The sequence below is a fragment of the Enoplosus armatus genome, chromosome 12, assembly GCF_043641665.1.
Source record: "Enoplosus armatus isolate fEnoArm2 chromosome 12, fEnoArm2.hap1, whole genome shotgun sequence".
NCBI lineage: Eukaryota > Metazoa > Chordata > Actinopteri > Centrarchiformes > Enoplosidae > Enoplosus > Enoplosus armatus.
This window is the reverse complement of record NC_092191.1, coordinates 19750863-19872758: the sequence shown is the minus strand read 5'-3', so window position 1 is coordinate 19872758 and position 121896 is coordinate 19750863. Positions and strand designations below refer to the sequence as shown.

The 121896-nt window shown below is 42.1% G+C and overlaps 1 protein-coding gene and 1 pseudogene across 1 annotated transcript; one reads left to right on the top strand and one right to left on the bottom strand.

Moving 5' to 3' along the window:
- The first annotated feature begins 2109 nt into the window (after positions 1-2109).
- On the top strand, positions 2110-19648 carry LOC139294621 (piggyBac transposable element-derived protein 3-like; annotated as a pseudogene).
- Positions 19649-23828: 4180 nt separating this feature from the next.
- Positions 23829-76819, bottom strand: LOC139294620 (cilia- and flagella-associated protein 46). The gene is made up of 59 exons (XM_070916543.1): positions 76771-76819; positions 76550-76671; positions 75234-75365; positions 74811-74875; positions 73785-73949; positions 73078-73201; positions 72631-72725; positions 71590-71724; positions 71296-71395; positions 70803-70901; positions 70179-70369; positions 69398-69665; positions 68966-69083; positions 65342-65471; positions 64672-64796; positions 64185-64303; positions 62080-62192; positions 61223-61435; positions 60265-60469; positions 57714-57863; positions 53586-53696; positions 52686-52867; positions 52198-52329; positions 51910-52072; positions 50553-50607; positions 50079-50214; positions 49812-49995; positions 49326-49482; positions 48446-48669; positions 48217-48339; positions 47661-47822; positions 47079-47227; positions 46701-46799; positions 46561-46621; positions 45571-45723; positions 45089-45289; positions 44887-44993; positions 44394-44576; positions 43667-43805; positions 42147-42344; positions 41115-41303; positions 40034-40150; positions 38375-38560; positions 37968-38141; positions 36825-36922; positions 36430-36503; positions 35612-35787; positions 35263-35369; positions 34863-34933; positions 34451-34612; positions 28942-29021; positions 28490-28550; positions 28344-28376; positions 27836-27938; positions 27578-27690; positions 24708-24789; positions 24404-24540; positions 24198-24296; positions 23829-23941 (listed from the first exon to the last, which is right to left on the bottom strand). Exons 1-59 carry the CDS (start codon positions 76817-76819, stop codon positions 23829-23831), a joined length of 7812 nt encoding a protein of 2603 aa, XP_070772644.1.
- Between the last annotated feature and the right edge of the window lie 45077 nt (positions 76820-121896).

The window sequence follows — 121896 nt, the reverse complement described above, 5'->3', positions numbered from 1 at the left end:
GTGTCTGACTGCATATAGTTTTACAGCAAAATGAGCAACTTTTGTCCTTGAATTCATAATGCCCGGAGCTGTCTGAATATATTTCTGCAAATATGGAGTGTTATTGTGCACAAACTGAAACACACTGGGCCTGTGCTTTTTGTGCCTTGAAGAAGAGGTGCCAACGGTGGCGTATTTGACAGCTTTTCTGAGGTGCAAAATGTGTCTGCCTGCACTGGTTTGGTCATTTTGTGGCAAACAAAGACAGGTGCCGAAACTGGTGTTCCTATAGATCCCTTAAAACTGATCACGTCTTAGCGCAAACACAGACAAACACATCTATTTAAAAGTGCTATAACGTAACACATATATACACCCTGAAAACCCCTGCATTCTCATTTAAGTGATAAAAGCTCTTCATTGAACATAATTCATATATTATAAGGGTAATTGTAGCCTGGAGGAAGGGTAGAGAATTGGGCTAATGACTAATGACTGGAGGGTCGATAATTTGAACTGGACTTACTGGGAAAATCTGGGTGGGGGATGTGAATGAAAAATACCCTTCCTTTTCTTTCTTCGTTAATAGTTACTCCCAAAGTGCCCTTGAACAAGCTTTAGTTCCGTTCAACCTGGAGAAACTAGGTTACAGGTATGAAACAAAACATGGCCGTACGCTTTGCTGGTCCTAGAAGAGTTATTTTGTCTTCCTGTAGCTGATTACACAGTACGACACAGTCCAAATGCCAACCCTGTCTCGTAGGCATTACATGTATATAGTGCTCATTTGTTTTCAGGAAACGTAATTGCTGTCTGGATTATGTTCACAGGCAACGTTTTTTTTCCAGAAAGAAGGAACTGCTAAAAAAAAATTTCTTGTAGAAATGTCTCCCAATGCGAGTGTGTGAGGGCTGTCCAAGGGTGCATGCGCAAGAAGCATGCAGCGGGGCTTAGGCAGCAAAAGCACTTAACAAAGGTTAACCCTTGTGCCCTCCTCGGGCATATTTGTACATTTTTCTCAACTTTTTTTTTTCATTTGGTGATCATGTTGACTGTGTTACAGCTTTTGGCATGAATTTTTGCAAGAACTTTTCTTTTTAGTAAAATTTTTGAAATCCAATGTCTTTTACTCTTACATGTCTTTTATACTCTCTTGATGCATTTTGCACCCTCTGGACACCTTCGTGGCAAAAATGTACATGCACACAAAAACTGCTATTAAATCATCATACATCAATATTACTGTTTTTTTTTTCATAAATCACTTAAACAACTTCAAACTTGCTCAAAACTACCAAACATTCAATAATTTTCAGGATTTTAACCCTTTAAATGCCTGTTTAATTATTTGAATTATTAATTATTTATTACAAAAAAACACAAAAAATTAATTATTTTCCATATAATAAATAGTAGAGGGATGGGACATTGGTGGTGATTAGAGTCTTGGATATGTCAAAGATTAGCAACAAAATTGATTTGATTGCATTAGAATTTTTTATGTAGTGTCAGATACTCCCTCTGGACACCTTCGTGGCCAAAAGTGCCTCATTGACTTCCATTAAAACCACATTTTTTAATCTCACTGCCATTACAGTATAAAACCATGCATTCTGTAATGTCAGCATTTCATTTTGAAGAAAAGTAGTGATATTTGACATTTTTACTGTATTCCACTATATTCAACCGTTTTCCCATTGCAGGCCGATCCATGAAATTCTTGTATTTTTGCCAGTTGTATTATGGAGCCGTGTGACTACCAGGGGGCCCCAAGAGTTTATATTTTTTTTGGTGTGTGTGTGTGCGTGTGTGCATGCGTGTGTGTGTGTGTGTGTGTGTGTGTGTGTGTGTATGTGTGAGAGAGAGTGTGTGTGTATGAATCTGTAAGCACGCACTGATCATTTCAGGGGTGAAAAAAGGGCATCTTTTGAGGGATGTGTTTCATGTGTCTTTGAAGAGGTGCTTGAGTAAAAACATGGCCTCTTGCCTTTGCTGTACTCCAAAACAAAAATAACTATTAGTGTGTTTATGCACCTGGCTGCTTTCACAGCCAAAGATAAACATGCAGCTTGGCTGAAGGGTCATTTCATTTGTAAGGAGAAAGACCTGGAGCAAAGAGAAGGAACAAAAATGAAGAGGCATTTCAGTGCAGAAGAGGCTTTAGAAATGGTCATGCAGCCTTTATCTGCCAGCGAGCTGCAGGACTCATCTGAAGAAGACACAAGCTTCGATGGGGAGTCTGACACGGAATGCTCACTAGAGTCCTCCACTTCTGTGAGGGCCTCTGACGCTTGCTCTGAAAGTGGAGAGGACACTGAGGATCCTGCCCATCCTAACAGTGAGTGGACAGCGAAGAACGGGCAAGTCTGGTCTCCATCTCATGCCAAGACGCTGCGCTACATTCAGGCACCCACCGGCATGATGCCAGGGCCCACGAGATATGCCATATCATCCTATCATGGCATCCTCTTTTGACCTTTTGGTCTCCTGACATGATCCAGCTGATTTTGCAAATGACAAACCTACACGGGAGGCGTTCAGTGTCAGGATGGAGTGATGTGGATGCCCAAGAGATTCGAGCGTATATGGGACTTCTCATCCTGGCAGGTGTGTGGCCAGAGTGGGAGACCAGTCTTCAGGGCCACCATGTCCCACAAACGATTTCAAATGATAAGCGCCAGCCTTCGATTCGATGACCGTCTCACCCGTCCTTCTCGACACAAGGAGGATAAGCTTTCTGCTTTCCGGAATATGTGGGACAAGTGGACACAGCGCCTCCCACTCCTGTTCAATCCAGGGGACGACATCTGTGTTGATGAGCAGCTCGTACCCTTCAGAGGCCGCTGCAAACTCCGGCAGTACATGCCCAGCAAGCCAGCCAAGTACGGGCTGAAAATCTGGGTCACCGCAGATGTCGCCACATCACATGCCTGGAGGTGCCAGGTATATACTGGAAAAGCCGCTGGTGGAGCTCCGGAGATGGGCCAGGGAAAGCGAGTCATCCTGGACATGACTGAGGGGCTCAAGGGTGTCACACTTACTTGTGACAATTTTTTCACTTGGACAACCTTGACAAGGTATGTTGTATGCTTTTATTACTATATGAATTGATTCCAGACTTAGTCTATTTATTCTCACTGATTTCATGTGTTTGTTTGAGATATGTATTTATTATGATTGCTTATCATTCATTAGACCTATTTCTTGCATTTATATAAAGAATGAATTATATAAAATACTTGTGAATGATGAGGACATTTATTTATTTAGATTCTTTTTCTTTCTTGGTCGTTTGTAGGTGGTCAGCACCTACAGTTGTAGGAGGCGGACCCCTCGGTGGCCTCTTGTCCTCTTCTTCAAGTGCATCGAAGTCTCTGCCTTCAATGCTTTCGTGCTGTTCACTGCAGTGGATCCCTCCTGGAACCAGCAAAGAACATACAGACGGAGGTTGTTCTTAGAGGAGCTGGGGAAATCCATGGTGACCTCAGAGGTCGCGCGGAGAAAGCACCCCCCGCGTACAGCAGCTGCTGCTGCCATGGTGGTGGAGTTACAGACCACTGTTGCTGCCCTCACAGAAACCACCGACACCGCCATTGCCACCGCTGCCACCAGCTCGACCAGGAGGAGAGGTGTGTGCTGGTTGTGCACAGGCCTAAAAAAGAGGTCTTCTACCACCTGCACCAAGTGTAACAGGTGCATTTGTAGAGAGCACCAGGTCACATGCTGCAGGACCTGCTGGTCTGCAGCTGGAAATGAACTAAACTAAAACACACACACACCCTCTCTCAAGTCATTTATCTGTTGTTGCAGTTTGCACAATAAATGTTCACATTGATGAATCAGATGTTGATTTAAAAATTATTTCACTCACACACACACAAAAAAAACTCTTGGGGCCACCTGGTAGTCACACGGCTCCGTAATATAACTGGCAAAAATACAAGAATTTCATGGATCGGCCTGCAATGGGAAAATGGTTGAATATGGTGGAATACAGTAAAAATGTCAAATATCACTACTTTTCTTCAAAATGAAATGCTGACATTACAGAATGCATGGTTTTATACTGTAATGGCAGTGAGATTAAAAAATGTGGTTTTAATGGAAGTCAATGAGGCACTTTTGGCCACGAAGGTGTCCCAGAGGGAGTATCTAACACTACATAAAAAATACTAATGCAATCAAATCAATTTTGTTGCTAATCTTTGACATATCCAAGACTCTAATCACCACCAATGTCCCATCCCTCTACTATTTATTATATGGAAAATAATTAATTTTTTGTGTTTTTTTAAGATAAATAATTAATAATTCAAATAATTAAACAGGCATTTAAAGGGTTAAAATCCTGAATATTATTGAATATTTGATCATTTTGATCAGGGCTGAAGTTGATTAAGGGATTCAAGCAAAAAAAAACAGAAAAAAATATTGATGTATGAGGATTTTATTGCACATTTTGTGCGTGTACATTTTTGGCCACGAAGGTGTCCAGAGGGAGTATCTGACACTCCATAAAAAAATACTAATGCAATCAAATAAATTTTGTTGCTAATCTTTGACATATCCAAGACTCTAATCACCACCAAAGCCCCATCCCTCTATGTATATTTTTTATTTTTATTTTCTATTTTGTATTTTTATATTTGTACATACTTTTAGTTCTAAATTATGCTACTTTACTCTTGAATGGGAGCGCCGGTACCGACAATTTCCCTCCGGGGATCAATAATAATTTCTGATTCTGGTTCTGATTCTGATATTTATTATATGTAAAATAATAAAATTTTTGTGTTTTTTTGTAATAAATAATGAAATAATTCAAATAATTAAACTGGCATTTAAAGGGTTAAAATCCTGAAAATGATTGAATGTTTGGTAGTTTTGAGCAGGGTGGAAGTTGTTTAACAGATTTATGAAAAAACAATCTGAAAAAAATATTGATGTATGATGATTTAATAGCAGTTTTTGTGTGCGTGTACATCTTTGCCACGAAGGTGTCCAGAGGGTAGTAAATTTGAGGAGGGCACAAGGGTTAAGGTTAGTGAAAGAAAAGGTTTTCATTAAATGTGAATGGTAAGGCGACATGTTGCGTCCCGTGCCTTGACTCACTTTTGACTCACTGATTCACTGACTTTTTCACTCTTTAATCGTAACCCAGTGCTTTTAGTTGCCTAAACATAACTCTAAAAAGTTGAATCGTGCTTTAGTTGCTAGGAGCAACGTATGTCAGAAAACATTCTTCAGATGCATTCAGCGTGCAACATTTCGCGACGCAACTTGACATGCAACTCGCGAAAATCCGGGCGCCATTGCGGCTCCTTCAAAAACCTATTTGCTGTTGAAAAGCACGTGAACATAATTTGAGGTGACAGGGTTGCACACACACATTACAGAGCATGCAAGTGATCGTGAGTACGCACACAGCGATACACACTCCCACACGAGAGCAGCTGCTCCAGGTGTGTTGTAAGTCTTGTCAGTCACTCTGCCTCGCTTCAGCGCAGCAGCCCAGTTGAGGAGGAGATGTGGTAATGAGCTGCCAGCAGTGGAACCGAACAGTGCACCGGATCTGCAACATGGAACGCACCTTTGACTTTTACACCTTTGACTTTTACATGCAGACTGACTGCGATCCCAGTAATCGTTACTAACGTGTGAAAAACCAACACCAGACTAACCACATCTTGTTTTTGAGCTCCTTTTGTCACACTAGACGCCACTTTACAACCTGCGTGCTGTGATTGCATGTATGTATGACTGAATAAACGCAAAGACAGTAATCCTGATGAAACACGTGTGTGACAGTGCCCGGGAGGCTGGCCAATAGAGAGATGTCACAGGAGCCAGCTGTGATTGGTCCCTTTAATTAGAAGAGTTCCAAATCACCAGCAATGCGTCAAATGCTGTTTCATTTTCCAACCCGTATTTGAGGTATACGAGATGCTGTGTGTGTGTGTGTGTGTGTGATTGACAGCTCTCTTACTCTGCATATTGACTTTGCAGCTTCCCTTCCCTCTCTAGGTCTCTTCAGCTCAGGGTCATGTGGTCCCGTAAGCCGGGGGGGGGGGGAGTTGTACTTCCGTGCTCTCTGTATTTCGTGTGCCGCTCAGCCCTGCCGCCTTCTGCCGCTGCTGATTAGCTGATCTGAGTACCATCAAAGTAGAGCGCATCCTGTTGACTGACAGAGAGAGAGAGGGAAGAGGGGCAATGGAGACAGGGGGGGGGGGGGTGGAGAGAACCGAAGAGCTGCACCAGTTACAGGACAGATGGAAGCCTGTAGCTCCTTTCTGGCCTCCTTCAATACTTCCTCAGTCTGCTTACTGTGTCTTACCCTTCAGTATCTTTATATTTTCCAGTATCTTTATACTTTTATTGCTCCACTCTGGTTCTGCTGCCTCTGCTGCCTCACTTTGGGTGGCGAGCTAGCAGGTGAATCCTCGGATTTGTTCACACATTGGTTGCACAAAGGGGACCTTTGTTCATGCTATTGTGTGACTTCCTAAAGCAACCAGCGATGTGATTTAGGTGTGTGTCACAGTGTCATAGAGTGAGATTGCGTGACGTAAACCTAAATGAAGCACGTACTTATTGAACTGCTTGTTTGATCGGCTTGTTTACACACATATGTAGTGTTTACAGTAATGTTAAGTTGATGTTCCAGTATCAGGTGTCTGCAACTGGTCGGTGCTGTTCAGGCAGCAGGTAGTTCATGGGGCTGAGAAGAAGGAGAAAGGAGTGGGGAGGAGAGCGGGTTCACAGGGATCGAGCGTAATGGCTTAACTGATCTTGTCTTCTCTAAACTTATTGTCACAGTTTGCTTCCTGCTTCCATTTATGTTTTATTGTATTACTTACCCCTCCTGGCTGCTGTATTTAGTCTGTGTGTTTCCCTCTCCCCAGGGCCACTTCGTTGTATGTTGTTGCTGTGTGTTACTTGTCTTGGCTCCCTGTTTCCCCACGCGTTTCCAGTGTTTCCAGCGTTCCCAGTGTCTATTCCCCGTGTGCCTTTTGCTACCCTGTGTACGTCGTGAGGAAAACCCAGAACGTGTTGGACAGATTTATTCCCTCTCACTAACCCACGTCGCTTATAAGGAGGGGAAATATAATAAATATAATATTACTACTCTGTGATTCACTTCAGTAAAAAAAAAAAAACAGTCCAAGGTGAGCCCATATGTTTTATAGGCGCAGCTTTGGCTCATTGACAAAGGCAAGTTTAATAAGACCATTATGAGCGTGTGTCCTGACCCATCTCAGTTGGTATGCAGAGCACACCACGGCACACAGTAGCAGCTCTGACAGTCAAACTAATAAAAGTGCACTAGATGGGTTCCTGCCTTCTTTTGAATGGACAAAATGTACACGCAGCCCCGTCCACACAGGGTGTTTTTCCCTCAAAGGAAGAGCAGCCACTGTGCAGAGAGAAAGAAAAAAAGAAGAAAGAAATCCAGTGCTTGGTGGCAGATGGTGACTATTGCACAGTCATTTGTGTAAAAATCCGTGATGCAAAGTGAAAACGGAGGAGTTACATTTGCGAACGCGACAATGGGGTGACTTTCAGGAGTGAAGCCACCGCGTTACCTGCTGCCTCCCTGCTCACGCTGCGTGCTGGTGACACAAAGCCATGCCTCTTCACAGCTAATGAGGCTCTGCAGCTGTCCACCAGCAGCGCTACTTCAGAGCGGGACAGGAGTGAGAGGCAAACACCGTGAGGCATTCACAACACCCCTAATTGAGGATCACGTCTACAAGCAGTAGCGAAGCAGCAACATTTCCTTTTTTAAAAAAAAAAAAAAAGCTTTGTTATATGTTTGTTTCGGACAACTTACTCTAAGCAACAATATATACATGAAGGACGGCATTACGCTGTTGTGTTTGAGTGATTGCCATGAAATGTGTTACAGACACTCAATTCAATTCAATGTTCTTTATATATAACGCCAAATCACGACAGATGTCCTCTCATGACGCTTTACATATAGAGCAGGTCTGTTCCCCACAGGATCAATTGTAATAACTTCGGTGATCCTCTGACGAGTGTAAATTATTAGTATATAAGTGCGCTAACATGATAAACCAACACGGTAAACGTGATACCTGCTAAACATCAGCATGTTAATATTGTCGCTGTGGGCATGCTGACATTTGCATTTACCTCAAAGCAGCGCTGTACACATTCACTGAGCTGCTTTTTTTTTTTTTTTTTTGGGCAGAATGAGCCTAAAATATTCTTCCTTATCGTGACACTGTCACAAAAAGTTGTAGATGGTAACACCACGTCGTTTTTAAGGTCGCATCAAGTGATCAGAGCACAAAAAGCAAAAAACAATGACCACAATGTGGCACAACTTTAAGTACGTAATTCCAAAGTTTGCTGTACTGAAGCATTCAATAGCAACTTGTATTCTGTTACAACTGTATGACGTCCACTGAGCGTTTGAACTCAGAGGAAACCTTCTCCATCCTCCAGTGGACTTTTTCCCTCTTTTCTCCTCCACGGCCCCACAGTTCTGTATTAAAATGCATGGCCAGCTGGGGTTCCCATTCTCACCATGCCCTTGCTTGCAGAGAGGTGCGAGCAGATGATGGAGGTGACACAGTTTGTATGTGTTTGTGTTGTGTGTGTGTGTGTGTGTGTGTGTGTGTCATAATTCCAAGGAAAATCCTTAGGAGTAGGGAGGAGGACTTTTGAGAGGCTTAAGAGTGTTTTAAGCGGAGGAGAAAATGGCGGGAAGACAAAGAGGAAGGAGAAATATTCTCCAAACGCTGAATGACAGTGAGTTAATGAAATGCTACAGATTAGATCGTGCAGGGATAACGTTTATGGTCGATCTCATTCGGGATTCGCTCACATCTCCCACCCGACAGCAGTAACCCTGTAACGCCAGGAATGAAAGCGATCACAACGCTAAGACATTTGGCAGCTGTAAAAATGCAACAGTGCAGCAGCGATTGGCTGGGGTCTGTCGCAAACCCTCCATCAGCAGAGGGATCACGCAAACAATTACGGCGCTTTCACGGTCTCACGTTGTGACAGTTCATTTCATTCCCACTGGATGTCCACACCTTGCAGGCTCACAAAAGGGCATTTATAGACATAGTGGGCCTCCCTGGTGCTGTTGGCGTGATTGATGGGACGCACATTATCGCACCATCAGACAATGAAGACATTTTTGTCAACAGAAAGAGGCACCGCAGCATCAGTGCTCAAATTGTTTACAGTGCGGACTACAAGATTTTAGACACTGTTGCAAAATGGCCAGGCTCAACACATGACGCCATGTGACCACGAAACCCCCAACAAGCTCCTTACACCTTACCTCCATCCAGACTGGAGGTAAGGTGACAGTGTATGCAACATCTGCAAAGCCAGACCGATCTCAGAACCTCTCGAGGACCATCATGGTGATGGTGATGAAGACGAGGGCGATAGATGAAGAGAGTCACCCTCCACAGGGGAGGAACTAGTCGAAGAGGGGGCTTCCTCTCAGAGCCTAATTTACAAATGTGCATTTCAGGCAAGTTGCAGTCAATGTAACATAAAAACTGGTGGCTGTATTGAAACCGACATACCATACAGTTTACCTGGACGTACATTAGAAAGCATGTTCTCATAAAGACAATATATCTCTTTGACACGTTTGTGGTACTCGTCCTGTAACCATGGGACTCTTTCGTGCTGTCTGAGGACGTCCGGCTGAGGGGTCGCACACCTGCAACGTTGAAGGCACCGGTAACTCTGATGGCTCTGTGCTGCAGAATAAGGCAAAAAAAAACAAAAAACACTATAATTTAATTCTTGTTTTGTTTGTATTAGTTTTCATGTATTTCACAGAATACCACCATGGCAATGAGCATGTAGCTATACAAGAGGAAAAATGGCCTATACCTTAAATAAAACCGTATTGGTTCATGAAAACCAGCCTTCCTTTGTCGCATTTCCATCAGCTGAATCACTGAACTGTCTGTGCCTTCCTTCAGCCCGGTGATGCTTCTACTTCTGTCTGTCCAAGGACATTAAATAGAGTCTCTGCTACTTGAGACAGCTGTTCAGAAGGTGCCTCCTCCCTAAAGACAATCCACTTTATGGGATTCTGTGATTAGGCCTATCAAGAATGTTCCTAAATCACTCCCTAGGCAAGGACTCCTCTCTAGAAATGTTTCGGCTAAGTTCGGAGCGCTCTGACAGTATGCTCAGAATGTATGTGGATACAGACCCTGGAGTCTAAAGCCCCAGAGGGGGAGCTGCAGCTCCTTGCCTGAGGGCCACTCCTCCGACCGCATAGTGTCAACCACGATCCATCAGTGTGTTCCTCCCCAGCCGTGAGTGACACGCTGCTGGCTGGTTAATCAGTGACCCATCCTGTCAGTCACAACTGCCTGGGGGGGGGGGGGGATGCATTGAGACTCCGGATACGTTCCTGAGTCCCACACAATAGTAAAAATGTGTATTCTTCTTCCCTGATAGTAGGTGCAATGGATGGCATGTGCTGATAACAAGATGTTTGTGTCGTGCAGCTGCAGGAGAGTCTGAAAGCGGGGCCAAATGGGAGCCACAAGGTATTTCTGACAGAGAAAATTTAGGCGATTCTCCTCTCCATCGATGTGTCGCTCCACTTGTGCCACCATTCCATTTCCTGACTCACTTGGATGGTTACAGGTTATTTAATGAAAACATGCATTTTGGTGAAAGGCAACTGCATTTCGTACTGTGTACAGTTTGTCATCCTTATTAACAGCCTGGAACAATAGGTTGGTGTTTCTGGGTCTGCAGAACATCAGAAGCGGAACTCTTCATATTTGAGTCAGGTTGCTCCGAACAGATAGATCTTTTCAGTCTTTGATTACGCTGGGAGAACCACAGGGCTCCGTCTTTGGACTTTCTTGGACATTCTTTTCCCCCTGAAGACAGTTATGTATGACATTTCTTTTCATTGCTGGACGATAACACGCAGTTGCATATTTTGGTCAAGCCCAGTTATGGAACAGGCTGGCCTCTGGGCATGTGTTTACAACAGGATAGCTAATAATAATAATAATACTGGACAGATTACCTCAGATTACTTTCAATTGTAACGTATCTCCCCTCACATGCCAAAACTTGTTTTCTACAAAATCTGTGCATTGCAAATAAACTACGATTTAGGCATAGCAACTAAAAAATGTTACGCTTAATAAAAAGGCGAATGGTAAATGGGGGTCCGCGGCAGGATGCAAACTGGTCTCCTGCAGGAAATCAGATGTGCTACGTGCCCATTCACCACCCTGGCCTTCACAACCTTGCCACATGTTACATGCTACATGTACATACAGGGCGCACTGCTCAGCATTAGCACTGAACTTTGGAACTGCTCACAAACCGAGAGGTGCTGAATCGCCCAATGTGGCCGTAGTTCCCAGAGATACTGGGCTGAATCTGTTTTTGGATGAAAACCTTTCTGTTCATGCTTGTCCTATTTAGAGACAATTGCAAAAGAGAAATCAGTACTAAATTGCAGTTATCGAAAGATAATTCCTTTCATTTTCAATGGACTCCTGTAATCCTCTGGATACTTGTTTTCATACATTTGCATTTGCCCATGTTTCAGCATATTATTGGCTGTCTTTTAGAATTGATTTAAAGAAATGACACGTACATATTGTTAATTGCACTGAATGTCCTGGCCCCGAGATACCTTTCTGAGCGTTTGGTCGTTCCTCTGAAGTGGCGAGCCTTGGCTCAGGTCTCATCTCTGTGAGGTCTACAGGCCTGGCACTTCTTCCTGTGTTCAACAACGTCCTCAGTCTTTTCTACTGCGTCCTCATGAGATGCAATGTGTGGCGCAGCTATGCTCGCTGAATCAGTGTCAACCACTCATTTTTAATCATTGTGCAGTGTGTGCCTGCGAGTCCAGCATCTGTAAAGCATTACAGAGCCACGAGAAAACCCCCCCCCCCTGCTGCCGCGTTGTTGCCGCCTGTGTTTGATTGGATGGAACATCGGCAGACATTCGAAGGCACATGTGATGTCTAACATCAGCAATAACACACCTGCCACCATTAGGATTCACAGGCTTACCCCAGCAATCAAGAGATCAATTGGATAAAAAGGAGGGGAAAATCACGGCGGACCCAATGAGGAACAGTTAACAAAATGAGAAAGCCATCACCGCGCTGGGCACAGAAAGGCAGTAAATGAAATTCCTCTACTTGACTAATTAGCTATTTTGTTCTGCTAATGAGAGGCCAGGAGATTCTCTTTAACTTGGCCCTCACAAACACAAGGTGGGCAATCTGAAGGTCGCTGATGGAGGCTATCAGGAGAGGGATGATTTTGTCTCAGGTGACTGCATGGGACAATATTAGTATTGTATCAGTGCGAATGAAACGGTTCACTTAATGTACAGGTCTACGGGGAGGGTGAAGATAAGCTTCCCTCGTGTGAATTAGCGAGATACTGTGTGTTGCAGGCTGTGTGACTGTACTCCTACTGCTGAACGATTAAGAAGTCTCATCCCCCTGTGCCACAGTGTGCTGCTGGTTCATTCGGACTCTGTAGGTTAGATTAAAATGGCAGACGCGACATTTGAGGAAACCTACATTGTGTTAATCTCCAGCAGGAACGGTTCCAATTTTGTTAACACGCTAGTTTCCATATCTCGCTGCCACGATGATATTACTACCTGTTATCCACTGATCGGGTGCTGGCAGCTGCTTCTATATGAGCGGAGGGCAGGCAGGGTGACACTAATGCTTTCCTTTCGAGGACCAATGAGTGTTCGCTGCCTCTGATATACCGTCATGGGACGGCAGTAGCATACAAAGCATGGCTGAAAGGTGAAATTTGAGTCTAGTAAAGTGACGTCCAAGCCTCATCTGGACTGAGGTGCCACAGATTAGACCCTGAAACGTTGAAATAAGTGTTTGATGGAAAGAAAATCAAGCAAGTGACGAGCGGGAAAAGACAGACAGGGGGAGCGCGTGGAATGGGTTTCACCACATATCAGCGTGTCCTGTGGCTTCATCCAATACACTTCTCTTCTACCGCTGTATGGGTATTGACTCCTGCATAAAAAGGCAGTTTAGAATGACTCCACTACATAGCAACGTCTCCACTCTCATGCCTGATGTTAAAGACGCTAAGTGTCTTTATTTAGTGTTTGCATGATGGTGGTGGAGACTGCTCTCTTGCACATTGCTCAAAATCTCCTCTATACCTCCTCTATAGGTGTTCATTTGGGTTGAGATCTGGTTGCTGTGATGGCCATATCTCATAATTCACATTTCTCATCATACTGTTCAGTGACCCCTCGTGTCCTGTATGGAAGCGTCTGCATTTGTCAGGCTTCTCCACTCATTTATTCAGGTTTTTCCTTCCATTTGCCAGCTCTCTGTACAGGATTTGAACAAGTCTTTTTACTTTTGATGTATGCCGTAGGCTAGTGCAGCCACTCCGTACAGTAGATTGCGTACAATATAGTACTGATTCTTTCCCCCATTACACAATGCACTGATGGAGAGGCTGAAGTAATAATCCTAAACAAAGAGAGTGGACTGGCTTTTTTCTACTGCTTCTAGTGGCATAAAGGCACTATGCAGTGAAGCAACTTCTGTATTACGTATGAGTACATTTTATAGACGTGCCTATTGTGCTGTGGATTATTGCGCTGTCCTGTCTGAAAATATTGTTCACTTTCAGAGCTGAACTTACAAGGCAAGCGTGGCCGCTGAGAAGCCGAACAGCGTCCAGGCAGCAAAAGCCCTGTAATTGTTTCACTTTCAGTTACCGTTCCCTCTTGCCTTCCCCGGCACGAGCGTAAACTTCCCAACCTGACTTTGTGCCTGAAGGCTCACAGAGGGGAATGTGGCAGGAATACAGACTGAGCTTTCCAGCATGTCTCAATATATAAAAAAATAAGAACCTCAGAGCGAGTTGTCGTTAGTTACTGAATTGAGCACCCCGGCCGCCTTTTTTGAACAACATGCCATTGATGTGGCAAATGAGCGTATGTGACCTTGAGGTCAAAGTTGTCTCTGAGTATTGAAAAAATGAACAGGAAGAGTTGAAACGCTGACCTCTTAAATACCAAAGAAGCTTTCAGAGCCATTAGCTGTTATTCTATTGAGTAGTCAAAAGATAGCGGCAGCGCATTGTACATTCAAATATCCAGACGTATTGTATATTAGCCACGGTCTTTATGGAAAAGATGGAAAACTTCTTTCTATAGGAGGATTGCAGGGATTGACTGAGTGGATTAAAACGTCATTCCTTTTCTTTACATTCGTGTATCTCATTTCCTATTTGAATACATTATTTTCAGTTGCACAGTTACAGCAACATGGCTCAGATGGTCCAAACTGAAATATCTCAACAACGAATGAATGGACTGCCATGAAATTTTGTCATGGTTCTCAGAGGATGACACCTACTGAGGTTGACATTTTTCGTAAAATATCTCAACAGCTATTGGATGGATTGTCGTGGAATTTGCTACAGATATCCAAGGCCCCTGGAGGATGAATTCCAATGACTTTGGTGATCCTCTGACTTCCCCTCTAGCGCCCACCAGATTGCTTGTCGTCTACGATATGGATTGGCATACAATTTTGTTCAGACATTCATGGTTCCCAGACGATGTATTATTTTGTCTTTGGTGATGCCCTGAATTTTCATCTAGTGCCATCACCAGGTCAAAAAAAGCCCCCTGAAGTTCTCAAAGCCCATAATGGACCCTTCAAATTGAGATAAACATTCACTTGTTATCCTAGAATTCTAAGAAAACCACAAAATAGTCTTATTTTCTTTTGACAACCAGTACATTTTTACTATTTTCTGCTTAAAGAATTACTTAAACAATTAATGATTTTTGAACAATTAATAGTTAACCCTTAACCTCTATATCAAGTATCCGCCTGGCAGTAAGTGGCAGCCACTATGTATTCATAACACGCCCACATCAGGAGTGCCGCACATTGGGGGGCTATGTGGACGAGCGCAAAAAAGAGATTCCCTTAAAGTCGGAGTGAAAACAAACTGCATACATACTGTTGTCCACCGATTGCGCCAGTTCACTGCGATGCCTGACAGTCATGCTGCGATTATGAAACAAAGAACAGCACAACTTTATAATGTCAGAGGTGAGCGGGTCCTTGAAGCATACCCAGACCTGCAAACCCAGCACTGCAACAATACCTGCAGCACAGCACGGCCTTCGCAGAAAATTGAGTGTGAGAGTTTGTTCTGGGGAAAGTAAATTAGGTGCAAAATGCAGTCAATTTCGTTACAATGAAGTGTGGAGATCCCAGACCCTGCTGAACACCATCGCGTTGTTATGGACAGCTTGTTGTGTTGTTGTTGGGGGGGGGGGGGGGTTGACAGAATCATTGCACATTAAGCATTGTATTTCTCTGCTCTTGCTCTTTAGAATCTGACCGTTTCTACTTGTTGCCAATTGTCCCTCTGAATAGATCTTCCCTCTGAAATATCTCAGATCTGCAGAGAAAGTCAAAGAGAGTCAGGTGTGTTCCATGTGGCAACTCACCAGCCTTTTAACTTTAATAAAGAGTAACAGCCCTGTCGATAATACTTGGCTTGTTTGATGTGTTGCGTCCTAAATTATTGTTTTGTAAATATGCTGTTATGCCGAAGGGAAGCGATGTGGTTCCTTTCAAGAAAAACGCTATACACTATTTTATTTTCTCATAAATTTGTGACTTTATTTTCAGAGAATATTTGAGTTTTTTTTTTTACGATATATACTTTGTGGTGTGTTTTTTTCCCCACATTTTATGTTTTGAACTTGCATTGTGTTTGCAAAAACGCTATGCTAATGTGTTTGTATTGCAGCAATGCCTTTCGACACATTGGTAGTTACACACATTCACAACGGGGAGCTTCCCAGTGTAACAACAGCTGCGGCTGGAGCGGACATAAGGGCTTAAGTGTCCCTCATTCTGCTTGTCAAATCATACTTTTGATTTGCAGTTCAGATATGCATTCTTCTTTAGAGTTAATAGTGTAAGCCAAAGCAATGCATGAACATGTAGCGGACGCGAGGCAGCACGACTGGTTCATCGCGTGCGTTAGATGTTGTTATCTTCGAGTATGCAAAGAAGAAATGATTCCTCCAATTCCCCAGACGGAGGTTGCACAACGTGTAATTTGCGAACCTGGTTGCTTCGGCGTACTTCAAATATGTGCAAATATATAATGTTGTGGTGAGTACGGGTTTGACATTTCTCTGCTTATCTAGAAATTCGGAATTCCACCTCAGCAATTCTACTGATTCACGGCTGACGTGAACACGATAATCCTAGAAAATGTCATATGATGGAATAACTGACAGCCGTGGCAGCGGGCCTGCCTTTCTCCATCTGCAAACTTCAGTGTTATTGTGCTGCAGCAGTTTCATCATTGCTGATATTGCTTTAGTTTCCTGGCTGGTGTGTGTGGAAGCCTGACACGTATGACAGCAGACCGAGGCACAAACATAACACATAATACTATTTGCAGACTATGCAGATAATCCACAAAGTCATTACATCTTCACAGTAAGGGGGTTCCTTGTAACAATCTCCACTCCCCTCTTCCTAGCATGTAAAACTCTCATGGCCGCAGCCTGGTAATGGCTCGTCGTGGGATCTTCGACATGAAGTAGTGGAGCTACTACAGTCCCATCAGAACACAAGACTTACTGCAGCATTTCTCAATTATAAAATCAATAAGAACATGTGTGTTCACAGAGCGAGCTGTTCCCATATGATTATACAGCCTAATTGAATTTTTTAACATGGATAATATGATTATGATTATGGAGAGCAAATGTGAAGAGCCCAAATCCTGCCAGGCTATAAAGCTGTAGGGGGAACTGTTGGTAATGACATGAAGCCTGATTACCGGGTGTTCTTCCCCTCCCGGTTCACACTGAAGAGGCAATCAGCATCAACACTTTAAAAGGTTTTGTTCAAAATAATTGTGGACAGTGATTATTTGACAGAGTACATGTCAGACAAAGTAAAGATTTTTATATAAGTGTATCTATATGTATCCGAATGTCAACCAAACTCCCCAAGCTATCCAATCGCAAGGCTCCAGTTCCAGTCCAGCCTGCGCTCATCATTTCTTTCTAACTGGTATGATCGCTTTAACCTCCTAAGACCCAAGCTCTATCTTAATTTCTCTTTGCTATTTGGGCTTATTGGGCCCTGATAAGTATAAAAACTAAGCATCATCTGTTGACATGATGAGGTTCCACATACGGGGACAATTTTGAATTTCCATATAAGCAGAATTAAGTATTATGGTATAACCCAAAATGTGATGTCCACGCATGTGGATGCCAGGTCTTAGGAGGTTAAATCACACCAGTGGAAATTTGAACTTTTGTTTTTACTGTTCAAATTCAAAATGTACAGTCACACGCAACAGTTTACACGCGCAAAAGACCGTCCGGCAGAGGGCACTCTCAAGATTCACTATCAGCTTGAACTACTGATCCATTAGTTAAACTAAGCTAATAAATATACAGCTCTGGAAAAAATTAACAGACCACTCCACTTTTTTCTTCACTCAGCATCTCTACAGCATGTCTGTTGAACACAAGCACACAAACAAATCTTGTTTAATGAGGAAAAGTATAAAAATGTGATGTGATCTTGCAATAGGACCAGCTGGATGGCTGGAGAGGCCTCCAAGCCACAGTGTCTCGCACCCACTGTGAAATTCAGTGGAGGACCGGTGACGATCTGAGGACGCTTCAGAAAGGCTGGAATCGGGCAGATTTGTCTTTGTGGAGGACGCATGAATCAAGCCACGTACAAGGTTATCCTGGAAGAAACTTGCTTCCTCCTGCTCTGACAATGTTCCCCGACTCTGAGGATTGGTTTTTTCCAGCAGGACCATGCTCCATGCCTCACAGCCAGGCCAATGGAGATGTGGATGGAGGACCACCAGATCAAGACCCTGTCATGGCCAGCCCAATATCCAGACCTGAACTCCATTGAAAACCTCTGGAACATGATCAAGAGGAAGATGGGTGGTCACAAGCCATCAAACAAAGCCGACCTGCTTGAATTTTTGCGCCAGGGGTGTCATTAAGTCGCCCAACAGCAATGTGACTAAAAATCATGGTTATTCCACCAAATATTGATTTCTGAACTCTTCCTAAGTTAAAACATTAGTATTGTGTTGTTTAAAAATTAAGATGAACTCCTTGTTGTTTTGACCAATTGTCATGTTTTTCAAATAAATGCTCGAAATAACAATATTTTTGATTTGGAATTTGGAAGAAATGTTGTCAGTAGTTTGTAGAATAAAACAATAACGTTCAATTTACTCAAACAGTTACCTGTAAATAGTAAAAGCAGAGAAACTGAGAATGTTGCAGTCTGTCTCGTAATTTTTTTTCCAGAGCTGTAAATGGAGAACATGACCAAGCAAAGCTGTGCTGATCAGATACCCATGGAAGTATATATATCATGGAAGTTAAAAGACACACCTCTCTCTTGAAGCCGGTCTGCTTGTCTCTTTCTTGGACCACCGGGCCATCAGATCTGTCACATATTATATTAAATGTGCCTGACATCAACCAAATAAACACACGAGAGTTGTTTCCCTCGTAAGGAAGCGATTGTAATGGAGTTAATGGGTTTGGCTGTAACGTGAACACTGACAAAAAAAATAAAAGCATCTGTCTGCAAAGCCAGACAGAAAAAACAACGAGTGACTTTTATGATGTCTCTAATATGCATAACAACAAATCCAAGGAAAGGTGGCTGTCAAATAAAGCATTACCATAAATCACAGCTTTGTCTGGGCCTCCATGCTTCGCAAGCGGACTGTTCAGGCCTTGAATAAAAAAACAGAGGTTTCGTGGATACTTCACGTGGGCTACATCAATCAACCTTGCTTGTCAGGCCGACCGTGTGTCGCAGTCAGCCCCCAGTGCACACGTGCCTTACGTGGACTGGGTGGCGTGGCTGAGAAAGTGGGTGATGGTGTGGAAATGGTGTAGTCTACAGTCTGCCTGTGGAAAGGAATATCACGTCTCTTACAGGTGCAGTCACACCAGAGTCAGCCAGAGTCGAGACAGGCAGGGTTGCAGGCACATGCATGTTATCGCATACTGTACTGTCTTTACTGTTACGCCTGGGGCATTATCTGCCATGCCCTCTAGTCCTGTACCCCCCTGACCTACTGTCACCCCCTGTGTGGGTGTGTGTGTGTGTGTGTGTGTGTCTGATTGCGTGAGTGGAGACAGGTGCACTGGAGTCAGAGCCACACCAGCTGCACCTCATCTCAATAATCAAGACCTCTACAAATCCTCAGCCCTGCCTCTTGTGCACTGCCAGATTGGAGACTCTGCTACTTGTTAGTGTTTGCTGCCCTTCGAGCCTCTTTATCTTTGTTTATATGTTGTTTCTTTTTTTTTGCTGTTGTTGCTTCTTGCTCCTGTTGTTGAGACTCATGTTCTCCGTTTTCCCTCGCAGCCCAGCCCGCTCTGACTCCGGTCCCTGTTCTCTTCCACCTCGTGTGGTCATGCCATGCTCTTCAGCCCTGCCCTGCTCGCTCAGTCCCCCTGGACCTCACTCTGTGCCTGCTCCCTCTGCCCCCGGTCTGCCCCTGCCCCGGCCTCGGCCTCAGTCCTGGGCTCACAGCTCTTGCAGCCCTGCTTCGTGCTCAGCAATAAATATTTTTTGAACTTAATTCTGGGTCTTGTCTGTGTTTGCACTTGGGTTCACTTGTCCCGCAGACCTCGTAACACCTAACTGTCTATCCCTGCTCTTGCATTCACTGCCAGACGTGCAGCATCCCTCCCATTATGCAGACCACGGTTACACAAACAAGAGGGGCATCACATTTCTCTTAGCCACCTTGCTTTCCTCAAGTAGACGGTGGGGCAAGAAGCTGGCCGTCATACTGGATGGATTGGGGTGACAAGCCAATGCCTTTTCTCACTTATTTAAAGAAAATCTTTAGAGAAGAAATAGATTTTTTTTTTTTTTGTTGCCACGAGTGGTTTGGCTCTAGGCATGACAATGTCGGTCCAGGAAAGACTGGAAATGGGGAACGCCTGGCTCAAAATACACCTACCAGCAAAAACAAAGTGTAAAAATGTCAAGTTATGGTCTTATGGTGGTAAATGCACCCGACTATTTCTTGGCTATTTCTTTTGTATTCTGTATAAGCAAGATATGATGTTAATTAGTGTGCTAATAGGTGGATTCTGTTGCCTTTGGACAGAGCCAGGCAAGCTACTAGCAGTCTTGGGGTTAGGGTTAGTGCTAAGCTAAGCGGCTGTGGTGATGCACTGCCAATGCATCCCACCATACCACCAGCAGTATTCAATCAGCAACAGATGTCCGAGACCAGATACGCTCGTCAGATAATCGACTTCAACATAGGGTGCATCTTGTGCGTCCTTTCTTCCCTCTCCTGTGCTGCGTTTAGTGAACACAGGTGTGCTTGGGGGAGATGAGGAAAGAGAAATGAGGTGCGCCTAAAAGATTGACTGAAGCAACAACGACAATGGATGAATTGATCCAAAGGAGTTGGGACGATAGGATCAAGTCATCCATTGGTCAACCGATGGATGAATTGATCCAAAGGAGTTGGGACGATAGGATCAAGTCATCCATTGGTCAACCGATGGATGACTTGAGGACAGTTTTAATAACCATGATGATCAATCACTCGGGTGTTTGAGGTCTTGGTTTACTTACTTTTCTGTGTTTTTATGTTAACGTGAATTTAGTTGCTTGTTTCTGGATCGGTAGGGGCTCTTCAGGGACATCTTTTGACTAAATGAGGAGTAGCATTCAGGGTCGGGGGGGAAAAATTGATTCCCAATAAGAAGAATCGCAATTCTTATCTTTTTATAGCAGCTACTAACAGGCAGCAACATATACCGCATGCCAGTGCTTGCGGATGCCTATGAAAGGATGCAAGTCTCATCTGAACCGTGGTGGGTTCGACTTGTTCCCCCACAGTGTCACTTGCCTGGACTGCATTGTGGGACAGGGCCTGGTCTTCTTGCATCGCCAACCGTACATCACGTAGGTTAATTTAGGTATTTAGGTTAACATATAATCGCAGACAGAAACTAAACCGAAACACTTCAGTCATGAGGGTCATTACGTATTCGTTTCCCTCCTCCTACTCTTTCTTTCCTTCTCTGGCACCCGCCCTTGACACATCAAAGTAAATAAGACCAATCAAAAGGACAAATGACAGCCATGAGACTGAAGCCAAAGTGTAATTCAATTGAATTTCATCTTTAATGGGACCAGGGCATCCCGCAGAGTTCAATCTGAGTGAGCCATGAAATCCTGCTGGTTGTTTGCCTCAGCACAACAAACTACCACTCGTCCTTCATTAAATGTTATGGCTGCACCTGTAGTTCGGTGCCTCTATCTCCTGAGGCTATATCAACATTTACTCAAGCAAGACTCCATCCAGAATCCCAGCAGTGATGACGCTTGCTGATAAGGTTTTAAGATGTATAGTGGGACCTCTCTCTGTGAATAATCTCCTGGGGCCTCTGCCTTCTTTCCTCCTGTCTCTGCTGCCTCCAGTGTGTGTGTGTGTGTGTGTGTGTGTGTGTGTGTGTGTGAGTGTGTGTGTGAGATAAGTCTGCTGACCTACTTACATACACACAGTGCATACAAAGGTCAGATGACAGGCTGCAGAAGAACGTCCTCTGGCTGTGGTTCTCCTTCTCTTTGGTCAAAACCGACACCATGATAATGTGAACTCCAATCCTTTAGGACAAAACAAAGTCAGTAAGATAGTGTTGGAAATAGTGTTGTAGTAGTAGTAGTAGTAATGATTAATTCATTGCTGGCAGTGGTCAATTGATTTGGCTAAAAATCAACTTTGATTATGAAAAAGGAAGCAAACAGCAAGTAAACATGGACGCTGTCTTCAAGTTGAGATCTAAACATAAGTAGGTTGAACTTTGGGAGCACGACAGTCACTGAGAGAGACATCTGTTGGATGCCCGGGGGGGGGCGTGAAGAGCCAAGTTGTCCCTGGGTGAAAAGACAAACAAGCTGCTGAGACAGACAGACCGTTAGCGGCAGTTATTTTTCAGTATGGGGGGGTGGGTGGGGGGGGCAAGAAAAGTGTTATCCAGCAACTTCCTCTGAATGTCATCGGCTAAAGAACAAGCTGTCCAGACATCAGCAATTCAGACACGAGCTGAAACAATAATTTCTTAAATGTTATTCGATGATCAGCAATTTGCTCTAAAGGGTACAGTTCTCTCCGCATTTATGAGCGCCGTTGCAGCACCGCAATCACTGCGCGTCTGCATGGGAGGAGCTCTATAATCTCATCATCAGCTTTGATTGGGGACGTGGGCCAACGTTTGGACTCGACGCAAGGAAATCAGTTGAGAGTCTGAGAGACAGCCGCCGACCAGCACCTGTGAAGCTCACTAATTAACAAGTTATGCTATGTTCCAGACTATTTCTTGACAAGGCGTAGTAACTTCCTGAACTCTTCGCTCTGTCGCCTGGCAACCTCATAAAAATGACCGGCACGTAACCCTCAGAACAACTCCAAACTTATTTATATGATTATATATTTTTTTGTACAGATTGAACACGCAACATATAATGTGTTAATTATTGAGCTTCAGAGGGGCTGGTAGGTGGATTTTCAGGCCAGTTCCCATTCCCTTTATTCCATCTTTATGCTAAGCTAAGCTAAGCGGCTGTACAAACTTGTCAGTGGTAGTGATCTTCTCATCTAACTAACTAACTTATTTGCAAGAAAGTGAATAAGTGTTGATCTATTCATTTAATCCCCACCCCCCACCCTCTGCTTCCAGTTATGTGCCTCTCAAAGTCTTTTATCAGCCTCAAATATGGATGTATAGCACATCTACATAGCACACCTTCTCTTCGAATTTTTGGCTTGACTTACAATAAATAGGGCAGCATTTACAACCTCAGGTCAGTTCTTACAGTTTTTTATTTTATTTATCATTTCGGAATTTACTACATCAACATTTAGTGCACTGCGAAGTCAGAAAAAGGCATTCTCTAAATAACAATCAGCAAACACAGTCACCTCATTTTAAAGAATCCAGCCTCCCTCAAATGAAGTCAACTCACTCAATTCATTTCAATTCAGAGTTCGTTTCATGTGACGTGTCGTAGACAACAGAACTGTAGTAAATACTGACTCAATCTGCACTAATTGTTATGGAAGCTACAGTTAACGAGGCTTGTGTAAACAGACATTAAAAGACATAAGATAACAAAGCAATATGAGCTGCGAGGTGAAGCTGCATCGCTAGACTCAAAGCAAACCTGACTGTGAGCCATTGTTTTCTGGCTCCGCCCCCTGCATTGTAGGATCTCACCCATCCCTGTTCTGTTACAGCGGGGCTACCAGCCCTGTGAGAGTGTTTATTTGGCCGGAAATCATTTCTCATGTTCAAAGTCTGATAGCAACCCACACCGATGAAACATTGATCATTGTGACTGATGTGGACAGTTTCCTCTGAACACTCAATACATTGAGTGTTATCGGCAAGGCAGAGGTCCCAAAGGTACAACTTGTCAGCACAACGCCAGCAGCAACATCTCTATTTTAATAATACATGTACAGGATGAATTTCTGTAAGCTCTTGAGCTTTAACCTTATTTTGTGGAATCAGGCATGAGGCATATTGTATCTTTAACGTATGCAGTGTACGGTAAAAACAATATTAAAAACATCAAGTATAAAATCTCTTTCATCTTTAATGAAATGTTTAACTCATACTGCCGTTGCTTTTTGCATACAGTAACATTTGCAAAGCCGGCTGCTGTAATCATCTTGAACTGTGAAAGTGAGAACTTTCGAGGATGTACAGTATATTATGTGACAATTAAGTTAGGAAGGCCGTAAAGGATGCAGTTGAAGGCTGATGGTGTGAGAGTTGCTTTGTGGCGAACGTCGTCTGTCCTTGAGTCAGCGAGGAGCACTTGATCTGCAGAGGAAAGCCAGAGAAAGCCATAATTGTACCTGAGGGTTATTTTGAAATCCAGCTCTCTCTGGAGAGATTCACCATTTGAATGATTTTTGCTTGATGTTTATTTTTTTTTTCACTCTTTGTAAAGAAACCCGAGCCTCGAGAGGAAGAGAGATGTGTGGGTGTCTTGTGATGCGCCCATGAAAAAAAAACTCCACCTGGACTTGAATGTATGTACAGTAAATGAGATGGAAATGTGAGGAATATACTGTACCGCATGAAGCTGCAACCTTGTGATGTGGTATCTCTGAACTATCCCCTCTCCTCAGGGCATGGATGGTCTGGCCAGAGGTCTGTCTGACCCTCAGCAGATCTGCAACACGTGGAGGGAAGAAGTCAATGTTTAAAAAGGCTAAATTACAATGTATTCAGCTGACAGCAAGTCATGAAAAATTGATTGTTTCTGTGTCCAAAACCTACTGTCTAAAACATTGGCCATGTTTTGTGTGTTCTGTTGAAGGCTGCTGTGCCACTGGTTGAGGACAATACAGCCGACACCACCCAAACTCAACAGCAGTGCGGCCTCCAGGGGTTTCTCCAGGGCTAACTGTCCTGCACTGGAGGGGAGAGAAACAGTGAGGTTATGAGAGTCAGAAAGGGCAGGAACTGTTACCAACCAAAAACCTACTGTAAGTGAATCCAGAGGGAACAAAGGAAAGTGCAAATGTGTTTTTAAAAAAAGAAAACTGAGTTAGAGCTTCATTCAATAAAGCGATTTCCTTACCTCTTGTGCATGTCAAGGTTTGATCGGCGGAGGACACTGGCTTTGTTCTGAACCAGGTCAAAGAGCAGAGCCATGCGACACTCTGAGGAGAGCAAACATCATTATCATTATCAGGCAGCAGAATAAATAAAGCTCTTCTACAAGGAGACAACTTCAAGACAAATTCACTAACAGCTGTATAAGAAAAAAAAATATATATATATGAATAAAACACCTCACAAACAAAATACACAACACACACAGAGCATGAGTTGCCTCAGTCACTCTGTCATGTCTGGCTGCCTCTTTGGCTTTTTCATACACATTTCCAAATGACGCATACATGTAAACCACAGCCTTGTCCTGCCCTACAGTTGAACAGCGTGTGTGTGTGTGTGTGTGTGTGTATGGGCAGAGTAAAGTCTGAAAAGAGAACCAAATAATGATGATGATGATGATGATGATTCTATTTTTGCGTTTGCAGCAGCATAGAGCCATAGGCCTGCACCCCTTCCAGGCTTACCTTAGTTCCACAACGTATTTCTGTTGTATTCTTTCAAGATCATTTCCCAGGAGGCTCATATTCATAAGAGCTGTAGCTGGTATATGCTAACAAAATTCTTATTTTTTTTCACGTTTGTTAAAATAACAAGGTGCTGCTTTTACAAGTATTTACCGTACAGTTACATCTGTCAGCTGTAACTGTTTAACACAATATGCAGTACACACTAGCCATTTTCCTGTGATTTTTTAAAAATGATTTGACGCAGACAAACTCTCATGGAACATCAAGCAAACACGCAAGGCTCAAATACAGATGCTGCAATGTTTAAATATATAATTTCTCCTGTCTTTTGTTCTCTCCTAACCCTAAATGTTGAACCTATCATGAATAACAGTGGGAGCCTTTGGCCTTTTCTGCCACTCCTGGTTGTATTCATGTTTAATAATTTCCTGGATTCGCTTTCAGGAGGAAGACAAAGGCGCCCTACTTTCTGTGTAGGAAAATATGTACAGTGTGTATCTCTATTTATGAACTAAGAGATTTTAGCCACAGGCTTTCATCAGATCAGATGGGCCAAAGAGGCTTTTAGCAGGACTCCCCAGCACAGAAACACCAGCCCATCTATTTATTAGAACACAAAACAGGCTTTTACTGTACAAGCACTTGGACTTGACCTGCTGCTTGTGTCACTGGCACCAGGTGTGTGTCAGTGAGGTCGTCTACCGTCTTCTCTATCGCTGCCAGGATAGCTAGTGCCCTGCAGCTATTCTGGCTGCCCCCCCCCCCCCCCTCTCCCCTCCCCTTTGCTATGCAGCTGCCTGGGGCCAGAACGGCAGTCTACTCTGTGAGTCTCCAGTCATCGAGCTTTGTCCCTCAAAGAGTTGTGTTAAGATGTAATATCATCACTTAAACAAGATAAAGATGCAGTGGTAAAGTGACACAATCCCCAGATGGTACTGCCTGTACTGCGTGACACCTTTTTTTTTTTTTTTTTTTCTTTCTGAGAAACACAAATCTGCCATCACCTAATCATATCCCGTTGGCCAATTAAGTAGGAATGGTGCACTGTGTTGTGAAGTAACAGCTGGAATTCAGACCATGGTGTCAGTCACACTATAGTTAGCAGCACTAACGGCAGGCTAGCGGGTGGCACATATGTCTGGCCTGGGGCGATGTGTGGTGCCAACCTGACACTCTTGTCAGTCACACTGGATAAAGTCCACCCATCCTCAGACTCATAGCTCACACGGGGGGGACGTGGTTCAGGACTCTTTGCACCTATTCATTTTGAAACGGCCAATGGCGTAACTTCCTCACAGGGACAGACTTTTGTGTTCATCGGGTTTTATCAAAGACAAAGTACATTTTTTGTTTTTCTCGAGTTATTAATCAGCTGAGACGACGGCGACTTTAGGTTGAAATTCATCAAGTATCCGTCTTTAAATACTTGTGTCACCAGATGTGTTAGCCTGTATGACTTTATGGCATACGATAATCAGTAGGACTGAATGACTGAAATGAATACAAGTACTCCTCAGTAATCCTCATTAGATCTTCTCAGTTAAATCATTTCTACAGGCACTCAGCAAAGTCGGGGGAAATGTTATTGCAGGGATCCAATAGTAAAACCTCATTGATTTCTCACTGCAGAGCAGGGATATTTCTATATATACCCACTCAGGGAATGAAAGATTGATGTGTTTGAAGAGATTAAGCCTACTGCTCCATTTACTGCTTACATAATCCGCCAACAGCTCCGCTCCAAATTTCAATCACTCATTCATTACTGTATTTTGCCACCTATTTTTCTTCCTTATTTATTTAAAACGCTTTAGAAAACTCAAGATGCTGTGTGGTTCTATACAATCTGGTACATTACTAGGACACTGGATGACAGACTGGTTCTCTATCGTTCTCATCAATTTGTGTTTTATATGACGTAGTCACATTTTTTATGGATTGTTTTTATGTTTTTGGGACACATGCAGTGTTCGTGGCAATGGGGTCACAGAAGTAAGCCTGAGCAACACCAAGTGTAATCTTAGTTTCATTTTGTAATTGAATGGAATGGAAATGGATTTTTTTTTTTTACTAACAACCCCAGTTGACATTTTGGACTGGTGTCATTAAGAGTAAATGCAGGTTAGTGATAAGCAGTTTTTGTTATGTACATTTTCATGGGGTGTTGACATTAAGTGTGCATGTCTGTGTTGCTGGTGTACATATGATTCTGCTCGGTCATATATACAGTGGTATTCATATGGATGTGTTCAGCATACTGCAAATCTTTAACTCTGACATTAACACTTTAAAAACGACATACACTCATTCAAATGAAAATGCTCTCAGGTCCTATTAAAAGTATTAAAGTATGGGTGCACAGTACCAGACAGATTGAGGGCTGCTAGTTTGGCAGGTGGAATGTCTGCCATGAAGCGCTCCATCCCCAGGTAGATGAAGGCACTGCATCTGCACAGCAGCTGCTCCATCTCAGACAGACTTGATACATATTGGAGAAGCATTAGTGGTGCAGAAATGATCAGGTGTGTGGCACTGTCTCAGATACAGTTAGGTCTCAGTATGCTCAGTGTAAAGACAAGACACGCTGCATTGCATTGCTTTGCTCCACTTAACAGGTTCTAACCTGGGCGTCTGTTTGCTGCCCATGAAGCTCTCCCACAGATGGGTACAATGCTGGCTGTGGCTTTCCAAAATCTCCCTCATCCTCGTACTCAGGCTGGTTCCTTCTGTGCCACACAGACGACAACATAGAAATATTCTGAAACCTTCCACTGGCTAAAGTTGTGACATTAACTGGGAGCTGAAACGTGACTCATGCAAGGCGACAAGGAGATTTTGTAAAATAGTACTGAGAGGAGAAAATAGTAGCTGAGAGGAGGACAAGCAGAGCCAGCTGTAGCAATGCCCGGCTGCAGTACAGTACAGAGAACATTAATCACTGCAGCACTTGAGTCTTAAAAGTACTCCCAGTACTCCTATACACACCACCCATACGGAGCCAAAAAATAAAAGCAGCTGGAGCATTTCTTATACAGTGCAGCATATTTTTACTCTTACAGATAACTGCAACACACTAGTTTATTCATCTGTAAACATGTAATGTAAGGTATGTATTTTCTGCAATTACTTACCAAAGTTGCCTTCATTGTGAGGGTCAACAATACCTGTGGAGGTTTGTTTAGAATAATAATCTATGAGAAAGGGTGCAACTGTATTCCAAGAGCACAAATATAACAGCCACACAGAAAACTGGTGTAATATTTAACATAAAGCGTACATCTGAAGTTACGTGCATCCACTGGGAAGGTGTTGGAAGGCAACGAGCGATTCACAGGCATCTGGGTAAATAAATTAAAGTTATTACAGCTTAAACATGGGACAGTTAACACACGTAAAAAATCCACACACATGCAAATAATGTCTCTTGCACATATGCATCTGCAAATAGCGGTTGCGAGAGAGAATGTGAGAGTGGATTTTAAGACAGAGCAAAAGAAACGGGAGCAAAAAGGGAAGGGGTTGGTGGAAAAAATAGAAGTGGTGCATGACAGAAGATAAATGCTCAGAAGCTCGAAATAGGATCTTTATGAAAACACATTATGTAATTGATTGAAAAACCACACTTAAAAGGGAGGCGAGAGGAACTTAAATTATTGCCAGTGCTGACAGCAGGTAAAAGTAATATTGCTGTCTGTATCTGGCAGGCCCAGATTAATTTACTGAACTCACCACTTTGATGGCTTGGCTTTGATCTCCCTTCCCCTTAGTTCCCTTGCCACCTTTGGTCTCCTTTTTGTTGTCACTTTCAACTGCCACAAACAGGAAGCAGAAATTAATACATGCACTTGTCTGCGGGGTAGATTACACAGCATGTGGACTGTGAAAAGAAGAGGAAAAATGAAATTCTCAGTATCTGCAAGGTCAATGACATTTATTGGTGAGTGAAGAACTGTTCTGAAAGTTTCCTCATGGCTGCAACATTGACTATCCTCTGCAAATGGAAGCAGATTCATTTGATTCAAACCCCCGTTTCTTTTCAATAAATAAATTAATTTAATTTAATTTAATCAACACCTAATTGCAGAGTGGTAATCTTCAAGTTTATCACTGTGATTTTGTAGAAGAGGAGTCCATATGTTGGTCCATCAGTCCAACAAATCTCACCACAACCGGTCAATGCCAATCTTCTGCCACAGGATACAAACCAGCTACATCTCCATACCCCACACCAGAATGTGCTTTTAAAAAAGAAAAAACAAACCTGTAAGCATGTGTGCTGGACCACTCCACACACATTTGTGATGCCATCCAGCTGTTGTTTCTATTGAGTTTGAATGCATTCATTATAACTTGCTTTGGACAAAAGTGTCTGCCAAAGAAATGTAATACAATATCACTATCACATGGTTTTAATATCTATATATCTAAATATGTATGTATGTATGTGTATATATATATATATATATACACTGTTGCCCATAAAGTTGGAATCAAATATTTTTTACCTCTTCTCATGAAATTATTGTGACAATGTGATTTATTCTAGATAGATAAAGTGTATATCTTCTCAAAACTTTATTGATCAATCTCTTCCAAACATATCACAGTGAAACTTTAACCACAAAAAATTGGGGGTATTCAACAATAGGATTAAGGGCTTTCTTTCAATTTTTCAACCTTGATCAATTTAACAGGAAACACATATTCGAGGGGATTTCATGTATAAGAATGTCCAATATTACTCTTTCAAATGTCACTCAGTCACTAATATTGAGTATGGCCACCCCTGACACAGATCAATGCGTTAAGACCTCGTAGCGTACTGTCCTCAAGCTTGTTGATGCCGTCAAGGGGCAGGGCGTCCCCCTCTTCGGTCAGATCCCGGGCTAATTCCTGTAGACTCTGAGGAATATTGTCCCTCTCATTAAGGGCTCGGCCTAAGGCATCCCAGGCATGCTCGATAGGGTTCATATGCTGCACCCCCTCTGCATCAAGAAGTTCTCTCACTGCAGCTGCCCTGTGCGCTCTTGCGTTGTCGTCTTGCAGCCTAAAGTTGTTCCCATAGACCCTAGCGGCTCTCAACCGTAAAGACAACATGTCGCCAGTGCCCAAGCTGTAATCTTGTGTGCTCCCTAGCCCAACAAACTCTGCGTTGAACAGTTAGGCGTGGACACTTGGTCATTCGTCTTGCTCGGTAACAATGCTGAAGCAATCTTCGATTTACAGTTTGGCGGGAAACGTTGATTCCATGGTGTCTTCTCCACAAACGACGAAGGCGGCTCGTTGGCATTTTCCGATTTCTACAGCACAGACGAAGCAGTTGCCGATCATCTCGTCTGGTAGTTAGTCGTGGTCGTCCTGGAGATTTTCGTGGCCTCAAATGACCCTCCTCTCGATGATGTCTGAGGATTTTACAGACCGCACTCTGCGATAATCCGAGGAAATCAGCAAGGTTGGCTTGTTTGTGTCCGTCCTGTCAGACAAGCGCTCTTTGGCGTATTGCCAGTTGCGTCGGACGAGGCATAGCCTAGGGAACCTCTGTGTCAAATTTGGTTGAAAATGATATAGCCAATTCTGAAAACGTGGACTTACTGCATACAGACTTTAAGCAGGAAAAGGACAACACAGAGAATGTCTTGCCTTTTATAGCGCCAAACAACTGTTAAGCATGAATTCGCTTCACCTGGGTAACTGGGACTCAGTATGTAATCATTGCACCTGGTCAAAGGTCATTACTGATATAAATAGGAATAAAAAGAGGAATGTGTCTGAAAACAAAATTATTCCAACTTTATGGGCAACAGTGTATATATATATACATATATATATATATGTGCATGTATATATGTGTATGTGTATATGTATGTATATATGTGTGTATGTATGTGTATAAATATGTATGTATGTATGTATATATGCCTTTACTTTAAGACATCACTGATTTGTCCTGATATGCTAACTTATTGCCCACACACCTTCCTGTACTTCTTAAGGATCCGATAGTATCCCTGATCACATGGCATCAGTGTGTTCAGCACTACTTGAGTTTGTAGTGGTTTGTAGTGACTCCCACTGTTCATACAGTGACTACAACTACTAGTTGTTCTTATTTCTACAAATCACTGGTAAAATGTTAAACTGCATCGCTGTACTTTTTCTTAGAAGGACCATCAGGTCAGCAAATGTATCAAATGAATCACGATTGTTATTGTCACTCAACAACTCTCAGACACAGTAAACTTTGAGGCAGAAAGAGAAGGCGTTCATACAAAGGCTAACATTCTCCACCTGAAGGCAGTCTTTTTATAGTTTGTGCTAATTTGTCCTGTACATACTTCATGCAAAGCATTGCACAGAATAACAAATAGCCCTTTCAAAAGTGCTTTCAGGCACTATATCTTCTTGACACAATGGTAAACTGTGGATGTCAAAATTATGGTAATGAGGGTCCAGAAAAGAAACACTTTTTTGCCGCTCTCGTCGTCACCCATGTATTTGATCCAGGCATTGAAAGATGTATTAGGAAACACATGTTGTTGTAGTTTCCAGTCTGTGGCATATGCAAGTGTCAAGTGACACACACACACACACACACACACACACACACACATACACTAGTTTAACCGTAACCTTTGAACATTCATTCAAGTTATGCAAATGACTCAACCTTTAAAAAGGTAAAGATGTCTGCAGCATCAGATTCAGTGCTCTTTCTGCCCCCCTTTTCTTTTCTTTCCAAAATATTAATTTGCAGAATCCCCCACAAGGGTTGAAACATCATTGCCAAAAAACAACTTGATATTTTTCTTGGGATTTTATGCTCATGGTAGACCTCCTGAGAGACTGGGGAAGGACACAATGTGGTGAATGATATTAATTAAAACGAGATTATCCTTTTAGATTTGTATTGCTTTTTACCAAGAAAAAAAAGTGACTGGCTTGACCCATGTAGTGAAGCGCAGCTTTGCCACTGTCGTTGCTAATTTATGTGTCACCAAAAATAGATTATATTACAGGCTGAGTTAAAAAAAAAAATTGAAACAAAAACGTGCTTAGAACAGTCCTCTCTAGTGACTGTACTTGCTTCCCACCTGTTCCAATCACGATATTGACACATTGAGGCTGAAATTACACCAAGAGACACGTATTCTTACCAGAGTGTGGCTGTAAAGCAAATCTATTCCTCTTAACAACACATAGCGAACAATGTGGCTGTTTGTGTGAGACCATAGACATTTCAACTAACAATAGCTGATGATGAACCCAGTTAGGCACAGTAGGACTGAACAGATTCTTTACTACACTGGGATTTTTGATCCTATAAGCAAGTGGTGTCAGTCTTGGTTAAGGTTTTTTCTTTGTGCCTCATGACTCAGCTTAGCACCAAATCATGAACTGGGACTAGACCAAACTGCTCTCCTCTGCATTAGTCTTTTCATATTTTCCAAGTTACGGAAAGCTAGTGATTTTTTTTTAAAGGATTAAGTTTGCTTTTTATCAAATTTAAACTCTTTCCTGACACCAGAATTGTAGCCAGGCCAACAGCGTGAATCTACAGCATCTCAAAACGCGAGCAGTGTGATGCTTTTCAGCCGATTTAACAAGTGCAGTCATTTAAACTTAAAGCTTGATTTACCCTCTGCCACCGCCTACATATATTACCCGTGGACAAACCTACAGTTCTGGCTCTAAATTGCTCTAGCACAGCAAAATGGCCACAGTTAATGGACATCCACTTTAGCAGAGCAGGCCGCGGTGTTCACGGATGTCCGCATGAACTTCTGCATGCCGGCAGGATGTGAAATGACCTTTCTCTCCTGAACAAATTCCATTTCTATGGATGGCTGCTTGCAGTCTTCATCCAGGTGTCAATATGCTTTTGCAAGTGTAGGCCATTATTTACTAAACTGATGATGAGGAATCATGTGAGGCAAACATCCACTTATACTATGCACATACTGTATTCCACATTATCAACGGTTTTATAGATCAGACAGTTATACTGCATAATCTTACTTCTCCCATCAATAAACCTGCTGTTTCATACAGTATGTACGACTTTGGGGTGAGCACCATTAAAAACTAATTTAAGAGTTTAGTTCTGGCCCATTCATAGGTCTTCTTTGATAATGAGTCATATCTTGTTGTCTCTTTATTGTACTGTGCTTTACTTTACCTGTCACCTACGTCATCTATGTCTATGTCATCTCCTGTGCAATATAAAGCAGAAACCTACGTATTGCTCCTTCCAGTAATATTACATAATGATACCAACAGAATACAAATGAGCAAGTTAGTGATAAAACTCAAGAAAAGCACAAGTCCTTCATTATCTGTACTACCTTTTTATCAAAATATTTGACATGCATGTCATCATTAGGAGCATGTCTTTGAGGACATACAAGTTCATTTCACTGAATTATGCAGAAGTATAAATTTTAGTCTCCAACAAAGATAACAAGCTGTTTCTTAGAAATTAACAAAGGAAATTAGGGGAAATGAGTGATTACGGGTCTTGATTAACCAGTCTGTGGGCAATTAAAAAAGTATTAGTAATTAAATACTTTAAAGATGGTGCCTGTTTTATTAGGGCAGTAATAAAAGGCTGAATGAATGTTGAGCAGGAATTCTCCTGATGGTATTAGACGTATTTGAAATTATGTGGCCGCCAGCCACTCAAGTCATTTGCACTTCCATATTCTAACAGGTTTCCAATAATACCTGTGTTATGTAAAGTCCTGCATTGGTCATTTGTTTACACTAGTAACTAGATTTCACAAAATGTATGTGTGCAGAGAGGCACGTGTTGGTGCACCTCTGTGTTCTCGCTATGAATTGTTTAGCCAAACTCATGTTTAACAGACAGTCGAAATTATGTTTCCTATGTTTCCTTGAGCACTTAGGGCAAACAAATGCCTAATTTTCAGCTGTAAAAATATGCTTCAGGCCAATGTAAAAATGTTCAAATCAAAAGTCTGATTTTATGCATTTTCTGTAGCTAGCTGACATTCAGTTTTCCTAAGCACAAATACGTCACTTCGTATCAACTTAAAGTGTTCACTGGATTGCAAAAAACCCAAAAGTAGAACCATAAAATGACATGAATAAGATCAGGCAGAGAATCTACTAGACTAACCGCTATATGTTGTTCTTAAAGTTGCATGTTCATGGGAATGGGTAGGGAATCCCTAAGCAAGCGCTTGCAAACACTTTTAAAAAAGTATCTGCATGCTGGTACCTTTCTCTGGTTCTTCTCTGTTCATGCGACTGTGGAGAAGCTGGAGGGAGAAGTCTCGTGACACAGAGCTCAGGCCGTCCAACTGCAGGATGGACAAGGCTTCCAGTGGCAACTCTAGCAACTTCCTGTCTGCCAGCAACACCACATTCTCCCCTGGTTCTGCTAGTAATTTCACTGTAAACACACACACACACACACACACACACACACACACACACACAAAAATGTAAATGTTGTGTGTGTAAATCAACATTAAATCACATAGCAACAACACTGAAGGGGATGACCTGCAGCCTGCTTGAATAGAAAGGATGCACAGCAGATATTGGAACAGTGGTTTATATGATACACTGCAAAGAGAACCATGAGGCCCTCAGGTTGTCACAGCCACCCAACATGCTCTACCTTTTACCTGAGCTCCCTTTCTCTTCTTTCTCTTTGGTTTTGGTCATCTCAGGGCCTTGTAGCGATGCAGCCTGTGGCCTGAGGGAGGTAAGGACAGGTCAGGATCAGGAAGTCTACACTTCCTCATGTCTGACAGGGACATAAGATAGAACCAGACAGTGTGCGATGTGACAAATTGTAAGAAATACAGCACTTGCTTTGAGTAAGATTAGGAACAAACCTGACCAATTGAACACACACTTGAAAAGACTCTTCTCACAGTGGACATTTGTACCTGCCACAGCGGTAAAACCTTCACTTCAAAGTAGCAGAGTTTCCTTCCTTAAGCTAAGAAAAGCTAAATGAAATTTGTCAAGCCTTTGTAGTGGACAAAATTGGGGAATCTGATGACATATACAGTACTTCACCTTAAGCAAGAGAAGTCAAACTGTGTGAGGAGTGGATTCAAATAGTCTTCCATAGCTTGTACAATTTCTCTGAAGCGAGGTGCTAACATTTCTTCTGTGGCAGTTTTCTGTATAGGAGAACAAGAAAAAAAGGGACATTTCAGCAGATGTAATGCAGTATTCATTGTTTCAGGCCACTGATTACTTTCATATCAACATCTATTGCAGCAACACAATGCCGGGATGTAAAAGTCAGCAGAGTAAACGTGAAGAGGCATGAGATGATAATAATTGCAGCGTTTATTTATGAGGCTTGCAGTGGATAATGTTAATAGAGTAAAAGAAGAGCAGAGGTCTCAACAAGACATACATGGCGAAAAGCCTGATGCCCCTCAGAGGTCTCCGGTCTGCCCTCAGCGTGCCAACAGGCTTCCTTGAGGACGACATGTCTAGTTTCCTGGCCAAAGGCCCGAGTCTGCTCCCTCAGTGCCAACAGAGCCCGCGGGCAGACCGAAACCTTGGCCACCCTAGAGCACGTCAGGGTACCTGCAACAACAGAATTGACATGCAATCAGACGTGCATACTTGCAGACACATACAGGCCTTGTAATTGGTCCCCATGAGCACCTCCACCACCTGCTCCTTTTGTACGATCTCCCTCTCTCTTCTTCTGTCTCATCTTTGGTTGTTTTTCATGTTTTTTTCCCTCACTGTCTTTTCAGTATCATGAATCTGTCCTCATTCTCAGGCAATGAGTCGAGATGCCATCCTACCCCCCCCCCCCCCCACAATACCTGCAACTTCTTACACCAGACTAGTCCCAGGAAAGGTCATGTGAGAATGTAATACAGTATGCTAATACCCCTGTGATGAAAGCTGGTGTTCCATGCTAGGCCAGTAGCAAAGAGGTCAAAGGCAAATTCAGCTGATTTGTTCTAGTCTTTGTCATCTTTTCCTCATCTCGTTGTCCTCATTAAAACTGAACTTTTCATCTGCCTTGGAGATAAATGTTACATGTGGAATACTAAATTATTTTGGCAACATTTAAATGCTTACAACAATGCTACATGCAGCACCATATGTGTGATGAAGACTGTGCTCCCCAGGCCTGTGAAACAAATTAGATGCAGTATAAATAGCTCTTTGTATTGTATTGTGATTAGATAAAAAAATGTACAAGCTCCTAACCTGTAACTTGTGTAGTCTTCCCCTTTTGATTTGGAGCTTTGGTCATCTCATAGAAAGCCCCATAAAGTTCTGACCTGAAAACAAAACAACAAACAAACACTTTACCTGATATTGTATGCACTGCATCATGTGTTTATATAAAATATCTTACATTTCTAGTAACAGAGATGCATTCCATCTCTATCAACAAGTACAGATACTGTCACTTCAACCATCAGCCCTCTAGTGGCAGGTGTACCACACAGCAGGCCCCCTCTGCTCCAGATGTGACTGTAGCTTAAACCTAATGTAACTTGTGTACCATTATACTGTCAGAGGCAGATGAGGCTTTTTTACAACATGGCAAAGAAAGGGAAATGGGGAGAAAAAACAGAAAAGGACAAAATAGAAATTACCCATCTTCAGAGTGCTGAAGCAGCAGGATCTTCAAGTCGGGCGGGAGCTCTGCAAGGATATTTAGGTGGCTGGGATAGATGGTCAGGCGGCTGAAGGCCTGCAAACCAGAGAGTCATTTCACCATCACAAATGTAACCATATACAATGAAAAAGTGCCTTTGGAATTGTTTCTTTATCTGAATAAAATGGTGGTTAGTGTTATACTTTAAACACAGCATTTAGCAAATATTGTAGCATTTGTGTGCGTATATGTGCGCACACATCTGGCCTTTTGAAACAGAAAAGGAGTTATAGAGCAAGTGCACACACACAGACACAGACACACACACACACACACACACACAGCTGTGCAGATTAGCCGTCCAAAAACAAATGTCCGTACCAAAGTTAAAATCGAACCTACGCCCTTTATTTTGAAAAAGGATCCGCAATTGCATTAAAACAATAACAATAGTAAATGATCCATTCATTACCTTAATTATTAAAACTGATTAGAAGAGGTCCAACACCTTGTTTTAGAATTACAAAACTAGAAGACGTCAGAAAACGTCACAAATAAAATGATGACATTTTAGTCACGTCCATGTCTTCAGATAAAGTCGTTTTTTAACTTGTCATGTCGATATAGAGCATTTTTCTCAATTTTAATGGCTTCTGAAGACATAATTGTTTCTGTTAATAACATATCTAAACAGAAGTCATGTAACTTGCCTATAATCACCATCATGTAATATAGCTGTTAACAAGTTACACTACCAAGGTCAATTATTAGGCAGCTGTTCAGTTTTATTTTTATTGGCAATATCAACACATTAACATGTTTCTGTGGTGACATTCCAGATATCTCATCTGCCTTTTAAGGGCAGCTTTCATGGAATTTCTTGATGTACTGTGTTCACAAGGCAGCAGATGCCACCAAGTTGTCCCATATACCAGCTACTGTACATGTTGGTGTGACATTAAAAACTAAAAACAAGTGTGTTTGCAGCCCCTCAGCTCCGTGTGATTTTGGAATCCTGCTGCACATTCAGAGCAAAGGCCATAACAGCACCAATATTGTGTCCCCCATCAAGGGAATTTACCAAGCTGGGTATGACAGCATTCATAAATCATGAGTGTGGGGAGGGTCGGTGACCCGGTACCTTGGAGAGGCTATTGAGGGATTCCTCCACTCCCTTCAGCATGCTGCTGGGCCTCTCCTCCTGAGAGAGAAGCAGTTTCCTGTGAAGGCTGAGCAGAGCAGAGAGCTGGGACACACTGGCGCCTGCACAGGCACAACTTAGGACGTCAGCCATCGTAGCAACAGTGCAGCAGCTCTGGGAACACAACAGAAGATGGATGAAGGAGCTGTTGGTGAGAGCAGGGATTATAGTAGGTGATGATATCCTGAAGAATACCATTAAGTTAGCAAAGATGATGAGTGGGTACAGATGCAAAAGGCTGTGTTTTGCAGAGAGCCACCTGCATGATGTGGTCAGTGGCAGCATATGGACCCTGTTTCATATAATGTATTATATGTGGAACTTCCAACAATGTGAATGCACAGTACCTGAAACAGGGCAAGGTATTGACCTGCCACTGCAGGGTCGGCCTGGCCGTGACACTCCAACATGTTGAGAGAGGCATCAGCCAGGATGGAGGAGGGCAGCTTGTGTTGGAGACACAGGCTGACGGCCTCAGACAGTGCCTTACTGGCCTCTGCCAACAGCTGCTGGGCTCTCCCCCTCCTCCGCTGCTAAATACACATCACACACACACACACACACACACACACATAATGCAGGGCAGATTAACATCCTTGTACACTTTCATCCTTGTACATTCATCCTCACCATACTGAGAGATGTTAAGAGATGCTTTCCTAATTTGTCTCCAATGTAAGTGATTGGGGACCAAAATCCACAGTCCTCTTTCAAGTTCAGCTGATGCTAATATGAATGTACAACATTCTCAACTTTTGTTTGCCTGGACACTGTTTCTTTGGTGAGCTGGGCACAAAAAAGACTGTAACTGTGGAGGAAATCCACTTAATTTGTCTTAGAGTGAGTGAAGTTTAGTTCCCCATCTCTTCCACTGTGACTACGTCAGGAAGGGACCTCTTCACATCTTATATGGACAAGAGGAACAATTACTCTTGAAATGTACATGTGGACATGTGAGAGTTGTTTTAAGACAGACTTGAAAAATGAACCTATCCTTTTAGGTCAAACTCCAGAAATATGTTTTTTTCTCTGTAATCTTTCAATGTATCTTTACATTATTGTTTTTTTTCATTACATATAAAGTCAATGTCAGCACCATATTGGGAGTACACTCAACAATTACAGCTTTCCTATAGCTTCAGTGACTTCATCAGACCTCAGTATCATGCTCTTGATGAAATCAACATGAGGACTGAACTTTTTTCTATGCATACAATGAAAGTCAAAGGTCATTTTTCTAGCATAGCTTAAAAGCACTTTCAACTGGGGTGTCAGTTATTCATACTTCTAATCTATTCCCATGGTTCTATTTCTTTCAGAGAAACTGAAGAGACATTTAAATCTTGTATTGGCATGTTTTAAAGCCAAACAGGAGCCCATACCTGACTTTTCCAGCCTCTACCCACAGCATTAAGACCTCTCTTGTATCAATGTGCAGTTCATTCCAGCCATGTCTTACTACATGCTTAGTTTTTTTCATTTGTAGATAAGTTATTTTGAAATAGCATATTTCTCACATTCATAGTTTATGTTTCTACATAAGGCTAGGAAGTTATGTAACGCTGCTATGTGAAGCAGGTAATTTTGTCTGGCAACAATACTTTAAAGCCCCGCAATGACAAATACACAATAAATGAACTAATGAAGCTGTTTGTGAAGGCATTTATCTCCTTCTATTGTGATTAAAATGGCATCTAGATTGATGATAATACATTTCTTTTATATAGTTAATCTAAAAGCAGGCACCCCAGTCAAAACTCAACCATACAGCATTACCAATTGAATCTTACTTAATATTCCAAAATGTTGCCACATAAATAATACATTGCCCCCATTTTATTCTGCAAGTTTGATGTGGACAGTAGATCTCTCTGCTCTGACTTTCAATATGAGAACTATGCAGAGCGCCCAGAGATTTACCTCCAGGGGATTTGAACCTCCAGTATAAAGACCTTAGATTAGAGATGAGTGAGAAGTGATGGGGTCACTTGTCAGGAGGTATGTACCTGCAGCTCAGCACTTTTGGCAGAGGTCACCCTTGGCTCTCTTCTGGTTGATTCTCTGTCTTTCTCTGAATTCTCCTCCTCCACGGAAACAGCTTTCGGGTCAGACCAGGGCCCCTTCTGAACAAAGTTAGTATAAAATCCCCTCATGATCACAAACCATGAAGACCTAAGCTTTTCTGTCTTAAATTACGTAAGTGGACATCCATCTCTCTAATCCCTGTAAGCTTTTCACCCCGTGTAGCAACTTTTTCCAGGTTATTTGTCCATTGGCGTGTACTGTGTGCGTCTGCATCACGTAGAGTAGAACGTCCTGGGTAGAACGTCCCAGTATTTACTTATTATTTCTTGTTGTTTTTGTTTTTTTGTATTTTATTCTTTGATGGATGTCTTTTTCATGAGTTGTCTCCAGCTGCGTCCCAGGTATGAAGTTTTATGCAACTGGAAGTTTCCTAATATCAGTTTGGTGTATGAATTCATTACATGATGTTGTCAAACACAGCACTGGTTTTGCCCATATTATCAGCACCTAAGTACTTTAGCTGTAGGATCTTTAGTTTATATGAAATATATATATGCAAGTCTTCCTGCAGTCCCATGTTGTTATGAAATTCACTTCTTTGTTTAGATTCTTCCAAATTTTTAGGATTTGTTCTTTAACGTTTTCCATTAAATGGTAGATGTTTCCATATTTTTGGACAGCAGTTCGTGTTGGTGTTACTGAAAGTGTTTTCAAAGACAATTTTGTCATGAGTTGTTCTATAATCTTTTTTTAGGAATCCATTCCAAGTTTTAATAAAGCAAAGATTAGGACCACAAAGTTATTTGGCCCTGGACTTCTGAGCAAAGGGATTTTGTATTTCAAAGGTATGAAGATGGTGAAATGAATATATTGTTCTGTGTTTCCAATAGTCTGGTTTCCATTATATTCAATATATCCATTACATTTCCTGATATTCCCCTGTGATTCTCTAAATAAAGTATCCAAGTAAATTCCGTGAGAACCCTCTATGTAACAGACACGTATACATGAACATATGAGTTCATATCATTACATTTATATATGAACATCTGTGCTGTCTACCTGTTTTTGTCTGTCCCAGAGAGCACACAGGTGAATGGGGTCCTCCTGCACAGCCAGCAACCTGAGGTGCTTTCCCATCAGAATCAGGCAGCAGGCTCTGGTCTCCACATTGTCCAGGGAGTTAGAACTGACTGCAGCCAGCTGGCCCAGAGCCACTTGCCCCAAAGTACTGCCCACACTCGCCCACTCCTGGACAAGACACAAGGAAGTTAAGGTCAAGTAAGGGGATAGACTCAAGCAATGTCCTTACTTGTACTATCATTAGAAAAACACGTATTTGGATACACAAATCTTTTTCACCAGGAAGAGCTGTTACAAAAGCTGTTCAGAAGCAGCATTGTAAGAAGGGAAGGAGGAGCGGGGAAAACATGAGGCAAGTGCTCTAGTTTTAAATTTACCACAAGAAATACTGATGGCCATGCTATGAAGACAGAGAGAGACAGAAAGAGGAAGAGAGAGAGAAAGAAAGAGACAGGAAATGGGAATATACTTGGAAAATAACAGAATGGCGTCAGGTCTCTATGATTTTACCATCCATAAAGACCAAAATAAGGGCTTCTGGATGGCTAGACTTGTCTTGCTCATAGCCCTGCAAGACTCCTAATCTAAAGTATTAATATTAAATGAGCAATTTCCAATTTAGAGTTCTGGGTGATGCAATTGCTGCATGTGTTGACAGGCAACTACCCGTCCTGGCATCTTCTTTCAAAGCCAATACAGCATTTTCAATTTGAAGACATTGGCTAGCCACAAGAGATGTGCTCTTAAGAGTACAATAAAGTACAGAATTGCCTGGCGTTACTTTGCATGTTAGCGTCCCCAAGTGGCAATGATACGCAACTAACCTACACTCCTCTGACCTAAATAGTAGGCCAGACTGTATCAACATGGATCTTTCAGTCATTGGTCATCTGTTAATTTATTACATTCATTGGTGTTTTAGGGCAAGACTACTACATCATTACTGTGGCAGATAAGTTTGATTACATCAAAATTTTTAGCCAGATTTGAGGTACTTGTGCGCTGTCTAACCTGTTCTATAGAGTTGGGCTCAGGTGTGCAGTGTGTAAACTCCTCCAGTGCTATCTCAGCGGTGGTCTTCCTCTCCCGGGCCAGAGCTTGACGTTTCTCCTCAGCACAGTGCTCCTCCAGCACGGCCAGACAAAATCCTGCCAGGGCCAGTCGCAGGCGCAGCAGCCTCCGCATGGCTGCCAGTGACAGTCCATGACGCTGGCAAGGACGAAAAGAGAAAATGCAATCAAAATTGTAAGCACACACATGCAGTAGATCATATAAGAAACTGTAACACACACCTGAAATATAAACATCAGCATGTATGAGGATTAATTAAATAATAAAGAGCGGCCGGTTAGGATGTGGTGATGAGTTCACAGACAAATAGCAACTGATGTGAGGCGCGTGATCAGATATTGTGAAGCACTTGAACAATGGTCTGAATGAGACTGAAAACCACTATTTCAAACAAGATAGAATTGTATATGGAACAAAAGATACCCCAGTTCATAAACGAATCACGATTTCAGCGACTAGAGCTTTTGTCTCTTGTTTCCAATGCAGGTTGGATGTCAAAACTTACTAGGGCAGCAGCACCATCTGCTGAGAGCCTCCAATGGCTGCGAAGATTGAATCAAAAACTCAGTGGAATAAGACTTTGCACCAGGTGTGAGAGTTGTTCAATCAATCTTTCTTTCATGATTCCATCAACATGTAAATCAAGGCTGCAGCCAGTGTTATTCCAGTCCATCTCTGGCACTGAAGCCCTCAGGTAACCACATCTGTATGTATAGTGTCTGAATAATATATGATTCTAATACCCATCTGCTCCATCTGCTGCTGACAAGTAAAAGTAATGGAGGCTTCATCTGTTTGCGTCAGAACATTGTTATACTATGGTCTGAGATATACACATACACACACACAAACAAATATTTAGCTAGGATATCATACAGCCAAGAACCCCAGAATATGACAGTAGGACAACAGGGCCTTGATAACCTCATGCAGCAGCTTAATTGTGATTGGGTCAATTAGACTCTTCAGGAAATGAATATGCAGATAGAACAAACAAAGACTTTCTCTCTCTCTGTCATTTAGCCATGAACAGGGCTTTGCACAGGAACATCCTTTCTTCTCTCAACACTGAACAACATGCTCAGATACTTCTCTAAATAGGATCAAACATTTTGCCATCTGCACATGCCCTTAATGGGCCAGCAATTTTAGCCAGAAATCTGCTTCTGGGCGAGAGTGTAACAGCCAAGAAAATGTACTTCCACAGTTGTTCAAAGCATATTTTACAATGTCCGCTGTCCAGTAAGTACTTTCTGCTGCCGCTATTTTCAGCCACATCTCTGCTGATCAGCATCTTCAAAAGAAAGTTGAGTAAGAGTGGCTGGGACTGGTTAAAAGTGTGGATAATGAGACAGAATCTTTCTCAGAACTTGAGGGATAAAATCCCTCCCAAGGTTTTTGAAAGGGCATTAGCACAATGAAAGATGGATTTTCAAGGAACATGCGTGCACTTTATTTACCTCCCCCAGTGAGGGGAGCAGCGTCTGAGCATTCAGCACCACATGTTCCTGCTCTGTAACAGCTAGCTGCATTTGGGAGACGCCGTCGAGCAGGAATCGCTGTTTTTCCTCTGTATGAGTAGTACGGTTGGCCAGGATTCTGTAGGGCAATATTATTAAGTGTGGACAAGGACAGAGAAAACAAAGTATGGTTGTGTGAGTGAGACAACAAATGTGAGAGGCCCCATGCAAGATCTACTTGTGCAAGCAGATTTTGTCATTTTAATTAGATCATTTTCTTGTACTTAGAGTTTTCTCTACTGTTGACAGCTGCATTCTAAATGTCTTTCGAAATGTTTCGGGTCCCCTAATTCAACCACTGACTCTGCTAAACGTCTTATCTTTTTGTTGGCCTTGTATGTCAATTTGTTGGGGTGTCAATTATGCAGGTCAAATCTCATGAACAGGTGGCATTCATCAGGCCAAAACGAGGGATTTATGACAAGTTTGAATCCAACTTGGAACAAGAATAAGAACATTTGCATGAGGCCCATTGTGTGTGAGTCTGGTGTAGGTGTAATAGTAGTATGAAATAATTTTTAAGTTGAACTTTTATGTGCTGACTTTCAAGATTTAATAAAAAACCCATCTACATGCACATAAGTAGACTAAAAATATATTTGCACATGGTATATTTCTGTGCCGTTACACTAACATTCAGGTCTGGAGTAACTCCTGACTGACTGACCTCAGACCATGTGCGTACTCTACATGTGCCTCTGCTGCTTGCTCTCTATAGCTGAGTTTAGCGAAACCAGTGGCACACTCTCTGAGTGCATCGCAGGCGGCCGCGAGCCTCTGGACAACCTCAGTGCTGAGTGTCTCTCCAGGTTCACCACCACCGAGGGCACGTATACATTCAATGGCTCCTCTGGAACACAACACAACATATTCCATTAGATCAGGATTACATGAATGCCTGTTGAAGTCACAGAGTTGAAGAATGTGTCTGGTTAAACATTAACAATATGACATTTAATGGATGTTTCAGATGCATAACAGTTACATGCTGAAAGTAGGTTTTACTTGTCAAAGCTAATGTTTTTGCCAGTGTGCTTTTGTTTGAGTAAAATGATAAAAACAAGCTTGTTGCAGATGATCATCAGGGCCACAGAAAAACTTGTCTTACCAGGAAAAATTACACATTTAATAGTTGACCACAGAGATAGTTTTGGGGTTACCTCATCTCTAATGAAGTGATCAAGAATGTGAGTTCTGGGACCCGGTTTACCCGCTGCTCCAGAACCAGCTTCAGAGCTGAACGGCCTTGTTTAATAATCTGATCAGTCTGTGAAAGAAAAAAAGGCATGATGGGAAAAGTATTAATGACAAAAATAAGGTAATGGTACTGGAGATGGTTGTTAGAAGGCAGTGATTCTATACCTTGGTGTGTGCATCTTGGTCCCTCTGGCCTACTACAGCTCTGACCTTGGTGAGGGTGAGCTGGTACCAGAAGTCCTCATCCCCACCCAGGTCTTGGGCTTTGACCAGCAGGATCAGAGCCTGGGCATAGTTCTGCTCTTCACAAGCCAGAATGGCCAGACTGAGCAAACTCCGTGCCACTGCTTTCTGGTCTCCGAGCTCCTGAACAGAGAGCATTTGAAAGTTAGTTATAATGGAGTAGAAAATTAGCAGAACCATTGCAATAAATACTTACTACTACTACTACTACTACTACTAATACTACTAATATTTTAGTGGGCAATCAGAGTCAATAATGTATTGTAGGTTAACATTTTTCAGATGTTTGAAATGGTTCCGTCTGGTAAGCCAAGATAGGAAAACAATGTTGTTTTTGAAAATTCAATGTGAGCAAAGCTGAATCTATTTTACTGACACTGCGATCTTCTTCTGTTTCAACTCACCATAGCCACCCAGTGGGCCTCTGCCATGAGCTGCCTGGCTGGCTGATAGAGCCCCATGCTGAGGCAAACTTCAGCTTTGTCCAGCCAGATGTCCTGAGCACACACACCCATATTCTGTTGCCCAGACCCGGCCTTTTCATCCACCTTAACTTTCTGTAAAAATCACCAAGATATAGGAGGATCCACTTTCTTTTGTAAAAGGATAATGATTTTCAAAGCTGTCAACTTGTTAACAGGTTGGATGCAAGACATACTGTGCACACACGCACCATCCAGGAGAAGCCACATACATGAGTGCAAAAACACACACAAACCACCCTGTGTGCAACAGACAGAAAAAAGAAAAACCTTTTGTGCTCTGCTAGGATCTTATAGTGTTAACAGGCTAGAGTACTGTACATGGAGAAGGACAAGAAAAGTTATAACCATTAATAATCATCGTAAAAAAAAAAAGAATCATCAGCTCACATAACTGACTCATTCCAGGTTTATGAGACACGTAATTTGACTGTTGTAAACCTCCATATATTAATCTTCCATCACTCAGTGTTACATTATAAAAGTACTAATTGCAGCATAAAGTTAATTTCCCTCACCAATATATGTCCCTTGTGGGCATTTGCCAATCAACTAATAAAACTAGAGTCAATTAGTCAAGTCACTTTGATTTATATAGCCCAATATCACAAATCACAATTTGCCTCAAGGGGCTTTACAGTCTGTACAGCATACGACGCACACCGTCCTTAGACCCTTGATTTGAATGAGGGGAAAAAAAACTTTTTAACAGGGAAAAAAATGGAGGAGCAACAGAGGAGGGATCACTCTCCCAGGACGGACAGACATGCAATAGATGCCGTGTGTGCAGAAAATCATACTACATACAAGTTATTATTAAAAGTTATCAATTGTAATGGTAATTTATTTAACTTGTAAACCCTTATGAACGTGGAGCATTTGATGCAGAATTTAACACATTTGTAGGCTGACCTGATCGTATGCTTTGTGAAGGCCTCTCCTCTCCTGTGAAAAAGCAATCGCTTTGTGGCACCTGCAACCACGAACATCGTGTCATAGGTCATTAAAGCAAAACGTACAAACATTAAGTCTTTACAGCCGAGTTGACATACCCCATCTGTTCTTGCTCTTGGATTCTACTCAGATTCAGGAGCTTCTCTTGATACGGTGAATGTGTCTCCAAACCCAGCTCACAACAGGTCCTCACAATTCTTATTGAGTGGGAAAAAAAGAGCAACAATAAACATACAAAGTCGCCACGTAAAATGCAATTATTGAGTATAAATAGAATATCTGAAAGTAACTAATGGCGCCACAAGTTGATGCTCATCAGTTTCCCTGGGTCATGACTGTTTAAATAAAGCAGCCGTTTGCCCCTCTGGAGCCACAAAAGGGTTCATACAAGATTTCTCTCATATGCAGTATGACTCCCCAAGACCTGTGAACGGTCTTTGACGTGTGTAAAGATCCGTGGTTATCAGTGTTTTTACCTTAGTCTGTAGAGGTCGGAGAGGCTCCTCCTACCCAAAAGGTCATGAGCAATGGTCTCAGCTAGATGGAGTATGGGCAGCGTCAGGTGGTTGAGTGAGAGTGAGTGCAGCTCTTTTTCCAGCAGGTCGAGATAAAACAAGCTTTGAGTCTACAGCCAAGCAAGGGAAAAAAATCCTGATTCTTACACAAAAAATTGTACATATTAATATTATCCAGAGTTTTGTCAGAATAACACCACCTGTTTGCTCAATTTCCAAATTAATTCAGTCCAATCTCATCACATACTTCCATCCCATCCTGGTGGTTGATCCATAAATTATCTACTACACATATTCAATTCACAATATTGAGGTTTTAACCTCATCCAACATCTTAATTGGACCCACAAAGATCAATAAATTCACTCCTCCTGTCTTGACCAACAAATGACAGCTTCTTAGAGTCAATGCTTCTGGCAGCTGAGCCATTGATCCTATACAGTCCCTGCTATGTTGAAAACAAGACTGAAATCAGAGATGACACCATAGAGGGTAGATGTTATGGCACTGAGAGAAATATGAAAGAGAGGTCTGCAGCCTTGCCTGCTTCGTAATGCTGTGTGTATTGATACAGTGGGGGTTACTGTTGGTTCTGAAGATCTGCCTGGCCTGGTCAGGACAGACGTAGCAAGCCCAGTCCTTTGGGGTGGAAGGAAGCGCCTGATCCAAGACAACAGGTTTAGGTCTCTCTTCTGCAGGGGGAGGCTGGTCAAACAGACAGTGCAATTAATTAGTTCGGTAAATACCAGAGAAGAATATTTTTACTGCCCCAAATCATTTCTGTCTATCTATCGATCTGTAAATAATATGCACATTTTCTGTGTTGAGTCATGTAGTATCAGGTCCTGTGTGGTAATACAGTACCTTAAAAAATACGCTAGCCAATCTTAATAATAAATAAAATGTTGAACCTATTATGAAGATAATAAAAATTATAAGACAGCACTTCAAAGCATTGTTTCTTTTTCAGAGTAGACAATGGCTGTTACTGACAAACAAGTCAAGTAACTGCATTATTCTTCAAAAGTAAAGACCTAGTATTGTATTTTACACACTCTACTGAAAACTGTGTAAATCAAATTTGAACTTTAAGACTTACATCTTTCACTTTTTTGCTTTTGCCCTTGTCTTTGCCTTTTCTGGATCCAGCAGAGGGAGGAGGCTGGGGTGGCTGGCTCTTTGCCATCTCACTGGAGATCTCGCTACCTACCGCCATGGACACCTGGAGAGACAAGCGGCACACACAGATGCATGTTCCATACTCAACACATAATAATATAATTTGCATTGTTGAGTGTTAGGACAATGTTGTAGTACAGATGCAGTACCTGCCATATTCGGAGTACAAAGGTGTAGGCTCTGAGCAGGTTAAGCTGGTGCTCGGGTGAAGTCTTGTCTACCATGACGGCAAGCAGAGTGTGGGCTCGTACCAAGCTGTCAAGGCACCGTACCTCTTTCAGATTAGACAAACTCTGCGTGAATAACAAGCCCTGGACCCCGACCGGGGACTCGCTTTTCACTGAACTCAAATCCCTCTTTTTGGACTCGTCCTCTGGAGGAAAGATATACACATAGCATTTAAAAATAATTTAACAGGAAACAAGACAGATATATACAATAATCTGTAAGTATAACTGAACAACATCATTAACATTACTTTTAACAATTACAAATACACAGGCACACTCTGTAATTAGTTTCCACTTTTCCTTTGAGTGTTCAGTTTGTCTCTCAGGGAATACTTAATGGGGCTCATAGCAGGAGACTAAAAGACTTCTCACAGCAGTCTTTTAAATAGTGCTATGCTATGCTCAGTGGGTACCCACATGGGAACTTGGAGATCTGTCTTTGTCTGGTCAGTTCCTTTTCCTCAGAACAACATTTGCTTGGTTTTATGTTTACACAGGGTAACAATTGAAATCAAAGCACAAACACTGACTTCTATTGCTGATGCAACTATCAAAAAGCTGTGGCGTGGCCCTTTTCTGGATCAGACAGAGCAGATATTATTCCCCTTAGACTAACACAGCGTAAAACTTTAGGGATTCCAGGTTTTCATGTGCAACCAAACACACAAACTGAACCCCTATGGCAAAGGGCCCCTGACTCTCATGCCCACACATGTACCTCAAGGGGAATTCTCAAAAAGTTATTCACACAGTCAGTTGTGTCATAATACAATGAACAAGATGAGAGAGTGAGTTCTACCTGCTGCTCCTCCTGCCTGTTCAGTTTCCAAGTGTAGAAGGACGTCTATGGCCCACTGAACCTGGTGTTGGACATCTGCTTTGGGGAAGTTGTGACAGTACAGCCACTCTCCAAACTCTAGCAGGAGGCTGACCTTCTGCCACCGAGTCTCTGCACTCTGTTCACACAAACACAAGATGCTTTTTTTCCACTTTGCCTTTGTTTGACAGTTGACAGGAAATTGACAGGAAGTTGACACAGGCTGCCCTCCTGTGTTCCAGGCCATAGCAAGGGGAACATGGAAACAGTTGTAATGACATGCTACCTCCACATGATGGTGCTAGAGGCATGGCTAGAAATACCGCCTTGTTCAGCTCAGGAAATAAAATCATGAACTTTATGACTGGAATTTTCTAACATGGCGCATTCCAACATGATCTATCTGAACCTGTTGCTGTATCAGGTTTGGGTAATGATGTGAAAATGGTGCCAGAACAGAGGCATTACCAAGAGAGAGGTGATGGATTTCTGGTAGCAGGCGAGCTGTTGGGTTATCTTGCCAGCACACAGCGCCACCCGGTGCCACATAAGCGAACAGCACTGCTCTCCTTCGTCTTGTAACTTCTGCATGTCCGTCACTACACTTTCCTCCAGTCGTGCTTTTACCAGTATCCGTTTTTTCAGCAGAGGTCTGGTAAAACACAGGCAATAAGAATTATTTCCTTCCAGGTCCCTTTCATGTCTTTATGTTATTATTATTATTTTTTTACTCACAGCCGGTGTCTGGTGCTAGGCATGTCTCTAATAGCTTGGTCCAGCAGCTGCAGAGCACTTTTCCAGTCAGTTTTATCAATGTGGATGCGGAGCAACAAACGGTAAATGGCTGCTCTCAGGTTTAGGTCTTCTTCACCTACACACAGAGGCGGATACATAGATACACAGAAATGCACGTTTAGATGATTGATCTGTAAGTGTGTGTTCATAATGTAATTATCAATGTAGAACTTAGAAACGTTGCTGTTCAAATAGTCCATCAAAGAACAAATATCACAGTCTCCAAAGCTTAAGTGTCTGCAATGAATAACGCCTTTTGTGCCGTCCATTATTTACAATATGGAGGTACAGAGCAAACCAATCAGGTTCCTAACAGCAAAATCCAAAATCAACTATGAGGCCATCTGCAAGGGGCTCAGCCTCCAAAAATTCAAAAAGAAATTTCACATTTGAACCATTTCAGGGTCCTTTTACCTGCTGTTTCATGTTTAGAACTCCTAAGAGGCAGCACTGTCACTTTGCCCCGTTTCTGAAATAGAAAGGGAAAGTATTACTACGCTACGAGGATGATAGGAGAGTGTTGCCGGTAGTGGTGGATGGTTGGTGGTAGTTAAAGCTCACTGATGTACAGTTACAAGATAAATTGCTATCTGACCTTGCGCTGTATGTGTCCCTGCCCCCTTATCTATAAATCCCCCTCCACGCTCAGAGCCTGCTTCATCACTGAGTTCAGTTATCCCAGTGAGGTAGTCGTTTTTTTTGAGCACCCCATACAGAAAAAAAAAGATAGATTATGCATTTTTCCCTGCTCATGGACGACTGTTTATCCCCCTGGCTTGGATTGCTATCCACAGGCAGTGCTGGGGAGATGTTTTTCACACACTTGAGCACATTCACATGTTCTTCCCTGTAGCAACCCCAAGAAAATGTTTCATCAACTTTATCATCAATAAAAGATAACTTTGACAGATAACAGTTTAAGAACTGTGCCGCCTATTTTACTTTTATAGCAACCAAACAAGAAAAAGAGGACAAAGTAAGAAACAAGAAAGAAAAATACCAGGGCATGAAAGGTCACTTCATGTTTTGTTCACTTTGTTGCTGGGAATTTTTTGGTTGAACATCCTGTCAGCAGTTGGAATGACTAAACATTTGGGAAAGACTGATGCTGGGGCTGGGAAGGGGATGGAACATTTCCCTTAACAGAGGGGCAGACTCTGCGTTTCTGGGGTTTCTGTTGTTGCTGTGCTGTTTTATTGCTCCTGCTCAGGAGTTGAGTTGCACCACCAATAATGCTTAGCTGTTAAACATCACACAAATGGAAAATCACAGTTGTGCGCTGTCCTATATTTAATCCAGGTGCTGAATAACTGATTCAGTGAAGGAAAAATATGAAATATCTGCACACTGGATTAAAGCTTCCCAAAACTGCACTGAAATGCTGTACCCCTCTTTTTGAATATCTAATAAGTACAGTCAAATATTGTATATACATTTTGCAATATCTATAACCTTTTTGATGTTTGTCTTGAGGGTCACTATATTTATGGTCTGATCACTGCAACAGGATGTCATCAGTTTTATGCCTATATATATATGTATACACACACACAATACATTGTGATGTTTGGAGCCTTCCAGGTCTTTATCAGCAAAATGGCCAACATCAACAGACATTTTATGGAAATCACAGGATTTCGTTTTATGGAAATCTTACTAGGAGTTAAGTGAGTAACATGACTAAATCTACTCTGGCTCCTGCTCCCACATGGCACCAACATAAATAGACAGAAATTAAATGGATTAAAGTGAAGTAAAGAAGGGCCCATACATTTGCATGTTTCATGTTGGTATGAACCAGAGCTATCAGGATCTTCTCCAGGGGCTTCTGGAGCTGCCATCTTTCCTTAGGAGTCTGTGTCAGGGGTAGACAAGTGTTCCAGTAATGCCTGGCAGCTGCGACACACAATGCTGGGTTCTCAGCCTCAGCATAGCTATGGACAAGAGAGCATAGCAAGCACATATAAGACCAGAAATAAAAAAATGTACAGTGACGAGATTAAAAGAGTATTTGTTGAGTTGTAGCAGCCCAAGGCATTCGTCAAAACATAAGTAGCACCTGACACTGGACAGAAGCACCATCATAGCCTCTCTGTAAGTGTGTAGATCTCCATTGGACTCATGGACTAAACTCAAACCCCTCAAACAAGCAGCAGTGCTCAGCATCTCATTCACCGCAGTCAGGCCATACCTAGGGATATGAGGAAATGTGTTAGCTGTCAAATGTAAAACTGACATAGGAACCCTAGGAAAATCTGAAACTCTGCCACTTAATTCAAACTTCATGCAAATATGGAAAGCAATGCTTTCTCAGTTGTATCAACTGTAATACCTGTGATACACACAAGATGTCACCTCAGACAGCTTTGGAGGCAAAAATCTCAACCACTCCTACCACCTACCTATAGTGCTTTCCATGACAAAGCACACATTTTCATATCAAATGCAGTCACTCTGGCCCATTTTTAAGAATTAGAGATTTAAAATACAGACCTCCCAGGGTATTTATACAATTCTCTTATTGTTTAATCAGCTAAGTGCACTTACAAAGCACAGGACATGGTGTTGAGGCCCTTTGCTGCTGCCTCTTCCAGCTGCAAAGCGTTCTTGGTGCAGCGCAACACCAAGCTGTGGTCCTTGGCATAGTGGCAGAAGGCCGCCAGCTGGCACCACACCTGCAACTCCACCACGGCGTCAGCCCAGCTGCATTCAGACGCCATGCTCACCAGCTTTAGGTGAGGAGAGAGGGGAGGGGAGGAGAGGGGAGGAAAAGGAAGGGAGGGAGGAAAGGAGGGGGTGTGGGAAAAGAGGGGAGGCGGGAGTGAGAGAAAAGACGAGAAGGGGAAGGGTGAGGAAAGCAGGGAGGGAAAACGTAGAGGAAAGGGGGGGATTAAGTAATGCAAGGAGTGAGCAAAAGGCGGAGAAGAATATGAAGGGACAGAAATGAAGAGTGGATTGGTGAGTGGGAAGACAGGAGGCGGTAAGCAGAAGAGTAAAGAAAGGAAAGCACAGAGTAAAGGTGTAAAGCAAAAGTAGGAAGTAATCAGGTAGGAATGAAGAGAGTGAAGGGAGGCACGTAGAAAATGACAGAATAGAAGGAAGAAGGATTAAGAAGGACAAGGAAAAGGAGGTAGGGAGTGACGGACAAAGGAATTTAAAGAGGAAAGGATGAGCAGGCAGGAAGGAGTGAAGGAAAATGGGAAAAGAAAGAAAGTATAGGTGTGGAAAAAGGCCAAAGGGTCTTTAGTGTCAGAGAGAGCGATTGTCCACAGCATATCTCGTGTCCAAAAACCTTAATCCCAACCAATGATGATCGAGCTACAGTATTTCGAAGATACTGATGAATGAGCTGCAGACAGAATCTGAGGGCTCACTGGTCATCTCGGCATCTGTTGTTACCATCTGGGCAACAGCTACTGTAGGAAAACATAAACGGAGAACACGTACTGCGGAGAGGCTGGGAACAGAGAACTCCATATGCCTCGGGTTCCTGTTGCACTGGAGCATCTCCACGCCAACCAGCACACGCGTCATCGCCGACACTTCCTCGTTCTCACACTGCAAATGGGGAAGAGAACAACGCATAGTGAGCCTGTCAGTGCAGTCCTCTGCTGAATACACACCAATTAAGTTTAAAATTTAAGTTTAATAGAAAAGATATATACATTACTATTTGCTTATAAATTATACATGGACCTGGAGTATGATCATCATATTGTTTGAGTCCCAAATACCATAGAGATGGCCTCGTTGATAATGTATGACTTCCTCTTGTGTGGAAACACGAGTTGATGAATGATTTATTGAGATTAGAGATAAAGCCCATTTATATTAACACTGCATTTCTTAATTTGCATGGCAAGAAACAGAATAAAGGGACCAATGTAGGGCAGGAAATTCTTGGCTGACAAATGGTTGTAGGATTACGGTGTCTGTTTAACTGACAAATTGTATAAGTGCTTTCCCCACATATTTGTCCCACTGCAAAGCAGTACAGTCAGGAAACATGACATCTGGAGATGATCCCAGTCCAGCCGGATACAATGCTGTTACATGGCTATGGCGGAAGTAACACCTACCACATCAAAAAGATTAATAAAAATGTCAGGCATCATAAGCCGACAATATTATAAGCACATTATAGAAGAACTGCGAGGAGACCATGACACAGGCTGCATTATGAATGTGACATGAATATGTTATGACAATGAGCTATATAGATGTCTCAGCGAGCATTCAGCCTCCTTTACATATCACATATTTTGTAGTGCAATAAAAAAAAAACATCCAAGCAGCCTTTTTATCTTAGATGTAGTACACAGAGAGGATACAAGCCGAGAGAAATAGAAAATGATTGCATAGGAACATTTAAAAATATCATCATTGTTACATCACAAAATGTGTTATTGAAAAACAAATTTGTTGAATCATTCTCCTCCATTGTTTTGATGTACTTCTGCCAACTGTGTTTTAAACTGCAAATGCTGTGGGATGCAGTGATCACAAACTTTGAACTATTTCTAGTTCTTTTCACACAAGTCTTGCATAGAAATCCTGCTTAGGAGAGCATTAAACTCATTCTAGACACAGAGTTCAGATTTCACTTGTTAGTCTTCATTAGCACTCTCGCTCTCAATGAAGAGAAATTAAGTTCAACAGTGAACTTTCTACCTCAAGAGTAACTTGTTTTCCTGTGTTGTCGGCTCACTCACTGCGGACATGTACAAGCAGAGGGGGAAAGCGTTGGTGTTTGCCAAAAAATGGAAGCAGAGAGAAAAGAAGGAGCAGCTGTGAGGTGTGGGACAGCAAGGTGGGGAAAATCTATGGAGATTTGTCCAATTTGGCAACGCAGTGTCACAATGTGAGGTTTCTGTCCAATGGCACCTCTTTCTCCATCAATTTCAGATTTTGTAAGTACCACTTACACTCGCTGAGGTGATGGACGCACTCATGCTGAGGTTGAAGTTGTCACACAAACTGTTTTTTACGGCGTCTGGTCAGAGAGAATATGATAGTATGTGAGGTGTGCCTGATAAATGAAAAGGCAAGATATACAGCCCAAAGTATTTTGTTATTTTCAGTTTAGTTTTATTTATCACCACTATATGACGGCAGGTTTAAATTTATGGTTTGATGTGGTGTCTTGAAAAATACGTTATTTTATGCATTCTTTTTTATTATAGTAATTGGGCTATTGGAGCCTATAGAATTGCTTCACTCATCATCAAGACATCAGCACATGACTAGACTCACTGTCCCTCAGGGGGCTGAATTACATGGCTTCCAACACTTTGGTGATCTGGTTGCTTTTCTCCTGACCTGTGTTTACCAAGCTGAAATGCTGCTGCACTCTTTTACAGACACAATAATTCACATGGTAAATTGTATTAATATGTCAAAAAAAGAAAGTCCAGAAAAGGTGAATGTATTGGGAAGAACAACAAGCTCAAACTGTAAATCTTTTATAATATTATGCATGACAGCGTGTTCTGGTGTGAGAATTGTATGCTTATTAATTCAAGGGTACCACATGAGGTTATTCCAGTGTTAAACCTCACCATGCACCCTAATGCTGCCAAATCTGTTTATTATTATTATTATAGCTGCTTCTGTAGGTTTTTGTCATTCTTTGTGCATTCCCCTCTGGCTTTAAACATTCAGCAGTTCAGTTCTTCTTGTACATCCTTGTTAGTTTGACACTTGACACAGTTTAATACTGATGTGACTTAAAGTATGCCTTTTAAACAGAACTGAGGCAATTTATCTATCTGCCTCTGCTTCTTCCTTTTCCATTGCTGCAGATACCAGTTATATCTCCTTATAAGGTTGGCGTTTTCCTTTCATAGTATGTGAAATATACTTGTATTCAGGCTGTGGTGGGAATGAGCTGCCAATTGCACAGAAATATACACTGACGCACATAAAATATGTGAAACATGTATGTGTTCATCTATTTCATTCCATATATATTTAAAACGTAACTGGTCTTGTTGGATTGAATATGGAAAGTTTGAAACGTGCATGAGTGATGTGTGTATCATTAAACACTGTATGAAAAATACAGCACTAATTTACCACATTAATGACCGAGAATTACAAATTCGTTCCAGCAGTGGTAATTATCTTCACTCAAAGTTCCAACAAATTCATCTGGTTTAGAGGTTACAGCAAATATTTCCTCTGAATCTGTCAAATCGAAAGGCATAAATATGGCATTAATCTTCTGTTATTATTGTTGTGAACTCAGAGGTGAGTGTTTCACCATCTTCACAGTGCTGAATGTACATGTACATAATTCATGTACTTTTCACTGAACAACACTTCTAAATTCTCTTTCTGTCTTTTTTGCCTTTCTTTGTTTGTTTTGATGTGACTGTCTTGGGCCTGAAAAGCTGCGAAGTAGTGATTTACCAATGGTGCAATTAGGCTTTGCAGGATAGACACTGTTCAAGTTCAAGTGTTCCAGTATTTATACCATTCATTAGTCCTAAATAACATTTGTATGTAGCCTCTCTGTATGCATACCCAGGATCTATGCCATCTTCATGTGAGGCTTTATTTCAGTAATTTTACAGTGTGTTGATACTGATTTTGTTATGGGGCGATTAAATCAAGGGATATCACCATGTGAGGTTAGAAAGTTGCTCTACTGATTTGTCCTCACTTTTGTAAAATAAATTCATTTCAGGTTGCAGGTAAAATAACAGCCTGTATTTATTCATTTTTTGGTACAGTATTTTCTTTTTAGCACCAGTATGTGATTGTGTTGCTTGTATGAAGAGGTTTGAGAACACAACACCTTGTGGAGCATGCTGTTTTGCAAATGGAAACACAGTTTTGGTGTTTGTGTCACCTATTCTCAAAACCAGGCCTTAGTTTCTTACAATGTATCAAAACAATGGCGAAATGGCTTCAGACACTCCAAGTTAGTGTCTCAAGTCACCACTGGCATCTTTGTAAACTGACAGTCATCCTTTGAGAAAAGGTTGCCGACCCCTGGAGTCGGAAGCACTAGCTGTCAAACTTGTTTACTAAGATTTACGCATCACTAGATTAATACAGGTTGCATCACACAAACTAGTTCTCATGAAGAGATTAGTTGTTACTACATATTTACACCCAGTAACGGCTGAGTGTAATTGTTTTGTAGCTAACTGAACCAATTGACAAAACAAACACATGATCTGTTCAGAGTGAATAATAATAATAATAAGTATTGTGATACTACAGTGACTATGTAGTATCACAATACTGTTTACATAGTTCATCGCTCTAGATATGACAGTGCTACATTACTAAAGTTTTCACTAGCTAAGACATTTCTTAAGTTTTAATGGTGCAACCTGATTTAGTAAATCAGTAGTTTGAAACTAGCTTGTAGTTACTAAGAACTTGGAGAGAACATAACGTTCAAACTTAGTCATGGATTTATGAATAGCTGGTGCAACCAAATCCTGGACTACAATGTAATATCTTATGCACAGTGCTTTGAAATGTTGATTAGACCCTAAACATGGATTAACAACCTAAAATAAAGCGCTGTAGACAGTCTTGGACTGACACAGGAAATGGTACCTCATCTTTCGTGTCCATCTTTGAGCCAATCTGCTGCTGCAAGAGCCTCTTGACCTGCACCCATGTGGCCACCACCTGTTTCCTTGCTGCGATGGGTACGGCCTCCCCTGGGATGTTGCAGTTGGATATGTGAAGGGCGTAGTCACACAGCTAGGAGGACGCGTAGGAAACAACAAGTTACATTCTATACAGCTAGTACATGGTATGGTATTAGCAGTCTGAGAAGCTCAATGTAACATCTCGTCCTGTTCGTTTGTCTGTTTTGTCTTATTTCGTTCATGTTGTTTGTTTTGCGTTGCACGTTTCCTGTTTTATTTTGTAGTACTTATCTCTACTCTCGTTGCAGACACTTCACTTCCTGCCCTTGTGTGTTTCCCGCCTCCGTGATTACCTGCCCGGCCATAGTTAGTTTCACCTGGTCCTCATTAGTCACTCACTGTATTTAACCTGTGTTCTCCCCTCCTTCTGTGCCAGTTCATCTTTATTCTTTGTGCAAGTGTTCAGGTGATTTAGTGTTCGTTGTATTCTGACTTCCTGTTTTTTTTTTAACTCTTGTTTGGTTTTTGACTGTGTCTTTGCTATTGCCTCCTGGATTATCTGCACTGTTTGACTGCTCAACCGTGTACCAAACCGTGTTTTCAGTAAAGACTGAGGTTTTACTTTTTACCTGCCTGAGTCTGAGTCGTGCTTTTGGTACCTCTCCTCTGTGAAACCATTCGTTACACTCCATAAGTGGAACATGACATTAACGTAGTCAGAATTATGCATAATCCTAAATTATACTAAAAATGTTTGTGCGGATTAAAGCGTCTATCAAATAACATACATTATGATATGTTTCTGTAAGACTCTGCACACCCTGGACTTTCTCTAGCCCAAGGCCCTCTGCCAGCCTGTCAGCTGAAGACACGACAGAATTCAGCAAGACTTTGTTCAAGCCAGACACTGCGGCTGACCCTGCTGTGCTGTGGACTATTTATAAAAAATGGATTGGAAAGGATCATTTTCTTATCTTTCCTTCAAAAAGGAAACAGGCCCGATGAAATTTAGTTAATAATTCACTGATAAAGCGCCTTTCATCTGGAGTTAGAGCTGATATTCATGGTGGATCCTTTGAATAGAAAAGGAGAAAGGAAACAGGGTTTAATTGGCAACTGTGGCAAAGAAGAACAGAGAAATCAGATTTCTATGGCACAAAGAAACCCTGCCATGAAAGCTACATGCGAGTGTGTACACATGTGTGTGCATGCATGGATGAGTAACACGTGTCAAAGGATGAACAAGAAAACATAATGTATCCTGAGAGTGCTTAAACTTTTCACCGGTGATGTTCTAACGTCTGTCATGATATCATATCTAAACAATCTCTTTATCTACGATCCTTTCTTGGATGCATGTATGAGAAGCTTACTTGCCAGCCGCATTTTAAGGAAGATGACATGAAGTTTGAAAAATGTGTTCTATAAAACCTGTCATCTATCTTACGGACACTGACCTATGGCATAATTCATACGGTTAAAATACAACATTTAGAAGGTTGAAAGCAAGTTTTGATGGTTCAAACTGTAGTTTGAAAAGTGAAATATGGGAATTTGAAAGTTTTCAAATAGTTGACAGTGTGCAAACTGTTTCATACATAATGTTTGCAGCGTAATATCTGTAAAAAAAGATTAAAATTTGAGTGTCTGAACACTCCAGATTCACTCCATTCAGAGATTATACACACACTCCTTTCGGCTCCTTTCAAAGATTCTGATCTGCTCTTAAGCTTTGAATGCTGGAATTTCAGACATTGTTTTCGCAGTGGAAAGATAAGAAACTGGGAAAAAAAAGCAGCTCAAAACATCCCAATCAGTCTGGAAAGGATTTGGCAGAGGGTCAATCATATTCGCTTCAACAAAATACAACCATCAACAGATTTCCAACTCAACATGTTTTGATTCCTTTGTAACGTGCATGGAGGTCCCACAACAGCTGGTTTCTGATTTCTCATGGTTTCTAAACCTTAGGGAAAGTATTATATCTTATAACCTCGTCAGTCCTTCTTCAGAACTGATTATGTCTTATCTTCTACAGAAGCTTTTGGACAGAATCAGTGGCGGTATAATTGCCACTTACGTCTTTCCAGATAGTTGCCCTGTAAGTAGCTATCTGTGTTTTTTATCTTTTGAAAATATGGTGACTTAAGTAATTGCTTTGCAAATTAATAGTGATATGGGGAGTTTTGATATAAATGCGTGGTAAGAGAGGGCCTTTTAATGCAAATATATATTGCTGAGTGTAGCTTTTATGCAACGAAGTTTGTATCCATCTTTGGTTATGATTTTACAAAAATGGATGGTGTCAGAGAGAATTTTATAAGGTAACATAGATGGGTTTTATGCAGGTGACATAGGTATATGAATTGTTGTGGGCGGTGGTTCTGCCAAACAGCCAAAACAGATGGTCACTACTGATACTTAAATACACTAATTAACACATTTAGTCATGCATAGTCACACACAGGTGCCCATTGCCCCCATCCTGCTCCCACATACACACACTGACATACCTCTAACGCCTTGCGGACATCCTGCAGGGCAGCAGGGTCTAATAAAACCCCATGGACGCTGGCAGCCTTCTCCATGCCCTTATCAGATCGGTTTTTGCTCTTGTCTCCTGGCAAGGCTGGCTCGGCGATGCTGTCTGGTCCACACAGAGGCTGGATCAACCCCCGGGCCACAGCATCACACAGCAGCACAAACAGAGTACGGTTTCTGAGAAATACAACGCAAAGAATGCTCCAAACTGACATTATCTGGAACAACAAGGACTGAAAGTTGGGCTTGAAGGCCAAACATCTTTGTTTTTATCCTCTAGTTCTTCCTGAAAGTAAAAACCCATACCACAGATTTGGACGGCAAAAACTACGTTTCCTTGGCCACATTGTTATGCGAGAATGTCACTGAATCCCAACATTCACATAATTATTGCTATGCCCAAGGACAGTTTGGTCTGTTTTCACATTCGCTGCTTCTTTCCATAGCCAGAAATAACAGCACTGCTTAAACCACCTCTTTTTCTGAGAGTGAGCTACAATGCCATAGAGAATACATTGGAGAGAAAAACATTTTTCAAAAATCAACTTCGACATGCCTAAAATGATTTTCTGGGACAAGTGCACATATTGCTGTTATCAGCTGAAAACCCAATCATTTTCAAGTTTCACCCAAAGACTATGTTTACTCAGGAGTCCAGTGAGGGTTGAGTAAATGACTGCTGGGCTGACGAAACGCTTTCAAAACCCACTGAGTCATTTAAAAAGATGCACAGTCATCAGTCTAAAAACAGCTATGTTTCATGTTTCTTGAAATCAAACACCTGTGATATTCTGGTTCAGACCTGTTCACAAATAGCTTAATTGTTAGCACTGGACCGAAGTAAACTCCAGGCCAAACACCCAAACTACTCTAACAGGTATGTACCCTGTAATAAAACTCATGTAACTGTAACTTAGAGACCAGGCCTACTTAGTGTATTCTGTCTTTCGGAGCATCTCCACCAGACTCTGGAAGGGGGGAAGCAGGCGTTGGTACTCCCCAGCTACCAACAACTGGCTGCTGTAGTTCCACAGGTAAGTAGCGGCATTTGCTACCACCCACGGCTCCCTGATCTCTGCTCCGAGCTCCGCTGCCCGCAAGAAGTTGGAGGTGGCGTAGGTAGACAGTGCCTGGATCCAGTCTCTGGGTGAGAGAGGCAGAGGGGTACAGTAGAGAGTGGGAAAGGGAGACAGAAAAGGAATTCTTGTTTCTTGTGAAAAGTTTGTTTGAACTTAAAATGTATACATGTTTTACATTAATAGTTTCTTTTGCTGAATAAAAGTGGCACTTTTAGTGGCTTTTCTGCAACCTCACCTCACCAATGTCAAATGAGTTATTCAACAGCAATTTGTTTCAGTTTCAGCCCATTGAATTTTGCCTCCAATGGGCTGGAGGCAAAATTCAGGGGTAATAGTGCACTGCTGAATGTGATATGTCAGATCTTGTCAATTCAATAAAGAAAATAGGCTGTTAAGACTGTATAATAAAACCATGACTGCCATCCAGGGAGATGAGTTACAGATATAAAACATTCTTTAAAAAAATAGATTTTTGATGCAGATTCTATCTGCTTGCAATGTCCTCTGATCGTACTGTGGTAGGAAAACAGTACAATGTGGTACCAAAACAAAAGAAAACAAAATGTAAACAAACATCAGTGAGTTAAAATGAATAAAAAATGCATTCAATCTCTGATATGCAAATAATAAAGCAGAAACATACAATGCATAGACAAACTATTCTAGTCTTATGACACTCACACATGTGTTTGCATATTGTATTTTCACCTGTAAACAACCCAGTGTGGATCCTCTTCAGACACACACACCTCTCTCCCTACAGCGGGGACAGCAGGGCTGTTCAGCTGCACCCCCTCTGTTAGCAGCTTTTGGACAGTGGCCTGAGCAAGACAGAACACATTTATTTCTCAGCCCCAAAAGATAATATTAGTTGATATCTCGTTTTGACAACTTCATAATAAAAGGAGAAGAGAAGACCTCCCGCTATGGGACTGACAGCTTCTCTAGAGCCATTAATGCTCAGTTGTAGCAGATCAAAGACAAAAGAAACGATGGTGAGCATTTTACTCCAGAGGCAGACAACTCAGGTAAGACAAGAGGAACCTGTCTTCATCATCAGACTGAGACATAAGTATCTTTTAAATTAATGAATTATAACCCACTTCTCAAAAAATAATACCCATGTGTCATGAAACAGAGAGAGAGATACATGAGAGGAGCAAGCAGAGAGAGGCTACAGTGTGGGTCACTTTTGGCAAAGTCATGTAGTTTCTGTGGATAGTTGTCTCCCTTTTCTTCAAAGTGCTGTCATGTTATCATCTCTATAGATTTAATAAAGACTCAGAGCTGCAGGCTTGATGGGAAGTGGGATTACACAATAAGACAAGCTCATAAGACAAGCACAACAGTCTCTGACTCCAACCAATCAACATCTACCTCACGGGCTTGTTAAAAATCCCATAATGCATGTCTACTACCGCAAGCAGTCTTTGTTCCTAATCTCGTATTCCAAAAGAAGAAAAATCAAATATAATATTCCTATGATCTAAGATAGTTCTGAGAAGAAGAAGTTTTTGTGAACATGAACACCTCAGTACAAAAACACCTGCATTCAAATAAGCTTGAAATAAAAAGCTGGTAGCCCTGAATATGGGAATGTAATCTTTCCACTGCTCTTGGTAAATTATGTACATTAGTATTAATTATTGAAAAGGGATACAATGAAAGTTTTTGTGTCTGAACTGCAGAATAAAAGTGTAACTCTCTATCATTTTCAACACCAGAAAATGTGTTTGTGTCCCTGTATTGTATAGGTCCCCATTTAAAGTCCTCAAGATTTTCATGAAATGGCATTTTTTTCAGAAATAGCCATTCGTTGTACTTAACATTCTGTAATTACCTTTCTGTACAGTAGTTTTTATTGGTAGCGGCAGAATCCGCCATTCCAATGCTGGATTCAAATTTCCTTCATGGGAAACAAAGCACGATGCACGATGCTGGCTGTTTCCAAGGTAACCACAGGTGTCGCCAAATCAACCGGGACTGAAATCTTTAGGATTACAACTTTAACCGAAGACGGATCGACACTAAACAAAACTAGGTTGAAACCTAGTATATGGCTTTCAGTGTGCTACATTGCTGCCAAATTGTTACACGGATAGTCAGCGGTAGTGTCTGTAATGTCAATTCCTGGATATCAGACGTTCATCTGCAGTTTTCTGTAGTGCTCCCAGCAATGTGTGTTCTGAAGTAGAATATCACATGACATGGTTAAGCTACGTTTGAGTAAAAAATGTTATAAATGCAGTTTCAAGAACAAAAAGTTCCACTCATATCTTCAGATGTTTGATTTGAAAGATTATTCTAATTATCTGTTAACTCCCCCTGCTCTTTCATTCGTTTCTATCTGTGGGACGTCCCTCGCTTTTCTATGACTGATTGCGATTGTTATTTGTGGTGCTTTAACTGTGCGCTCTCCCTCATGCCTCTCGGTGCATGGAGAGTTCTCTCCTACTCTGCTCTCTGCTGGACCATCGGACGTAACCATCGTCTCTAGTTCCCCCAGCAGGAGGTCTCATGTTGTCTTCCAGTTCCAGTCCCTCATGTTCATCAGGTCCCTTTAACTAGCTGAAGACAAAGCTGAGCCGATTAGCCGGTCTTAGCTAAACTTAGAAACAAGGTGAGACCGAGGTGGGGCCCACTTGGTAAGTGGGTGACATTACATTATAGCCCAAAGTCTTGGCTTTGTTTTTGTCTGCAAATACTGAGTCAACCAACCACATTTATCCAGTAAATGTGTTAATACTACTGTAACAACATATGAAAAGTGTGTGTATGTGTGTATTAGGAGGCATGAGTTCGTGAGCACACACCTCAGCACTGATGAAACGAATTTCAGCTAAAAGTCGCAACAAGTCCCTCACGCAGGTTTGGCTTCCATTGCAATTGTGAGGACATTCTGCGCAGCTTTCTCCCTCCGAGCATCTGCATTCTGGATGAAATTGAAAAAATCTGTGATGTGAATTCTCTCAATGACAACAATCCTCTCCTAACACTACTTTCTATTCACCCGTGTATTTTAATACGTAGTACTTATAACCAAATTATACCTCATGTAAATCAGATCCGTTATATCATTATGAATCTGATTTACACGTGATGAACAATGAGCTTAGGCCATTTAATTACCCTGCAATGATAACAGAGCAGTTTTACAAGCTAGATCACACAGCAGTTATACTGTATATCTAAGCCTGTGCTTTCTCTTTAAATCATTCTAATTCTCTAATACCCTCTCCCTCGGTTTTAGGAATATTTCTCTTGTTTTACCGTCAGTCTAAGGATCATTCATCATCTTACTGTCAGTCTTGGAAATCTTCCACCTCCCATCATCGTAAAGCAAACAAAATTGACAAGCAGCTCGGCACACATCCCAAACTTCCCGTTTCCTGGCTGTCTTCACCAGTGTTGCCCATAGCTTTACCCTGGAACAGAAAAAACAGAAAACTTGATGATGATTCCTTTTTGAAAGGTGGAGGTCAGGGCAAGGGCACAGCAGCACACTGTGTACGACTTAAAGTTGTTTGTTTGATGCATGAATAATAAACCTTTCCTTTGGGAACTCTTCAAGTCCTTATGACTCTGCTCTCTCCTAACCATTAAGCCTGACATTTTTGATGTGCACACTTTTTTACTGTAATGGTGTCGGTAGACAGGAAGAACTATACTAACTACACGCCATGAATAAGGAGACGTAATAGAAGGTTGCAGCCTCCTCACACAACAACCTTGCAGAGAGGATCAAGAGATCACACATTCATAATCATAATAATATCTAATGTTCAGTAACAGCAAGGAGAAATAAATTCAACAAGGCATAAAAGGCTGATTATATAGGCAATTTTCCAACTGGGTTTCTGGGAAGCCTGACAACTAAAAGTAATTACTAAGGAAAAAAGGCTTTCACTTGTATTCATACACATACATGTAAAGTCACAATGAATACATGTAAATGTACAAACACACACACCTCTCCGTGTTGTCTGTGTCATCTCCTTGTCTGGCCAGGTGTCCGTCCACCTTCCGTACAGATGTAGAGTGATGCTGAGCCTTAGCAGAGAGCTGAGCCACTGGTCCAGATCCGAGACTGCCTACGGGAACTAGACAATTGTTTGAGTACTGAATACATAAGTCGAAACTTTATAAATGTGGTTGGAAAAGCTTCTGCTTTCTCTCTAAATAATGAATCAATACAACTTTCAGGCAAGCATGCATAACAAAAAGTCTAGTCATCCTGCTGCACAACTCCTTAGGCTCAAATAATTGTCTATCCCACATAGAACATGGAATAAATGTGCATAGTGAGAATGTTCTCCTTGGGAGAAAATTACATAATGATTATTATGACTATTATGTAATTTCCATGCAAGCAAAAGGAAAGACAACTAAGGGACTACAAGAGTAAATGGTCCATTTCCAACATTGCCAACTCTTTCAAACAGGCAGACATGTAAGACAAAAAACACAAAACAAAACAAAAAACAACAAAGACGCATATTCCAGATCTTCATTCAGACCCATCTGCAGCAACAGGGATATTCAAGCATTTTTTTTTCCATGGACTGAATTATAAAAAGAGGTCTGTGACTTTGACTCCAGTGTTTCAAAGAAGCAAAATGCTCCAGTGCCTGTGTGCTCACCCTGGAGTTCAAACACAGACACACACTCTCTCAGGCACACACCTCTCATTGATGAACATCTGAGGAACGATACAAAATTGTGGCAACATGCTGCAACTAATTAATTCTTCTAGTCTCAAGGGTTACTTGGTGTGCTGGCTTTGAAGCTCAGAGCACAATGCTTAATTGTCGTCGTCTAGGGGATGCTGGAGGACAAAAACAAGAGGTGCCTCCATAGACCAAAGCTTTTAACCCATGCATGCAGTAGAAGCCCTTTAACTAGCTGTCAGAGGCGAGTTCTTCCCGGGGTCATTAGGACCGCTGAATGTTCATTTGATGCTGCGGACCAAGGAGCCTGGAATGAGTCTGAGATCAAAGGCTCTCCCCGAGCTCAGGCCCCTCTGCTCCATGAGCCACTGCACACAGTTGATGGGGCTTCGCTGTGAGCTACACAGGAACACACGCTGATTCTCTGAGACATCATACCCAACCTAGCAACAAAGTTCAATCTAAAAGACCTTCTGTCACACTTAAAGACCAAAAGACAAATTCACATACGAGACCGCGCGCACACATTTTGCCCTGTGACATTCAGACAATCAGTGCAGAGGTCTGCCTTCCAGGTGCATTCTGTGCTCAGCGCAGGAGAATGGGATTTGTCTGAAATCAACAAGCTCATAAAAATAAAAAAAACCTCATTCATGAACTTACCAGATTCCAAAACATTTATGTATGCCACAGTTTGCCACGTTTTATTAATACTAATCTATAATATCTCCCGATCTGTAGACCTATTTATATCATTAATCCAACAGAAAATTAACTTCAAAGGAAATGAAAAAGAAACAGCACAAAAACACAGTGTACCAAACCCAGCACAATGAGTGCAGAGAAAGCTACAGTGCATCCGGAAAGTATTCACGGCGCTTCACTTTTTCCACATTTTGTTATGTTACACCCTTATTCCAAAATGGATTAAATTAATTTTTTTCCTCAAAATTCTACACACAACACCCCATAATGACAATGTGAAAAAAGTTTTTTTGAAATTTTTGCAAATTTATTAAAAATAAAAAACTAAGAAATCACATGTACATAAGTATTCACAGCCTTTGCCATGAAGCTCAAAATTGAGCTCAGGTGCATCCTGTTTCCACTGATCATCCTTGAGATGTTTCTGCAGCTTAATTGGAGTCCACCTGTGGTAAATTCAGTTGATTGGACATGATTTGGAAAGGCACACACCTGTCTATATAAGGTCCCACAGTTGACAGTGCATGTCAGAGCACAAACCAAGCATGAAGTCAAAGGAATTGTCTGTAGACCTCCGAGACAGGATTGTCTCGAGGCACAAATCTGGGGAAGGTTACAGAAAAATTTCTGCTGCTTTGAAGGTCCCAATGAGCACAGTGGCCTCCATCATCCGTAAGTGGAAGAAGTTCGGAACCACCAGGACTCTTCCTAGAGCTGGCCGGCCATCTAAACTGAGTAATCGGGGGAGAAGGGCCTTAGTCAGGGAGGTGACCAAGAACCCGATGGTCACTCTGTCAGAGCTCCAGAGTTCCTCTGTGGAGAGAGGAGAACCTTCCAGAAGGACAACCATCTCTGCAGCAATCCACCAATCAGGCCTGTATGGTAGAGTGGCCAGACGGAAGCCACTCCTTAGTAAAAGGCACATAGCAGCCCGCCTGGAGTTTGCCAAAAGGCACCTGAAGGACTCTCAGACCATGAGAAACAAAATTCTCTGGTCTGATGAGACAAAGATTGAACTCTTTGGTGTGAATGCCAGGCGTCACGTTTGGAGGAAACCAGGCACCGCTCATCACCAGGCCAATACCATCCCTACAGTGAAGCATGGTGGTGGCAGCATCATGCTGTGGGGATGTTTTTCAGCGGCAGGAACTGGGAGACTAGTCAGGATAGAGGGAAAGATGAATGCAGCAAAGTACAGAGACATCCTGGATGAAAACCTGCTCCAGAGCGCTCTTGACCTCAGACTGGGGCGACGGTTTATCTTTCAGCAGGACAACGACCCTAAGCACACAGCCAAGATATCAAAGGAGTGGCTTCAGGACAACTCTGTGAATGTCCTTGAGTGGCCCAGCCAGAGCCCAGACTTGAATCCGATTGAACATCTCTGGAGAGATCTGAAAATGGCTGTGCACCGACGCTTCCCATCCAACCTGATGGAGCTTGAGAGGTGCTGCAAAGAGGAATGGGTGAAACTGCCCAAAGATAGGTGTGCCAAGCTTGTGGCATCATATTCAAAAAGACTTGAGGCTGTAATTGCTGCCAAAGGTGCATCAACAAAGTATTGAGCAAAGGCTGTGAATACTTATGTACATGTGATTTCTCAGGTTTTTTATTTTTAATGAATTTGCAAAAATCTCAAAAAAACTTTTTTCACGTTGTCATTACGGGGTGTTGTGTGTAGAATTTTGAGGAAAAAAATGAATTTAATCCATTTTGGTATAAGGCTGCAACATAACAAAATGTGGAAAAAGTGAAGCGCTGTGAATACTTTCCGGATGCACTGTAAGAAAGAGAGAAAGAGCTGAAAGAACAGAGCAAATGTAAATGTCTTATCAAAAGAATAAAATTAGTCATTTTACAGTTGACATAGTGTAAAGTTCAAGTATAATGAGCACAAAACCACCTGTCCTTGCCCCCGCATTGTTTAATGCTATAAAATAGTCAGATACTTTAAGATTTTCTCGTTCCTCCCTTAAATGTATATGCATAATGGAGAGAAGTGCACTTTGCCTGCAGAATATACCCCAGATAAGACGTATCATACAGTTTACCGTATGAAAGTTTAATGAAATTTCTGGTGCAGATACAAAAGGCTTAGTAAATATGGACGTGTGTTTCAAGCTACCCCTACAGGAGAAGATCTTCTTGCAAATCAGAGATGTGTTAAGAAAAATGTTATTTCATCTACGTAAAAACTGAAAGCAAGGAAGAGAAATCTGTACTTTTGGAGGTGTTGTCTGCATCCAGCACCATCTGGAAATCATCAGGGGCCAAAAGGAGACCCACAGCAATCAGGACGGGACGACTCTCTGTCTTATCTTGGGACTGCATGTCCCTGGCCTGAGAAAGAGAGGGCGGGTTGGATATCAGACTGGATGTTAACTTGTAGCCATGCAGTACTTACAGTCCTCTAAGCAGGCATACTCTCCTCTGTGACTTAGGGCTCAACACAATTCATCAAAACACACTGAATTTTTGTCTTATGGCATACAAATTACACTTGTCTCATTAAACCTGCACACTGCATGCGAGTTAACTGTTAGACTGATTTTACTTTGACACCCAAACATCCTGCAACAGGACTGGAGGGATCGGATGCTCATCTCTTTCACTGTACCTACATATGATTGCTGAAGATTGCTAAGAACTGTTGCATTTTGTAATATTAGACTGTCTGACACAGATGGGCTGAAAACCTGCTGCAGAAGCATAGCGGCTTTATCCTCGGTCCGGGGGGGCGTTTGGTAGAGCGTCCCTCTGAGCTGTAGGAGGTGTAAAGCTGACGACAGGCGTTCTCGTTGCGTGCCGTTATCCAGCAGCATGGCTTTCCGGAGCTGAGTCAAGGAAGCCTCAAGGCGGCCCTCCTCCTCCTCAATCACTGCCAGCTCTGAGTGGACTTGACAGCGCATCTCTAGCCACATACTGTAAAAATAACATAATATATATTACAAAGGAACATAAATCTGTAGGGCTGACACCAAAGTTCAAAATTGGGACATACTAATGATATCTACTTATGTCATCTTGAAGAACACCTCAATTTTGGCTCTCAGAAATTGTAACAAAAGACAACAGTGAAAGAAACCTGAAAAGTATTTTTCTTGACCCAAATGTAAAACCCATAAATATACTGCAAGTGTTTTTCCACAAAGCTTAAAGGTAATCCTTGTAAAAATGTATATGTAGCTGCAAAACAGTGTTTAACAGTCTGCATTACCGCTAAAACATTATTCAAGCTATACATTAAAACATCATTTCAGCTATAACAGACCATACTGATACCATGCCGTATACTGTATTTAAAAATAGTGCTCCTTAGCACAGCCACACATATGTTGACTGAAGAGCAAACAGGACCATAAATACAAACTGAAAAGCCCTCAGACACACACACACATAACCATGTATCATGATGAATTTGAAGAGGCTGGAAACCTTTGCATGTCTTCCAGTACTTGGGCCACACTGAGCAGAGGTGTCTTGATGCGTTTCCTGAGGTTATGCTGCAAGAGGGGCAAGCAGAAGCTCCACTGGATAGCACACACCGCCTGCATGGCCTGAGGGTCCCCCTCCCTCACTGCAGTCTGCAGCCACTGATCCAGCTTGCCTATCTCCTTCAGACGGATCTGTTGGATAACAACAGATTGAGAATCTTCCCTGTAGCAATGACAGCACAGCACTTCTATCACTTATCAATATCAATATAATGACAACGTGACAGTTTTGACACCAAAATATTATATGGTACAAAATGAAATGACATGATCCTAGTTCCCTCAAGATGCCTTTTCTTGTCAGAGAGGAAATACTCCTGCAAATATATTGGGGCGATTGTATGTTAAATAATTAAAAGTCTCCACTGAAACTCTTGACTTCTAGATGGGTTAGCAGTTCCTTAAAGCAGGGACACCTATTCAAGTGAAGGATTTACTGCCTTTAAGCAAAGAATGAGAAAATATTATTGAACAGTTAATCAAGCCTCTGCCCATGTGTCCACTGCCTGCATTGTAACATGCGGCAGAAACACACAGCTGATAATTCAGGCATATGATCGAGCACCTCCACACTGGCTTTGGAGTAGTCATTCATCTTCGCCTCTCTCTTCAGGAGGCTGATTTCACAGTTGACACATTCCATTATTATGCGTTGGCCAATACTCTGAAAAGACAAATACACAAAGGATTTCAAGTCAGCAATAAGCAGTGGATGGGAGAGAGGATGACACATATCTCATATTGCAAGTCCTTGCACGTGCAATGTTGCTAATTATGTTATCATTTCACCCAATGCACAAAGCAAAGAGGGCAAATTTATGAAAAAGCTATACATCTTTCTATGAAAAAATTCTACATCGCTGAAAGTAATTAAAAATGCAGCAACCTCTTTAGCTCTTGGGCATGGGCTCAGCTAATTGATCTCATCTATTGTCAAGTGCCTACTTAAGAGGGGATGTCAAATTCCATGCCTACATTTGCATGTTTCTATAATATGTACGGCTACAGCATGGAGCCGCGCTGCTGCCCGAGGTTTCAAGAGAACAGCGGACACTCACAACGCCTCCCGCCGTCTTGAGCTCTTTCAAACAGTCGGCAGCTACTTTCCCATGCTTCATTTGCAAGGCCAGCAGAGCCAACTCCAGGAGGAAGGCAACTCTGCAAATCCCAGATAAAACATAATTTATACGATGCACAACACTTCAGTACAGTAATCTGAGTCATGTGCAGCCCTTGGGATATCCACACTGTATGTGGTTTCATGGTCGCGGGAGGTTTAGGAGGAGGACAGGGAGCAACAAAGGTAAGCTTGTCGGGTAGGAGATTTGTTTGGGACACTTTGGGTCACAGACCTGTCAGCTGGTTCGATGGGTGTTGAGCTGGAGCTCACAGGAGTAGCAGATACTTTAGTACAATCCACCAGGAGATGGAAAATCTGCTCAAGCTCTGCTTTTGTGGGCTCATCCTCATTTTCTTCTTCCAACCTGCTACAAACAACATGGAAACCTGTCTGTGTACATTAATATACATACACGTATACATCCAAGAGTATGCATGCATCTGTATTTCCATTCGCCCTCTTATATACTCACACCAAACAGTGCATAAACCTGAGGCAAAATAACCTATATGATGCTGACGATGGCAGGGTTAGACTGAGTCATGCTGTCAACGTTTATAGCTGAGCTGAAGAGCCATAAGGAGCTCTGACATGTTGAGAACATGCCTGCAGAAAGGGGGGTGGGGACTGGGACTGGGTTTGTACTATGCCACACCAGAAGCCATGGTATTACACCATTAATGTACGCAGGCAGCCCGATAAACCTGCCCACTATGGGACGCCACAGGCTAAGCTGAGAGCCAGTGGATCAGGTTTAATGTTTGAAGAGCTTCCAAGTTGGCTGAAGGTATAAAAGCTTCGGGATCCGAAACACATCAATATCCCTCTGTAAGTCCTACAGCTCAAGAAAACATGGCATATATTAAAAATACACTTTGCAGGTTGCAAATACAGAATGGTAAAACTTTGCACAAATCATGACCATGGTGTGACAATTAATAAGCTCACAACTGATAAAAGTTAAGATTGAACTTGCCTCTATTATTAGCAAGAAGCGTTCAACAAAAGCCAACGTGCAATCAATCAATATATCATATTCTTTCAAACACAAGTTTGCCTCCACAGTATTTTAAAAACATTATTAGAGTAGATCAAAGGGGTCATTTCTTGGACAACTACAGCTATAGTACAACTTCTTCATCTTAGCTGCAGACAGATGGAATGGGCTTTCGTCGTGACAGCACAAAAACAGTGCTTTCGGCAAAACAAATCCTCCACAATAGCAGAGCAGAAAAAAAACTTTGCTTAGATAAAACACAGAAACCTCCCTTACTTTTTCAATTCCTGTATTTTGTAAATGACTGCTAAGGTAGGACACTGCCTGCTCACTTCAATGAGGACATCACCATCTGTCAACCTGTGATGTACCTAAGAAGAGAAGAGGTAGAAGGTATGAGAAATCTTTATTTATCAACCCAAGCTCTACTGTATTTCTAATTAAACTCAATTAGAATAGGATAGGGGTAGATTTTATAAATAGGGTCAGGTGAGGAATGGGTTAAACCTTGATAAAATCAGAATTCTGGTTACACAATCTGTGGAGATGCAACAAAAAGACAGACAATTTTCCTGTTTGATGCTAAAAAACACCCTAAAACTCATTAATCATGTTAACAATGTGTATCACAAAGGTTAAGAATCTTTGGAGATACATTGGATATGTTAAACTCTTTTCTTGAATCTTTCTCATTTTAATAAGTAACAAAGAGATGCTGTTTACCAGCAACGTAAATAGTCTTGGATAAAGATGTGAGGTATGTGACTTGATGAATTCTTCTGTAACTTTGGCAAAACTTGCAGCGTCCTCCATTTCCCCAGAGTCCACAAGACATTTGATCAGGTGCCTGAGAAGAAACAGAGAGCAAAGGAGAGCCATAATTTATCAGTGTGAAAGAACAGTGTTTTGCAAGGGTTACTGGGATATCCACAACATACGGACATTGGTCACGATGTGAGTTTCACAACAACAGTCTCCACAGCACTACATACCAGTTTAATTTTATTACTGTACACACACCAGGCTACTGTACATCCAATTCAGTCCAATAAAATCAAATATAATAGCCCTTCCTTTGAACAGTGGTTCAGTAGAATTGCATTGTATTTTTATCAACTTTATATGGATGATACTCAGCTATGACTTTCAGACATACTGTACTCAATCCTATTAATACTATGGCTGTATCACTGACCTTACACTGTACGTGAATGGTACATTATGTCCTCTGAACAAAGATAACATTTACATTAGAACAGATTCTTCACTCCACAGAGGCAACCAATTAACTAGGAGCCAGAAAGCTGTGGTCACAAATGAACTGCTGGTTAATTAGCTCTGTACGTCATGAATCCAGCGTGAGACTGGACAGAATCAGGACCGGACTTCTTCATGAAAGAGAAGTAGGAGAGCATTGCTGGGTCACTTGCATCATGAGTTCAGCCCTCCAGCTGTGGTCCTGGTCTGCCACCTCCTCCAGACTTTGGACCACCTGCCTGAGGGAGGGGACCAGGTGGAGGCACCGCCCCGGCTGCAGGAGAGGACGTACTGTCTGGAAGTATAGCACTGACGCATTGAACACTATGAAGTAGTATCTGTAAGAAACAAACCACATGCGGAAGAAGTAAACAGAGAATGCTGAATTATTTATATGATACTCATGCAAGCCATTTCATCTCTTAGTACAAATCAATTCAGACCAAGTCCTGTGAATTGCAAATGTGTGTGGATTAAGCATCGTCCAATGAGCCTCAGGAGAGCCCCCTGTATAAGCCTTTCTATCTGAAATAAGTGGAATTATGAATTCAAGCCACTGTTTTAGAGAAAACTGTCTGTTTGAGTGCTGCTAATTTATTCACCAGAGAGTGTGTTGTGCATTAGTCTGGGCTGGATGTATTAGATATGTATTCCCTTGGTGTTAATTGGGACTGCTCATTCAGCCCTTTTATTGACAGGTTATGAGTTCATTAGAAAAGAGATTCAGTGCTGATTGCTTGCAAAGGCTGAGCCGCGATCTCCAAACACATCTCTCAGGGCAAGGAACAGGAGAAGCTATCTTTCATCATTTCTATTATTACATCTATATTTATCATCCTTTTCACCCTGCTTACAGTTACTTCCAGTCATGCAGAATACCATCGACTTGTGAATAAAAGGGCAGAGTGAGGCATGAAGAATCGCATTATATTTCAACAATGTTCTTTGCAAATCAAACCTTCATTGCCCTGAATATTTCTGTGCTGCAGACTGAACCCTCATAACCTAATCATGGTTAAAGAAACATTCCCTGTTGTGAATATTTCACTTTCATTACGTGTTTTCACAGGTGCACCTTAGCACTATAGTGGCAATTGCCAGACATTATCAGAGACAATAAACTGTACGTGGCATAAATTGGTGCACCTTCTTTGACACCGTTTGAACAAATCCAAGCACACTTCTGAGAGCTTACATACCTTGGATCAGCTTTTGAAAATTCAATTGCTTTAAGAAAATACAGCACAGCCTCTTCAAAGTCTTCCTAAAATAGAATACAATGCAGAAGGTGAATTGAGAACATGTCATATCATACAAACATACAAAGATCAGACAAACCAACTACTCAATAAAAGCCACAGTTTGATAAAATACCAAGAAAAACTTTAAAACGCATTAAACTGTGAAAAGACAATGGCCAAAATGCTTTGAAGAAAAAAAATAGTAGTTGTTTACGAAGCTGGGATATCTGCTCAATTTTTAGTGCAAATAAGTACAGTATATCTCCACAGAAACTGTGTATGTGTGTGTGTGTGTTTGTGTGTGTGGGTGTAACTCATTGGCAAAGACACACAAATACACACAACCCCCTTGAGGAGATGTGTCCAATTTACTGTCCTCACCACACTCCCAGTGGCCGGCGGAGACTTCAGCTGGCCCTGGCAGAGGTAGGCTCGACATAAAAATTGATTAGCCGGCGGATTCCCTTCAAAGTACATCTTTAGACACGCTGTGCTTATCTCCAAACAACTCAGCTGAAAACACAGAGAAAGAGACGCACAAAGGCCCAACGAAATAAATATTTCAACCTTATCTGCAGACATATTGTGTCACCAGCATTTTTCTACATTTGATACATAATTAAAACGATTCACAAATGTATGTGTGGTGCACATTTTCTTTTTACGCATGACAAAGAATCATAATTCATTAATTGCAGGCTGTTGCCCTTAGAGAATGTCCCTACTGTGTCATGTGCTGTCTCCTGTTAATTGTCAGATAAATTCAGACAGGGAATCTTCACATGGAATTGTAGCACTCTGTAACAGACATTTTAACTGTATACCTTTTAAGCTTTTAATTGCATTATGATTAAGTATTTCATTTTTTTTCTCATGCTGGAAGATCATAAATCAACTGAAACAGTGATGAACACTGGATCGGTGTGTTAGAAAATGTCTTTATGCAACAGGGATTCATGCTTCTCTAGAAAACTGAAGAACATTGTGATGTACAGGTAGTTGTGCTGAGGATGGGGGACTACTTCAGCATTCACTTAAGCCTAAAACCTCAAGGCAAGCTGCCTTTTCACTGGGAACAATTGCTGTATGATATAAAAAAAATCACATCATGGAATATCACTGTGTTTCATTATTCAAATATGTTTCCCTTGCCCAAGGACAATTCAGTTTATATTAGTGAATATGTATTACCATCCCCTACTGAGAGAATAGTTAGATTTAGCTAACTAAAGTTACTGTACGAAAACAGTGACATAATGAAATTTGTGATAAGACTTTTCTAGCAGAGGAGATCCTGCATAGGTTTTTATTTCCATGATTTTCTGTATCAGTAACTGTAGATACTTCCACCAAGCAACCTACAGTAAGGTGGTTTAGAGTGAATTAGCATTGACATCGGCACGTTTGGACCAGACCAGCTGCATGTTGTGCATGTTGTGCATCATGTGCCATTGCCAGAGTACTACTGTGACTTAATCATCTCAATTCAGGGATAATAAGGTTGACATTATTTCCTAGGGACTCACTGTCTCAGAAAATACAGTACGTCCTCTGTCCTTAACCACACACTCGTCTGATTCAGAGCTTTTTATCCAGGGGCAGCGACAAATCCTTGCCTCGACCCTGCTGACTGTATGCTGACCCAGTGTGTGCATCGACAGGCGCGTTACAGTGAATCATGCCCGCCTCGGTCTCACCTGCAGAGCTGCTTCGGCGCAGACGACATACAACTCTGGGGCAATGCGTGGAGTTCGTCCGCCTTTTACAGCCGCTGTCATGTCCTTGATTAAATGGTAGGCTGACCGCAGAGCTCCGGAGTCTACATACATTACACGCCGTTAAACACAGCAAAGGCACACTTTACTGCAACTCGTCACAACTGCAATTGCTCCTGAACTGGCGGCGTTACATTACAAACCTCGTTGCTCCTCTGCCTTGGTTAGATACTGACGAATATCCAGGTCCATATCAGGTGAAAGTTAACTTGCTAACACGTTTAATTAAACATATATACACGTCCGTATACTGTAATTATGCGTTTAATAATGAGTTTTGTCCGTTAGCTAGCTAATTAACGTTACGGCAGCCAGTTTTAGCGCTAATGTTAGCGCCACCCCATTACAATTGTACAGGTGTTTGAAACTAGCTTGTCAACAACAATGCGAAATTGTTAAACCATTAGAAAAACAAAACGTAATATATATGCCACTTAATAGTTTCATTAACCAACAACTAACTCTGTGTCAACGGAAACGCTATAGACTTTACGGCGACTATCCCACCATCCGTGTTTGTGGTTAGGAAGCGTTACTAGGCAACCAGAGACCGGGCTTGGACTACGGTAAACGAATGGGACAAAAAGGGTTGACACAAAGCGTGTATACGTAAAATACACATACTTTCTGCATACTATCTGCATCACACTACACTGACTGCTAGAGTTTAAACTACACACTGTAGTCTCCAAAATCTTCATTGGCATAAATGTTGATGCTAGAGCTAAATTTTATATTTTCTAATGTTAAAAATACATTTTCATTAGAAAAAAAGATATAAATAAAAGAAAAAGAAATAAAAAGACTACAAATCTCTCTCTCTCTCTCTCTCTCTCTCTCTCTCTCTCATACACACAGACACGACAGCACCTCGTCATGCTTCTGGTCCCAACGCTTCTCAACTTCAAAGTGCATCATTAGAAATCAGGCCACTCAGTGTGCAAATATGATTTATTTACTGCTACTGATGTGACAGGGGTCAACGTAGCGAGGCAAGGCAAACTACTGTGGCTCTCACCATAATGCACTTGGGGCTCCTAGTTTGAGGTTTAATTGACAGAATCATGTATTTTCCTCTGTCACTTGACCTACTTAATGGTTTGAGTTGGTGCTTTTATTTGTTGTTTAAAATTTCACAACTGTCAGAGCAACTACAGAGCTTTTGCTGATAACCGTGAGTCAATGTGAGATTTACTGTACGTATACTGTTGAGTTTTAGAGAGAAGCACCTGTATACTGTATTCCTGGACATTACAGAGAGGTAATTGGGCTGTAAAGGTGATTTGGTCAGGTGTACTCAAACAGATATATTTCAAACATGTCTCATAACTATGAAGTAAGATAATTATATCAGTGCATCATACCTGCAATTCTGCATATAAGTGATGGGCATCTTCTTATGTCACCGATACTGTAAGTGAGCATTTAAACAGATTAAATCCAAACATGCACAATCTATTTTCTTGTACAGAAGAAGTAGTTTATGTTAGTGATTGAATCAATTCATAGCATAGCAGAAGAGGGTGTGGCTGGCTTCGCAAAGTCAGTAGCCAGGCAACCTGGCCAACACAGATGGTGCTATAATGATGATGAATAGGCTCTTAAAGTGCTAAATGTGTTTGTTCAGACTGTCATCCAGTGATTTACAACAATACACCTGTCCTGCTGTACGGCTTACAAGACTCTTCACTGCTGTATAATCCTATGAAATTGAATTTATACAAAATTTTATATTGTTACAAGTACATACAATTACACCAATATCTGTCAACATGAATATAGATAAGAATCTAGATTCCAGGAACAAGGCTTCAACATGTAATGTGTCAAGGCAAAAACCTCACTGATAGTGGAAATGTTTGATTTTTAAAAAAAATAGAAATAATAAAAGTTATAAGACAGAGTATGTGCCAATATCCCAGTAAAAAAAAAACAGCCAGGGCATTTTCACTGTGTCCACAATATCTGACTTTAATTCACTGTCCCTGGAGCTGCTCCAGGAATTGGCTCACATTCACAAAGAAAGACTTAACTGTCTTGGATTACACGAATAACAAGCCTGGACTCTTTTCAGAATTTAATTTAAGGAACTGAAGAGTGAGTCGAAGTTCAGTCCAATGAATAAATGCTAAGCTCCAGCTAGGGCTCAATAGCAGATTTAAGTTCAATTCAGTGTCTGTTTACACACCACCATAAATGCTCTTTTGCTTACATGCAGCGTGCTTGGGTCTCTTGTAAAAGGAGAAAGGAAACTGAAATGCCGTTAAGTGACAATCCATGAGCGGTGTCTGTCAGTTATCTGTGGACCACTGCACAAGACGCTGTAATGAGGATATAACCGCATGTCACAATCTTCTGAGCAGCACTGATGAACACCAAGGTGGAGTACAAAGATAAACGATGCACCACCAGTAGTGAAATCACATTAATCACCCCAGCACTTTCCAGAGATGAATAGATGCAAAAACCCAAAAGGCTATTGCCCCTGTGTTTCACACCAGGAAGCTCGTTGTAAACATGCATTCAGATAAACAAGATCAGAGCAGATTTGTTAGCTGTTTTTAATTGACTGTTTAATTCCAGTACTTAGAAGTTATAATGAGACTGTTTTCTAAAACAAAAAACGAAAAAACAAAAGATGATGAAAAGGAGAACGCTGAAAATGCAAATCCTGTCATCGTTTGCTTCATGTGTGGGTTTTGTTTGGTCATTTAGGTTTTCATGTTTCCTGTTTTATTTTCTCAATTTACTCCCCTCTTTTTTTCGGTCTACTTCACTTCCTGTCTTTGTGTGTTTTCCCACCTGTGTGATTGTCTTCACCTGCCCAGATTAGTTTCACCTGCCCCTCATTATCTCCACCTGGCTTCTGTATTTAGTCTGTGTGTTTCCCTCTCCCCAGGGTTAGTTCGTTGTATGTTGTTGCTGTGTGTTACTTGTCTTGGCACCTTGTTCCCCGTGTTCCCCGTGTTCCCCGTGTTCCCCGTGTTCCCCGTGTTCCCCGTGTTCTCTGTGTTCTCTGTGTTCTCTGTGTCTTTGGATTTTTGGACTTTGGACTATTGGACTGTGATTCTTGCCTGATCTGTTTGCCTGTAAAGACTGCTTTCCTGGTTTTGACCACTGCCTGTCTCACAACCCTGTAAGTCTTTGTCCCCCTGGGTTTTTGCTATAAAACCTTTTTTTACCTGCATCAGTGCACGTGTCTGCATTTGGGTCCTATTCCCCGTTCTGCCTAGCACCTTGCCTTCACAGCTGTGGCAAAACCTTTAACAATCCATGTTTAGAGCAGCCAGTTGGTATCTCACACTGTGTTGAATTGAACTCCACAGACAACACTATCCTGCCCAGTGTTTTGATCAAATACATTTTACTTGGGAAAAGTTTTAAAAAGCTATGCACTTTAAAATGATGATACATTGCACTGCCGTTAATCAAAATCTAGAGCCGCATTTACATATCAAATAAAACAAGTATTTCTTTGCATCAAGCTACACACATGCACAGTTCAACTCTCATCCATAATGAATCAAAGCCATTGTGTGGAGTAAACTCTTTGCATTAATTTGGCCCCCTGATGGGATAACTTTCAGCATTTCGGAAAATCCCCACAATGCCAGCATATCCTTAAGATGTTAAATCAGCAGGATCAAATACATTATTGATCAACTCTCAAATTGTTATCAATAATTGAGCATTTTGCACATGTGAAGCCCACATGCACAAGAATGGCAGCCAAACAGTGATCACATAAGCCTGACTTATAAAGACTAGGTGCTCCCTCTACATACACGCAAGTCCCATTATACTTTAATATTTGGATACATATACTACATATACATATACTTGCTTTTGGACTCAAAAGCCAGAACACTTCATCTATGATTGAAAAGAGAGATTTGTCTTTGATAGCAGAGTGTACTGCAATAGAGAGCAATACTTAGAAATAGCCTTCATTAAGATTTAGCGCACCCTGGCATGAGGGAAAAAAAGTTTGTAAAATTTGTTTTTGTGTAAAATTGGTAAAATGTTATCAATATTCTATTAGTAAGATGTGGTGTGTCTTTGATGGCCTCGTTAAAATGATCTGCATCTTAATGAAAATATTTACACTGGTCTGAATCGAAGTAATTTCCCCGACCAGTCTCTACCATTGCTCTACCACACACCGCGTTACTTGAAATCCCCGAGAAAGTAAGGCTGTGGAGAGCCATGCTATAGCAGCTCTGTGAGGCTGTATTGACAGAGCAGTTCTTTGAGTGAAATGCTAACGTGAGCATGCTGAAATACAATGTTTATCACGTTTGCCATCTTAGTTTAGCATGTTGGCATGTCACCGTTTGCAGTACAGCCGAGGCTGATGGTAATGTCATTAGTTTAAGCAGGTGTTTGGTCAGGCATTTCATGGCAGTCCATCCAATAGTCACCATGTGTGAACTTCACGGTGACACTAGAGGAAAACCACGAATAGTCAAAGGCAAAGTCAGGGCATCACCATAGTCAATGGGCTTCTTCTTCTGGCGACCATGAATGTCTGTACAAAATTTCATGGCAATCTATCTAATGGTTATTGGAGTATTTCAACCTGGACAAAAGTGGTGGACTGACAGACCAACCACCATTCCTAAAGCCATGCCACTAGCATGGCTAAAGACATACACAAGCCTACACACTGTACACATGCACATGCACAGAGCGTGGTGAGTGTTTTCTGCACCAGCGAGTTGTCTGTGACCACCCACATTTAAGATGCAACTCAATCAGCATAGAATTTTAAACAGACGTAGGTGTTAGTGATTTAAATGAATGCAATCCAAAATTCAATGTGCATTGGCAGAGAAAGCCAACGCTGAGCTGGGTATAATTAGTTTCTTGAGAACCAAAGACCAGTTTTTTGTTTTTTGAAAAAGACATACAGTAGCAACAGCCCATTGATTGGATAATGAGCCTCAGGCTAAATTTTAAGTCCTTCCCAAGTGCCCATTTCAAATCCTCTCAGGCAATAAATCATCTGGTTATTGATGTGAAATCAATCATCTGACTGTCCAAACAAAAATGTGGCTGTAATGTTTTTTTATTTTCATTCAAACATCAATATATATTAATGTTCAGTTCCCCTTTGGAATGAGGTTTTCTATTAGATGGGGGTAATTAGCAATGTGAATCATGCTGTGGAGCATTTGCACGCATTTGTTACACCTCATAGCAGTTTTGGCGCAGAATACCACCCTCCCCACGCAATGCTGAGTCATCATGAGGAATAAATCATTTACAGGTTCTTTGTTTGGACATTTGATTCCCTCAAGATCTTTTTTTAGTGTGTTTATGTTGCATTTCCTCTGGATTTGTACCCATCAGTTGATGTGTCCTGCACTCCTTCAATGTCCCATGCCCAATAGGCACACACACTTTCAGGATGATGTGGTCTCCCAATCTGGTAGCTTAAACAATTCGACATTTGAAAATAATCTGGCCTGTTAGAGCCGGACCGTCAGACGCACAGTTTCTTATCTACGCCAGCATGTGTTCAAATGGCTAATGAGAGGGTATTGACTCACTGCTCACGGTCTCATTTGAGATGACGGATGCCGCTGATTTGTTTAAACATCCTCAGCGTGGGGATTGGATTTGATGGCACCCTGGATGCATACTTAGCAATAACTGACACGATGCCCAATCCTTCACAGCATGCATCTGCTGATTTGGTTGCATTCCACAGAGATTAGTCATTTATATGAAGTTGAACGGAAGCAAACATTAATCTGAAGCTGTATTGCTGCATATATTTTACATATGTGCTGTAAGTCGTATTTTTAGGTAGATTTAATGTACGTAAGATGAATGCATGTTATTATGTAGGTGCTTTGTTAGTACTGAAAAACAAGGGGAAAATAATCCATAAAGCACACACCGTTTTGAATTCTACTGATGTCTACAGTGCTCCACATTTCATAAACACTGCAAAAGGATCCAAAGTATTGCACTGTGCTTGTTGGTTATCTCATTGTTTATGGTGTTATTATCCCGTAGCCATGCAAAAATAAAAAATGTCCTCCATGGCAAGGTCTTCCCTAGAACACTTCAATCATCACTTGACAGTTTTAGTGTTTAATTTTACTGCAATTGCTCAACAGACTAATTAAAAAGCCGTAATGTATCTGATGGAGGTCGAGGATCCTTTGAGAAGTGATTAATGAGTTGTAAAGTTGCTTGGAAGATCAATGACAGTTTTCATTCACCAGATGTATTTTTAGCCACAGGAGAAGTGTGACTCTCAGGGTTGCAATTTTGGTCCACCTGCCAGTCAATCTGTTGGTCTAATACACTGGACCAGTGTGATATGTCTATATCGGATAACTGTTGGAACTATCAAATATGGTCTATTCATGGTCCTCAAAGTATGAATCTCATGAATTCTAGTCGGATGATCCCAACTTTATCACCTAGCGCCACCAAAGGGGAAAGCTTTTCACTTGTCCAACCCTTCTAAGGGGTACCAATAGCATTCCATCATTAGCATATTAGCGTGGTAACGAAAGCATTGAGCAGCTGATTCTAAGCACACTGTTAAGCTTACTATAATGAAAGTCGAGCCGAGTCAGTCAATGCAGAGCTAAGCTAGCAATGCGGTAAGGTTTGCCTGGTGAGCTCTGACTCGCTGGCCACATCAAGGGGGTCTCCCTTGCTGTTGATAGGGCAGATCAGATAACAACCCCTCCCAAAAAGAAAATGGCTAACCCTAAGACTAATGAGGTGAAATGAAATGGCAATTCAAGGTCTCACTCAGTGAGTGCGTCGTTTCCATCCACCTGTTTTAATGTGCACTTTATATTGCATTACATCGTCTCGTTGCACCCTCTTCCTCTGCAAAGGTTTGATAGCATCTGCTGGGAGAATTAGCGCCACCAGCTGCTCATCTCTATGCGCCCAGCTACTAATAGCCACATGACAGTAGTGGATGCAAACATGCATTCATTTGCTTTTTGTTTTGCTGATTTTCTGGGAATTTGGTTAAATTTGCGTTACATTTGGATCGAAACTTGCCCTGCTAATGGTCGCAATCTAAGAATAGCAAAGCTGTCTCTCTGCAGCATGCCCACAGACTTTAAGTCTTGTTACCATTTAGATTGCTGGGTGGATAAGCCGGTCTGAATGATCTTGTTGAGAGGTTGCAACCCTTCCATCTCCAAGCTGTCCTCTCAGCATAGAGACTGGGTGTTGGTTGTGATTAGCCACACTCGGGTCCCCCTGTTGACAGGCATCAATAAACCACTTAAAGACACACGCTGGTTGCACTTTTACCTCCTATCTTCTGCCGCCTGACAGTGCTTCAGTACAGCTTGACCTGAATGTAAACCATATCTCATATTCATAGGTTCACTGACATGAATATTCCGTAGCTTTTGCATTTACTGCCCATAGAAAATATCCTCTCATCATCACGATTTACTCTTCCTCAAGAGTTGTGCTTCTCTGCAGCCTATTGCTTTCCTGATGGCTGTGCAAGATAAACGGCCTGGTGATGGGATTGGTGTTTGAAATCTTTTAATCTAAAGAGAGTACAGATGATAGCGTTGAAATTGGAAAGGAAGCATGAAGTATTTGTTTTATTTGGCAGTTGTCAGCTCCAGTGTGAGTGTCACAGTTTGCTTCCTGGTTTATGTGTTTGGTTCACTCGGTCATTCGTGTTTCAAGTCTGTGTGTTTCCCTCTCTCCAGTGCCAGTTCGGTGCATGTTATTGCTGTGTCTTGGCCCCCAGTGTTCCCAGTGTTTCCAGTGTCTTTGGACTTTTGGATTGTTTATTGGACTTTGATTCTTGCCTGCTCCCTGCTGGTCCTAAAGGGAAACAAGGAGCCACCTGTGACAGGTCCGTGACAGGGCTACACACCGGGTACCTTACATAACTGACTGTTGATTGATGATTGCTTGCAGGTAAACTGTTCATGTTCGTTGGTAGTTTGGGTTTCTGGTATGCTGGCAAGGTAGCTTGTTTGTCGCCTTCTAGCTTGTATTGACTTTCCCAGCAGCACGGCTGTTCATTTGTGACGTGCTTGCTGGTAGGTTGGTCTCCTACCAAATGTTTGGTTTGATGGCTTTTGGATGCTTGCTGTTATCTAACATTAGCTGACTTATATTCTTTGCTTGAGCTGTAGCCCGATGGTTGAATTTACTGCCTTCTGTGGAAGTGTGGAAATATAACTGATGTAGACAGGAGTGGCACTTGTAGTGAGCCGTTCCCTGCTTTGTTTTTGTGTGATTCAATGCTTTATATTGCCTTGATAAACAGTAGTTGATGTTTTCATGTCACCCTTGCATGTTCATTCATATTATTTATGCTGGTATTCCAACAACTGTGTGGATTCCTTGTTTTTTTAAATTTTTAAATTTAAAAAAAAAATTTTTTATACCATGTCCTGTAATGTATAAATTGTAAGCAGAAAAGAAACATGGTTTTATATAAATATGGTTTTATACACAGTGTCATGTGGCCATGACAGTGATATGATATGAATGATGTGAATATTTCAGGAGGAACCTGTCATTCACAGGGTGGTACGCTGGGCTAATGACGACCTGCATTTCGCCATGCTGTTATATTTTAAGGGCTGTATCAGTTTGTGAATGTGTGTATGAATGTGTTTCTGCAGCCAGGTGCTGCGCCTGCCAGGAGGGGGAGAGAGGAAGCAGCCTGCATCTGGAAGAGTTGGATCGAAAGCAAAAGGACCCTCAGTGATATTCAATACTTCTGCAACATCGCTGAGCTCAGGTACCATGGTAACCAGCCAGAACCCCCCCCCCCTCCCGACACTCATTTCATCTCCTTTTCCTCTATTCCCCTATTCCCATACTTTAAAGCAGACTGTGTTCTAACTTCTGTCGAAACACATGAGCGTGTGACAGTCAGCGGCTGGTCATCAAGCTGTATCAGATCATTTTTACAGTGAGTATATTTGCTCGAGAGCTGTTGACATGCTATGCTGATGACAAAGTTCACATCACGGTCACATTATAGAAGCAATTTCTGAGGGAGCAGCTCCCTCCCTCCCCTTCTCACCCTTCACTCTTCCTCCCTTTTTTCTCTTTGATGATAAGAAAAATAACACGTGCTCAAGAAAACTTAGTAATACTGCTGTCACAATATGATTGGAAAAAAAGAAGAATTTTACATGTGTGAAAGAGCAAAAATGTAAGAGACTAAATTGGGTCAGTCATGAATTGTATTCATATTATATGTTGTTATTTTTTTTCATGCATCATGTTTCTTAGTTAGAGCCGGGTGCTCTGTCTTTTCTCAGTTGCTCCTTGGCTGTTTGCCCAACAGATTGGCTCTAGCCTCAGGGCAAAATAAGGCATCCCACTGGCCCTCACTACATGGCTTATTCAAAATAGAACAACTCCAAATTTAATAAGAGGTATGTCAAAGTAAGTACTGATAAACTTACGTCTCTCCATTCCATGTATGTTTTTTTTTTTTTTGCACAATGTCTTTCTGGTGCACTTGGTTATATGTCAGAAAATACAATTGCCATCTAAACAACATGAAATCAATACCTAATATAAGAGTGGGATAGACAGTAGAGATAATATAGTCTTCTGATGATATACGTTGCACTCAACGTCATGTGTACAACACCAAAGGAACCAAGAAACTAATGTCTTTAGGTGACCATTCTCTAAGCCCAGCCACCCGTAGTGTTGCTATGCCTACCAAGTGTTCCATTCTCGCACTGCACATCTGCAGGTCACGACGGTGGAAGATTTACCATGTAAATGTTTTGTTTCAGGCAGTGGTAGACAAAACGGCAATGGCAGTTTCTAGCAGATTCAGATCAGCTGTAGCCAGCTAGCTAATAAATATACACACACACACACACACACACACACACACACAACGTCAACGCAACCGCCATATTGGTACGGGGAAGCTGCGCCTTCTAATGCATGTCTATCAACGTTAAGGACTTTACTTTTTAATAGTAAACGGTACTATTAAGGAAGATTGTGGCAAAATCTTGTCCAGCAGTATGTAAAGTAGTTGAAATGTGTACCTTTTATCAGCTGCAGCATTAAAGTAGCGTGCCCATTAATGCTTCAGTGATTCCATCCATCCATCCATTAGCTATACCCACTTATCCTTTGGAGGGTTGCGGGGGCCTGGCATTGAGCGAAAGATCAATATAATCCAATGATATGATATACATCATTCTGAAATGGACCATTCTTCATGATGAGTACTTTTACTTTTTGTACATGAAGTAGATTTTGATGCTTATACTTTTGCGCTTTTACTTAACATGTTGATGCTGCATGTGCTGGTCATGAACGGAGTTATTTCACGGTCACCGGACGGTCAGTCGCACTTAGCGTTTACAGCAACGTCGCCCGCTATAGCCTGGTAAAGGATGACAGCAAGGGATCAAAAAGAGAACAGCAGAGTGGGAGGCAGGGAGGCGTGACACCTCTCTGTCATCCCATGCCCTTTAGGATGGTCCCGGCTTTTTTTATGGTTCACGTGGCTTTTCTTTCACCAGACTGAATGGCGCAGATTAGGGCATTTCCCTCTCAGTTCGCAATCCCACTTGAGGGAAACTCTTTATGTAAGGGCACAGATGGGCTGTTATGCTGCTGAAAATCCATCCCCCGTGAGATGCAAGACATCAAGTTCAACCTCATGCAGTCTCCCTCTCTCTCTCTCTCTCTCTCGTCCGTCCACATCCTCATTACTCTGTCGCTCAGTTGATTCTTTTGAGGGGCCTGCAGGGAGTGAGCGTTCTGAGCCACGCATGGCCCTATAAACGGACTTACCGTCGTATCCACCATCCTCCTCCTCTTTCTATGACACACTGACCTCGCTAGCCAAGTGATGACTGCCTGCCTCATCCAGTGACCCTTGCCAATTTTGATGTCTGAAGGTCATCCTGTCACTCTGTTACCTCTTCATTCACTTACTCTGGCCAAGCTGTTGTGGTCCTGTCACGTTGCCAGAAAAGACCGCTCCAGCTGTTTCTTTTCGGGCTTTAGTCGGAGCATACACAGGCCGTGACGGCAATATAAAAATGGATTCAGATTACAGAGATGTGCAGTCAGGCAGACACACGTGATGAATGTTGGCTGGAGTATGGAAGAGTTATTTCTGCAATTCATGTTGTGGTAGCTGAACCAGAATATTGATATATTTCTTTTAGAGAATCGGCTCAGATGCTTTCCTCCAGTGAGTGAACTTGCGCCCAAACCCCACAGATCCCACAGCGTGATGTGTATGATGTTGTGGAAGGATGCTGCCGACACCTCCTGTGAACAGACAGCCCCTCCGCTGCTTACAGCGGATGCAAAGACATCAAACTGCAAACACTGCTGACTATAGCCTATTAAAGTTACATTGTGTGCTTTTGTTTTTATGTCGCGCTAGGTGCCATCCCAGATGTTCTCCATTTCAGCGACTGAGAAAGGGATGTTTTTCTTCACAAACGCTGGGCTGACTAAGATTATGGGAAAGCAACCAAAAATCCAAAAAGTTTTAGTGTTCTTTATTAGTTACTGGTGGTTTTTGAAATGCCACTGCATTTCCACGACAAAGGGCCTCATGCAAGAACATTTTCGAATTCTTATCGTAACTTTCTCGTACTTTTTCCGTACGGCGGACTAACCATAAACGCTCCTAACTTCAGATAACAGCAGTGAAATTAGGGGCTAAAGCCAAGGAATGGGAAAGAATAATGAATGCTGCTCAGGCCGTGTCACCTGAGGGTCTCACTGTCACTGAAATAAACAAGAAATGGTTCTATATGAAAATGGCTTTAAAAAAAAAAAGATTGATGACAGGAGGGGGTCAAGAGGAAGCCTCCATCATGGAGATGGGCGTCAGAATACGTGCCAGAATAGGTGATGTTGTACCGTTGGGCATCGCAACGGAATATGTTGTAAATGTAAGTTACGTGGAAGGAAATGTCAAACAATCGCGTTTGATCGTCTTCCGGATAAAAGGAAAAATATCCACGAGACTCTGCAGCACAGCCAGGACCGTCTGATGCTCCATGTCACCATGTCGTCTCCCACACACACAAGTGGCGTCGGCTGCAGTCCTGATAGACCACGAGGAGACGTGGAAATGTCCTCAAACTGTGTCAGTCTAGCAAGCATAACTGAGTTAAAGAATTCTCATGCCAATAAAATCTAAAAACTAATAATCCTTGACTAAATAAAGTCATTGATTATTTTCAAGTAATTACAGCATGATAGCCTACCGTAAAGCCGTGCAATTAGCTGTTGCCTAATCATGATGGCATTTTGACGGTGTGGTCCATGTCATCTGGCATGCAGGTGCTGGATCCAGTAATGGAATGCCTTCATTCATTGCAGTATTATGCAACACACAGCATGCTAAAATAATCTGACATGCCTTCTCTGGGGCGTAGAGCAGCTTGCTGCCAGCTGTGTCAAGGCACATCCACCTGGCCTTTCAAACCACAATTGTGCGCTCTGCCACAGCACAGGTGTGTGTGTGTGTGTGTGTGTGTGTGTGTGTGTGTGTACAAGCGCTCCTGACTACGCCGTGGGTTGACGAGAGGTGTCATGAGCCAGGGAGCTCCAGCATAACCTCCATCACCTGGGGAGTTTAGTTAAATGAAATGAAAATAGTTTGCGTGGTGATTTTGCAGCACAAAGGAATCGTGCGCTTCCCCAGGCCATCGAGCAACAACATTTAGCAGGTAGTATTTTGCATGTGTAATATAATATAATATAATATGCATATATAATTTGGACGTTGCTGGAGTGGTACTGCTTGCAATCGAGGAAGAGCAATGTGTGCACAGTCTATTGCTCCTATGATGTTGGGTAGTCCAGCCATGGTATGAAAGTTCCTCTTCATTTGGACATGTTCAGCGGCGATGTACGGGAATTTGATTTACCTGGGTGCTAATCTGATGAGGGCTTTGATGACCAAGGGGAGCGCATGACTCACAGAAGACTGGGACGCACCCGATCAGTCCCCGATCCCCCCTTTGGAAAGTTGCCGTGGCCGGGACTCCGATTGTGGTGAGTACCTGGACACCTGGTGGAATAGGGTTGGATCGGCGTGTCTATGGTCTGACCCGCCTCCACCACTTCATCTCTAGTACTCATCACAACCAAATGTCCAATTAGTTGTTCTAGTGAGCTCAGGGGAATCCTGCCCCGCATCACATCCATCTAGATCTTCAGCCAGGCAGTTCTTCATTCTTTCACCACAGCCAGTGTCTAGACTTCATTTAGATCTCTCTTTTATTGGTCTCTAAAAAGAATCCTTTCTGCTATGTTTTTAGTTGTTTCTGTTTCATGGCTGTTATTCAGTCAGTTATAGATTCCAAAAAGGAATGTCTGACACTGAAAAAGGGAAAAGAAATGTCTGAAACTGCAGCTTTTTTTTTTTTCATTGTGCTGTTATCCTCCAGTGGATAGTATCACTTAAAATTAAACAATACAATTGCAACTATAATTGAATTACCTGCTGGTTCTTAACGGCAAAGACTAATTTATGTAGCAATAGCAATTTCATTACACGCCACAGCAGGCTACAACCATTCATTTCAGCTCAAATAGCGACCCCGCTATAGGCAAAGTTGTGGTATGAATATGCATCTAGTTCTATTTTTGTAGTTTTGTATGAACTCATTTCTGGAAGAAAAAAAAAAAAGAGTGCCACATGTGATATGACCCATCCTTGGACCAGACTCTATGAAAATGCCCTTCCCCCACCATCTCCTTATATGGCAGCTGCCGTAGCTCAGCGGGCAAACTGACACTGGTGTGTTTCTTGAAGTGCAACACTTCTTTGAGTCACTCACGATACAGTGGGACATGATGTGTGCCATAAACCTCAAGACACTGGGGGTCGCATCAGCCACAGTTAGCTGCAAAGGACACAGAGCAAGAACTTCATGTCCTTCCTCAGTATCTATTTCCAGCTAGAAGAAAATGCTTCAAATTACAATTGCTCAACGCTCCACATTTCAGGATATATATGTGTGTGTGTGTGTTGGTGGTGAAAAAAACCTAAGCCATAGTAGCAATTGCAGCACATTCAATACTCTGGTGAATGCTGCAAAAACAGCAGCAAGTATCCCACCAGCCTGTTTTTCTGTAAACATATCAGCGCAACATATTTGCCATGCAACCCTGAGCAAATTAAAATGTTCTCGCTCTCATCCTCTTCACTCTCTCCACCCACCCTCTCTGTCCTCCTACCATATGCATCCCAAAATGATCAGTGATCACACACTGCCACTCAGTAATGGAGTGGCTCTATTCTCCTTTACAAGTGAGAAAGCTGTGGGCTAGATGATATTAATACATGCTGGTATCGGACAGTTGGAATGGAAGTTTCTACACTGCAGGTACATATTTACGCATTGGAGTTTCACCTTAAAGCTGCTCTTTGCACAAGTTGTTTTGAAAAAAAAAAAAACATTGTTACATTCCATTTAAATGAAACCTTAGTGCTTCATCATATTCACCCAATCGCATACCAGGGTGTATTTTTGTCCTTGAATGGCTGCCATTCATTGTCCTGCGGTCTGACAACAACTGAGCTGAGCACGGCTTCAGCAGTAAGCATCTACGTCTAATTCCATTTCGTCAGAGTTTCTTTTTAATCTCATTTCATTTCGACGTCCTTCAGTGTGTTTTCATATCAGTGCTGCAATACTCTGCGCTCTGTTTTCTGTCAGTCACCCAATGCACACGGGGAGAAAATGGAAAGAAGCAATCCCTCAAAAACATACTGACTTTCAAGCGCTGTCATTGTTTTAAATGAAACCTCTCTCTTTGGTGGGAAAGCATGTAACGGCTCGACATTGTACAGTGTTTCCCATCTTGTTGTTTTCATGTCATTGCTTCGAAGCATAACAGACCAACCTGACTGGAAAGCAACAAGACCAGGCTGAAGCCTGGTGTATGGTCAGCGTGCTATACTGCTGCCAAATTGTTACATGGATAGTCAGTGGTAGTGTCTATAATGTGAATTCCGGGAATATTAAATGTTCATCTGCAGTTTCTGTAGTGGTCCCAGTAAGAGAACTTCTGATTATTTATTAACTCCCCCTGCTCCTTCATTCGTTTTTCTATGACTCACTCTGTTTTGAGTGTTTTGTCGGAGCGATTGTTGTTTGTGGTGCTTTTAACTGTGCGCTCTCCCTCATGCCTCTCGGCGCATGGAGAGTTCTCACTTTTGGAAAAATGCAACGCGACGTCACACTGCGGCGGCCAACCGCATGGGCCACCGATCAGATCGGAAGACGCCCACGAGAAGAAGAACCTCGTTTACCTTTTACCGAAAATAGATGTGTTTTTAACCTGTTGATGGGGACAGACGATCGCTCGTACAAGCCGGCATCCCAGCAGCCCGGGTCAGGGGTTAAACTTCTTCTTCTTCTTCTCTTTTGTTGTTTATAGGCAGTTGGCAAACTGCTTCTAAGTGCATTACTGCCACCGTCTGGATTGGGTCTGAATGCATCCGTAGAGGGTGAAGCCTGCGCGAAATAGTGTTTTGTCTATTTTACGCCCACTTACTACGTGGTCTCACCTTGTGTATACGCTTATCTGAGACCGGACAATCGGATCCCCAAAACAGCTTTTTCTTCAGCTAGTTAAAGGAACCTGTAACTATTCAGTAGTTGCCATGCACAGATACTATATAGAATTGAGCAAATTTCATTCCACCTACCTATTGCAATGTTACAATATAAGAATCTGAATCAGACTTTAATGTAATGCTCTAAGTTTACTCATAATAAACTAGTTGTCACCCACATTAATAACTCCCAACAGTCAACAGCAACAGCCAAGCCACCGTTTCTCCCCGGGCTGTAACTCAGGGCTTCTCATTAAACATTTGAGAGCAACTGCTGTTTGCTTTGCTGTCACATATTGTGTGACCTGTTTGGACCGCACAGAGGACTCGGAGGCCATGTGTCTGGATCTGACTGTGATTGCCAGGCATATGCTTTTTCCAAAAACCTGCTGAACTGTGTCGGTTTGGCTCTGCAATGTTTGCAGGACACTGGGACCGAGCGAGTGGGTGGCTGTATTTGCGCTGACAGAACTCAGTGTGTGGGTGACGGGGGAGGGAGTGATTATTTCTGAGTGTCCGCTGGCGTTTTGCCTTTTTCCACTTCGTTCCTCTCCTCAGGCGCTGTATTCCTCACAAATGGCCCAGACTGCCTGTAGAATGGTGGAGACAATCTTTGCTCATGGGCATGCTTTTGTGTTACACACACACACAAACACACACAGTTACTCTAACCAGACTGATACCCTGATGTCATCATTAGGGCTTAGCTGGAATATTGGTTTGCATTTTTATTAAAGCCTGGACCTGTAATGTGGCGGCTATGATTCATTTGTTTCATTATATGTTGATTTAATAAGGCTGTGCTGTCGACGGCAAACCCTGATTTTTTGGAGTCTCTTATTGTTGTCCAGACAAAACAGTGATTATTCGTATTTTAGTAAGTATTTGGCATGAAAATGGTCAGTCTACCTGGTATAGAGTGTTGGTTTGAGCTGTCAGCAACTTTAGTCCACAAAGGTGCTTGTGCCAGCCATGTTCTTCAATCCATCGGACTGTCTCAGAAGAGTGAAATGAAGTTGGAAATCCTGTCAGGGAGAGGAGAGACAACAGAGTGGAAGGTAGGATATCAGCTGGAACAGAGACTTCATGCCTTGTTAACTCAGAGGGTTTAGCAGACAGATGCTTTGTTGTGGTGGAGGTGTGAGCCGTTTTTCGTCCCCCCCCCCCCCAGAAATACAAACTCATACTCGTTGTTAAGCAGCTTTATCCCCTGTGTCACACATCACCTCAGCATTTGAAACTCAATTCTGACCCGTTTGTCTTCTGTCTTGTTGGGGCTTTGGAGGGAAATTGAGTTTTCAAAGAACTTGACTGCTTAACTACGTCATTTTTGGAGTGGCTGTCAGCAATCTCACGTGTTAGAGTTTGAGAAAGGCCGCAGGGAGAGGGAGGAATTGGCAGTATTCTGTTGTGCATGTGCTAGAAAGAGATACAGTTAGACACGTGCATATGCACATGCATTGTCACAACCTCAAGGCTCAAGGCTGGACAAAGAAGGGGAGAACATGCCAAGTTTAATTCACATAACTAAAAGCAAATTAAGATAAAGACAAACTAAATGCAACAAAACAAAACCAGGTGGAAGTTAGGGCAGAGAGAGGCTGGCTGACTGCCACCAGCCTACATATTTTGATGCCAGACGAGGTGAACTGGATCTCCCCAGCGACCCGACACATCACACCCATCTCCATCTGTAGTGTCTTTCAGTTTGTTGTTTTGGTTTTACAGCCTGCTGCTTTACTGTTTGGGTTCACGCTCGCTGCTCTCATCAACCTCGTTTCCAGCAGCCTGCAGCTGTTCTGTGACAGAGCTCTCATAAACCCACTGTGCGCTACCTGTCCAGCACCAGACAGCAGACGAAGTTAGCGACTATCTCCTGTGAGAGCTAATAACGGACTTACATTCGTCAGGTAACCAAAAATTCCACTCCAAACGAATGATAATGTTGTCCCTTGTCGGCTGGATGTGTAAAGAGGCAACTTTTTGCCATCATGTTCGCCATATCAGCGTTATTGTATAAGGTGATACCCACACATACTATTCTGTAGCACTTTTAACGTTGGGACTTCATCAAAAGAAAGCCCATCTGTTGTTTTTCGTAGCGTCATGAGTCATACAGGTACAAAGGAAGTCAGCTGGTTGGTGGTTGTCGGCTGCTTTGACTCCATCAATCATGTCTGGGCAACTGTTTCGTAGCAGATTGTTTTGGGGGGTTGCCAGTTTTTCTTCGATCATGGACGTTCATGAACCGAGAGGTAATCACTCATAGTCTTTCGGTCCGACGGGCTCACGATGCTAATAGTGCTTTCTTTAGTAATTCAGAGCAGATTAATCTTATTTTACGGAGGTGTTCAGGAATTCTAAAACAGCCCACAACACATAGACTTTTACGGAAAAGTTAAACTAATGCAGAGCAGCAGCAGGTTCTGTTTATTATGAGCGGAAGATAAATTATCAAGGAGCCATAGCATAACAGAGGCTGATATTCAGCTCCCATGCCCTTTTGATAAAATTCTTTTATTTTGGTTCCCCACATGCCTTCCTCTTAAACATCTTTCCATTTACGTCAACAGCTTTCTGTTTGTCAAGTAAGTAAGTTAGTAATTCATGTTTAATTGATCCCGACAACCCCAAGACATTTATTAATCATCTGGAAGAAAAGAACAAATTCCTCACCTTCTGTGTACAAACGCACAAACTTTGTTTTCACATTTCTCGTGTTTCTTGACCCACTTAAAAAAAGATGCAAGAGGGAGACATAATATAATTGGCGGCACAAAAGTAGGTCACCCACTGAGCTTTGAAGAGTCAATTTATGGTGTTTTGGAGCCGTGGAAACTAGCTTCTCTTCATCGTGAACTTTCTAGATGTTCTCCCGCTCCCTCTTTGGCTTTGATTAGGCCGTGTTTTGAAAGGAGAATCTGTTCAATGGTGTTCATGGTGTCGAAGAAACATCAAGTGCAGAAAGTCCCTCTGGAAATGGACTCCCAGCAAGACGGATGGATGTTACTTGATAAATATTGTGAGGAAATAGCTTACTGTCTTCAGTGTAGGGTAGCCCATTAACGTCAATAATTTGCCGACATGTCTGGCTGGGGAAAAAGAATTATGCAATGCTGCAGTAGTCTAAACCAGATCTGTCCCCTCCCTCCCACAGGAAGGATTTGTCTAATAACAGCTGCACCAGCTAGATGAGGCTGAGAGACATTTGACTCTGTACCATTTGTCATCTCCTCGTGATATCCCTTTTCCTTCTGATGGCTAATCCCTTATAATCACTCTGGTCACGTTAGCAAATATATATTGTCCTTTACTTGTATAAAGCTGCTGCAGCCAAACTTGATTTGGCTGAATCTGGGAGTAAAGAATGGTCCCTCTCCCCTATTCTCCTTTCTTTTTTTTTTTGTGGCGTTGCAGAAAAAAAAAAAAAAACAGCTGCTCTGTCCTGCGGCAGAGTTTGTACTGAGAGATTATACAGTGAGCCTCTCTGGCACTTGACAGGGTTTTGTATTCTCCCACACATTTCTGGATAATATGGCAGACTCGCTAATCTGACATGGTGTACACCCCTGTCACCTGATCACTGGCAGGATTCTGATATTAAAAAGACAGCATCCCAATGTGAGGGAGACAGACGGTGAAAGAGAGAGAGACAATACATACGAAGAGAGAGAGAGAGAGAAAAAAATGAAATGAATCCGCAGACAGATGGTGCATGCATGATAGATGAGCAATACAAGGCAATACATTTTGCACTGGGTGCAAGCTGAGACAGACTTAAACTCGCCCATTGCATTGAAGTGATAAGCCATATGTTTAACTCCAGTTACAAGCCCTCATAAACTTTATACACAGTATATATTGCACGATAGACTCTACCAAGTAGTGTATAAAGAATGCTTATTCATTTTACCCTGAAACCAGTTTCCAGTAAGAGAGAACCACATATTCTGATTATTTACTACTCAGCCTACTGTTAAGAGGTCTATGGAGCCCCGGAAGCGTCACGGTGGGGTACTTTCTGAGCTATGCTTTTTGTGTTAACTTTTTAAATTCCCCCTGATCCATATTTCTGTAAGAAGGCCGAGGTCTGACGGTAGCTGCGGCCACAGCGGTGGCTGGCTGTGCCTGGCTGAAGGCTGAGTGCTCAAATAACCACTTTGAGCCCTGGTCACAGCTATGGTTGCAGCTGTGGCTTCGCCTGCGGTTGTGGCTGTGGTTGTTTCTGTGGCTATGCTATGACCAGCGTCTTTACTTTTCCCAATGCTCCTCTGCCATAACCACACCTCAACTTCCGGATCGCCAATTGAGTCGTAGTTCTACGTGGTTTGTCTACAGCAAACCAATGTGCTCTGATAAGTGATGTTCGCTGGATAGCTTGCTAATCACTGAGTCCAGGGCTGAATTTACTTCCCAGTACACCACTGTTGTGAGGTAACACAAATCCCTGACCATGTTCATAACGCCTTCATGAAACACTGAAAGCACGTTGTAATGACCAATTAAGAGGTGAAAACGTACAGTATGTCCTTTTAAGCCTGAAACACTGTGCTTGTTACGCTGAAACTATACTGCTGCAGCACGCTGCTTAGTAACCCCGTTTGAGTTGCTAAATTGCTCTGCTTTCAAAGAAAGATGTTATCTATGGGAGACAGGGTGTGATTTAAATGCATATGAATTGCATAACATAGGATAGGTCAGAGTAAGGCCATGTACTGCTTCATCCCCCCTTAGAATTCATATGCTTACAGATCTTTTTGCCTTTTGCATGCTCTCTGGATCATTAAGACTGTCTCCAAAGCAATGTGTGTAGAATATAGAATGCCCGTCTTTATCTCTGAAGACCTTCAGAGCTGACATTATTAGGCAATATGCCATGTATGGAAATGCGGTTAGAGAACTATATCAGAGCTTTAATACTTGATAGACTGCGGCTAGGTTTATATCCGTGACCTTCTTTAACCCAGGCAATCAAGCTGTGAAGTTTGAAAGGTTTTTGTCTATACACTCCATAGGAATGAGAATCTAAAGAAAATAAGTCTTGTGTGTGTGTATATATATATATATTGTCTAAGACACAATGGCATTTGTTGCATTATTTGCTATGGCAAAGTATCAGTGTGTGTACGTTGGTGTGTGTGTGTGTGTCATGCCAAAATACAATATAATGCAATCCAATACATCATAAGGAATATTTGTCCCATACTCGGGAGAAAAAAATCCACATATACAGCAGCTCAAGTCGATGAATGACATCAAATGATTAGGGAAAGCAATGTCAAGTAAAAGACAACATGACTCCAAGATTTAGATGCCTCTTCTCAAACATGCCTCAGTTTTTATCCGTGCTAGCAACGTGGCTCGAGGGCAATGTTCAGTCCACCACTTTGGCCCAGACGGAAATATCGCAACAACTATTGGATGGATTGCCATTGTGTTTTTGTCCAGACATTCATGGTCGCCAGGATGACGCCTATAGACTGGCAAAAAAACCACTACATCCTTTTATAGTATGAGGAACTGGTGGATATTGTATTGATGCTATATGTTCTCTAATTACTTCCAGAGCCTCAAAGATACCCTGAACAAAGACTCTCTTCCCCCTATTCCATAAATATGTTGGTTATTAATCATATTTCACAGACATATAGACAATTGCTTCTCTGGAAATGTGTCCAGATTTCCATCCAGCCTTGGTCAGGCCAATCACAACAGTTTATCCAATGTGGGGCGAGTTTAAGAGCCATGGAGGCATTGTCGCAAACCACCAAGATGGCCACCGCTGATGTGGAACGCTCTGAATCCGAAGCATCCGGTGCATCTGAGCATCTTACAGTTACATTTTGTGTAACCTCCCCATAAAGCACTTTTAATTTCACCTTTATGTGACCTTTTGTGATTATGCTCTCCAAATAAACTAGAATTAGCGACGAGCATTATCGTGAAGCAGAGGAGATGCGAGGCAATCAAATATTTAATTTAGAGTTTACAGTCATTTAATCAGGATCGCATTCTTAATCCCTCTCCAATGTATTGTAAAAAAAAAAACTGTGCTGCCAAAACAATGTCTGGCACATTTGGGACATTTAGAAAAGCAAGATCAAGTTTGTCTCATAAAGTTAAGTATTCATTTTGAGTTGTCTCCTCCTCTGTCCTCAGGTGGCTTGAAGAGGAATGTTTCTCTTTTAAAGCCCCTTCAAGCCAATGGCCAATGTTTCTGGGGGTTTCTGGTGTAGCCAGTGAATATACGGACAACGGATATCCAAGATAGCCAAGGCTTCCCCTTCCGTGTGCCGGCCATTGTTTACAGTCCGATTAGCTCATAAAAAGCTAATCTCTAGAGCCCTAGGATTGATAAAAAGCGAAATCATCATCAGACGATAGCCACTGGGTTCCGAGATTGCACTTCGGCCAATGTGTTATGCCTCTTTTGCTCTCCACGCAGACTGTTTACCTGCATCCAGCCAAAGCCCGCAATGTTTTGATTGGACTTTACTACTGCTGAACTATTAAAGTCCCATCGAAACTTAAAGTAATGGTCAGATAATCATAAAGTAACAAAGGGCTACTTTGTAACTACTCAGTATGATAATCATTTAGTAATTAGTATCATGAATGCTTTCAATTCTTTCTTTCTTTCTTTCAAATCTAAAAATCGTGTTTGCATTCCAGCCAACCTCATGACTTAACACAAGCTTGATAAAATGGCATTATTTAACACGGCAACTTAAATTACTGAGCCAAATGAATCATCCTTTTAATTGGAGCTGGCGTAGACAAAGGATATGAAAGGTGAAGGGGCTCTTTGAGTAGGCCGTGAAATAAAACTGATTCGATTGTCTTCACGTGAGAGTCTTTGTTCGGTTTACTTGAGAAGGTCAACGTGCATTATTTCAAACCAATTTCAATGTTGTACAACTCAGCCAACAGCTGTCTGTACATATAAACCCAAACTGAACTGCTATTGTTTGCAAGTAACCATGGTCATGAATCAGTTTACTAATTACAAAAAACTACATCCTTTTACAGTATGAGGGACTGGTGGACTGTATTGTATTGATGCTTCTTGCACATGTTCTCAAATTACTTCCGAAGCCTCAAAGATACCCTGAACAAAGACTCTCTTCCCCCTATTCCACAAATACGTGGGTTATTAATCATACTTCACAGGCATATAGACAATTGCTTCTCTGGAAATGTGTTCCCGGCAAGGGGCCCATCCCTTCCAGGCTCTGAGTGTCCACACACACTCGGAGAGAGACACTTTCACAGGGAGCATGCTACCTTATTAAAGCCGGGAGGCTCGACGATGAGACTTTAATTGTTCACATTTGCTTTGAGCATATTTATATCTTTTTCACGAAACTATTTTAGGTGACTTTGAACATTTTTAGCCACTTTGAAAAGCAACTTCAAATACATAGTGCAAAAACACACCGCACTTCTCCTGGAGTCTTGAGGTTATCAGCTATTTATTTGCAGTGCGTTAGTCCACCTGAGTGAGTTATTATTCACTTATGTCAATGTCCATATGTTATTCATAGATGCGAATGTGCACACTGCTTGTATGAGATGCATTACTGGACCACATTTACTAAATTTGGCGCATGTTTATGCCACATACATGAGTTTATTTGCTTATGAACGCTTGTCCACAGTGCCGTTTATACTGTATATAAGTTTGTGTTTCTTGGCTTTCCCTCTGTCTCGTGATGCGTTTGTGTTGACAGCATGCTGACAGAGACGGTGTGATGGATTCTCCCTCATGGTGACACTTTATGCAAAACCGCGTCCTAATTACAGCCCATAAAAAATGTGGAGCAGAAAGTCCCCTAACGCAGGCGAGGCAGACTGTGGAAAGGCGTGCAGATAATTCTAGTTTAGCTGCAACCGTCATCCATCATCATCTATCATATGTCAGTCAATGCCAAATCACTAACCTCACCAATCACATGACACTTCATCATTTATTTATTTTCTTTATTGGAGTATTTCTTTTGAGCGTCATGAGTCCCAGAGACTTTCCCAGCATGCTTTTAACCAAGGCCAAGGAGACACCCTGGACAGTCCACATGTCCATCACAGCACTAATGCATATGGAAAATCGCTCACCATTGCATTCTTGATATTTGATTTAGTCTTCACCTCATGTGACTCTCATGTGAAGAACAAGCTTCTCATAGAAGAGGATTAAAGCAAGACTAATTAGCTTTTTTACTGTGGTTACAACGATTAGTAGTTGCACGAGTGCAGGTGCTGACATTAGCTAACAATAGCCACCATACTGTAAGCTGCTGGTCATACCAGACCAAGTAAAGCAATTCAGCTATCACCAAAATCAGTAGGCTTCATCCTCTGGCGACCATGAATGTCCGTAGCCCACTTCATGGCATTCCATCTTATAGCTGTTGAGGTATTTGGCGTCCGGACCAAAGTGGTGGACCTACCGACGCCGCCATCCACAGAGCCATGCCGCTAGCACAGCTTAAAAAAAAAAACCTCTTTAGGATATTGGATGAAGGATTTACACAGCAAAGTGCAATATCTGTACAAGAACAGGTTTAATTTTACTTAAATCGCCTGCAGTAAAGATCACAATCACTTTCAACATTCACATACTGACAGTTCAGTGCAAGACACGGCTTATTCCTAATTTATGAGGCAAATCAAAATTCTTATCCCTAAGGCAAGGAGAGGAAAAGTGAAAACGCTAGTGTATTCTGCGCAGGTCTGCTACCTGCAGGCTGGCCTCCGGAGGTCCAGGCTGTGGCTGAAAAATACATTCAGATGTCGGACGATAGAACACAACACTTCTTTCACATTATAATTTCATGCAATCCTAAACAACAAGTCTGCAGTTTTAAGGCTGACTGTATCTTGTATGTTCGCGTTGCTTCTGCTCTGGGATTTTTGAGGTTGTAGTTTGATGTATTGGATTGCATTATATTGTATTGTGGCATGACACACACACACACACACACACACACACACACACACACACACACTGATACTTTGGTTATCAGCCATAGCAAATAATGCAGCAACTTCTTGTTACTCTGACCTGGTCTGACCTTTCCATGTTGCTGAACAATGTCTAGCCGGTGTGTGATACATTACCAGTGTGTGTGTGTGTGTGTCTGACCCCTTGGCACCCGCTCACTGTTTCCTTCAGCAGCCGCAATCTCACAGAAAGCTGAAGCAACAAACTACGTGCCAGATACCAGACAGAAAGTTATCTCGTTCCCGGGAGATTACTAATGCACCAAACTTTTCTGTGACAGACAAATATTTGCAGAGGCTCTTTGAACCTGTGGATTCAATTCAGCTGCAACTCCGTCACTAAGAATAGAGTTATTTACACTTAGGCCCCGATCAGGCCTTTGTTCTGTGAGTTGAGATATTTATTCTCTGGAGTTTGAAACATGTACCTTCTTTACTGTTACAGTACGAGGGGACTTGGGTTTTTATATCTTAGTTGTTGTTGGCAGCTTATTATTTAGTGGCAGGCATTTTACCTTCCGTTGAATGGTCCAGAGTATGTGGTTGATTTGCAGCCTCTCTAAATAATGTGTGCAGGTGTGAGCCGGTGGTCCTGCACTCATTGCTTTTTCCTACATCTGTTTTCTTGTCGGCCAACATTCAGGGGGAGAGAAGAGTGCGCGAGGAGGAGGAAAGCGACGGATGGGGAGGAAGTAAATATACATACAAAGAGGTGCCAAACGGTTCCGCTCTGTCGCACAAGTGCCAAAATGTGCTCAAATGCAAATGCTGCCCAAACAATCAGTCCGGGTACAGCAAATCTGAAACTGTCCTGTGGAACTGACGCCGGCTCATCCTGCAGCCTGACCCGCTCTTTGCTGATGATGTTTGGACAAGCCCCAGTCTGTTTAAGGTCAGAGCTAGGATGTGTTGTTTTTAAAGCCTCCTCATATGCTATTCATCAATATCCCTGGTGCAGACATCAGCACGCAGCATATTCAGGATGTTACCATGGAAACAAAACATACTCTACATGGACCAACAGCAAATTGTACATTTGCCTCAGTATATTATAGTGTTTAATTGGTCTATTTGGCAAACAAAACAAGCACATTGGGAGTGCGCTTGCTAATATTGTTCTACTAAACTATTTGACTAGTGAGAAAGTCACCAAACTAAGAATGAACCACTCCAGCTGCAATGTTTCACCAGCTTATGACATATGTGCTACATGGTCATATGTCAAAACTACACAGTAGTTTAGTGTAATTAGTTATTTCTTTCATACACTGTATAACCAATGGTTTTCATCATATTGCCAATGCAACAACTGGTAGAGATTTTAATGTTTTTTTTCAAGATGATCTCTTGAGCCACCTCACCATCCTTCCATCTGGCTGTAGCAAACACAGACAAAGCCAAGGTGCTGGTCTTAAAATACAACTGCACTGCATCCTGCACTGGATTTGCAGTGTGGTATGTGAATATGTGAGAATATATATTATTCTGTATTATGTGAATATATATTCAAATATACTCACTCTCTCCCATAAGTGTTAATTTTACAGTGTGGGGCATTGAAAGAATAGTTTTTTGGCAATGTTGGCTTTTCTTGCTGAGAGTGAGATGAGAGGATTGATGCCACCCATGTCACCTGCAATAACTGATATTTTAACATTGACATATCATGACCTTTTAAGTGTAGAGCTGAAGCCAGGAGGTGGTTAGCCTAAAGACTGCAAGCCAGGGGAGTTAGCCGGGCTCTGTCCAAAGATATGGCTATCAACACCTCTAAAGCTCTCTGGTTAACACAATGTATCGTTTGTACATTTCTTGACAAATAACACTTTATCAACCCAACCTGAACAGCCCCCCCTGGTTGTCTGGCGACCTCATAGTGACGAGTTACCCTGTGCCTCCAGTCGTTATGCTAAGCTATGCTAATCGCCTCCTGGCTCTAACTCCGAACCATAGACTATATATGAACATGGATGACGTAACAGCTCCCCAAAACTGAAGCCAAAATATCTCCACTGCCCCCTGGTGGCTGGTTGCAGTATAGGTCATAAACCCCCGCCCACTCCATGTTAGCGGATGGGACATGGGCCAAACTAAAAAGTCTAAGTACACGTCAAATACATTTTTCACAAAGATGGTTTCTGTAGTTTTAAGTAGTTCTTATTGTGCTGATGTTTGTTTCAAGTGTTCATTTTTTCTGATATGTTTGGTTTTAATATAAAAGGGGGCGTGATGTCATGATTGACAGCTGTGATTGACTGTGGTGTGCTCTCGACCGGGTCGGCCTCAATATGGCGGCTCCACCCCCCGATTGCTACTGGGCAGACTGTGGCTACAAATGGCAGCGGCCGTATCCGGGATATTTTGGCTTCATTTTTGTGCAGTGGGAGGAAGTGGAGACACGTCGTCCATCTTTATATACAGTCTAAGCTCCGCACGCACACAGACATTAAAGTTGTACTGACATTTGCTAAAAAAACGATTTCTTTCAGGGAACTCTGCAGAATTTACCCAATTAATTCTGTTTATTTTGGCATCCAAAAATTCACACCCTACAAGAAAACACAGGTGTTGCTGGATAAGGTTAACAGGCTGCAGGAAAGAAACATGAAAACACGGGCGAACCAGTGTGAGAACCAGAGAAGAAGAGCCCAGAAAATACCTTAATCCTCAGACGGAATTGCATCAACTGGCATCGCATTTGCTCTGACGTGTCCAAAGTGACAGAAATCTCTAACCTGGAGGGACAACAAGTCACTAACTCTCACACTACATGAGAGTCCTCTTGAAGCCCAGGGTTATTTGTGACTTTGCAGCTTTTGGTGAAGTAAAAAGTTTCCGTAATAGTTTGGAGCGAAGGAAAACAAACAAAGTGCGAGTACTCAAAGTGGGATGGTCTCCAGTGGACTGGGATGACTCACGGAAAACATTTTAGAACAATAACATCAGCACAATTCCATTGTAGGTGTACAATCTTTTTATAGTGTTTAGTTTACCTCAGTCTCTGCGAGGTTGGAGAGTGTTTGGTTTGTCAAACTACAGCACCGTATTGTCATGACTTGGATTGGATTTTATATTTGTGTCAATTATGGTTTGAGGATAAAATCCAGTCCATCAAAAACAAGCTGACAGACTGACAGGTGATGTAACCTCAAGGCTTGAGATTACTTCACCTGATTTTTTTGATAGAAAAAAAAAAAAAAAAGGATGTTACTTGAAAGAAAAAAGATTTATTTTTTTTCTCCACAAAGATAAGTCTATTAGTAGCTAATCCTTATATTTAACGCTTGCCAGTCTGAATGGGCCTGGATTCTCTTTCTGCCCGATAAGCAACACCAAGCTTTCCCTGGGCATAAAACAAAGGCAGAGATCGACAGAGAGAAAGACAAAGATAGGGAGCACAGTTCAATGAGCGGCGGATCAAGTGGGGAAAATATTTACAAAAGGAATGCGAGATGAAGGATGTCACGGTAAGGGAGAAGGGGAAGAAAACAGGAAAATGTGTTGTGGGATCCAATTATACTAGGTGCGCTTCTACCTGCCAACGCTTGAATTGGCTGTGCTAGTGTCTTTGAGTAACTTTTACAAAAGGATCTCCTTCTTATCTTCCTGTTTAAAATTCCTTTCTCTAAAAAAACTAAAAAAGCAACATACTTTTAATGACCTAAGATCCCTACCAGCTATGTAAAATAAATGGCGTGCACAAGGTAACAGTATTTAGCTCCGTAATTACTTTCCCAGCTAATGACACGCCATTGCGACATGCACGTTTTGATTTATTCATCAACCTAGTACGGCTGTCTTGTGACACATCATTCTGCCTGGTATGCAGGGTTATTCCAGTCGTTTCAGCGCCAGTGTCAGGGAGCACTAGACACAAAATCTATTGAATATGAAGACAACAAGGAAAATGAAAGGATGGAAACCTCAGATGGAATAATAAGGCAGTCTAGCCCCCTCTGACATCTGTTCCTGTGAAAGGAAAGCAAGGACACCACTAACAGTTTACCCCAGATACCACAGTCCCCTCTGGCAGCAACATCTGTCTAATGAGGGTGCACAGTGGCTCCTGTGAAGCCAGACTCAACGCTGCTTTGATATCATGAGGTTTTCAAGTCTTCAAGAAGCCACTGTGTGATGAGGATGAAAAACCTCAAATGCTGATGTAAGAGATGTTTTATAGAGGCGATGTACCTAAAAGTCTAATTCTGCCAATCTGTGTCCAGACGCTTCATCTCTTATTGCATTTATAAAAAGAGTGGTTTTAAAGAAGGGGTGCACATTTGTAAGATGAGTGAAAATGTGTTCAGACTCGAAGCTCTGGTTCTTGGCGCTGAACTGTACATTATTCATAGTTACGTTGTTTTTTCACTGTAATAAATGAATGCCAAATATACAACTTTAAATATTCTAATGTGTAATATATATAACAATAAATAGCTGATATTTGTAACTCCAAATAGCCTACAGCCATGGACAGATTGTGAAAGAAAGGACCCCCGGACACAGACATGTCAAAGGCCCCCCACCCCTCCTACATAGGAGCAAGACACCCAGACTGAATGGCGTTTTTGAGGTTGTTTTGTGTCTCTCTCTGCCCGTTTATTGACTTTTTGTAGTCATTTTGCCTCTCTTTGTAGTCATTTTGCATCTCTTTGTAGTCATTTTGTCTCTCTGTAGTCGTTTTGCATGTCTTTGTAGTCGTTTTGTGTCTCAGTCTCTATGGAATCCCAAAGTTCTCAATATTAAATGAATGAATGAATAAATAATCCCATGCATACATTTTCAGATATATGAAAGACAAAACAATTTGAGAAATAATGTAAGAAATTATTAGAATGCAACAATGCATCATGACATAGAAACAGAGGAACAAAAGACTATGAAATTATGAAATAAAATGTCTATTTTATTCTGTTATTATGAAAATGAACGATGAAATAACATTTCATAATAATTAGTTGAGTTTTATAATTTCTTCCGTTGTTTCACAAATTGTTTATATGTACATGTATTACTCAATTTGTTCTCGTGATTCTTTATTTTATGTCTTTGTTCACCTAATATTGAGCACCCTGCTACTCGCATTGGATAGATGGAGAAATGTTTGCCATCCATGGTTCTGAATTATTCCAAATGAAGATATGTTTGGCCAACAAATTATTGCCATTTCAGAAATAATGATGCTTTAATGGTACAGAAATTGTTGCCATAAAGATATAGACCTTCACCTTTCCAGGTCAAGGACGGTAGATTCCATGGTTAACGACATAGATACCACAGTCCCCTCTGGCAGCAACATCTGTCTAATGAGGGTGCACAGTGGCTCCTGTGAAGCCAGACTCAACGCTGCTTTGATATCATGAGGTTTTCAAGTCTTCAAGAAGCCACTGTGTGATGAGGATGAAAAACCTCAAATGCTGATGTAAGAGATGTTTTATAGAGGCGATGTACCTAAAAGTCTAATTCTGCCAATCTGTGTCCAGACGCTTCATCTCTTATTGCATTTATAAAAAGAGTGGTTTTAAAGAAGGGGTGCACATTTGTAAGATGAGTGAAAATGTGTTCAGACTCGAAGCTCTGGTTCTTGGCGCTGAACTGTACATTATTCATAGTTACGTTGTTTTTTCACTGTAATAAATGAATGCCAAATATACAACTTTAAATATTCTAATGTGTAATATATATAACAATAAATAGCTGATATTTGTAACTCCAAATAGCCTACAGCCATGGACAGATTGTGAAAGAAAGGACCCCCGGACACAGACATGTCAAAGGCCCCCCACCCCTCCTACATAGGAGCAAGACACCCAGACTGAATGGCGTTTTTGAGGTTGTTTTGTGTCTCTCTCTGCCCGTTTATTGACTTTTTGTAGTCATTTTGCCTCTCTTTGTAGTCATTTTGCATCTCTTTGTAGTCATTTTGTCTCTCTGTAGTCGTTTTGCATGTCTTTGTAGTCGTTTTGTGTCTCAGTCTCTATGGAATCCCAAAGTTCTCAATATTAAATGAATGAATGAATAAATAATCCCATGCATACATTTTCAGATATATGAAAGACAAAACAATTTGAGAAATAATGTAAGAAATTATTAGAATGCAACAATGCATCATGACATAGAAACAGAGGAACAAAAGACTATGAAATTATGAAATAAAATGTCTATTTTATTCTGTTATTATGAAAATGAACGATGAAATAACATTTCATAATAATTAGTTGAGTTTTATAATTTCTTCCGTTGTTTCACAAATTGTTTATATGTACATGTATTACTCAATTTGTTCTCGTGATTCTTTATTTTATGTCTTTGTTCACCTAATATTGAGCACCCTGCTACTCGCATTGGATAGATGGAGAAATGTTTGCCATCCATGGTTCTGAATTATTCCAAATGAAGATATGTTTGGCCAACAAATTATTGCCATTTCAGAAATAATGATGCTTTAATGGTACAGAAATTGTTGCCATAAAGATATAGACCTTCACCTTTCCAGGTCAAGGACGGTAGATTCCATGGTTAACGACATGGAACTGGCACTGCAAAGCTCGTGTGCATTAAATTGTGGATCGACAGGAAGTCCACTTTGCTCCTTTTCTGTCAGATAAATACAATTTATTTAACTAGATCTTTTTCATATTGTATAAAGCACATGCAGTCACGGTCACATTAACCTGTTGGGGGCTCCGCTTGATGACCTCCACCTCCTGACCTCTCTGCATGTTTATACCTGCTGCCTCCAAGTTGCCATCAAGTACAGTGGAATATACATGGTAGCTTCATCATTTGCCCTCACACTCGCTCACAGCTGAGCAATGTGGAAATGTGGATAAAACACATTTTCCCACATGTGATACATTTAAATGATTGATTATTAAGGAAAAATATAATATTTGTAACACTGTTTAAACTGTGCGACCACACCAACAGATGAAAAACCATTGTAAAAACTGCAAATGCAGATCTTATACCTTTTCTCCAACACTTTCTGTGTCATGAGGTCTTTAATGTTGAAAATATAGTGTTAACAGTAGAGAAACTTGCATTCAGATACAGACACAATTATATTGATTGTTATTATTTATTTATATTTTTTTAAGTATTTGGAATAAAGGGAAGGAAAGGTTATGGTTTAGGTAAATTTGAGGTAAATTGAAAGAGTTATTGCTCAAAGGTTACATACAATGTGAGGCTTTACAGGCCCTCTGAGACATTATATGTCCAGCCCACGCTCTCTAAGAAGACAAGGCAAAACTCCCCAAAAGGGAAGAAACCTTGGAAGAGGCAATTCAAAGAGAGATCTCCTCTCCACAGATGGCTGGAATGGGAAAATAGGGGATAGGTAGAAAGAGTAGGGGGGTAGAGAGAGAGAGAGGGGTAGAAAGAGTAGGGGGGTAGAGAGAGAGAGGGGTAGAAAGAGTAGGGGGGTAGAGAGAGAGAGGGGTAGAAAGAGTTGGGGGGTAGAGAGAGAGAGAGGTAGAAAGAGTAGGGGGGTAGAGAGAGAGAGGGGTAGAAAGAGTTGGGGGGTAGAGAGAGTGAGGGGTAGAAAGAGTAGGGGGGTAGAGAGAGAGAGGGGTAGAAAGAGTTGGGGGGTAGAGAGAGAGAGGGGTAGAAAGAGTTGGGGGGTAGAGAGAGAGACAGGTAGACAGAGTTGGGGGGTAGAGAGAGTGAGGGGTATGGAGTCGGGTGGGTGTTAGCTTGTAGGATGAGTAGGACGGCAGGTTCTCCTCCAGTTCACTTGAATAACTGGAGGAATCTTTTCCTCAGAGAGGGTCTTTTAGGTTTTTTGTCGACCCTATTCAGCTGTTGTTCGAGGTCAACAATCCTGTCCGCCATCCCTTCCCATCTCGTGTCCAGAGCTTTCTTCTCCTGCAGGGTGTGGTGGATGTCGCTGAGGGACTGGAGGAGACAGGATCTCTCCTCCTGCCACTGCAGCTGTTGTCTGTCCAGCTCACTCTGTGTCAGGGTCAGTGCAGCCTTGAGTTTGTTGTTGTCCTCAGTCTGCTGGGCCAGGCACGCGTCTAATTCTTTCTGGATCTCCTTTTGCCCCTGAAGATCTTTCTCCATCTGAGTCAGCTTCTGGAGAGCCTCAGCTTCAGTGTTCTTCTTGTCTAAAAGCTGAAGCTCCAGGTCTGTGATCTTGCTCACCCTCTCCAGCATAGCCTCTTCATAGAGAGCATTGCTTGTTTGGAGCGTTGTCTTTAACTGCTCCACCTCAGCCGCTAAAGCCTCATTCTCTCTCCTGAGCTTTGTGGTCTGCTCTGTTCTTCTGTCTCTGAGCTGCTGAAGCTCGAGCTCAGAGACGTAAATCGTGGCCTGCTGGGGGGAAGCCTCTACACCGTCACAGGCCTTGGCTGGTGTTTTCTTTAACTGTTCCACCAGAGCTGCTAAAGCCTCGTTCTCCCTCTTGAGTCCGGTGGTCTGTTCAGTCTCTCTGTTCCCGAGCTGCTGAAGCTGGAGATCAGGGACGTGAATCGTTGCCTGCTGGGGCGAAGCCTCAACCCCATCACAGGCCTTGACCCTGGCGGCCTGCTGTGGTTTGGCAGGTGCACGCTGAGGGGTGTGGTGGCGTGGTGCTGTCCAAAGCCCTTTCTGTTTGGCAGGTCCCCGTTTAAAGGCGCTGTCCTCTGCGGCACCTGAGTGTCCTCTCAGAGGAGTACGGTACGGAGGTGGTGGTGTCCAAAGGTTTGTCCTGTGGACAGGGCCCCTTGTCAGTTCAACGGCAGCAGCCTGCTGTGGAGCCTCTTTGGGCGCAGGAGCGTGCTGTGGTTTATCCTCAGGTTTCCTTTGGAGGATGTGAATGTTGGGCACTGTCTCTGACTGAGTGCCCTGGCGGGCTGGGGCCTTGACAGACTGCCGATGTTCAGCAGTCTGTGGAAGATATGTATGTCGAGACATAGCTATCTGGTTCTGCCTGCGGAGAGCGGAAATCCTTTCGTTCCAGGAACCAAAGTTGACTGACATCTCCTCTGTTGGCTGGACAAAGTGTTTCTTCTCCTTGTTCTTGCCTTTTTTTCTCAGTTTGTCTTTGATTTCCTCCATCGAGAAAACTTGATGCTTTCTGTTCGCTCTGTCGTCTCCTGTCTGTGTGTTTGTGTTTGTGAGCGCTCTGACTGAGCCTTGTAGGATTCTTACGGACTGAAGATTCTAGAATGTGTCGGTATCACAGGAATAGAATGCAAGGTTTGTCCTTTGATGCTTTTTGTTTATTTTCAAATGTTTACCATGGCAACCACGTGCTTCAGTATGCTCTGAGAATCAATGCACATGAATCTTGTTAGAGTTTGAGAGAGCTGCCAATCTTGTAAATCTTTTTGATGCAAAAACGCCCCCCCCCCACATACACACAGACGCACATATTATGAAATTTGACTTTTTCATATCTAATTAGAGCTTATTGAGTTGAAACCATGTGTAAGTCAGTATGTGATAAAATCATGTTGTATCATCAGCAAACAAGACGGGAAAAGAAAATGTACAAACTAATGACAAATGATGAATGTAAATAAGCAATAATAAGGCTCCTAAAACAGATGCTTGTAGAGCAGAACATGTTATGTGAACTGTGTTTGAGGCATTTATTAACACATATTGCTCTCTTTCACTCATGTAACTACTTAACCGCTGTAGTGTATCACCTTGGAAACCATAGCGTTTTAATTTGGCTAACTAAATATCATGATTAACGAGTCGATTGCTTCAGAGAGATCTAAAAAAAATGAGAAGTGCAACTTTTATATCGTTAGTAGCTGCGTGTAAAAGCGCCATGTAGGTAGAATTATTCTTTCTAAATCCAGTTTTACATAAAGGTGTCTTATTTGCTTTTATTTCTCTTTGACTGGCTCTCCAGTAATTAGTTAAGGGTATGTGCAGAAAATACAGCAGTATATTTTTCTTAGTTCAGGCGGCTTGTTGAGGCTCCATAATGCACATTGTCACAATATTAAACTGCAATGTATTCGAAATCCGTCACCCAGCTGAAGGATGAGGGAAAGGTCACCTTGCAACTGATTGAAAACTCACTTTTTAAATAGATGAATTTGTTTACACATGAAGGTTGTAGTTGGCACAACGTTGCATAATGCATGGCCATGCTAATATCTCAGCAAGCTCTGCAGGCACTGTGGTCAAATGTTAAATGATTGGACATGATAGAGGCACTCTGCAATGCTGGAGTGGCAACTGAAACACTCTAACTGCCAAAGACTTCACTGTCCCACTTTATTAGTATATTCAAATATTAATATCTCCATCAGATCTACATATACAGCAGCTTGTAACTCATTGAATATTAATAATGTACCATACACTTGACCTCCTTGAGATCACTGGACAAAGGCATGAAAGCTTTGGTTTGAGGGTGCCCATATTAATCTGGTCTCCTCTGGTGACCCAGGTCTAAGTGATGGAAGTCAGAGAACACAGCCCACATAAATCATGCATAAAACATGCACATGGCAATATAACCCTGGGTGAAATGGTTCGATGGCGGCGGCAGCAGATGAATGAGGGCTCAGGTGGACATAGTGAAATATCCCAACAGGATTCAAATGTGACAAGGAAATAAGGGGGGAATTTATCACAAGCGGGGCCTGTCATTGGCGGAAAAGGTTGAGAGCCGGATGGCCTTCAAGCCAGAGGGCTCATCTTCTCACCTGTCCATTGCTCTCACATGCATACAGAATTACAGGGGGGAGGGTCCCCTGTTGGAACTTCAAGGATATTCAGAAGATATCAAGCCTGTAAAACACTACAAGGACGGCTAGACATGGCAGGTAGCAGCAATGTCTGCACAGTGTGAAACAATACCGCATAAACGCAAAAAAATGAATTTGTCTTGTTAATCAGACAAATGACCATTAGTGAGTGGACACTGGATACTTTATTTTCATCTATTTTAGGACATACAGCACGTCCGTAAAAGTGAATATTCCCCACCTGTATTTTAAAGATTATGTTGTAATTATCCTCAGGCTTATTAGTTCCTAACGTTTTGGCTTGTGACCTCTTAAAACCAAGCAATCACTGTCTACGAGTTAGCCAAAGAGTAATTTCCCCGCTCTGCTTCTGTTATATAAATCTGAAAAAATAAAGATAATTTTTGTTGCCTAAGGATATCATTTCTGCGTTTCTATCCTGCTAGTCAATTTCTGAGATTTATCTTGTGACCTTTCGGTGGGCCCCAACCACAGGTCGGGACATCCGTCAAAAAGGTGCGAGTAAAGTGACAGTGATGAGCTTGAGAGCTCAAGTCTTATGGCCTGTGGGATGAAGCTGTCCCTGAGCCTGGTGGTGATGGGCCTGCTCCAGTACTGTCTGCAGGGCGGCAGCAGGCGGAGCAATTTGTGGCTGGGTCGGTTGTGGTCTTTGATTGATCCAGTTGACCTTCTCCCTACACCGCTGGATGTAGAGGTCCTCCGTGGATGGCAGCTCCGTCCTGGAGACGTGCTGTGCAGTTTTCACCACCCTCTGTGGAGCCATGTTGAGCCTCCGCAGCCTGCTATCACTATATAGTGATAGGCTTTTCACACTGCATATTCTTAGCCCCTTTTCACGCTGGCACCTTTTTAAGCCCAGTGTTCAGTGAATTTTCAGGGGATAACCCTGCAAACTCAGGGCTGGCTAGGGCTTCCTGGCCCTGCTCCGGAGCAGGCGATGGTAGAGGTGAGTGCTACTGGGCAGTAGTTGTTAAGAGGGTTTTGGTCTTTTTGGGGATGTGGACAATGGTGGTCTTCTTGACATAATGTGTTGTCTACAGACTGGAGCGGTGACAGATTGAAAATGTCTGTGAAGACATCTGGTCCAGGTGCCCTGCATGGATAATGTCTCATTCATATAAGGTATTTCCTTAAAATAATAAACAAAAATCATGGTCAATAATATATCTTCATATCTTTCTTCCTGACCAGTGTTTGTGGCAAAGTGCCAGATACATACTTGCATTTATTAGAACTCAAACGATAGACAGGAAATACTGACAGACAGACAGACAGAATGGCATGTAACAAGAGTGCTTGGCCAAATTCAAAGTAAAGATGTCACATCTCTGCAGTTTGAGCCGCCAGGTCACTTCACTTCACGTCAGGACCACTCTGACCTTTAGGGTTTTGAGCACCCCCTGGCAACCGTAAGTGTAAATGAGTAAAAAAAAAAATGCAGTGTGAATGAATGTCAGCTCGTCTGACTGTCAAACTCTACTTTCCAATATTTAGCTGATTCCCAAGACAGCTGCATTCGACTTTATTCTTTCAAATCTTTCTTTTATTGAACTCAACCAATGAAATGCCTCCAGAGAATAACTGCTCCTCTTTGAAATACAGTACATACTGTAGGGTAAAAAGCCCCATTCTGCTAATGCTTTAATGATCCCCATAGGGAGCTCCTCATTTATCTTTCCCCTTCCACGGTAAGGTCAGGGTCAGCTGGCAGCATCCCTGGAGGTGCAAGCTAATACAGCCATGTGTGGAAGGGATTCACTGTCCTGCTCAAGCATGCTTCAGCTGAATGGCTGTTTGCCAACAAAGGGGGCTTTAACCCTCTCCCGCTTGAATGGTGGTCTCTCCACTGTGACTTGACTCCTGCCCTACCATGAAGTGACTGAGCTCCAACACATGTGAAGCTAAGACCGGATCAGCTGCCGCCTTACTGACCGCCTCCCTCGCTCCCCTTGGGGCGTTTTGGATAGAAGCGTTCGCGGTTCACCCACGCAGAGGCAAAGGAGTGCGGCCTACGGGGAAGGTGTGCTCCATCCATCACCACAAGGTCCTCCATCCTGACGTGCAGCCCCTGAGCCTACTTTCCAGAATTTTTAGAGCAACCTATTTTTCTCTCTGTGAAGCTGATTAGAAAGTATAATAGCTGTAAGTGCTGCTGCGAAGCGTTAAATGTGCACTGACAGGATTATTGTCACTTGATGTCTTACCAAAGTACCAAAATAGAGATAGACTGACATCATATATATATATAGATAGATAGCATATATTGTGTGTCAATATGGATTCCATTATTCCACTATCATCTCTTTGATTTGAAAGACGAGGGATTGAAACAGATATTCACTAAATGCCCCTTGAGGCAAATCTTTTTTCTCGTGAAGGGAGTGATAGAAAGAGGAAAAACTCCTCCATGGTTTTAGTTGTGGCATGAAACATCGTTTCCCCCCCCCCCCCTCCATACTGTAATGGCAGGGTAACGTGCAGCAGACATCATCATGACAGATATTCTGGGCATTCATTTTGGGCAGAGCTTTGGAGACTCCAAATCAGCTGCGAGTCCATGGCGTGCGTCATTGCGCAGCGGCGCGTCCAGCCCATAGTGGTTAATGGGAATCTGCTGACAGAGCACAACCAGTTGTTTGTGCGGGCGTATGTATGCGCGGCTCAGCAGGTGCCGTCTGCAACTGGATGGAAGTCACGGCTACAACAGCACCGATCTGAGTGGGGCAAACTCTACCGCCACGGACTCTTATTCCCGGGATGCGCTGACAATATATGACATGCTCTCGACGATCGGCGGTTGCAGGTAAAGTTCGGGGGTTTAACTTCATCACCCGGGCTGGGGTTTTTTTTTTTCTTCTTCTTCTTTTCCTTGTTCATAACGATGGCGGCACTTCGTTCGTGTTTGCGTGCGCTTTTTTTTTTTTTTTTTTGTTCCCTCCTCACCAGCGCGCCTCCTGAAGAGAGCCCGCCGCCCAACGCCGGGCACCGAAGTGCCGATGACGATTTCAACTTTGAAGTGCGAAGTGATCCCGAAATATAGCCAATAATCCGTAGGAAAACAATGCGTAGTTAACTATTTCAGTCGTGTCTCGGTGTTACTTAACGGCCAAATGCGTGGATGGCCCGCGTATGTGCCTGCATGCGCGCGTCTCCCTCCTTAATTCTGGATGCTTTCAATTCATTCCGCCTGTGCAAGCTGCTGGCGCACCAGTGCGTGGATGATGCTCTTTGTTGACGTGGATGAGGCGCTCGGAGGTTAATAAGTTTTTGCCACTTAATTGTCCCCCCCCCCCCCCCCCCCCGGGGCCATTTTTTGTTTTTGTTTTGGGCTCAGTTTATAATGGGAAGGAATATTCAAGTATTCCATCTGTGGCACGACAGTTATCAAAGTGAAATGAGGGTGGAGGTCAGGAATTCGTTTAATAGACACCATCAGGGTGATGTACAGCCGGGTCTTTGTAGGAAGTGGCTGTTACTGGGAGACATAAATGGAGAATGTATCAGGGTTACCCACCACAGCCTGGGGACATTTACAAGGCCATCTAACCTTGTGCATAAGATAGTTCCTATCAATGGTGACATCTACTTTGGCCAATCTTTACCCAGCAGCTCTGCATCAGATAGTAGACAGTTAATCTGTCAAGTCAACAGGCACATTTTTTTTTTTTTTTTTTTTTTGCTCCCAGCAATGCTGTGATTCCACTCTTGATAAAAACTAATTAAAATCACGCTAATGCTCCGTGAAGCCGTGTGATGAGTTTCCCCGAGTCCTCCTCTAATTTCTCAAACCATATTTACCCGCGCGCTAATGCCCATAATCAGCAGAATAAGCACAGATTGTAAGGCATGCTTAATTGGTGCAGATTTTTGTTCACTCATTGAGCAGAAACTGCCAGCTGCCTTTTTCCGATTGAGCCCTCTCAGTGCAGGCCAGCCGTCTCAAGAAGGCACAGGGAAGGAGGGAGAGGAATGAGATTTGCATAAGTAGAGTTGTGTCGAGATAATGGAAAGGCTCTCTGTTATCATCAAAACTCCAGGGCTGGGAGTGTGTTTTAATGGACAACATGGAAGAATACAAAAAAAAAAAACAACCCTGCAGTCTTAGACAACAAATTGAAGTACTGGAGTGGTTGTGTCTTATTGGACATGTGACAGCATTGTCTTCGTTTTCATTTTTCTTTCTCTATTGATTTCCCCCCCCCCCCCCCCCCCCCCCTCTCTGTTCGCTTCTCTTACCTGCGTATCGACTGCTTTCTGTGGTCCAGCAAGCTAAGTGGGAGCATTGTCCTGTGTCACTGGAATGGTGATTCATTTGGAGCACATCTCTTATGTCAGGTGTCAGACCTTATGACCCCACTTGTTGCAACTTTTGATGTTTTTGCACTGAATTCAAAGCCACATTTCAGACTCACCGGGTGTGTTTGCAGTGCAGGTGCACCATGCGTGTCGCTTTCTGGGTTTTGGTCTTATGGGATCTTGCCTTGACTCAGTGGCACAGTGTCATGTGTCATTGGTAATGTAATCTGATGGCTTAAATCCTCGTGGTATTGTCCATTCTCAAGCTGTCACAGTGTCCAGATGTGTCTTCATATCAACTGCTTTCCCTCAGGCTTTTCTTTTCAAGGATTACATGTGATTACACGTGAAATGTGGCCAAAGCCCAGAGGCGTGGTCTGAATGGACCAAAAGCCGTTACATGTAGTAGGTTTCAGTGGACTGTGAATGAGGCCAGTGTATCTTCATTTAGAGGAATATTATTTTGGTAAATATGCTTATTGGTTTTCTTGCAGAGAGTTGGATGAGAGTATTGAGACCAGTCTCATTTCTGTACGCTAAATGTGAAGCTACAGCCAACCGCCGGTTAGCTTAGCTTAGCACAAAGACTGGGGGGAAAGTTATGAAATCACAGAAGGTTTACTGTAAGTCTATAAGGTTGTCAGTCTACCAATGTAGATACCAGGATGTTACTGCAACCGGCCAAGAAGTAGTCCCTCACATAAACCCTATAAAACCACAATGTGTCATTTCTACGTTTCAGTTCCTGTATGGATGAAACACATGAGATATAGAGTTTCAAAATGGGAGGGGCCGCTGGTTCTGGAAGTGTTTTTCTTTATTCTGTATTGCCATTTCAATTTTTTTCCTCTGAGCAACATCCGAAATGTTACCTACCGTAGAGACACAGGATTCTCCTGGATAATGTAACGGCCCTGTAGGTTTATGTTATAGCTATCAGTGTTAATTATTTGAACATTGTTTTTGAGAAAACAGTTTTGTCCGTCATTTTGGCATGGTGTGCGGCTCTAAATACTACAGTTCCAATGAGCCTTGGTCGCTGTTGCTGTGAAGAAAAAGCCAGATATAGAGGCTCGAATCAAAGCAGTAGCAAATCCAAAATATAATAAATAAACAAATAAATAATAATAAAGAATCCAAAAGTGAATTAGCTTTAGCTGCAGATTGTTATAGTTGTCTCAACAGTGAAATCTGTAGCTGTGGCTCACCGTTAGCGGCACAAAAGGATGATTGAATTTTTCTTATCGAAATGAGCCTTGAGAGTAGTACTTAACCTCTCTCCCAGAGTTCTTATGTACACAGGCTTCTGCCTTCAACTTTTTTTTTATTATCAAAGAATCAGATGTTTTTTAACATAGGTGTTAATCTTTTCTTCTGATGATTAAACAGGGAGAGTTTCACCGTCCATCCAAGCTGTGCAAGTGCTTTAACTGTGAGCCATGTAACATTGTCTGTGGGAAACAGAGCCAGGCTAGCTGTTTCCCCCTGTTTCCAGTCTCAGTCCGAAGCCAACCTGCTGCTTGCTGTAGCTTCATATATATCATACAAACAGCTAACTCTCGGCAAGAAAGCGAATCTTTCGAATCAAATGTTTCCCAAAATGTTGAACCATTCCTTTGAAATACAATCCCTACTTGACTACTCATCATCATAACCTCCATTTTTATGGCTTTTCCATCTCGTCTGATTCCTCCTCCTCATCACCCTCACCACTATCATCACTGCTGTGATTGCAAGCCTGCAGATTTCCTCCCCATACAGTATGTTTGAGCGGCAACATTGCTAACTCATCCCCATAATAATGCGGAGCAACGGTCACCAGAGACCTGCCGGGGAAGAAGAGAAGTAGCAGTCCCTTGGAGCCTGAATCGAAGCTTCTAAGCCCACAGATGAAACAGGGGAGGAGAGGCCTCCTCCTAGATGCAATCCATAGAGCCCCTATTGTTTCTGTGAGACATTGCCTTGGAGTGTTTGAAAGAGAGAAAGAGTCAGGGCAAGAAAGAAAGTGCGACTGAGAGGGTCTCTGATGGGAGTGAGCTGAGGAGTCCTCCGAGTCGAGTCACTTTTATATAATAAGAAATGTTGGTTAGACTGTGGCAAGAATGTTAAAAGACCCTACATTGGCAACATCACTAAGATCCTTTGATAACGGAGGGAACTATTACCGCACAGTGAAATGCTCCATTACTCTATTCCATCACTCTCACATTAGTGATTCTTTAAGAGCTATTTTTGCTCAAATTAACTTGTGGAATTTCTAAAGAAATCTAAAAAAAAAAAAAAAAAAAGGGAACTGGACTGAAGCTGGAGTGTGAGGAAGAATGCTTTCATGTTGTGTGGTATGAAGTGTACTGGCTGAAATGCTATAAGACTCACACACATTATATTTCTACTTGTGTCCCTTACATACATCTTACATTATGGACGGATTGTGACAGAGGGCCAGGGCTGTCTATTTCTTGTTGGCACACTTTTTCACAATATCTTTGTTCACCTTTGTTTCATAGCTTTCAAAGCTGACTGGATAGGTCTGGTATATGTAGAGAATTATTCGTCTGACAACGTATCACGAAGTCTGGGGAAGAACTGCTGGATAAAAAATCCAACTAGAGGAGCTAAAGCTGTCGGGACAGAGACGGTCTGATGTTGCTGGGGGTCATAAATTAAATCGCTGATGCTGGTAGACGGGACGAGATAATAATGTGCTCAAAATGTATCCAAGGCAATCCCTTGCTAAAGGGATCTGAGTTGACGAAACATGCAGCCAAACCACAAACTGATGAAGCTTGTGGAACTAGTTGATGATGATCACTTGACCACCTTTACATTAGGTGGATAAACGTTGATTGCCTGTTAAGTAGCTAGATCAAGGCGCCCAACCAGCAGGATAAAACCATTAGATAGCCCTTTAGACCATCAGAAGTCCTGCAACATTTATAAGCTGGTTCAGCTAGATCTTTTAATTGAGAGATAGAGTCTATCAAGCCAAGCAACGAGCCAGTCTCATTATATAACTTGCTATCAGATTGGTAGTGAGTATTGGCTGATTCCCAGAGTGGTGCATCCCTAGAGATTTATGAAACCCGCGACTGAAGGTGACAAGAATGCAAGCAATGGAAAACTTGTAGTTAGGAACACAATTTCTTACTAGTGCCTGTAGTGCATATGGATTTTATTCCATTTTATTCGATAGATAAAATAACACAAACTATTGTGTCACTAGTACTAGATGTGTACATGGGCCTTTTACACGGCAAAAAAAGTGGATTTGTCACAGCGAGAAAAGCACTTGTCTCCCTAATAACATTAATGGTGTCCCTGTAAGCTATGTACAGTACTCAGTGTTTATAATGTAGCTAATAGGGAATGAGGGATTAAGGAAGACAAAGCCACGGTTCGGGTGTTGGCCTATTCTCTAAGTCTCTGAAAAAGTTGAGATGGTTAGCTAACCAGACACCATGTTTATGCCAGATCGTGGTTTTCTTGTTCATGTTGTAGGGGCTTTGGTGCCCGCTGGTTCCACTTAAGGAACCTTTCAAAAATGCAATACAATACAAAAAGCACTGATATCATTCAGTAAGTGGGCTGTGACAGAGAGAAATGAGAATAACTGGGGGAAGGGGTGAATTTGGGTATGGACTAGCTGCTTGGAGGCCACCATGGTTGACATGCTCCTGATGTGACTCATCCAGTGGGTCTAGAAAAAGTACCTCGAAGAGCAACAAAGGAGAGAAAAGCTAGTGAATTAGATGACGTGAGTCAGTTCTGCCTGACATATCTTTTTATATTTGCTGCTGCCCTTTTCAAGTCAGCTTAAAATCAAATTGCCAGCAGTCAGAGTTGAAGCTGAAAGACAGGCTTCACTTCCAGGGCTGTTACCCATCCTCCCACGTCGGGAGTGTCCTTCATCAGGATGGTCACTGAGCTCGGACCCATGCCGGGACAGATTTAACAGACAAACAGGGTCTGAAGTGCGGAGATCTTTGCATTGGATGGAGCTCTGCCTAACCTAAGTGAGCAGATATTTGGTACTTTGAAGACGAGGGTTAAAACAGCAGTCAACAGCCAGCTCTCTATGTGCACGGTTTTTCATCGGTGTGTGTGTTTACAAGTGTGCTTTTGTGGTAATAAGGCTTCTCTGAAAGCTGTCTGTAATTTATTTCCTTCTGCCAAAAGATCAAAAAGGTATCCACAGACACGTGACGGATGAATCCAATTACACCTGATAGCGAGAGAACAAAAAAAGAAAAGTGCTTTTCTCATTGACTGTCTGACCCATCAGACCCACTCACCCAGCAACGAGGGTATATACAGACAATCGTATGTCTCATCGTTTTTACGATGGCAGTCAAACTTTGTTGTTTCTTTGCGTGATTAAAGAGATCACAAATGCATTCTTCTGGAAGCACTGGCCTGCATATTGTTAGCGGGTTACAAGTCGCATGGGAGTCTTTCTTTCCTTGCACTGGAGTGAGAACTTATTTGGATCAATACGTGGTGGGTGACACTGCCGTCTATACACTGGAGCATGGAAATGAGCCTTTTCCACTCCAAAAAGCATTGCTGTAGCGGCAGATTTAAATATTCCACATTGCCAAGTGTTTATGTCACTTTACACCCGCAATCTTTTTAATCAGTTACTTTGTATTTTGCATCTTAAACCATTCTTTTAGACTAGGAACTTTTTTCTCAGTCAAAGCTATAAAATATAGAAATAAAGATTGCAGATGCAGTCAAGCATTTGCATTGAATGATCTGAAGTCAAACCGGTTTTAAAAGGGTATTCCCCTGAACAGCTCTTGAGGTTACTATAATGTGCTGTTATGTACTGACTGGAGGGCTTCCATGCGAGTGGGCATCATTCAGTCTTTTTAATGCATTACCAGGCTGCATGTATACATAATCATTTATAATGGCTTTCCTCTGTAGGGGTCCAAGCATAAAGTGCTGGGAATGATGAACAGAACTCCTAATACATGTATATCTGAAGTATTTAACATACAAAATAGCAGCTTGTAATTTGTAGGGAGTAGAAGTGTTTTAGAGCTTTGCATTTTTACTCTTTTTAAAAAGCTGAACATACATTCCTGCTAATTCCCCTAACTCTGCTTCCCGCTGAGTGCGTTTGATTTGCAGCCCAGTTTGCGCCGTCTCCAGTGCATCAGTCCAAAAGTAACACTTTTGACATTCTTCATTAAGCTTAAATCACTCTCAAGTGGTGCATTCTGGAGCACACTTATTAGCTCAGCCTTCTGTGACTGACAGGTCGGCGAGGAGGTGGGCGCAGTGGAAATGTGATGATTGACCTTTTTTTTTTTTTTTTCTTGCTAATGTACTGCGTTGGAAAACAATTGCCTTAGCAGCCGCTGTACAATTAAAAGGAGTTTAAATGATTTTTGGTGATGTCCCTTATTACTCATTTAGATCACTTTACTGGACCACCACAGACGGCACACACCGTTGAGCTGCTTCCTCACATGAGCAGTGCATGTACCTTTTTTTTTTTGGTTTGTTTTAAGCTCTCACAGGGGACGAATAGAGTCGAGTTAAATTCATTGTGCACTAATGCTGAAGAAAGATAAGGGACAGCGTACAGTAACTTACTATAAGCTGAAGACATGTCACCCAGAAACACAAGTGAATGGACATTG

What these genes read in the sequence shown, in the direction of transcription:
- LOC139294620 (XM_070916543.1), bottom strand. Translation starts at nt 76,819, where the DNA reads ATGGACCTGGATATTCGTCAGTATCTAACCAAGGCAGAGGAGCAACGA. An exon ending in GAAGATTTCCAAGACTGACA is followed by an intron (nt 64,304 to 64,671) that starts GTAAGATGATGA and finishes AATTTCATCCAG; the next exon opens with AATGCAGATGCTCGGAGGGA. An exon ending in ACAGGCAGGAGGAGCAGCAG is followed by an intron (nt 48,670 to 49,325) that starts GTAGAACTCACT and finishes TCTTTCCTCCAG; the next exon opens with AGGACGAGTCCAAAAAGAGG.